Source organism: Camelus bactrianus, chromosome 24, assembly GCF_048773025.1.
Source record: "Camelus bactrianus isolate YW-2024 breed Bactrian camel chromosome 24, ASM4877302v1, whole genome shotgun sequence".
In the NCBI taxonomy this organism is placed as follows: domain Eukaryota; kingdom Metazoa; phylum Chordata; class Mammalia; order Artiodactyla; family Camelidae; genus Camelus; species Camelus bactrianus.
The window spans coordinates 22,518,771-22,662,949 of NC_133562.1; the positions used below are offsets into that span (position 1 = coordinate 22,518,771).

General features: G+C 37.1%; 1 non-coding gene and 1 pseudogene across 1 annotated transcript; both read left to right on the forward strand.

The window, feature by feature from the left end:
- Window positions 1-30,438: 30,438 nt before the first annotated feature.
- LOC105071660 (MKI67 FHA domain-interacting nucleolar phosphoprotein-like) lies at window positions 30,439-95,883 on the forward strand (annotated as a pseudogene).
- TRNAV-AAC (transfer RNA valine (anticodon AAC)) lies at window positions 49,553-49,625 on the forward strand. The gene has a single exon. It is a non-coding gene; the product is annotated as a tRNA-Val (tRNA).
- Window positions 95,884-144,179: the final 48,296 nt, after the last annotated feature.

The following is a 144,179-nucleotide window of genomic DNA, read 5'->3' on the forward strand; positions in this document are numbered from 1 at the left end:
AGTAAATAAATTAAGGGCCATTGTGTCTCATATATATTTGCCCTAAAAGGAACGATCCATAGGTAACCGGAAATATGGTTTATGTAACAGAATAAAATCTGAAGGGAGCAGGTGTGAAAGCCACAATCAGGGGCAAGTCTTTTGGACTGACCAATGGGGACAGGAATTAGGGTGTAAAGTTGACTAGTCTGGATCAGTTTGGGGGGACAGGATTGTTTTGTCACTTTTTTTTTTTCTCTAGATCTGGAGATCTATACCACTGGGGGTATATTTATCTATTTTAAAGATTTCACAAAAATGGTTCTTGACAAACTGTCTTCTAGTTATGTTCCCAAAGATGCTCAGGACTTAATAGTTCTCAGATTTTGGCACTTAAAACTCTTTCTATTTTAATTCGTGTGCTTTGCTTTCATTCCGTCACTGGTTCTAAACTACCTAAAATAAGGACTGTTCAGTATAATATTCTCAAGCCCCAGTGATGGTGACTCATTCAGAGCCCAACAGAAAATTATGTTATCATTTGGTTGATTACTTACTATAAGCTAATTATTTTAAAATAATGTATCGATTCTCTGGATGCTATACACGTTAAGGAGAGTGAAGTTTGAAGGCTGGAGGATGGAGACAAAAGGAAAAGGAAATCGAATCTCTAAACTTAATGATTAAAGCTTTTAGTTATTTGCTCATCCCCGCACAAGTGAGGCCAGGCCTAGCTTACTGTGTATGTAGTCACATATTCCACTGAAATCTGGATCAATTAGGGAGCAATCTAATGTTCTTGACCATTAGTCATTTGTTTTATTCTAAGAAGGAATAAGAGAATGAATCTTATTTTCTTTGGATGCCTCAAATGTCTTTCCCAGAGAAGCCCATTTGCCTTTTCCCCCATCTGTTTGCCTTCAAATGACACAACTGTCTGTAGGACTGCAAATCCACTGAAGACATTGCTATCAGAGCTGGTTTACTGTTTATCCTGGAGGGTCACTCGTACTGGGAGCTACTTTCCTGCTGATAAAACCTACAGGAATGCATCTTAGAAGAAGGTAGCTTAACTGTGTTATGAAAGAATTTCATCTACTGCATTTTAGTCATTCCCAATGATAATGAAAGGATAATTCCAACAAAAATACAGTGAATTTTCTTTTTTTATTGAGTTATAGTCAGTTTACAATGTTGTGTCAATTTCTGGTGTGCAGCACAATGCTTCAGTCACACATGGATATACATATACTCATTTTCATATTCTTTTTCACCGTGAGCTACTACAAGATATTGAAGATATTTCCCTGTGCTATAAGTATGAACTTGCCTATCTATTTTACATATACCAGTCAGTATCTGCAAATCTCAAACTCCCAGTTTATCCCTTCCCACCTCCCTCCCCCCGGCAACCACAAGTCTGTATTCTATGTCTGTGAATCTGTTTCTGTTTTATATGTAAATTCATTTGTCTTTTTCTTAGATTCCACATATGAGTGATATATGATATTTATCAAAGAAATGCAAATCAAAACTATAGTGAGATATCACCTCACACCAGTCAGAATGGCCGTCATTCAAAAGCCCACAAATGACAAATGCTGGAGAGGCTGTGGAGAAAAGGGAACCCTCCTACACTGCTGGTGGGAATGCAGTTTGGTGCAGCCACTGTGGAAAACTGTATGGAGATTTCTCAAAAGACTAAAAATAGACTTACCATATGACCCAGGAATCCCACTCCTGGGCATATATACAGAGGGAACTCTAATTTGAAAACATACATCCACTCCAATGTTCACAGCAGCACTATTTACAACAGCCAAGACATGGAAACAACCTAAATGTCCATCAACAGATGACTGGATAAAGAAGTTGTGGTATAAAAATACAGTGAATTTTAGAAGTCCACATACCAAAATTGTATGTGCTAATTGGTTTAGAGCACATGATAGGATCTTACTACAAATAAAGAAAAATGATATACGATATATAAAATACTCTTTGAAGTTCTCACTATCACACAGAGTAATTCTTATTTTTATTGGCTAAATAGAAAAAATAAACTACTATTTGGCTCCTCCCCAAGTAAAAATCAAATCATCTTGTTTTGTAATACTTAGAATAATTTGTCTTCAGAAAAATCCTAAAATTTTAGAGATATATTGAGAAGCTAGCATTCTCTTACCATACAAAGGAGGTAAATAATACTTACAGAATATAAGTACTTGTCATTCATAATTTCAGAATTATGATGACAAAGATTCTTTCCTTGACTAAATTCTACTCAGGCTCCCCTGAACCTTTCAGATTGGTCTCAGTTTTTGGACATCTGTGTTTGTCTCTTCACTGTCCAGTTTTATCAAGAATCTTGCTACACTGGTTAATTAGAACCCCCTGCCCCATTCTCCTATCTCATCATCCTTAGCATCCAAGGTTTCTCCAACTCCGGCACCCCCCCGGGTGATGTCTGCTCATCCTGGCCTGCCTTTGGTAAGAATCCTGTTAGGTAGGTATAGCCAGAATCCTCCTTTCCTCTATAGATTTACTCAGTTAGTTTCCATCCATCAATCCCCACCCTGCTCGTTGGCTAAGGATTCCTACTTGTCCATGCTATACTCAAAACTGAGCCTGGTTCTACACTGAGACCTCTTTTCCCCTATTACAATAATCCTGAATAAATGTGTTTTTATCACTATTTCCAGCTCTGGTTTTCCTTTAGCAACAACCAGACAGAGATTAGAGGGTTCCTGATGCTTGTAAAATTCTGGTATAATTTATATGCTTTACATGCTCCAATTTAGATACCGCTTCCTATGTGGCTGCTCTAATCTCAGTCTTTCTCTTTTCCAATATATCAATCATTTATTTCCCTGTCCAACTATCTTCTTTAACCACTACATTCATTATACTGCTTTTCTGCCTCCAAGGTTCAGTGGTTACCCATTTGCTTTTACATCAAATCTGTCTGATTTTAAGACCCTATATAATCTGATATAAACTGCATATCTAAATTTTTGTCCAGCTAATCCTGAATATGCACTCTATAGTAAGGTTTCTTTTTCTCATGGTTTGACCATATAAATTGTTTCCTCTCACCACTGTGTCCCACACTTGAATTTTTTATACCTAATGGAGAATTTTGTTATAATCAGCTGCAAACCTTTTACTCTGCAGATAAGAAAATCAGGGTCCAGAAAAATTGTGATGACCTCATTTTTTCACAGGGAATTAAAATACAGCCAAGAAGTAAAATTCAGTCTTCCAATCTTTTGCATTGTGTGGGAAGCTACCCTTCTCCTTCAGTGGACTGAATTATATATACTCTTTATAGTCAACTCCATTATTTCCCTTTTTACATTTTTTTGCAGATTTATGGAAATATAAATGACATATAGAATTGTATAATTTTAAGGTGTACAGCATAATTTGACATAATATATAATGAAATGATTATCACAAGTTTAATAAATATCCATCATCTCATATAGAAACAAAATTAAGAAATAGAAAATAAAATGTTTCTTGTGATGAGAACTCTTAGGATTTACTCTCAGCAACTTCCAAAAACAACATACACCATTATGAATTATATTTACCATGCTGTACATTACATCGCTAGTACTAACTTATTTTATAACTGGAAGTTTGTTCTTTTTGACCGCCTTCATCCAATTCCTTTTCCCCCAGTCCTCACTTCTTGTAAACACAAATCTGATCTGTTTTTCTATGAGTTTGTTTGTTCTGTTTTCAAAATTGACCAACAAAATATGTTAGTTCCTGTTACACAAACTAGTTATTCAACATTTCCATGCATTTCAAAATGATCATCATAGTAAGTCTAGTTAAGATATGCACCATACAAAGATATTACACAGTTACTGACTGTGTAATATTCTCCACACTATATAGTTCATATCTGTGACTCATTTATTTTGCAACTGGAAGTCTGCACCTCTTACTCTCCCTCACCTATTTGTTTCCTCTCCCTCATCTCCCTCCCTTCTGGTGACCACCTATTAATTCTCTGTGCCTAAAACTCTATCTCTGTTTTGTTATGCTTGCTCATTTATTTTGTTTTTTAGACTCCACATGTAAGTGAAGTCATACAGCATAAGTCTTTCTGATGTATTTCACTTAACATAATGCTCTCTACATCCATCCATGTTGTTGCAAATGAAATTTGCAAATGGCAAATTTCATTCTTTTTTATTGCTGAGTAATATTCCATTGTGAAAAATATATATATATATTTATGTATATATATATGTATGTATATGTATATATGTGATATATATATCACATCTTCTTCTTGACTCATGTAATGATGGTATGATGGGTACTTAGGTTGCTTCCGTATCTTGGTTATTATAAATAATACTAAAATGAACATAGAAGTGGATATATCTTTTCAAATTAGTGTCTGTGTTTTCTTTGGATAAATGCCAAGGAGTGGCGTTGCTGTATCACATGGTAGATCTATTTTTTTTAAACTTTTTGAGGAAACTGTTTTCCACAGTAGCTTCACCAATTTGCATTTCCACCCACAGGGCCCAAGGGTTCCTTTTTCTCCATATAATTGCCAGCACTTGTTATTTATTGTCTTTTTCATAATAGGAATTCTGAAAGTGTGAGGTGATCCCTCGTTGTGGTTCTGATTTGCATTTCCCTGATTATCAGCTTTGTTGAAATTTTCTTATGTGCCTGTTGGCCATCTGTGTGTCTTCTTTGAAAAAAATGTCTATTCAGATCTTCTGCTCATTTTAAAACCAGTTTGCTTTTGTTTGTTTGTTTTTGACGCTGTTGCTGAGTTGAATGAGTACTTTGTATATTTTGGATTTTAACCCCTAACTGGGCTTTTGTATGCAAACACCTTTTCTCATTCAGTGGGTGGTCTTTGGTCTTTTTTTTTATTATGGTAACAGTTTCCTTCACTGTGCAAAAGCTTTTCAGTTTGATATAATCCCATTTGTTTGTTTTTGCTTCTGTTTCTCTTTCCTGAGGAGGCATGTCCAAAAAAGTGTTGCTAAGACTGATGTCAAAGAACACACTGTATATGTTCCCTTCTAGAAGTTAATTATTTAATTATTTAATGCATTTTGATTTTACTTTTGTGGATGGTGTGAGAGAGTGGTCCAGTTTGATTCTTTTGCGTGTGGCTGACCAGTTTTCCTAACATCACTTATTGAAGAGGCTTTTTTTCATTGTGTATTACTGCCTCCTTTGTAGTGGGTTGATTGCTCATATAAGTGTGGATTCAATTCTGGGCTCTCTATTGTGTTCCTTTGATCTATGTTTCTGTTTTTGTGCGATTATCATACTGTTTTGATTACTGTAGCTTTGTAGTATATTTTGAAATCAGGGTGCATAATACTTCCATTTGTGTTCTTCTTTCTCAAGCTTGTTTGGCTATTCTGGGTCTTTTGTGTTTCCATGCAAATTTTAAAATTATTTTTTCAACTTCTGAAAACAGTGCCTTTGGTAGTTTTGATGGGGATTGCATTGGATCTGCAGATTGCCTTTGGTGGTATGGTCATTTTAACAATATTAATTCTTCCAGTCCATTAACATGGTATATGCTTCCATCTGTTTGTGTCATCTTCAATTTCTTTCATCAATGTCTTAGAGTTTTGCAAGTATATGTTTTTTACCTCCTTGGGTAAGTTTATTTCTAGGCATTTTGTTCTTTTGGTTGGGATTGTAAATTGTATTGAATTCTTATTTCTCTTTCTGATAGTTTGTTGTTAGTGTGTAGAAACGCAACAGATTTCTGTATAGTAATTTTGTATTCTATAACTTTGCTAAATTCATTGATGAGCTCTAGTTGTTTTTCAGTAGCATCTATTAGGATTTTCTATGTATAGTATTAGGTCATCTGTAAACAGTGACAACTATATGTGTTCTATTCCTATTGCTATTTCTTTTCCTTGTCTGAATCTTGTGGCTAAGACATCCAATACTATGTTAAATTAAAGTGGTAAGAGTGGGCATCCTCATGTTGTTCCTAAACTTAGAGGAAATATTTCCAGCTTTTCACCATTGGGTACAAGGTGGGCTTATCATATATGATTTTTATTATGTGGAGGCATGCTCCCTGTATACCAACCTTGCTGAGAGTTTTTAGACATGAATGAGAGTTGACTTTTGTTAAAAGTTGTTTTTGCAGCTTGAGATGATTAAATAATATTTATTCTTCAATCTGTTAATGTGGTGTATTACATTGATTTATCTGTAGATAATGAAACATCCTTGCACCCCTGGGATAAATCCTACTTGATAAGATGGATGATCCTTTTAATGTATTGCTGAATTCAATTTTGTAATATTTTGTTGAGGATTTTTACATCTATGTTCATCAGAGACACTAGCCTGTAATTGTGTGTGTGTGTGTAATATGTTTTTCTGGTTTTGGTATCAGGGTGACTCTAGCCTTGTAGAATGAGTTCCAATGCTTTCCTCCTTTTGCAATTTTTTTTGTAATAGAGAAGAATTGGTATTGACTCTTCTCTAAATGTTTGGTAGAATTCACCTGTGAATCCTCATCTTTAGTCTGTATGGGTTTTTTAAGAGCTGAAGTGAGTCTTGTGTAAGGCACAAATATTGGTCTTATTTTTGTATCTGTTCAGCCACTCTGTGTCTTTTGATGGGAGCATTTAGTCTATCTACAGTTAAAGTGATAATTATTAAGTATGCACTCATGCCGTTTTGTTAATTGTTTCGGGGTTGTTTTGTAGTTCTCTCTTGTGCCTTTCTTCTGCTGCTGCTGTCTTCCCTTGTAATCTGATGACTCTTTTTAGTGCTGTAGTTGAGTTATTTTCTCTTCTTTGTATGTGTATTTATTACAGACTACAGTTTGTCTTTATATGAGGTATATACATAGCCATCTATATATATATGATTATTTTAAATTGCCACTCTCAAGTTCAATCTCATTTAAAAACCCTTCATTTTTACTTCCTGCCCCCCATGTTTCCTGTTTTTGACATCATATTTCACATATTTCTGGTTTATGTATTACTTAACTGCTTATTACAGAAATAAATATACTACTTTTATCTTTTAACTTTTCTGTTAGCTTTATACATAGATGATTTCCTCCCTTGGCTGTTTATTTGCCTTTACCAATCAGGTCTTGTTTTGTTTTGTTTTTGTAATTTTTATGTTTCTAGATTCACCTTTTTTTTTTTCCTTAGAGAAGTCCCTTTAACGTTTCTTATAAAGCAGGTTTTGATCTTTCCATCAAATCTGAATGAAAACCTTGCCAGGTAGAGATTCTTAGTTGTACAATTTTTCCTTTCAGCAATTTAAATTCATTGTGCTGCTCACTTCTGGCCTGCAGACTTTCTGTTCAAAAGTCAACCTTTTGAGAGTTCCTTTATAATCCACTTTTGGGTGGAGCCATATTTAAGGATGGTTGCAGGGCTGTGGGTCCTGGGTCTAGCACTGACCTGCTGGTGAGCAGGGCTGGTTGCTGACACAACTGCCTCTAGTTCTTGACACAGTGGGATGTGTGGCCCAGGGTGGCCCAGAGCTGATTTTTGCCCATTGGTAAGTGGGGCTGGATACCAAGGCAACTGGCTGGGCGGTCCAAAGTGTCTCAGAGGTGGTGTCAGTCTGTTGGCGTGTGGGGCTGGGTCCTTGAGGTTCTCAGGCTAGTGCTGGCCCACCAGCACATGGGCTGGGTCCTGATACAGCAGGCTGCCAGGCTACAGTGGTCCTGGAGCTGGGGTCCACCCCCTGGTAGGTGAGGCCACTTCCTGGAGCTAGTGCTGGCCCTCTGGCAGGCGAAGCCTTGTAGTAGGATCTTTAGATGCTGGGCTCAGGGGTCCTAAAGTTGGTGTTGGCCCTCTAGTAAGCAGAGCCAATGCCCAATGGGTCCTGGAGCTTGTACCCACTCACTGGTGGATGGTCCTGGTCCCGTGGTCTCTGGTTGCAGAGCCCTGGGATCCTGGAGTTGGTGGGGTGGCCCAATGGTGGGCAAGACTGGGGCCCAGTGAGCTCTGGAACTGATGCCAGCCCACTGGAGGGTGAAGCTGGCCCAGGGGGTAGTGCTTGCCCACTGACGGGCCAAGCTAGGTCCTCAGGTTTCTGGCTTCATGGCCTTGAATGTCCTGGGGCTCCTGGTGTGCAGGGTTGTGTGTTGGCTCAGGGTGTCTTCGGGAAGCCAGTCTGTTGGTAGGTAGGGCTGTGTGTTCACTTGGCTACTTACTCCACCTAAGGTGTCCATGTACTGCTGGCAGTATGCTGGTGGACCAGCCAAGCTAGAGAGAGGATTCCAAAATAGTGCTTGCTGGAACCAGTGTCCTTGAGGTAAAAAGAGTTCCCCAAAATGGCTGTCTCCAGCATCTATGTCTTAAGGATAAGGTCCAGTTTCCTCCTCCCTCTCTGGGAGACTCTCCAAGATCAGCAGATAGGTTTGATCTAGATTTCTTTCAAATTACTGCTTCTGCCTTGGATCCCAGAGCATGTGAATTTTGTGTGCACCCTTTAAGAGTAGAGTCTATTTCCCACAGCCCTCTGGCTCTCCAAAAAGTAAGCCCAAATGGCCTTAAAAGCCTAATGTTCAGGGGGCCTGTCTTCCTGGTCCAGGACCTCTGGGCTTTGGGGCTCAGTTTGGGGCTTGGGCCACTTGCTCCCAGAGGAAACTTGTGCAATCGTAATTATCCTCCAGTTTGTAGACTGCCCGCCTAGTGGATATGACTCTTGACTGCACCAATTTCCCCCTCTCCTATGCATCGTATTGTGGTTCCTTCTTTATATCTCTAGTTATAGAAGATCTTCTCTGCTAGTCTTACAGTATTTATCATTAATAGTTACTCTGTAAATAGTTGTAATTTTGGTGTGCCCATAGGAGGAGGCAAGTTCAGGGTCTTCTTACTCTGCCATCTTGGCTAGCCTCCCCATTCTTCCTTCTTTCATCAATCTATGCCTAACAGATTCAGCTAATAATTATCCTATTTTGTATATTTTCATCATTTACAGGTCTCAAAAGTTAGCAACTATATCTTTATCATATTGTTATTTGTATTAGATTCATGTAATCAAGTAGATTTTAAACATTTATGAGAGTCAGTATCAAGGCTTAAATTGTGCTTAATGTTTATATTTCCCTGTAGATTTTGGATGTATGGAAACTTCAATTAAATTGTTGCTGTTTTTGAATGAATAAATACCATTCAGATAAATAAATTGCTATATTTGTTCAATGCTGGATGTCTTGTTCTAGAACAGAGATTAAAAAAACAAAAGTTAACACTACAGAATTTCTGAATACATATAAGATACATTTTCCTTGATCAATTTTTAATCAAATTTATTAGAAATAAGTTTTAAAATTTTATACTTTTAGAGAGCATGTCTGCACAAGTAAAATCAGTAGAATTTCTATCTTCAAATCAATCTCTCTCTTTTTAAAATAAGTTTGCAAACTTATATACCAATATATTAATTTTTGAATACATAAAAATTATTATGTGCCCCCAATTATTTCAACTTCCACACTGCTTTACCAAATAATTTGGTTATACAAATGTAATTGTGCTTTATTTTACTTTTGACAAAGTGAGTTCCTCAGTAGCATAAAAACTTTCTAATACTAGTTTGGTAAATTTAGAATAATTTTCATCCAGGTATTTAAAATGTAGTAGCTTAAAAATTAAATATTCAGCCATATTTAAAAATTGAATATTTGCTGTTCATGATGGTAGACAATTTCTCCATCCATTACTCCTCAAGGTACAATTGTAATCCCAGAATTAATTGTTTTAGATACATATAATACCATTGGAAAACAAAATGATGGGGGAAATACCTTAAAATTTCTAGGACATTAAAGATGAAATACAGCACAATACAACATAATAGATCATCAGAAGACTATCTAGTATTTTCAAACACTGAGTCACCAGCATATAGTAAAAGAGTGACTCATAGGGGCATTTATCAGAATAATTAAAGAAAGAAATATCTGGAACAAATGGAACTCCTTCCCCCACCTTAGTAGCTCTCAAATCCTCGCTGATCCTTTTAAGGATGGTGGAAGTTGGCTGAAGGATACCCTGGTGTGGGTGTTGAAGCCTCAGGGGAGAGAGCATGGCAGATGCTGAGATGACTCTGAACAGTTTCATAGGAGAGTGGAGTAGAGCTGGGGTGAGAAAGGCACCCACTCAGGTGGGAAAAGTACTAGTGGGATCCCTTACATCATGCCCAGAGCAAACACCTTTTTCTCTCTTGCCTTTTTGCAGAAGTCTGCTGCCTAAAAATCTCTCAGATTTTAGCATATACTAATGTCTGAGGCTAGTTAAGTGCCACGATGCCCAGGGCTGATCTGTCATAACACATAATAGACAGCGTCACTACGTTTGTCTGTGGTGCCCTGTGGATGCTAAGATCCAAGAAGGCAGTGGACTTGTGTGGTGTGTTCATTCTTACAGCCTTCACCCAAGTCTCTGATATTAAATATTAGACAATAGGAGATGCCGAGTACCTAATAAATGAATGATACTTTAAAAATCGCAGTACAAGGTGCGTTATCATTTAACAGGTGAAGTTGTTACAAAGCATATAAACTTCCATTTCCCAACTAGCTTTTGTCATAGCAAAAATAGAAGGTGCATTTCCAGTCACACTGAACAATACTGGGGAGTTTCCACTTAAGACTCTGAAACAACACAGAAAGTATAAGGTTTTTTTTTTAAATTCAAGGAACTCATTAATACAGACCATTTTCAGAAGTTTTAGAGTACTCAAGTAAAACAGCAGAGATATTACAAATTTTTCTAACCTCCCATACACTTCCTGACTCATCACTTTGTGATCTCCCTCTTTCATAAACTATTATACTTAGCACATCAATTTAACACTTAAGTATACATTCTTCTATTACACGTGACAGTTGTCACTCCAACTGCACATCAAAGACAGAGTACAGTGATACAGTGAACAGAGCATGATTTGAGAGCCCCATAAGTAACTGAATTTGCTGGGCAGGTTTCTTCATTAATCTGCACATCTATCTCCTCATCTGAAATACAGAAAATCAGTGCCTCTCTAATACCACCAACAGGAAGTTTAAATGACATAATGTGTGAAAAATGCCTTATATTATGTTTGGTTCTAAAGTGATTTGCCACAAAAACTACTAGCTATATTCCTCCAACCTTTTTTTTCCCGTCCTCGTGGAAACCAAAGTAACAAACCCTAATTTCAGTGTTTCATTAGCGAATAATTTGGTTGTTAATTTTGCGAGCAGAAGTCCTGGAAGTTATGTCTGCTTTAATATGCAGTGTGTAGGTGGAGAGTACTGATATCAGACTGATTCTACAATTATGTTTTACATTACTTGAACTTCAGAGGCGTATCAGAGAAACTGACAGAGAGGTTGGTACGAGCTTGACTGTCCTGGTGACATAGTGGCAAGCAGTCTGGCATGCATGGGTTCAGAGGTGAGTATGAGAGAAAAAGAAGATGCGTAGGAAAAGTGCTCTGGAGAACATCAAATCCCTCTGCAAAGCTGATTTAGTTACCAACTAACCGCAAAGCTTCCTGCTCTAAATATCACAGGGCTGGATTCAATTTGCTCAAATCTAGACTGAATAGAAAAAAGAGTTACTAAGGCAAGGATGGACTATTTCAGGGAGTCACACAAATTTGCAAACAGCAGACATAAAAAAGCATTAGGAAAAATAAAATAAAATCTAACCCAATCTTATCAAATCAAGGAACCCTTGGAAATAGTCATTGTGACTACTTGAGGTAATAGGATAAATAAAACCCTTCAAGAGGCAAGGGATTGGTCACAGTTATTTGAGAGGTAAATGTCGGGTGATGCCCAGACCTCAAGAGATCTCTGTCTCTAACAGAGGACTCCAATGGCTGTAGATTACCTTATATTCAAAAAAGAAAGAAAGAAAGAAAGAAAGAAAACTCTTAGCATAAGGCATAGAGTAAATGAGTGGAGTGGTGTTTATATATGGGTCTCCAAGATATTCCAAGAGTTTGGTACTTAACACAGAAGTAAAGTGATTGATGCGAAAGAAAAAGGAAAAAGTAACAACTCCACTTGACACAGTAGACATTTTTGAAGTTTGGTACTGGAAAGCTACAAATGAGAAAAGAAATCATGCATTGAGTGTGACTGAGAGGATAAAATAATGGGGGTAGAACAATGAAAGAAAATAAAAAGAAGGGCCTTCAAGAACACTTGCAGAAAGCCTGGCGGTAGAAATACCAGTCCCAGAGATGTCTGCATAGAGACTGAGTACACTTGAAGCTGTATGTCATCAGATTTCTGTCCTAGGTGGAGAAGAACAAAACGACAGCATAATGAGTCTCTCTCCCCTAGTTTTCCGGATTCAGTAAAGATTAACACACTTGGTACCTATTTCCAAAGTTTACAAGTCCTTTCTCCCTGCTACCAACACCCCATCCTTAAAAACACCATCCTTCAAGGGTGTTAGAAGAAGACCTAACAAGATAACCAAGTGTCAACTTTAAAGCACACTTTAGGAAATTATTTTGTTTCCACAAATAGGCAGCTGTCTCCTCCAATGTTAAAATTTAGTGTTATCAACTGAAGGGTGATCCAAATATGAAAAAAATTCTATTTATATTTAGGTAAAAATATAAAGAGAAATGTTAACTTACTCTGATAAAAGGTTATTAATAATGCATGGGATAGACAACTTCTGATTTGTCTGAAAGAGATTAAATGAAACAGCTGACTTAGAAATTTTATAATAGAGTTATTCAGGACATAAGAAAGCAGATGATTTGGAAGTATGAAAACTCTCACAGAATTAAACTGGCAAGAGGCCGGAGAGGGGTTATCGAGTGTGAGATGCCAGAGCCAGACTTCCGGGTTTTAATTTTGACTTTGTCACTTTGAAGTTCCCTGGGATTGCTTTATCATCTGTGCAATGGGGTTAAAACGTACCTACCTTATCAGGTTGTGAGGACCAAGTGAATTCATACAACTAAACCCTGTGAAGATCTCTCCTTGTAAAGCATTTCCAAGACTTCCTGGGAGCCAGCAAGACCCATCCACACCTCATCTATCATTAATGTTGCTACCCTCCTAGGTGTGTTTCTTCTGCTTAACCCAAGAAAGATCTACTAGTTTTGTCTGTTGTAAACGATCAGAAATGGGATATGGGCTTCGCAATTTGGGACTTTTCCCTGTTAAACACCTATTTTAGGCTGACAGAGTTTCAAATGAATCTAAAGCCATGGATAGTTTCCTGCTAAAGGAGATTTTAATTATCCCCTAAAATGATTTACTAATGCTTAATCTGGTGTTATTACTAAAAGAAAATACCTATTTTTAATTTTAAATTTTGTTTTATTTCATATTGATTCCAAATGCTTGCCTTGATATATTTCTACCTCTCTCTCTCTCTTTTCCTTCCTCTCTCTCTCTCTCTCTATCTATACATAACTCTACCAAAATAACATTAGTATTTATTACCAAAAGTGGAACTGTAGTTCTGGTTACAAAGACAATTCTCCCTTCCAATACTTTGCTAGAAAGCAATATGGCTTTTGATAGTTCTTGATACATCATATAATGCATAAGGCAAAATGAAAATACTTCAGTTTTAAAAATGTTCCATAAGGATGGTAGGTTGAATGTAATGACTAGAGCCAGAAGGATTTGTTTTAGAGGATTTTATCCAAGTTCGTGGTGATTTGCATGAATCTGACTCTTCTATTGTTTATCTACCTGAAGGAAGGTCTTACAAGTATAAATCACATACATAAATCATAACACTCTGCGAAGCTAATCCCGGTGTTTTAATGCATTTGTGCAAATTAAATGCAGCTGAAACTGAGTAACAAGTAGCTCAGGAAAGATACATTTTAATGCCCCTATGAATTTGCTTATGCAGTTCCCTGTGACCTAAGGTCTCTTTTCATTGCTTAAAGTTCAGTTTAAATGTTGCAAGTCACATCCTCTCAAGTTTCTATTCAAAATAGAGGATATTCTCTTAGATTTTCAAAGTCCCACAGCATGTTAGTTATACACCCCTGTTGTACGCTTTCTCCTGCAGGGCGGGCTGCTGGTAAGGTGCCTTTGCACTGCATTTAGTAGGTCCTTCACCAACATTGGTTAAGAGAATGGTCACACTTTTATACAAAGTCCATTACACTTTATATGGCTCATTCATAAGCTTTGTTTCTTTAATACAACAGTATTGAAAAGTAATGATTAGGAAAATGAAACTCAGGAATATTATTCAGTACTTTGAGGTCACACAAAGCACGTGGAAGGATGAGGATTTGAATTTAGCTTCATCTGATGCTAATTCAGTTGCACTGGGAGATTTGCTGACTCAGAGCAGTAATGCCATTTATCTTCCTGCACAAAATCCCACTAGCCTATGACTTTGAATGCAACCCCCTGATAGAGAAAACCAGGGTCCCACGTATTCCTAGTTTATATCTTGGAAAATTGCATCCATCCCATCAGGCTTGACACTCAGACTTCTAACACGTGTATTTGGTTTCGTGACATTATTCAGCAGAAGGGGAGTTTTAAACAACATCTAAGGGAGAAAAGGAACAGGTTTATCTTGAACATGGGGAAGGGTATATCCAGACTGAGGATTTACAGAAGCACAAGAGAAATGAACAAGTGGTGTATATCATTTTAAGCAGATTTGCATGACCAGAGACAAGAGCTTCCGTCAGGGAAGAAAACAGACTGGCTGTACGCAGAGCCAGGATAGGAGACTGCCAAGATGGTATGATTTAAGGGACACTAAAAGCCACTTCATTGCTTAAAGAGACTTTCCTACTGACCTCCTTCCCCCTTAGTACTACTTACTTTTCCGAATAAAAGCATCAACAGTTTCTGTGTACAGATGAGAACATTTTCTAAGAGGGACAAAGCTTTCATTGTTTGCTGCTCATAGATACAATATGAAGTGGCTGATTAACAAATGGTAAGAAACTCCTTAAAACAGTGCAAGGAAAACCAGAATAAGGCATGTAGACAATTTTTTCCTAAAAACATTTTCCTTGAATTCATCATCCTTGTTACTGACCCACCCATTTACAATGTTGGTCATATCTATCACCAATAAATAATCAGAACTTGAATGACAGTCCTAGGACATCACAGTCCCACATGCATGATATTACACAGGAAATAGGATCTCTTTGGAAAAAAACCTAAACTCGGCCACCAGCTCATGATGTGATCTTGAGTAAGTAATAGTCCTCACCAGCTCAGTTTCTTCATTTTTAGAAAAGATAATGATAATCTTTATCCTTCCCAACAAACAGGATTTTTGTGAATAAATTTCTTATGCAGAAAAAGTGCCAAACAAGTATAATATATTAGTATTTGCTTTAAGATATCGCTAATACATAGCACATTTAAATAGAATTAAGGACTAACATTTACTTGATTACTATAGTCAGATGTTATTCTGTGACTATATTATATGTTTTTTCAGTTAATTCTAAGGACAACCCTATGAAGGAAGGACTAAGAAACTAAAGAGAAGAAAAACTAAGAAACTGGGAGGTTAAGTAACTTGTCAGAGGTGACACAGCTAGTTAGTGGTAGAACTGGGAGTATTGTAATAGGTGCCTTTATTTTTCTTGATTCCACTGTATCAGTTTATAAAATAATAAGTTATTTTCTTAAGGGTACTCAAATCCTCAAGGTGTCATTTAGATGTCATTTTAGAGTTATTATCTGAATTTCTCAAGTTAACAAAATAGTGAATACATCAAATACGTGCATTGTTTTATCATTGGTCTCTTTTCAAAGTAGAAACGATCCCTTAGGACCTAGAAATAACAATTAATTACGTAACAGCTTTTCAGCATGGCTTAGCATGTGAACTGCTCTTCCCTGGTGCACAGCCTGGATTCTGCTGTGAGGTCTCAACGCCGCCTATAATTAGAAGAGACACATATGCCGCCACCCTTGGGACAGTGGAGGAGGGGTGAGCCCTCTGTCTGGCTGGGAGTCCAGTGAATTTCCTCCTAGTATATTTCATATTCGATGGGATTTCCCTGCCATATGCAGTCTTCTTCTTCTTAGCTAACTGTCATTCAAACTTCCTGGGGCTTTGGTCCTGAATTATGGTGTCATTCTTGATTTTTCTCTCTTTTCTTTTTCTGTAGCTCACATTAAATCTATTAGCAAATTTTGTCAGTCCTACCTTCAAGATATGCCCAGAATCCAATTACTTTTCTTTCATGACTGACACCATGTCAGTGTGAGTCCCCATCACTTCGGACTCACTTTATTGCAGTAGCCGCCCAGCTGCCTTCTTACTCCTGTATTTGTTCCTCCTAGGTCTATTATCAACCCAGCATTCAGGGTGAGTCTCTTAAATGAAAGCCAGGTCAGGTCCCTTCCTTGCTCAGAACTGGCTAATGGCTCCCCACGTCATTCAGTGGAAATGACAGTGTCTTCACAACGGGCCACAAGGTCTTATGCAGACTGCCCCTCACCTCTTACATCTCTGGTTATGTATCTCACTACTTCTTCTAACTCATTGTATTCCAGCCATACTAACCCCTTCTCTGTGCCTCAGATATGCTGGTCAAGCTCTTACCTCAAGCCTGGAGCATTAGCTGGTTGTTCCATCTGCAGATGTCCAAACAGCACACTCCTCCATCTTCTTCAGGGCTTTATTCAAAGGTTACCTTTCAGAAGGACCTTCTTATTAACCACCCCTTCCCAACACACACACATGCACATACAAGCACACACACAAACACTCTAGGCTTATTTTTTCCCCATAATTCCTCTTTCAGCTAACAGACCACTGAGTTTGCTGGCAATGCATGGCACAGGGCGGGCAATCACTAAGTCTAAGGGAGGTGTGTTTGGCCACGTGGGCACTCAGAGAGCAGGTGCACAAGGCAGCCTCTCCTCAGCTTTAGTGAACTTGTTCTCATGATAGGTTAGGGAGGGCCAGACTTCTGGATTTTTGTGAGGAATCTCCTGTTATGAAGACTGAGAAATGATTCAAAGTTTTTATTTTTGCTGTTGAACATTAGTTCTTCAAACAAACAAATCCTACGTGGAAAGGGGCAGGAATGCCCACAAGTCACCTCTTTGGGGCTCTGCTCTGAGCTTCTGAGAAAGCTAAGAATCCTTTCAGATCTAACATTAAAAGGACGCATTTACTGAAGCACATATATTTCCATGAAAATGGATAATCTGTAAGAGCCAATGTTTTCAGTCATCTCGGGAAAAAAATTACATCACTCTGCAAACTCTCTCCCCATTAAGCTTTCTAGGAGAGGTGAGAAGGGTAGTTACAATAATTAAAGGAATTTTGAGAATGATTGTTTTCAGTATTGCCTACTAATAAAACTCAAACATTAGTCTGTGGGTTTTGTTCTCTTTTGTTTATAAAAATAGTATTTCTCAACATTTTCCTTAATACTTATCGAATGAGATAGATTTTTATCTAACTTTGTTTTTTCTGAAATGTAATTTCTTTCCATCTGATAACTTTAACATTTATACTTTATTAGATATTTTATAGGTGCATTTATGTCACTGACCATTTAACATTAACTTAAACAATGCCATAAAAGAGATTCTGCAGAGGGTAATCACATTCTACAAACATACACGATCAATGAGTGAATGTTTTGGGATTTTTTTTTAACTTCTTTTCTTGCCCCGTGGGAGAGAAAATGTTCAGATTGTTTTCTGAAGAGGCAAAAAAGACTGGCAAAGATTCCTTCTATTAGAACATCACAGCTAATCATACCTCTGAGAATTTGGGCAACAACGCTGTGTGAACTGGGTGTATCTTTTTGACACTGGAAGCCTCCATGGGGTTTTGCTGTTGAATTTTTCCTCTCATGGAATAAACATAAGCTTATTTCAATCAGGCAGTTGGTAATGTTATATTTGATTTGGTTATTTGTGTAATTATTTTGTTTTCAGTGGGATCTTTCTTTAAGTCCTGTTTTTGTTTTTTGGTTTTTTTTACGCATACATTTTATTTTCTTCTCTGACTTGTACAATGATTCATTTTATCTTATTTGTTAGGGATTGTGTTTTCGAGATGAACACACTCACAGAGGAAATCTGACAGTAAGAACAAATCTGTTTATCAACCAATAAGAGGCAAAAAATATTAGTCAAAATATATTTTGCTGGATTTTAGGCTAGTTATATCATTTGAAATATTTGCATGGGAACACATAGAGAAGAGGATAAATGGGGTTGTTGTGGACAAAGGAGCACTGATTTGGAAATGTTTTTTATTTAATTTTTGGTTCTTTTTTTAAAAAATCATACAAAAATTTTAGTAATTATTAGAAGTAGGGACACTATGTCATCAAAGTTCCGGCACTGGCAGAAAGCAGCATTTCTACATAAGAGGTCTATTTCTACAGAACATTTTTGAGGGGTCTTTTTAAAATTTATTCAATGAGTGATTATTAATCAGCAACTACTATGGTGGGCAATAGACTTAAAACACTAAGCAGATTTAGCGTGACACCTAGCCTTGTGCAATTTATAGTCTGTTTGTAAAATAAACAGTACACAATTATAAAAAATAAAAATAAATAAATTTAAAGCTCATACAAAAGCAAATTTTAAATGCTATGAATTTTTTTGGATGCACATTTTATGTAATCACACATCATCTTTAAAAAACAAAGAAAACTGAAGTTTTTCAAAGGTAAAATTAAATAAACTGACCATGATATGAGGACATTCTGAAAGAATATAGCAGTGTAGTCTAAAGGAAAACAAACTTGTAAGCCAATATAGCATCGTTATCAAACAATCAAGGTTAAAGCAGAGGTGAAGGGTTCGGAACGTCTAGCGTGTATGAACATCGTCCTAAAGGCTCCTTCACACTCAGGTTGCTGGCCCCCAGGTCTGCATTTCTCATGAGTTCCTAGGTGATGCTCATGCTGCCGGTGCAGGACCCATGCTTTGGAAAATTACTGATGGAATTGATGTGTTTCTATACCCCATCTTTTTGGTAAGTCTATTACAACTCTATCAAACACGCAAAAAACCAAAATTAGTGTGTTCAAGAGTTAGTCTACTTTCTTTTAAAACTCAATGAATCTAACATTTCCTATCAGTTATTAAACTAATTTATAGGGTAGATTGTTTAAATGCGCCATTTAAATTGTTTGATAGTTTAAATACTGTACGTATATTTCAGAGAGATTCCATTGATTAAAGACTAGTTTTTTTTATTTGCTAATATATGAATATTATTACTTGTTATTAATAAAATTGTGGATTGTAAGGGATATTATTAGTTAAGGGGATGTTATTTTAGGGACCGAACATATTATTCTTGCTGTAAGGTAAAAAAGCTGTCCAACCAGTTTTGTCAGCTTTGCTCTCACTAAGGGAGTTGTGAAACAAATAGAAACTGAAATGATCAAGGATAATATATTGATCTAAAATCTCAAAAATATAATTCTTGCTACAAAAAGTTTAAGATAAAGTACTCTGTCAGTTCAAAACAGTTGCAAAAGAAAGAGAAATCAGTCAATCAGTTAGGATTCAAAGATGGTAGAGAAAAAAAAAAATACATATGTCGGTCAAAATTAGCCCTGAATATTCCTTAATAGTCCTAAATTTCCTGTCTTGGTTGTTAGACGCTCAAAAGAAGACGGCCTTTCTTACATTTTTTTTTTTTCACCGTGGTTATGGACTTTCTTTGTCTGGAAAGGGGTACTTTGGACCAAAAAGGTAATGAGTCAGAGACGAGAAATGATCTCACTGTCTTCTCTCTCATATATCTCAATATGAAAAGTATGATTACAGAATTTCCAGCTAAACAGATCCGGGAAGTGGTTCTTGGAAAAGCTAGATTTGTATTAGACCTTGACTCAGGGAAATGGTTTAGACATGAGGATGTAGAGGAAACTAACCATATAGGGGCACACAAGCGTACTCTCAAAGGCAAATGGGTTGGAAATTGAGGTGCATAGACAGTGAATGACTAAGTGAATCCAGTCGGAGAAAAGATTTAAATGAGAGAAAGCTGAATCCCTTTGTGTTTTGGAAACAAGGTTGACAGCTGGATTGATTAATCCATTTGTGGAGGCCAGGTCAAACTGTTTGTGAATGTTGTGATCCGTTGATTCTTTACAATTCAGTGAGTGACGCTTTCATTGCCCATGGCTGAGCACATTAAGAAAATGGAATTGAGTTTCTCCAGTGGTTTGTTTTTCATTTCCCGTATTGACTTTTGTTACTCCCTGTGCCGTTCCATGGCTGATTTTGCACAGCATATTAGAAGGAACAAGCCCCTTAGAAATCACTTGATAAAGATTGCACTTAACAGGAACTTTAAAAGGTGTAGATATAAACACTAAGGATTTTCTGTAAAGAGAATGAGTTCCAAAGGGTAGCTTTAAATGGTTGCTAATCAGGGAAGGGAGGAAATGCAGAAGTAGGGATGAACAGTCAAGAAGCAATTGCACATCCTTGGGACAGGTTTCCGGTTCCTCCTCAAGGAATACACATCATAACATCTTTGAGTTCTTCTGCAGGAATTAAGGCCCCCACCCAGGTGGAGAATGCTAAATTCAGACTGAGAACAAGAGTCCTGAAACACTGTCCTGTTAACTCACCAGCAATCAATCATAAGAAAGTCATACACCTCATAGCCCTCACCCCAAATTTTGCCTATAAAAACTTCTCCCTGAAAACCATTGGGGGATTTGGGTTTTTAGAGTATGAGCCACATGTTCTCCTTGCTTGGCCCTGCAATAAACCTTTCTTTGCTCCAAACTCCTACATTCTGTTTTGTTTGGCCTCACTCTGTGTTGGGTGTATGAACTTCCCTTCAGTAACAGACACAGAAAAGAGGGTGAGTACCATGTGGACATCGTATAGCTGGAAATGGATCAGGACAGAGAGATGCAAAAGAACTGAGAATTGATACAGGACACTGCTGTTCAATGTTCATAATAACAGGATATAAAATATACTTAAGAAAACAGAATAATATAATGTATGTATCTCTTATCCTAGAAGGGAGGTGCCATTCCCTTACCATTTTTTTTTTGTTCTATACATAAATTCTTGAACTAATTAACTCCTCCAGCTATAACTTACATATATATATGTGTATTTACATGTGTATGGATCTATATGAATTAGAGAATTATACCTATTTCTTTTAAAGTTAACAGAACTAATTACAGAATGCAGTTTTCAAGAGACTTATTCCTGGCTCTGTGTTATATATCATACATCTTACCATTATAAATGTGGCATATATAATATGCTTTTAACTGGAATGAATTCTATTTAATTTTATGACAAAGATAATAAGGCATTTGTGGTGTCTTTAAGAATAATGAGAGATGGAAAGTAAGGGTTAAGAATGATTTTCTTATGATGCAATAACCTGACATGCTCCTTCATTTGTTCAAAGGCATTGGCAAGTCTGGTTAGAGGAGAGGGGGGAGTTTTGGCTGTTAAAAATTACACCCTGAGGGCCTGATCTTTGATATTTGATCTTCCTCACAGATGGTCCAAAGTTGACAGGAACAAGAGAGGGTTTGATTTTAGAGTAAATTACCAGTGTGGCAGGTGCTAAGGCCATAATAAACAGGCATCTGATTAATGAATTATCAGTCTAAGAATGAGGTGTATCAGAATAGGTTCTTGCCCCTCACAGGGAAGACTTCAAGAGCAAGTTACTGTAAAGTGAAAGCAAGTTTATTTAGAGAGAGACACACTTCAGAGAGTGGGGTCTCTCTTACTCAGGAGGGAAAATGGCTTGGGAGATGCACACTCCATAGACGGAGCGCGGGCCATCTCAGAAGGCGAGAGAGAGCAACCATGAGGTGTGGAGTGGTTGGGTTTCACGGGCTTGGTAATTTTGTATGCTAATGAGTAGGAGGGTTATTCCAGCTACTTTGGGGAAGGGGCAAGGATTTCCAGGAAATGTCCCCCTGCTCACTTTTGACCTTTTATGATTAGCCTGGGAACTGTCATGGTGCCCTTGGGTGTGCCATGAGGCTCGAGGTCTACTGGAAGTTGTATATCCTGCCGTCTTGGTTCTAACCAGTTTGTCCTGTCCTCAGCTGCTGTGTCATTCCTTCAATGGTTGTGCCCTGCCCCCTTTCCTCCTACTTCAACGGGATGATGAGAATGTAAGTCAGGACACAAAATACAGGCTCAGGAAGTAGACATGTGTTCTAGCTAATGGACCTGGGCAGAATGTAAAGTAGGGACTGTTCCAGTTTGCCCAATGAGTTTTGGCTTATGCCTGACTTGGCTTGTCTTGATTATTTATTAATACATCCATTATATCCTGGAGAGATTTGTATAATAAATTGCATGACTGTCTTAATAAAAGAAAAATCAAGAGAAAAATACTTTGTTTGGGAGATTGTTCCGTCAGTTGGCGCAAACTTGAAATAAGCAATACATTCCGACAGGAGAACCCTTCACCTATGAGACCCTCCAGTTACCCACTTTCCTCTACGTTGCACCTCAAGACGCTGCTACACCCCAAAGCATAGGAAAGGAAATGAGAAAGAGAATCCTGCCCACCTTGGGAACCTGGAACTCTCAGAGCAACTCTGCTCTTGTTAAAGCGTCATTGGTTTTTCAGCTCACTTTGCAATGCTTCTGACTCCCCACAGCCCTGCTTCCCATCTGCGTTTCAGCCAGCTGCACAGCTGGGGACAAATTAAAACAGAGATTGCAGCAGCAATGCTCAAAACTTAGGGGCACTAATTACATGCCCTGCAACATGGACTAGGGCTTCCAACCTGAACAGAACTATACCACGCATTGCCCTGCTTCAAAAGATGTGTGGGGTAGGGTGGGGAGGACTAGATGAAGTGGCACCATTTGTCCTGGAGGGTGGTAAGGAAATGCTGGATAAAAGACCTGTACGGGGACAGAATGACAGAAGCCTTCGGATTTAACAGCCTGTGAAGTTTCTCCCCAGTGGAGAGAACATTTGCAGAATCAGTTTGGTTGAATGGAAAAGGAAAAATCACACTGAATCTCCATCCTAATTGAGCTGCATTCCAATTTGTTCCCAAAAGGAGCTTTCTTAGGGTTTGAAGTACATACACACAGGAAGGGAAGATCAATACACGCATCACACTTAGACCTACCTGGTAGAGAAGCATTTCTTAGCAGTGCTGGGTTTTTTTTTTTTTTTTAATTAAAACAATTCATGTGCAAAACATAAAAAATAAGTAAATCACATTTCAAAGCTGAGAGTAAAAATTCCAGTTACCTTTCCTAATCCTATTATTCTTCTGTACAGATTTTCAGCCGATTCCTCTGTATTATCCTCATCTCATCCTCTTTCATTTAACAAAAAAGTATCACAATTTTATCAAGTACAAAATTATAGGCACATATAATACATATATATTGCAGCCATAATGTATAAGGAATAATATTGAATACTACCCAACTTAAGAAATAAAATAGTAATCATACTATTGAAGTATCTTTCATATCTGTGAATGAAAAATACTGTGAACCAGATCAGTAAACAAAGAATGCTGAAGCCATCAAGTCATCAGCAGCTGCCGCCACCCCCCAGTGGGGACAAGCCTGCAGCCCGGCCTCTGCAGCCACTCAAGATGGTGCCCTCTGAGGGGACTCAGAATAAGAAAGGACAGGATACTGGCCCTAGACAGCTAGGTGTTTGTCAAAGGAATGAATTCAATGAGCCCAAATGTTTGCTTCCTCCCATACATAGAAAAGCGCTGAATTCTTGAACTTGAGATGCCCGGTTTCCTTTAGGTAACAAGTAATCTTTTATTGTTCCAGCCACCTGGTCTTTGTTGTAAAGCTCCTATATATCCTAGCTCCTCCCCTACCTCTTGGGCGCAGTCCCTCAGAGCCATCTGAGAGGCTGTCTTCCCAGCTGGAGTCCTCCCCCCAAAGAAAACCTAACTCTCAACTTTCAGGCTGCGCATTTATTTCAGTCGACATATCTTTGTAAACAACTTTAAAGCACCCCAACCCCAGAGTCTCCTTTCCTGTAAAGCATGAAGTCCTTCCAAATTTAGTGGTGATTCCCAATGTTATCTTTAAAAATGTTTTAATTATTATCTTTATAAATAAAAGTGTAAAAGAAGCTGAACAGAATTTCCTTGCAAACAACATGGCTTATGTTCCTGAAATTTCTTACATCGCAAGAAAAAAGCTCTTGTAAAGCAAAGACAAAAATCAATAAAAGAAGTATTATACATTTTTAAAAGATGTAGTAAATAGTATTTCTAGACAGTACCAACTTCTAAAATAAATCAGATAGATAAATGATTAATATTCTAATCCATGATCCTTATTGTCGACTGAAATAAATTTGCAGCCTTAAAGTTGAGAGTTATGTTTTATTCAGTGGACAATTCTGAGGACTTAGCCCAGAAATGCTCTGAGGGGCTGCTCTGAAGAGGTAGGGGAGGAGCCAGGATATATATGAGCTTTACAACAAAGACCAGGTGGTTGGAACATTAAAAGATTGCTTGTTATCTAAAGAAAATCAGGCATCTCAAGTTAAAGAATTTAGTGCTTTTCTATGCTTGGGCAGAAGCAAACATTTGGGCTCAGTGAATTCATTCCTTTGACAAGCACCTCACTATCTAGGGCCAGCGTCCTGTCCTTTCTTATTCTGAGTCCCCTCAGGGTGCAGCATTGTGAGAGGCTGCAGAGGCTGGGCTGCAGGCTTGTCCTCACGAGGGTGGCGGCAGCCGCTGATGACTTGATGGCCTCAGCGTTCTTTGTTTACTGATCTGGTTCACAGTAGTTTTCATTCACATTATGAAGCACGTTCTTTCTTACCCAAGATGCAGACTCCCTTACAAGGTCCATGTTATGTAGATTTGATCAGTTTTTAGTTTTTGAGTGATCTCTTACTAGCTTGAAGCTAAATATATTTTGAACTGTCATTCTCCATCTTAATTTTTGTTTTTGTTTTTGTTTTAATGAGGTATGTATGTAATTATGGAGGCTTTTAATCAATTTTCCCAGCACGTTATTAGGTTCTTGATCTCCAGCTCATTCAGTGAATCAGTGTGCAACTGAACAGGACCCTATGGTGTCTTTCTGGCACTGATCCCTCCCCTATATTCTCTGCTTTAGCTCCTCTCTGAAATACTTAGATAATACTGGATGATGCGTACTTCCTGAGTTGTTTTCAGATGGTAAAACCATCACCAAAAGGAATAGATTAACTAATTAATGATTATGAGCACATAGTGTAGCCATGCGCTCATTCCTACTGGCACCTAAGGACTAATAATGTTAACCCCTGTGACACCAGTTTATTACTTCACCATCTGCCAGTCAAAGAATTGTGCATGAGCTGACCACATACCCTGGGACTCCCCTCCCTCACCTGGCCTTTAAAAAGGTTTTGCTGAAACCCTTCAGGGAGTTTTTGTTTTTTCAGCCCTTGCTGTCCTAGACCACTTGCTTGGCACCCTTAATAAATGCTGCACATCACAACCTAGTGTCAGTAGATTGGCTTTGCTGGGCATGGGTGAGCAGACCCAATTTTGATTTAGTAACATGTACTTTCTCATGTTCTACAAAAAAAAAAAAGGCTTTTCTAGAGTAAACTTGGCTCATAGAAGGTTGTGTTGCCAGAACTGCTCCAAGTCTTTGCTCAAAACCTGCCAACTCCCACCTTTAGTAGGAAGTAACATAAATCTTTAAATTAAGGTGATTAAAGTGTCTAGAGATGAGAAAGCAACTGAAACAAACAAAAGAAGACACCTGACGGATCCAGCTGGGACCAAGATGGCAACAAATCTGACTTCCAGCAGACCCTGAGTCTCATTATACACTGGTTTTACTACATTAGAATACTAAATTATACGTCTACCAGCAGCCATGACTGAACATTAAAGACCAAAAAAAGATGAAAAAGAAGGTGGCAGCCCACTTCCTCAAAAAGCCCTGCCCTTTCCCTGGTAAATGAACGAATGTGCTTCCCCATCATCAGCCTCACTCCTCCTCCCTTTGTCTTCACTCTTTAAAATTAAGTCCCTCCCAACAGGTGGGTGAGAGGTTGCTCTGGGAACTTGGTTCCTGCTTCTCCATTCTTTGGCCATGAATAAAGCTTGTGGGGCATTAATCTAAGCTTTGATTTTGTTATCTGGTTGCTCAAACCTGAATTAAAAAGAAACAAAAAACAAAACAAAAAACCTTCCTGCTGAGGCAGAGAGCCTCAGCCAGGCTACAGGCTGAGCAGGACTCATACAATTTAATTTGGTAACAGATGGAGAAATCAGTGTTGTCACCATCTTTGGTTTAAAAAAAAATACTAGTGTAATATTCTGAAAATAAATATTTTTTTCCTAATGCTGATAGTAAGCTTTCAATTCTAGGGAACAAATGTAAAAATCATATAATCTCAATTCCACTGTTGGCACAATCATTGCTGAGGAATGATTTTAATTACCAGGAACACTGCCAATTGAGATATTGCTAAGGATTGTGCAAAAGCAATTGTCAATATAAAGGAATTACCCCCACTATTCCCTGCCCTGCTCTCAGAATCATGCAGAAATGTTTGGGAGCTTACCTTGATGAGACAGGGATGTCCAAAAGCAAAAGTGTACTAGTAAGTCTAAAACAATAGCTTAAATACAGGTGATATTCTGAATAAATATATTCATGGACTACATATGTAATACATCTGAACTGTTTTAGAAATGGATTTTCCATTAGTTTACTCCATATGGTATAAATCTATACTATGGACACTTTAGGGAAACTCAACTTTGCCTCTGTCAAGCATTAAGTGGAGCCCACCCTTTCCTGTGTCTGTTATCTTCATTACTTTAAAGATGGTTGTTATTCTCCTCTTCAGTCTTGTTCTTTCAAAAATATAAAAGATTTACATGCACCATCTGTCTCCCCATCTACAACATATTATTTTTCCTTCTCTGTATAGCAGATTTAGGTCACAATAGATGAGACAGCACTAGGATGAATTTTGCTTAATAAGTGTGTTATTGGGCATATCAAGGCATTTGACATCAGGCAACCTGTTATACCCGGAGCTCTGGGGGGGTCAGGAGGGCAGGGTGTTGCATCTGTGTTAGGGATGAAGAGACTAAGTTTGGCCTCGTGAGGTCGCATCTTAACACATTTCTGAAGAAGTCAGATAAGCAGTAATCAAACTCTCAGAAAAACAGTTGAGTATGATAATTCAAGCAGTTTAAAAGTGGGGACCACAATATTATATGTTTCAAGTGTGCTGCATAGTGATTCACAATGTTTAAAAGTTATATTCCATTTGTAATCATTGTAAAAATAGAGACCAAGAATTATTGCTGCTGAAACCCAGACTGCATTCAGCAGGGTAGAGCTAGAGTATCCAAGACTTCAGATAAACATTTGACAGGTAGATAAGTGAGAAAACAAATGCAGAAAAAAATCAGGTTGATGTGAAGACAGGAGGCTTGCTGGCTACGATTGTTACCGAGTCAAATTCACTCTGCTCACTGCATGACAGGCCAATAGATCAGGAGATGAGGTGTTGGGGCAAGGAATAGTGACTTTATTCAGAAAGCTGGCAGACCAAGAGGGTGGCAGACTAATGTCTTGGAGAACCATCCTGCTCCAGTCAGAATACAGGCTCCTTTTATACAAAAAAACAAGGGGGGGATGTTGTTCATTGTTGCAAACTTCTTGCTGTAGGAATTATTTGTTCTTTCAGCCGTCCATGCAGGTCAGGCCATGGTGCTCCTGCAAAACCTCCAACAAAACAAAGGCTACGCTCTATTCTGCAACTTGTTATCTTTATGTAAGTGCAGAAGTGTTAATATCCTTAAAGGTCAGAGCCTTGAGAAAAGGGTCACAGTGGTTAAAACCAGAGGAACAGATCCAATACAGGGTCAGATCAGTTCTCCTCTACTACATGATGACATTGACTTTGCACATAAAGAATAGTGGCTTGAAAATGAACTCACCTTTCTTTGGTGTTAAAGTTACCCCGAAACTTTTTCCAGGTGAGTTTTAAAGAGGGTATTATCAGGTTAAGGCTTGAACATAAGGGTCACAAAATCCTCCTCTCACTTTTTATGATTTCATGGTTTTCCCATGTGAAAGAATGAGTCAGTGAATGTGCTGAGGGTAAGATCTTTATTTCCTGGTTATATGCCTGAGTCTCTGTTCCAAATATTCTAATGTAATTAGTCTGGTTTACCCTAATTTTCATGATATTGTTGGGGAGGAATACATTTTTCTCTCCCTTTCTAGGTTCTTCTGGCTGATCTAAAAATTCGATTGGCATGAGACAGATTAACAAGAGAAAATCAAACACAAGTTTATTAACATGTAAACAGGAGATAGAACCTGGAAAACTGAGTAACCCACCAAATGGCTGCAATTCTCACCTTAAATATCATCTTTAGCTAAAGATAAAAGAGAATGTTGGGAGCAGTGATTTGAGACTTCAAGGGGGAGGAAGGCAATTCACACGGAGATGGAAAAACAAATGCTTGGTAAACAAGTTCTAGGCCAGGCAGGGACACTGGGACACAGAGAGGACTCTGCTCTCTAGACAGCGCACCCAGACAATATTTTTTGTAGATATCTCTAGTTTTGGCTCAATTCTGGGAAAAAAGCCCTTTATCTAGATTCTTTAGGAAGCTGAGGGATCTGCTGTCTCTTAAAAATAATCAGTTTAAATTAATCTTCATGCCAAAGAGACACATTCTGGAATGGCAAATTTTGCTCCCCTACCATGTTTTAAAGTTTTAAATGTTTATTCAATTGAGATTTAGTTCTTATGCCATCAAACTCACCATTTTAAAGTGTATGAGTCAGTGTTTTTAATATGTTTACAGTGTTGTACAGGCATCACCACTAGGTCCATAACATTTTCATCACCACAAAAAGAAATCCCCACACCATTAGCCGGTATGCCTTTCCCCCCCACCCCCAGATTTGGCAACTACTGATTGACTTTCTGTCTCTCTGAATTTGCTTATTTTGGATAATTCATATAAAATTCACTTAGAGTTTTTAATGCAATTCTGGACATTTGGGAGAGATCTACCCACACCCCACATTCCCGCTGGAGTACAATAATGATTTAAAAAAAAAATAGGTCAAGTCCCCAATAATCCAGCTAACCCTGGCTCAGTGTCCCAGGAATAAGAGCAAATCACTAAATAAGTTATTTTTATTTTTCTGTGTGGCCCCCCTTTGCTGTCATTCTGCTGATTTTTTTTTTTTAGCATTTTTTTAAATTGAGGTGTAGTTGATGTACAATATTGTATGTTTCAGTGTATGTTTCATAGTGATTCACAATGTTTAAAGATTACACTCCACTTGTAATCATTATAAAATATCAGCTATATTCCCTGTGTTACACAACATAACTTGTAGCTTATTATATTATACATAGTAATTTGTACTTCTTAATTCCTTACCCCATCTTACCCCCTTTCCTTCCCTCCCCGCATTGGTAACCACTGGTTTGTTCTCTTTATCTGTGAGTCTGTTTCTTTTTGTTATATCCACTAGTTATTTATATTTTTTAGGTTCCATATATAAGTGATTTCATACAATATTTGTCTTTCTCTGTCTGACTTATTTCACTTAGCCTAATACCCTCCAGGTTTACCTATGTTGTTGCAAATGGCAAAATGTCATTCCTTTTTTAATGGTGAATAGTATTCCATATCTTGACAATTATGAATGATGTTGCTATGAACATTAGGGTGCATATATCTTCTGAATTAGTGTTTTTATTTTATTTATTTTTTAAGATAAATACCCAGGAGTGGATTTGCTGGGTTATATGGTATTTCTATTTTTAGTTTTTTGAGAAACCTCCATACTGTTTTGCATGGTGCCTGCACCAACTTACATTTACAACAACCGTGTACAAGGGTTCCCTTTTCCTCACATTCTTGTCAACCTTTATTGTATTCCTTATGATAACAGACATTCTGACAGGTGTGACATGATATCTCATTGTTTTAATTTGCATTTCTTTGATCTGCTGAATTTTTGATCACTTAAGCATCCCAGTAGGGTGCTCATAACCACCACAGACTGGTTCAGCTTTTTGGCATAAGATGAAGATTAAAGATAAATGAAACATGTCCTGAAATTTGATTTCCTCTCTGCTCCGTTTCATTGGTTTGAAACATGGTGACCGCAGATTGATCTTACTAAGGCTAATGACCTGATGATTAACAAGAGAAATGAATCTGTGGTCAAACTGCCTGTTTTAATTATTCCAAAAACTGCACCATCAACACACGGCAGGCAGCAGCCTCTTGGATAAAGGTTTGCCTGCACCTGGTCTTGATAATTACTCTTTTGATAGTAATCTGCTGTCTTGATTATTACTCTTTTGATACTTAGCAGAGAAAAAAATAATCAAAAAGCTCACAAATACTCAGTCTCTCACTGCTTGGAAGAGGCAGGATAAGGCAGAGCTGAAAGGCTTGATTCTGATCTGTGTCACAACTTGCAGTGAAATCGTGATGTCACACAGCAAGCTGGATAGGAGTTTGGCCAAGAGTCAAGTAGAGAGTGCTGTAAACCAGAGAAGCCAGATTCTGGCTGAGGAATGTAAAAATCTAGAGGACAAAATGTTTACTGATGATTCAGGCAAAGAATATTTGGTGTCTGGGCTGTCCTATGGCCAGGGACTCGTAGGGAAACAATAAAATACCCAATCTGGCCTCATGCTGGTTAACTGGCATCAGTTAAAATGCAGAATAATAGTAAATGGTACATACATTAAATTTTTTGTATTTGTTTAAAACATACTGATGTATATTCATCTTTAATTCTTTGATGGTGAGCCAACACACCCCTTTTTAAAAATAAAAGTCTGCCAAATGGAGTCATATTTTTGCATGAAACATCCATAATGCATCATTCGTATTTTGAAGTTTTGATTTTTTTAAAGTGGAGCAGCAATTTAAGATACATGTGAATTTTTGAGGGTTCAGAATTGTAGGTTTTTAATGCCAAATTTTTAAGCCATCTTGCCCACCCTTATTTCAATGCAACTTGAGAGGTGGAGTTGAGGCTCGCTATTAACATACCATTTTGAAACGCTCCATTTAAATGTTGACTCTCTTCTCACAATATTTTATCAGTTCATCACATACTTAAATTATATAATTAAAAAATTATATACAACTGGGATAAACTGGTTGAGGACATCACCGACTCTTGGTAAGCATGTTGGAGAGTGTGCAGGTTGGGTGAGAGTAATCTGACTAGCAAGATTAACCATAAGATTTGGAAAGGGAGTAGGGTCCGCTGCTTAACCAGATGGGTAAATTAAAGAGAAAGCTGGTTAAGAGTTCCTACTGTAATAGGGTAGCAAGAACAGAGTGAGGCATTCTGTCACAGGTTTTTCTGTCACATTTACATGACAACAAAAATGATTTATTAAGAGGAGTTTCTTATAAAGGCTTTAGGAGCAGCAATTTGGAAATTTTGTAGGTTCATAAACTTAGATTCACATTTTTATTTTTTTATTTTAATTTTATTTTAAATTTTAATTTTTTTCAAATTTTTTATTTTTAAAAGTAACTTTGCAATAGCACTCCAGCAAGTCTCATTTACTGTTTTTAATAAGGCTGAGGGTTTAATCCATATTGTTAAAAAAAATAGAAAATGATTGATCTAGGTATTTAGCCCTCCAGTGCCCACACATGCATTCAAAAATTGGAAATGCCCTCTTGCCTGGTTCCAGGTACTGGAATGTGTATAATATAATTTTGATTAGCATAGAAATATCAGCAAGTCAAGAGTGAATTAATATAATAATACAGCCCATATTTGTAGTACCTCAATAAAGGAGGAGTGTTTTTCATGAAAATTAGGGGAAAATACTTTTATAACAAAATAATCTTACAAAATACCAATGTCTAATTTGATTATGAAGATTCCTAAAATGTCAAACCTTTGGACTAGACCATAACAACGTTGCCAGGTTTGTGCCTGTGGAGCATTTTCCTAAGTCTTATTTCTATATCTGAAGTGACTCTGGGTTGTTTCCTTAAGTCCTTTGCCTGGAATTATGTAAAGGGCTCTTAATAATCTTCTTATCATTTATTCTGTCTTCTTATCATTTTTCTCCATATTATTCTAGGGTGAGAATTTTAAAATGCAGCCATATTTTTTTTTACTCTTCATCAACAACATCATGTTACTCCTGGAATTAAATTCAGAATGATTGATCTAGCCATCTAGCTTGGTATAATCAGACTGACATCTTTAGTGCCATCTCATCACGTGGCCCCCAACACGTTCTCGGAGAAGTACTGGACATCTCTTTGTTTGCATAGCTACCATTTTCTTCCCTAATAACTTCCCCATATGCAGTTCCTATGCCTGGAAAAGGTTTAAATTATTCCCCCATCTGCCTCATGAACTCAAACTCATGTGCCTTCAGTGACCTCAACCCTCAACATCAGGCCAGGTTCCCTTTGCACAGTCCCAATTGTCCTTTTGGTCTGGTTTAGTTTATAGTTTTCCATCTGTCTCCTGCATGAGGCCGGTCCCTGACGTAAGAAAGAGTCCATCTCTGCTTTGCTCAGCCACTTCCTTGTGTCCAGTTTCATGTGTAAACGTCATAGTTTCTTAATCAAAATTTGTTGACTAAATCAGTTATTTTACTGTTTATTTTATTTTTAATTTTTTTTATTGAGGTACAGTCAGCTTACAATGTTGTGTCAATTTCTGGTGTACAGCACAGTGCTTCAGTCCTACATGAATATAAATATATTCATTTTCTTCTTCTTTTTCACCATGAGCTACTACATGATATTGAAGATATTTCCCTGTGCCATACAGTATGAACTTGCTTATCTATTTTATATTTGCCAGTCAGGATCTGCAAATCTCGAACTCCCAGTTTATCCCTTCCCACCTCCCTCCCCCGGGCAACCACAAGCCTGTATTCTATGTGTGTGAGTCAGTCAGTTTCTGTTTTACATAGAAGTTCATTTGTCTTTTTGTTTTGTTTTGTTTTTCAGATCCCACATAAGAGCGATGTCTTATAGTATTTTTCTTTCTCTTTCTGGCTTACTTCACTTAGAATGACATTCTCTGGGGCCATCCATGTTGCCGTAAATGGCTAGAAGCCATCATATTACCAAGGGCCGAGTATGGCATGCTTAGCCATTTTAAATTTTCCCCTGAAAAAATAGGTAACCATGAAATAATTTTTAAGAAGTGACATGTTTGGAATTGCATTTTAAACACAAAACCCACTGGCAGAAATTAAGCAATAGGCATTAAGTGGCATCACCAGGTGAGGGGGTACCTGTTAGGGATCCGCCGTGGGAAAGCTGGGCAGGAAATAATGAAGGTTTGACGTAAGACAGTAGCAGAAGTGGGAATGGAGTGTCTTCCCTGTGGGGAATATATAATAAATTTCATGAAAGATTCAGGAATTAAGAGTTAGGAAATATTATCATCTGTTTTCTAATTAGATTTCACATCATATAAATCACCACTGATATAATAGAAACAAAAAAGCCCAATTAATAATTTCCATACATAGTTCTCTATTCTCTACATAATCCTAATTAAATTTCTTAGAACATCCCTATTTTTGTAATAATTTAGGTTCACATTTTTTTCACATGTATCAATGGAACTGTTTAACTTCTTAATTATGTAAAGAAAGTTAAGGTCGACAGTGTGAGATGGAAAAGGGACTTGATTGCTCTTTAATAGCCATTGTTGAACAGAAGGTAAATTGCAGGAACAAGAGACAAAATTTAAGATAAACTGATAAGAGGAATATCATTGTCCAGGAGCCTCTTGTCTGGCAGCACTTGTAAAATTTTTGCAGAACCCAGGGTGCTCTGTCTGTCCCTGTGATACAGGATATTGCTACAGATGAATTAGCCCAGCAGGAAATGACAGACGGCACCACTCGGAGGATCAGAAAAAACTGGTTTATTCTGCACCGGTGCCTGCCCAGCGGAGTCACCACCAAAGGCCAAGCCCCTGCCCAGGTTCTGATGGTTTAGCATACATGTCAAGCTTCCAGATACTGTGTATTTAAAACGGGGCTGGGAGTGAGTTTTGCGCTTTCCAACTGCTCGGGGACGCAAGTGAGCAGGATCAACGGCGGGAGGTGCAAGCAAAACAAACATAAGGGGTTTGTCCTTCCTTGATGTCCGTTCTCAGTATGAACAGACTTGTGGTGACCCAAACAGCCTCACAGGAAGACGGGGAATGGAACACAGAGGAAGCTCAAAGGAAGCTCTAAGCTTGAAAAAGCAGCAGTTTCACCTGGAAGAAGCTGACTGAGGGGTATTCTGAAATAGGTTAAAGAATTAAAAAGTTAGTATTTCTTTTGGAATTTCTGATTATATTTTGTGGGTTAATTCTCAGACAAGATATACCCCTCCTGAGTTAATGAGCTACTTCAAAGTAAGAGCAACGCAAATACTTAAAAAATATTGATTTATTCAATTATTCAGATTTAGATGAATGACTAGCACATAGTTAACACTAACGTAGCTTTTCTTAGTTGAGTAATTTTTGGTAGAGTTATATTATTTGAAAAGATATTTGTTCTCCTGATTTCTAGATTCGTATGTCTAAATTTATTTTATTTTATTTTATTTTATTGAGTTAGTCAGTTTCCAATGTTGTGTCAGTTTCCAGTGTAGAGCACACTTTTTCAGCCATACGTGAACATACATATATTCATTGTCACATTCTTTTTCACTGTGAGCTACCACAAGATCTTGTATATATTTCCCTGGGCTATACAGTATAATCTTGTTTATCTCTTCTACATATATCTGTCAGTATCTACAAGTTTCGAACTCCCAGTCTGTCCCTTCCCACCCCCCCTCCCCCTGGCAACCACAGGTTTGTATCCTGTGTCTATGAGTCTGTTTCTGTTTTGTATTTATGTTCATTTGTCTAGTGTTTTGATGGATCTCTTCCATCATAAATCCATAAGAAACTTAAACTGAACCAATCCTGTATGGAAATTTGTCAACTTTTCCAAATTGTTCCCATTCCTGTGTTCTCTCACCCAAGGGCACCACCACATCCACCCAGAAAAGTAACTCTCTTCCACACCTCATGCATTTAATCAGTCTCTAAATTCTGTAAAGTTCTGTCCTGTGATATATATCAAGCCCATTCCTCCCTTCTCATTTTCAATATAGACATATCAATATCAATATAGATCTGTTTTCCCAAGTCACCGCTAACGGAGAAGGTGGGCAGTGACCAGGTGTGGATAACAGTTCTATCTTGCCTGCTAGTTTCAGGCACATTCAAGTCTCAGAAGTACTTTCACACAGATATTATTATTTGTGTATGATTCAATTAGACTCAGAGAGGTTCAAATAACTTTCCAAAGCCCCTCAGTTTTTAATGGGATGTTGGATTTGAATCCAGCGCTGCCTGGTGGGTGTTCCTCCTCCTCTTGCCCGTGGCCAGTGTGCCGCGGGCATGGGCTTTGAAGCGAGGGTGCTAGGGTTTACATGGTAAAGCTTCTCCTTCTTAACTATGTGGACTAATTCATCAAACATTTTCTATGTTCTCTGTTAAGGCCTTTACAAACCTTTTTACAGGTAGGGTTGTCAGCAAGAGCCCTAAGCCATGGTAGGAATGTTATCATCACTTTATAAATAAGGAAACTGAAACACAGGGAGTTTGGGTTGCGTACCCAATGCCACAGAATAGAAGGCACAACTGGACTTCCATCCTGGGCAGTCTGAGTCTACCTTCTGAATTACACACTAATTGTCATGTTCCTATGGGAAACTTCTATAACCCCTTTAAACAGGAATAACTTCCGCATGTATAAAATGGACATAGGATATTTTGAAGATTAAATAAGATGATCAGAAAACACTAAACACAATGCCTTGCCCATAGTAGTAACTAGATAATAATATTTGTTGTTACCTTAATTATTTGACTGTGTGATCTGGAGGGCTGAGGCAGGAATTAAGTACTTTTATCTCATCAAAAATGTTTCTGTATATATAGTTACTTGCTTCATAAATATCTGTTGATTTCCTTATTTAATACTAGTTGTTTCGAAAGACGGTGAGGTGAAAAAAGATAAAGTGTTATCAAATATTGACAGATACATCAGTAAAGTGTTAAATTATTTTAGATGTAAACCATAGTCAATAATGGAGCTTTATTTTATGCTGCCATGTGGAAAGGAGGCTTGTGGGAGAAATTTCCTCCTTGACCTTATATCCATTGAATAGCAAAAACCTTCAGCATAATCAAACTCAAAATCCAAGGACTTTCTTTACTTATATTTCCCAATAGTACAGCAATCCAAATTATTTTGGAATGTGTCCCATTATTTTCTTTTATTACTCCCTTTAGGACATTCATCTCTAAAGGTGCCCACAGCAGAGCACCTGGTATGCATTGGGTATTAAGAACCCTCTGGTGATTTGCAATTCTGTACCAGGAGAGGAAAGATTGTGGAGTCAGTCCATTTTTGAAAATTAGTTTTCCTTTTCTACACCTCCAAATTCTAGCCAGTGTCCCTCTAAATACATGCTTGTGGTTGCAAAAATGATAAGGCTAGAGTGTGCAGCTGATTCAGTCCTCAAATACCCCTCTGGAAAAAAAATGGAAGACCTGAAGGTAGGCAGGATATGGCGTTACCCAGCGGATGACACAGAATCCCAGGATGAGATCCACAGGTGTCCCTGTGAGGTAATTTACAAATGTACTGCAAATGCCATTAGGAAGCCTGCTGTGGCTCAGAGAGACGACTAATATGTCATGCTTGGCAACTAAATTCAATGATGTCGAATAACATGTTAAAAAAAAAAACAGATAATAAAGAAAAGTGGTCTATATGGAATCAAGAAAATTAATTGAAGAGTAATTACATGCCAGGGTTAATTCAGTAGTGACTAAGGAGATATAAATGTTATCTGGAAGTGAGTAGTTGAATCATCAGAAAGACAGACTCAGAATAATCTGAGGAAAATTTTCCACAGCCCTCTCCAATTCCTTGTCCTCTGTTTCATATTCTGCTTCTTTATCTCTTTTCCTTTTTACCTGTCTGCTTTCATATTGTGTTTGCCTGGTTCCTTAATAATTGGTGGTGGTGGAGTTGGTGGTGGATGAGGAGGTGGAGGAGGAGGAGGAGGTGAGGAGGAGAAGAACTCGATGACGATATAGAAGAAGAAAGAGACAAAGACTAAGAGGAAGAGTAAGAGGAGGAGGGGAAGGAGGAAGAATAAAGGGAGTGATTTTCTTCTTATATGGGTTTTTAACAGCTCTGTATTAGCGAGTGAATTAGAGACAGTTTAGTTAGGTCTCTCAACATCAAGTGTATCTACGTCTATATCACAAGAGCTTCATGTTCTTTAATTTCTCTGGAAAAGAGTGAAAAGGGATTCAATAAAATAGATCCATCCTTACCTACAAGACTGGAAGAATGCATACTACATGTTTGTAGTTCCTTCAGTAATTCCTTAAAGACAGAGGCAAAAATGTTTCTTATTTGTGTTTGTCGAAAACGGTGTAATTTTTAAAATAGCGTAAAGTGAAAATCCACGGCTCTCACACTAAATAAATGCCATCCTCTAGTACCAGGAGCAGTACTACAGGACTGACTATGAGGTTTTTGCACATTTTTCTCACCTAAGCCAACAACATTTAGATTCAAAGGAACATAAATGTTCACAGACACACTACGGATCTACTAAACAAGGATATGAGTGCAGAGAAGTAAGATAAATGAGCCACGGGCAGGCAGATAGTCTAGTTGTTGGCAAAAGATCTTTAAGGTTATGGGTTTGAAATAGCAAGTTAACAATTAGGATCCAATAAAGGTGATTTCTGTACTAGGTCCTCAGCTGTTCTCTGAATTTTATTGGTTTCTTTGGTGTGTGGGGTGACTAGAACACAGAGGTGAATGTTTACATAGAGACCAAGTCCGATGCCGTCTGCAAAGTGAGAATTAAACGACATGTAAATAACATGTTTGTATCTGCTCACATTGGACACTCAATAACCGGTTATTATTATTGCACATGAAAAAGCCTAAGCTGACTTTCTTGCACAATGATATATTTAGAGGAGCAGACAGTATTTACGCTTTAAAATTTACTGGTAAAGACAGAGTTCAGGGTACTAAAGGATGACTCAAGTTCTCTGTAAAGCTAAGCCATCACTGTAAAACCTATCAAAACTACAGCACACTAAAGCTGAAAACCAACAAAAGTAATATTCGTCCCAAGGCTGCAGACACTATCATCAAATTTAATAAGCACTTATTGCAACAGATTATTGGAAAGTTTCCCAGAACTGTTTGCTCCCAGGGAAATATGTACTTACAGGAGCCGTGGTTTAAAGGTAACTCTATCACCCATCATATATTAGGTTGAGAAATGACCAATAGGGGACAGTGTAACTGGTGGCACTTATGAAAAAAATAAGGCGGCACTTGACAGCCATTTTATTACACTTGGAGCATATTGAAGATATAAATCATGAAGATATTAAAGAATCTGGATTTTTGAAACACTAGGCTTGGGAACCCAAACCCTGTAGAGACTCAAGATGGATTCTAGGCACTGAACACATCTGAACTGCTCTGGGCATCTCAGCATTCATGGGTCCCCCAGGCCTCACCAGGAGGGATGACTGAGACAATAGGTTTTGAATGAACAAAGCCAGCCGTCACAATCTCTGAATTGCCTTCTGCAAACAAAGCAAGCTTCCTGTTTCTGATACTTCAAATACCCAAAACAAATTTTTATGTAATTATATTCATGGAGTTTTGCTTTTCCATGGTCTGAGTTCTGAAGAAAAAAAAAAAATTCTTGTTCTTATTCTTAGGATGGAGTTTAGGTAAGTCAGTCGAACCATCCCAGGGTGTTATATAAATGTGGGCTACCAGTGGAGACTGGCTTTGGATTTAGTACTTTCTGTTACGTATTTATGAAGGCAGGGAGGATTGCTAACAGAATGAAATGCTTATTCATATTTGTTGTATCCAGAATTTTTGTCCTCTTCTTGTCCCCTAAAATATTGCTCTAATCAGCAGACCTATTTTGCTACCCTCTCCGATACCACAATCTTACTTACTGTTTGAGTTAAATCACCGAAGGCCCTTGGCTTTTCCAACATGATGCACTATATATAAAATGAGTTACTGCAAATAAGACAAGGCTAGTGTCGTAAACTTGTCAACATCATCTCCAGGATTTTCTTTCCAGATAATACCACATACTTTCTTGATATTACCTCAGCCTGAAAACGGGCAAGACTCTGTTAAAGGTAGACATCGATGAATCTCAACACATGAAACTCATGTTTCAGCACATTTCAATAATGTAAAAGAATTGGGAGTATTAGGTATGGATCATTTTGAATCGGTTTTGGTAGGGATCCATCATATATGTGCATGAAACAGGCAATAAGTATTTAGTTAGCATGGAAAGCAGAAGACTTTCGGTTTGGGTTTAAGATTTGGTGAGTGCATCCTTCGGTTTTCCACGTGCCACCGAAGAACAGCAATTATGGAGCAGCAGGTGTTAGCGCTTTCTCTAGCAATGGAGCTAGCCTCCAGAGGGTTGACACTTCCTTTCTTGTGTATCATCTAAAGCAGAGCCAGATGCAGCAAAAGTCTTTAGCCCAGAAATTAGAATGAGCTCAAGCCAAATATCCTTAGGAAGAATTTTGGTGTGTTCTTCCTGGCCAATACAAAACACGATATTGGATTTTCTGGATGTGTATGAGAAGAGACAGCACACAAAGAACAAACAAAGCAAATTGGGCTCTATCCAGAAGTTTTTGTTTTTAGCAGAGCATCTGGTTAGTGTATTATGCCTATTTTTTAAAGTGGTAATTAAAATTAAAAAAAAAAATGTAGTGGATATTGGCCCAGGAGCCAAGTACTTTGCTGTCATCATAGATAGTTCAGAATGACAAGCACGGTTGTAGCTTTTTTGATGTGATGGCAATGTTAAGACATGCTTTTTCACATTTATATTTTAGATTCAAATAATTACTTGGATGTGCAGTGACACAAAAATTACTGAAATGAGAGGTTGAGCTGTGAATTATCAGAATCTGAAATAAAGATTCTTCATTACCTCAGAGAGAGGTCCGGCTTTGATGTCACTGGGGAGCTGGTTAGGAATGCAGACACGAAGGCTCCGCCCCCGACCTACTAAGTTACAATGTCATTTAATGAGGTCCCTGGGCGATTTGTCTGCACCCTGAAGTTTGAGGTGCACTGCTCCGTTACACTAAGGAGGTTTGATGTGTCTGTGTTTGTGTATGTGAGTCACATACACAGGAATCACGCTCATTAAAAATCCCAGTTTATAAAAGATGTTTTATTCTTTAATACATTTCAGCCTATGACTAATATTGTTGCCTATCTCCTGCTCCTCTGAAACCACTTGTCCCCACGGTCAACATGGTTGCACATCCCTACTGGACTCACAATTAAGGGAAAGTCTCTACAGGGATTGTAGGCTTGAGGAGTGTGTAAGAATAAAGTTTCCTCTATATTTTTCCAATGAGAGATGTCATACAAATTTTCTTAAGATAATAATAGTAATTGCTAGGATTAACTTAGCTGATACAATATTCATGTCTCCCTTGCAAGGGTTTCATAGGCATCATCTCATTTATCCACATACATGACATGGGGTGATTGTTCCTTTAATTACTCAAGGACACACAGGTAATATATGGAAGACTCAGAATTCATACAACATAATCACTATTCTTGTCATTTTTGTTTGGGCTAAAGTCACCAGATTTTAGGAATTTGGCACTAGCTCAAGCTTGAGCCATATCAGGATTTAATAGGAACTGTCATGGACATGAAATACATTGGAAATTGGACAAAGACAGAATCGTTGGCTTAGAAGTAGGGTCACAAACAGAACTAGGAGAGTCCACTGTCTTACCTAAATCAATTCAATTTTTGCACTTACGTGAAGTTTCCTTTTTAGTTGATGCACAACTGTTCCAACCTCTTTTGACTTCTGTAAAAACTTATTATTAGACTCAAATCACTTTGACTAATTATTAACTTGAATTGTTCTGTTGCCATGAGAAGTGGGTGATCTCTCTAGCTACACTGTCAGCCTTTGAGGGGATGGGGACCAGTCTCACACCTTTGTCTTTTATCCCAGAGAGTGAATGGCACTGTGCCCTATCATTAGCTTTTGTGTTTATAGATTAGCTGACTAACATGCTCCGGGTGATCTTTGATTTTCAGGAATGACTTAGATTAGGTCCAGAGATTGAGACATTTATCCCAGTAGGAAGGAATTTACAGATCACTATACCCCAGAAGCTAGCTGGGAACTGTCTCAGAGAAGTTCCAGGAAGTTTGCATCAGGAACAATTAGGCTTAAGGCACAATCCTCATTCCCTCTGCTAACAAAGTTCATCCAGTACATTGTGAATGAAGAATATTGCTTGCCACATCAGTAAACAAAAATACTGCCACCATCAAGTCATCAGCCACTATGGTTGAGCTGGAGGGAACTCAGGATGGGGAAAAGCAGGCCACCACAGCCACCCACAGCGGTGGCCCCTGAGGAGACTCAGGATGGGAAGGACAAGAGAATTCCCCTAGATGGCTAAGGTGTGTATCAAAGGAAAGATTTCAATGAGTTCAGACATTGGCGTCTTCCCATACATAGAAAAGTGTTAAATTCCTTGAGATATCTGGGTTTCTTTAATTAACTTTAATTCACATCTTTTGATGTTCTGACTACCTGGTTTTTATTGCAAAAACTATACATCCTGGCCCCTCCCCTACCTCTTCAGAGCAGCCCCTTAGAGATGTCTGAGAGGCTGTTCCTGGGCTTAAAGTCCTCAGAATGTCCACTGAACGAAACAAAACTCTCAGTTTTTAGGTTGTGCATTTTTTTTCGGTCAACAACATCATGCAGTTTTAAACAAATAGTTAACTTGAAAGGAAGGTTTGAGAGAGAATTTTCAGAGAGTAACAGAATCTTGGAGCTAGAGAATACTTTAGTGAGAACAGAATTTTCAACTGCCTGAATCTGAAATCAGGGTTCAAAGAGAGTATGTTACTTGTTCAAGGAAGCAAAGGAAGACTCAGATTGGAATCAAATCTCTTGATACCCAGTCCAGTATTATTCCTTCTTTCTGATGCTGTATCCACAGCGGAGCACATTTAATGTTTGACTGAGTGATAGAACTTTCTAATCAGAGGAGGCTGAAGTCCACTAGTCTCTTTTAATGAGGCACTTGATTCCAAGTCCCCAATTTAATTATAATGATGCCAGAACAATCCAGCAGATAAAACTGTGCTTGTAGTTCAGTTTTTAAGCGGCCAGCTGTAGGACTGGGAAATGTTCTGAGAGAAGTGGCAACACCTCAGTATTATTCCAGGGGATAGCTGGTGTAACTTCCATCAACAAAGTTAGATCCAGTAACGTGGTTTATTCCAAAACTAGTAACTCCATAGAGGCAAGGATCAGCAAACATGTGGGCTTTCAAAATATGGTCATATATTAATAGAATTAAATGCACCCAAAGTAATTCAGCAAAAGATAAGGAAAGGAACTAAAACAAAATGATCACAGAAAGTCCTGTTGTATATGATAGAAAAACATACTGATGGGTTTTAGATGGGCAGTCAAAATCAGTCCTCATTAAGCTCCATGGAACATATAAAACCGAGTGCCTCAGGACACTCAGATATGAGGAAATCATCATTATTCCCCACACAGGTCATAATGAGGATGGTAGAGAATTAATGCCCAAGATTTTTCAAATAATTATAATAGTAATTAAATAGGTTAGCATAGCATATCCTATGGCAAGTGCTTGCCACACACTCTCATTTATATTATTACAGCAATCTATGTGACCAGAACATTATAATCCTCACTTTTGTATCAAGAAAATCAGGTTCAGCTATACTGTAACTAGCACAGTGTCACAGAATTAACAAATTATTAAGACAAAGTTTGATCACAAGCCCTGTATTCTAAATCATTTTATGATAGTTTATCTCCTGGTTCCCTAAGACACTTTGGATTACGTTATTATTTTTATTTTTAATAATGACTTTTGCAGCTCTGTAAGAAATTCATGGGGCAGAATAATCCATGAAACAGACAACCGTTTCTCAGTCTTTGTAAACCTTTAATCTTGTTGGGTTCTGTAAACTTGTTAACAGAAAAGCCAAGGCTCTCTTGTCCATGAGAGAAAAGATAATAAGGAAGGGAGATCAGATTATTTTGTCGGGGTACTGGATGCTGAAGGAAGGGAGGGAGGCTCACATGACTTAAAATGTTTTATAGAAGTTGCTGTTTGGAAATTTTGGATATGGGTAAATAAAAAAAGTACTTTACTGTGTAATGTATTGTGGAAACCCCTTTACTACCCCTTCAAGAAAGTTAACGACCCTGAATCACCAACACAATCTTGAGAAAAAATAGTAAAGCTGAAGGTATCACACTTCCCGACTTCAGACTATATTACAAAACTATAGTCATCAAAACTGCATGGTACGGGCACAAAAACAGACAGACACATAGATCAATGGAACAGAACAGAGAGCCTAGAAGTAAACCCACAAACCTCTGGGCAATTATCCTATGACAAAGGAGACAAGAATATACTGTGGAGAAAGACAAACTCTTCAACAAGTGGTGGTGAGAAAGCTGAACAGTTACACATGCAGAATAAAATTAGAATACTCTCTAATACCATAAACAAAAATAAACTCACAATGGATTAAAGTCCTAAATGTAAGACCTGAAACCATAAAACCTCTAGAAGAGAACACAGAACAGTACTTGATATAAATCCAATCAATATTTTTTGGATCTGTCTCCTAAGGCAAAAAAAGTAAATAAATAAATAAACAAATAGGCCATAATTAAACTTAAAGGCTTTTACACAGCAAAGGAAACCGTCAGCAAAATAAAAATACAGCCTACAGAATGGGAGAAAATATGTGTAAATGGCGTGACCGATAAGAGGTTACTATCCAAAATATAAACAGCTCATACAACTCAAGCTCCAAGAAACAAACAACCTGGTTTAAAAATGGACAGAAAACCTGAATATACATTTTTCCAAAGAAGACATACAGATGACCAGCAGGCACATGAGAAGATGTTCAACATCGCTGATCATTAGAGAAATGTAAGCCAAAACCACAATGAGGTATCACCTCACACCTGTCAGAATGGCCATCGTCAACAAGTCTACAAATAACAAATGTTGGTGAGGATAAGGAGAAAAGGGAAACTTTGTACACTGTTGGTGGGAATGTGAACTGGTGTCGCCACTATAGAAAGCAATGCAGAGGTTCCTCAAAACACTAAAAATAAAACTACTGTATGTCCAGAAATCCCACTCTTGGGTATATATCCCCCCCCCCAAAAAAAAACTAAACTGAAACCACAAATTTGAAAAGATACATGCACCCCATTATTCATAGTAGCATTATTTACTATAGCCAAAATATGGGAGCACCCTAAGTGTCCATCAACAGATGAATGGATAAAGATGTGAGATATATATATGTAGTGAATATATATATATATATATATGTAGTGAACCTATAGAGTATTAAGCTTAGTGAAATGTCAGACAGGGAAAGACAAATATTGTATTTTATCATTTACATGTGGAATTCAAAAAATTAACTAGTGAATATAACAAAAAGGAAACAGAGTCACAAATATAGACAACAAACTAGTGGATACCAGTGGGGAGGAAAAAGGAGAAGGGGGCAGGATAGTGTTTTGGGATTAAGAGACACAAACTACCATGTATAAAATAGGAAGCAACAAGGATGTAGCACAGCTAAATATAGCCATTATTTTTAATAACACTAGATGGAATATATGCTATTAAAATATTGAATCAGTATGCTGTACATCTGATACAATATTATAAATCATCGATACATCAACAAATAAAGACAGTTGAGATGAATACATAAGACTGTGCTTCAACACCCAGAAGAGTAAATCCCTCAAGATGGCCAGCTACATCCCAGGTACAAATAAAAATGTCACGTCTTTCTTCTTTGTATGTTCTGTATCTCTTGATGTATCTTAGAGTCTACAGTCTTCAGCGGCTGAAAAGATTTTGCTGAGCCTTAATTTTTGCAGTTTGTAATACGAGAATAGTGAGTCCTAATATTCTATTCAAAATAAGTATGTTATTATAATGTGGAATATGCATTTTCAAATTATTATGATGATGAAGATTATAAATATTATTATTCACATACCCCCAGAGATTTTGATAAGCCACCCTTTGTTCCCATGAAAACCAATAAATTGATGAGTTCCACAACACCAAGATAATGAGTTTAAATATCCTCTCCCACAGCCTACTCGAACTAGAACAGCACTGCAAAAGTGAATGCACTTTTGATAAATACTCATCTTATTTAACAGAATGGAATAGCTACATCCTGAAAGGTGGGTTAGTGATGCAGGATCCAGTGGGCGTATAAAAAGGAAAAAGCAATTCTGACAGCGGATGGAGGCTCGGAGTGGCATAGAAAGCACTCATTAGACAAAGGCTTCCTGAGTCTAATATGAAATAGATAACAAGACAGTGCGTGGCCGCCAAGATAAACAGACACTCCTGGGAAAGAATTAGAAGCGTGTGATTATTTTTTTTTTAAGGAAAACGCTGGGGAAATACTGAAGAGATGGCTCTGGCAACCACAGCAGGAGCAAGAACCTTAAATCACAAAATAGGGTCAAGTTAAGCCATAAAGCTTAGACTATGGCTGGAATCACATCTTTCTTTTAAAATTTTTTTCAGTAAATATTAGTTGACCTGAGTAAAAAAAAGAATTTTTTTAATTTTATAAATTTGAGCGTGGAATCATTATACTGTACCATTTATCAGGGGCAGAGGGTAGTTTAAAATGAGTAATCATAACGTGTATCTGGATCCTTTGTCCCAGCCAGCTGTCAGCCCAGGGTCTACGCCTTCAGCCTGATAAGGCTGTTAACCAATATTGATTGAGTTACTTAGCTCCATTGATAACCCACAGGGTGGAAAAGGTAGCCAAGCTCTGGCTTACATGCAGGGAACTAAAACACAGGATCTACCTAAAAACTTTCCACTTGTGTAACGAATGTTTTAGGGGCATTGATAATTCTAAGCTATTGACACATTTAGATAAATGTCTTTTACTTTACTTGTTTTTTGAAATTGATTTTAAACTTTGTTGGAGAAGTTTTAAGGTCCCTCATTTAGTAATACGTTCCAATCGGGAATCCAATCCAAAGCCTTTCCATTTCCATTTTGATTCATTTTTCTTTGTGTAGGTTATAGGTTTTTGGCGACATTAAGATGGAAACAACACAATTCTTAAATATCAGTTTAGAAAATTAACAAATAATGAGTACTAAAACACTTTTTATCAAAATCAAAAGTTAGAGAGTTCTTTTGTTTTATGAATAAGCAGCCGATCGGGTGCATTTTATTAAAAATGAAAAGTGAGCCAGGGGAATGATGATGAAAATGTCTGTCATGGACCCACAAAAGCTGGGATTTGAGATTGGTGGAAATGACAAGGAGGGGTGAATTCTCAACCCGGTGCCACAGCCTCAGCACAGAATTCTAAGTCTTCAAATGGAAAGCATCTTAAAACATCAACCATGTGTTTTACAGATGAAGTAACTTTTGTCCAGTGTGGCTAAAGGGTTAGGGACACACAAACCAAGCAGTGACAGCTCTGGAAACAGACACGAGATTTCATCACTTCCTTAACACAATCAATAAGGTCTGTTAAGTTACAGAACTAGGTGGAATCCAATCTTAAATTTTGTTGGAGAAAAGTAGAAGGCGGCAGGGGTAATCCTGGCATCTTCCCAACTCCAGGAATCTCAGTTCACCACAAAGTCATATACCAGAATGTGTAATAAACTAACAAAAGCTTTTATTAAGCATTGGTTTCAAGTGAGAGTAATGCATGGCCTTTTCAGAAGAGAGTTAAGTGCATTTATTCTTGGTGAATAACGTGTTCTCCTGACTGCAGTAGTTCTAAGTAATGAACAGTTTGGACGTGACAGATCTCTTTTTGCATCCTATTACTAAACAAGGCACATTTTGCTTAGGATAACATGGGAATTAAGAAAGAAATGCAATTTCAGATAGAAAATGGTACTTGGATGCCAGGCAGGTTTCCATAAAACATTTAAAGAACACTAGAGCAAGATGGTTTCTGGAGGAATTTTTCTGGGTTTGTATGACTTGTTTTAACACACACACACACAAAATGTCTTTCACAATAAAGTTTTAAAAGAACAATGCTCCCAATAAAGACCCCTTTTTAAGAAAAATCACATCAAATTCTGATGCTCAGTGAAGTAACTGGCCACGTGTCACTCTAACTATAATTGAACCAGAATCTGTATATTCTATAATCGTCACAATAAAAATTCCAATAGATTTATTTTATTAAAAGGTCCTAAGTTTTACTGAGTTTTATCATCAGAAGCTCTGTCCTGCCCCCACTTTGACCTTTTCTAAGCGTGTAAAATAAATCACAAGATGACAACTTATTTCATTTACAATAAACGTCTTCTGTTTTTGTGTTCATTTCTTTATGCTTCCCTAAAGTTAACACTAATCAGTACGACCTTCTGGGATGCAAAGAAAACATCTTCAACCATTTGTACAGTTACTTTAACAGTCATCAAAGGGGTTTATCTTCTTTATTCACTTGAATAAATAATCTTATTCCCACTCACCCATTCCACACTCTGGGTTAGAAAAAACAAAATCTATTAGAGAAATAGATTTCTATGCTATCACAGGTCGTGTGGAAAGTAACAAAAGATGGAAAAAGAGAGTAGAACCAAGCAATTTTTAACTTAACTACAATTAAGGAAGTTTTTATAGATAAGACAGCATGTGGGTGACATAATGTGCAATACACAGAACACATGAAGGCAGAAATGACAGATGAGCATCTTTGATTGTATACATAGATAACGGCTTAATTCGAAGCATGGAGTTGAAGTAGGGAAAGAAAAACATGGCTAAGGTATTTTTAGTGAGTAATATATATGTTTGGGCTATAAAATTATATTCACATCAATAGAGTGAGTGCTTTAATTGTAAGACAATGGATTTTAACTTACAGTAATATTTCTCAAATTTAAGACCTTGTGGATCTTCCAAAAAAATTCCAATGATCTCAAAAACATAGATTCTGGTCAAATTAAAAGTTGAATGAGGACAACCTATGTGAATACTTGAAGCATCTTCATTGTAATAAAAATGGAAGCATTTGAACGAAAACCAAGTGGCAAGTCTGGATTACAAAATGGTCGTCCAGAATGATCCAGAATATGTTTGCATTGACTTATAAATTGCTATTTAAATGAATTTATAAAATTAAAAAGGAAATCCATAGAGAGATTTTATACCCATATGGCAAGGATCTGTAAGACTTAATTTGAGTCACAGTCTTACGATCAATGTAAAGCCATTGAAAGGGAGCAGGACCCTGTGCCCCACCCCCTGCCTCTTGTTTATAGAAAAGCTGAAGGCCCCCAGGCCTCCCTCAGTCACAGAAGAGGAGGCTCAAGCAGCTGATCAGTACAAGCCTGCAGGTTTGGAGGGATGGCAGCAACTCCGACCACCTATCTCAACAGTTAACTGAGATTATCCCTTCATTTCCTTTTGAAACTTTCAAGGCTGAACAGAACCCTTGGGAGATTTTTTTCCTAGTGGGGGGGATGCTAGGTCCACTAGAGTGCAGGTGTTTTGATTAAAAACTTTCCTCTTTGTTACCAAGACTGTTGCCCACAGAATCATACCCCTGCCCCTCCCTCAAATAGGAATCAATTACTCTTATCTAAGTCTCAGGAGGCAGCTGCAGAGAAGAAATAAGAACTGGTTGGAACCCACCCAGTCTAAGACTGGTGGGGGATTTGATGTCCAGTGGACCTCGCACTTCATTACATGGCCATTGAAATGTATTAACGTGCTGAGTGATACACCCACCAGCTTATGTTGACAGTTGCCATGACAACCACCAGAAAAACCCATACAAGGACTGAAAAACTTGGACAAGGACTGACTGACTCCATCACACCCAGAAGGAGGACATGATGGCAAAAATCTTCTCATAAAAGTCCACGTGCCCAACCCAGGCCAGAGCTGTCCCTACCAGCCAGCCTGGCTGACAGCTCACCACTCGAGCACCTTTTTTCCACACCGGGGCTTTTCTGTCCTCCTCCATCCTTGGGCACTTTCCTTCCATTTCCCCTTCTGAGCATTAAAGTGGCTGTTTACTTCATCCCTCTGCTGCTGCTGTGCAAATTGTTTCATAGCCAGTGGCAAGAACCCACCCTTGGATGGGCTTCCTAATTTAAGGGTCCCCCCATCTGCTAACATCATTAAAGTTTAAAAGTACAATCAAACTGGTACTTCAGAAGAAATATTCTAGAGAATTTCCTTTTAAGGAGGCACTGGAGAACTTTTGAAATAACTTGTTAATTAAATTATTCTATTAATTAACACTTAGCTGAGGCCCTGGATTCCACCTAGATGCTACGTGCTAAAGACAGAAAGATGAATACATGGTCCTGCCATAAAGAAGCTCATGGCTGGGGGGGAGGGTGTAGCTCAGTGGTAGAGCTCATGCTCAACATGCATGAGGTCCTGGGTTCAATCCCCAGCACCTCCTCTAAAAATAAATACATAAATAAACCTTACTACCTTCCCCCAAAATAAATAAATAAAAATAAATTGTACAAAAATAAAAAAGAAGAAGCTCATGGTCTAGTTGACAAAAAAGTCCTCGACATATAAAAATAATAAAATATGGAGATGCAATCGTGAAGAGATGGGCAGAGAAGTAGCATTTAACCCAGCTTGGAAGCCAGAGAAGACTGAATCATTAGGCTAAGTGGTAAACAGCAAATTGAAACTGTGTTTAAGTTTGGGGCAGCGGGGGTGTTGGTTGGTGGGGGGTGGGGGCAGGGGTGGGCCCCTTAAAGATGAGAGGACAGCATGAATAAACTTCCCTTTGGTGTTGCTAAAGTGAAAAGTTTGAAGCTGCAGATATTAGAGAATGAAACTGGGCAGGTGAACAGCAAGCAGCTAGATCCCTGTGGTTTTAGTAAATTGGTGTTCGGGTGCTGACTTTGTCTTTGAGCCCTGGAGAGCTCTTAGCAAATGGGATGCAAGAAATGACATAGCTGACTTGATATTTTAGCAGGATAACTCAAAGGAGAATTTAAATGGAAATTCAGAGGGGGCAGATGAAGACTATTATAATATTACCTGAAGTGATGGTGAGTCCCTGGGCTGGGATACTGGTGATGGAGACAGAAAACAGAAGGAAAAAATTACATATAAGAGGTGAAATCAGTAGGATACTAACTATGCATGGGAAGTGATTGAAAGGAGGAAATAAAAGGTGAACGAGTTTTTCAGTTTACAGGTATCTATCAATTGAGAAGGAGAATATAATGACAGGAAAAAACATTGAAGAAAAAATGAGTTTAGTTTTGACATATTGAGAGAGTACCATCTAAGGATTGCCCAATATTCTATTGGCAGATGAATATACAAACCTGCAACTTGGGCAAATACATTTTTAAGATTCAACAATTTAATAGTTGAACAAGTTGAGGATGTTTAAGACTGGTGCAATTATTGAACAATTAGAGGAGACTGAGCTCTTTCCAAAGTCCTTTAAATGAACTATCTCATTTAAGACGTACTACAAATATATGGAGCAGTTACTAGTAGCATTCCCATATTACAGATGAGTAAACCGAGGATTGGCGTCAAGAGAGGAACTGACCCAAGTTAACAAAGCTGGCTAGTTGGGGCTGGAGCTCAGACTGGAGCTCAGGAAACCTGACTCCGTGGAATCTAACCACAACCAGTCAACTGTACGGTTTCTCTGAGAAAATGTATCATGAGAAGAGCTGTGGGCAATAGCAAAACCCTGGAGAATGCTGGAATCTTGTATTTTATATTTATTATTGTACTAGAAAGTGAACCTACGAGTGAGGCAGAGATCAGAGAGATTCATAAAGAACCAGGCTGCATCGTGTCATGGTGGTCAGCGGACTGGAGAAGCAAGCAGCGGTCAATTATGTAACTTGCTTGAGAAGCCAGTGAAAAGTTCACATTTGATTTGGCAGTTAAGAGACGACACTTGTGAAAGTGGCTTCAGTAGAAATTTTGGAATATAAGGGATATTGGCAAGGTGGTAATTGACTGATGTGATAGTAATGACTGTTTTGGAAGTTCAGAAGAGAAGAGAGAGAGAGGTTCAGGGAGACTGTATGTTTTGATTTGTGTTGGTTCCATTCTGCATGATTCTGTAACATCCCTATCTTCCCTAAATCCAGCTTGTTCTAAATAACCCTTAGTATTATTTCTGTTAACTTGGAAATACCACAATTTATCGCCACCCCTTTAATCTCAGCTGGGCTCAACCTGTCCCCACCATCTAAGCAACCCCCCTGCTTTTGCAGGGACAGAACAAGCCTCCCTACAGTCTATTCTTCATAGAGCAGCCAAACATAAATCATGTCGCATCTCTCTCACATTCTCTAATGTCTTCTTATTAAGCTCAATACAAAATCTAAAACCCTTACCAAGGACTCCATGTCCTTCCTGATCTGGCCCATGCGACTTCTGCAACTTTACGTCTTAATGACGCTTCTCTCTGGAGTATTCTTTCCCCAAATATTTACACATAACTTTTTCTCTCATTTCCTTCTGGCCTCTGCACAGATGTTACCTTTCAGAGAGGACGTATGTGAATTCAAGACGATAGTAACTTTCCCATTACTTTTTACTCCTCTTTTCCTGCCTTTTTATTGTATGTGTGTGTGTGTGTGTGTGTGTGTGTGTGTGTGTGTGTGTGTGTGTACACACACATATGTACAATTTATATTTTAGAAGAAAGAAATATATATAGTTGTTTCTTCTCAAATACAAGTTCCATAGGTCTCTACAGCTGGAACAAAGTCTTACCCAGAATACATCTCAAAAAATATACAAATGAATAGACAAAGAAAGGAAATAATGTTCATAGCAATGCTGCTCATTGCTTGCCCCCATTAGAAGTTTCCTTCAACTAGGAAATAATTTTCCATGGCTATATTTAAGAAGACATATCATCACACGGTCAGGCCGACAACATGAGGTAGCAGGACTTGATCATCCATACAGTCCCACTTCTTCACCAAGGTCTGAAACTTTAAGAATGCAAAGTAAAACTCTAAGCACCGTTTTGTTTTCTTCATGTAGAACAAAACCTGCTATGGTTCTCTAAGTTCTGTATTTAAATTGATGCAGAATGAAATTACAAGGGTGATGATTTTAGTTCAACTCAAACTAGTCCCTGAATGCCAAGGACAGTGTCAGATACCAACAATGAAGTGCCATTTTAGAAAGGGAAATCATGGGATGATCGAAAAATCATGTCTGTTCAGGTCACACAGGGTGTATTTTTAACCAGACTGAATGCAGCAGGGGGTAAGACAAGCAATCTTTATTTATCTTGTTATTGATATGAAAGCATGGTTTGCCTGTTTACTGCAATATCCATTAAGTGTATCAGCTATTATGTAGTGAATTTCTCCAACACAATGAATACATTCAGTTGAAAATCACCAGAGCAACCTTTTATGGAATGATAATGCTTGTGAGAAATACAGCAGCAATCCAGTCGGTTAAATGTCTGCCCATAGACTTGGATATTTGCTATAATGGTCCACACACTTCCTGCAATTCCAAGCCAGCTTTATATTTATCAGTTTATTTTCCATATACAAGCAGTTTAACCATCCCTTAAACCTTGGAAAGGAGCTGGTAACTAACCCTTTCTTGTTACACTTGTATAAAACATGACTCTGAAAAAAACTAACATAGAAATGAACAAGCATATTAGCTTTTCTTGTGGTTTATGTTACTTCAAAGAAAAATGTTTATTTTTCTCAACAATTTCCTGGAATCCTCCAACTGAATAATAAAACTCATGTAGACTTTATTCCATTGCATCTTTGAAGAATGAGAATTTCCAGAGACTTGTTTCAATGGTTCCATTTCTTTGAAATTTGGAAATCAATATTTTTAATACTCCTAAAGACCCACTTGTTCAAACCTGCCCTGAAGTCAGTCTTAATTTTATTTGATAACTCTGAATTATTAGAGTTTAATGTTTTTATTTCAACTCTAACCTATAGCATTATCCTCAGAGAGGCCAAAATAAACCCAACCAGATCACAGGCTCTCAATTTAAGGGGTCTACAAATTTGAACGGAACTAAAAGAGAACATACTTCTTTTCAACTAACCTCTAGTTAAGAGGTGGCATTCGTTCCTTTGAGTATAGACAACCAACAGGAGAACTATGAACAGTGCTCGTGGCATTGTCACCAATAGAAATAACAGTTTTCTAATCATCTGTAGTTTGTGCCAATTCCTCGAGGTAGAGCTAATGATTATCATTCCTTTGAAATTACAGTATTTTTCCTTCTAGTTGATTTTATTTTATGTATCATTAAAGGAGCATTTACATTATTATATCACATCTTCAGTTTTGTGATAAATGTATTTCAATATAATTGGTTTCCTTTGAAACTTCATCTCCTTTATTTTACATCTTTAAGAGCATTATTCTGAGACTTGTTCATGGTTCCATGGACTTGGCCAGTTTGTCAAAGGTATCTGCCACCCAAATATGGCAGTGGAAGCCTGATCTTTTTTTTGTTCACATCCTTCATCTTCATTTGAATCAGACAGCTGCCAAAAGAAGTTGTCAGTTTTCAAAATAGTCCTCAAAACCTCAAGGTGTTCTCATTGTGGGTATTTTATTCCTGAGCAGTTCACCAAGAAAATTCTAGATTTGGGGTCTTATCTTCCAAATCTTTTTCCAGATCAATCTGCTCCTTAAAATTGTTGGCAGAGTTAAAATTTCAGTTCATCATTTAAGGCTGAGAATTCTTTGGAGATTTTTATGATTGATACAGAATTGCATAAAGGAAATAAAACTTCACTTTTTGAGGTAAATGGAAAGAAGTCCTTCAAATCCTCAGGAAATCACAACCTAATGTTACAGTGAAAAACAAAACAATCATTTAGCATGCTAGTCATCGACTCCAGCCAGCTAGCTAAGATGAATTTCTGGTCTAGTTTTTGGTTAGAGGACTTTGGGAATTTTTCCCCTATGATGTTGTTTGTTTGTTTTTTTTTCTACAAAACTTTCCCGTCTCAAAATCTCTGCTTTTACATTCCATCTGCTTATACTGAATCTCATTTTCTCAGGCTTTTTGCAACCTCCTATATCTTCCAAGGTGGTAGCTAATTAATCTCTTAATAGAATTGATACTAGTATAAAAAAGAAAGATAGAAGAAACTCTTCACATCCACTTAATCTTTCATTCAACATTTATTTAGCATTTTCTAGGAGTTAGGTTCTATATGGAGAAACAGAAGGATAAAGCGTGGTGCCTCTCCCCAAGTCCATCTTATATACCCCAGTCCACTCCTCTCTGCATTGTTACCCACACATCCCCTTGGCATGTTTTAACAGATGCCAAAAGTACCTGAATTTTTTAAGTGAATTTAGAGTACTAAATTGCTATCTCTAGCTATAGAAGTGTGACTTACATACTGGACTCTCCAAAGGGCCATGCTTCAGCTGTCTGAAGAGACAGCAAAGAGGTTGCATAAATGAGAGAATTGAATGTCCCCATCTTCCCAGTTAGATGAAAATCCAGCATCCCATTTCTTAGTGTCAGTCCTTGTGGACCCAAAGAAGATTGCTCCAACTTCTGTAGGTATTTTTAAGCAAAAATGAGATCACACCATACATACCATTTTTAACAACTTTTTCAGCTAATAAGTTCCATTTTCCATTTCAGTAAGTGTTTACTTTATCTAAAATTCAGACATATCAGATGTCCCCAATGATTCCTGAAATATCTTTTGTAGCTAATTTGTCCAAACTAGGATTCTATTCAAAACTATTCATTGTCCCCTATTGTTTTGTGACTTTAAGGCTTTTTAAGACATACTACTAAAATGTGTCTTTAAATCATTTATCATTCTTAGCTTTGTAGTTGTTGTCTAAAGCTAAATACATCGTATTTCGGTATCATGCTTACACGTTCCCTAAGTATATTTCATAAATAGTTCCCTAAGTATAACATAAATAGTACTCACTCTTTTATTCCTACCATGGCCACCACTGCCAGTGAAAAATCCACTCCTTCATACCAATCTATATATGATTCAAGCAATAAAATAAAATATTAGTCTATACTCTCATGAAGGACTATGAACAGCTGGCATATTTTTTCTATATCCATGAATGAATTCTTTGACAAGAAATTGACTCCTTTGTAAATGTTAATGTTTAATTAGTTGGGAAATTGTAAGAGGCTTAGATATAGCCAATCCTGAGCAAACTCAATACACACATATCTTATATTATTGAAGACTGGCTTTTTATAGGAAATTAAATTGAATTCTGCCTTAAGGCACACAATTTAAAAATTCAGTTCCTGTATACTTCTGCTTGTTTCTCAGCTTAAACATACATGGATATTATTTTCAGTGTAATTTAATCGTGATTGAAATTGTAGTCACAACCATCACTCAAAATTGCTACCATCTTGCCTCTTGCCAAAAAGTTTCACCCTGCCCGCCACCCCCCAAGTTTGTCTAAGGACTCTGTCAGTCTCATCAAATGAACAGACATGCCCTCACTTTTTAAAAACGGCACTGCACAAAAAAGAAAGGGGAGGAGCATGGGCTTTTTGAAGATGATTGAATTTTGTATAAATCTAAAGCTCATTTCCTTTTTGGCTTTAGTGAATAAAAAAGATATTTGCAAAATCCTGCAAGAGCAAATATCACTTTTTATCATTATAATGTGAATCCAATTCAATAGGAACAAGCTGAGATGGATGACAATTAAATAGAGGTCTGGCTTTAGACTGTTATTAGCGCACCTAAAAAGGTTCCTTTTTCTGACAATATCTAACTTCTATTCAGTTTCCTCTACTTTATATTGTGTTACCTACAGCTTCACATTATTTGGAATCTGAGAGTATATTAATTCTTTCTTCTAAAGAGCTTAAAATAGAAGTGAAGCTTAGATATACAGGAAGGTGGCAGAAACAGGGCAGTCCTCAAAAAGTGTTGACTCTGATTTCTGCAGCTTAAGGTGCTTATAAGGTGTCCCTCTTCTAGACCTGCATCTCTACAGCCTTCTCTCCTTGACTTTAATATTTTTTTCCATTAATAAGTATTTACTGGGCATCTACTCTATGTCAAACTTGGGATACAGCAGCAGTAAACAGAGTAGAAAAAGCAAAATCCCCGCCCTACATAGTTTATAGTCTAACTCGATATGTGTCGTGGGGGAGGGGATGAGGGTGAAAAGACGTAGACAATAAGAACAAAAATTATAATATGAATCCTATTGGGGTATGGTAAGTGACAAGGAAACACCTAATGCTGAGAAAGGGGCGATTACCAGGAACAGCCTCATAGAGGAGGTAACATTGGAAGCCCCACAGGTGGTAAAAGAAAAAGCAGCCCTCTAGGTATCGGGAGGGATAGCGCTAGCCATGGTGCTGAAGCAGGCAAGACATACTCCTGTAACCAGAAAGGGCTGGGTATAATATTACATCCTCAGGGAAGTCCAGAATTTACAGGATACAGTCTCATTCCTTTCTGCTGCCACTCTGAGTAGTTTGCTGAGCGACTGGATCACGTGGGAGGCTCCACTGGATTCTACTTTTTCTTTCCTCCTGAGTGATAATAAAAATTATAGCTATTTGAGTTGTCAACACTTGTCAGATATTTTTAACTTCTTTACATATAGTGTTTGTTTTAATCCTCTCATCAATTCTTTGAGACAAACTAGGGCATCTTATTTACCACGGGCACTGAAATCTGTGCTCAGCTAGAGGACATCAGAGTCAGATAAAAACCTGGATCCAAAGCCCAGTGCCTGCCTCCATTCTGGGAACTACTGACTTCTCTGCCATACAAATACCCACACATCCTGAGATATGTGTGGGGATATATTCATATACAGGATGGATGATGTTTGTATAGGACAGTCAATTTTGAAAATAACATCAAAGATTTATTAGTTTTTTTTAAGAGGCTCAGTCCAAAATTTTCAGTCAAATCTGATATGACCTATAATTTCTGTTTTGTTTTTTTTTTTTTCCCCACAAAATCTGTCAGAGCAAGTCCAGGAATGGGATGATAAGAAGTAAACAAGACCTGTAAGAAAGCTTTCTATAGGTAGCTATTTGAGAAGACAAAATTCTCCTTGTGCATAAGTAGATGTTTTTCTATAGAATCTTACACCAAAAGTAAGAAAGGGTTGTGTTGGAGGGAAAGAAATTTTCCTCTACCTTTCTAGATTCACCTGGTTGGTCTAAGAATTAAATTGACAAGAGACAGATTAACAGGAAAAGATAAAACAGAAGTTTAATAACATGTATACAGGGCAGAGACCTAGAAAAAATGAGTAACTCCAAAATGGGTTAAAACCTTACCTTAAATATCATCTTCAGTTAAAGTTAAAAAAAAAATAGATGTTAGGGCACTGATTTGGGAATTCAAAAGGGAGGAAGACAAGTCACACGGAGATGGAAAAGCAAATGTTTGGCAAACAAAAGTTAGCTGGGCCAAGCAAAGACAATGGACACAGAAAGGAATTTTAATAGACATTACTAGATTTTTCCATCTGTCACACCTAGTTGACATTGAGTTATCTATGGTGATAGCCGTCTTCCTGGAACTGGTCCTCTATCTACATCATTTAGGCAATTAGAGGGGGAAGGCCAAAGTTTCTTCCTGAGACTTTTGGACCTTGATTATTTTCAGCTTAAAATAATCCACATACCAAAGAGACATTTTGGGGTGGAAAGTTTGCTCCTCAACAGTAGCTAATAATAGCTAGTTCAGACTCACAGTTGGGGCAGAATTTCTTTGCTCATGTCCCTAATCAGATGACCAACATATTTCTTTGAACCTTTCCTTCTGTGACATTTTGTTGTTGGGGTAGCTTCTATCCCAAGGAAAAACTGCATTACATTGAGTTTTTCTTGACCTTTGTAACTTGATATCCTATCTGTTTCATCTTCATTACATTTTTACTAAGACTATGGTATTGCCAGGAGGCTAAAATTCTAGTCCACTGTTGAACACTAACTAGCTTTACATTATAATGATTCATGTAACATCTTTCAAATTTAAATTGTAACATGAGCAACATAGCGAGTCCTCTTTTATGTGATAGCCGTTCGCTTATCTGACAGCTACTATGCTTACCATTCTGTCAAGATGTCTTATTATTTTTCCTTTTTATTAACTGAAGTATAGTTAATTCATAATATTGTGTTAGTTTCAGATGTACAGCAAAGTGGTCCAGTTATATACACATTTTCCCAGATTATTTTCCATTATAAGTTATTACAAGATACTGAATATAATTCCTTGTGCTATATAGTAAATGCTTGTTGTTTTATCTATTTTATGTATAATGGTATATATCTGTTAACCCCAAGCTCCTAATTTATCCCTCCTCCCATTTGGTAATCATAAATTGGTTTTCTATGTCTTGAGTCTATTTCTGTTTTATAAATAAGTTCATTTGTATCATTTTTTTAGATTCCACATAAGACTGATATCATAATGATATTCATCTTTCACTGACTTACTTCACTTAGTATGACAGTATCTAGGTCCATCCATGTTGTTGCAAATGGCATTATTTTATTCTTTTTTATGGCTGAATATTTTTCCTTTTTGAGTTTTTATATATTTATATATATATATATATATATATATGCACAAATATATATATATTCTTTATCCAGTCATCTGTTGATGGACATTTGCTTCCATGTCTTTGCTATTGAAAATAATGCTGCTATGAACATTGGGGTGCACATATACTTTCAAATTAGAGTTTTCTCTGGATATATGCCCAGGAGTAAAATTGCTGGATCATAGAATAACTCTATTTTTTTTTTTATTTTTAAGGAACCTCCATACTGTTATCGATAGTGGCACAGGAGCATTACTACCAACAGTGTCGGAGCATTCCATTTTCTCCACATTCTTTCCAGGAATTATTTGTAGACTTTTTGATGATAGCCATTCTGACCAGTGTGAAGTGACACCTAATTGTAGTTTTGATTTGTATGTCTCTAATAATTAGCAACATTGAGTATGTTTTTGTGTGACTGTTGGCCATCTGTATGTCATCTTTGGAGAAATGTCTATTTAGGTCTTCTGCCCATTTTTTGATTGGGTTGCTTTTTTTTTTAAGTTGTATGAGCTTCTTTGTATATTTTAGAAGTCATCCCTTGTCAGTCATGTCATTTGCAAATATTTTTTTTCCATTCTGTAGTTTGTCTTTCTGTTTTGTTTCTGGTTTCCTTTTTTGTGCAAAAGCTTTTAACTTTGATTAGGTCTTGTTTGTTTATTTTTGTTTTTATTTCCGTTACTCTAGGAGACTGATGCAAAAAGATACTGCTGTGATTCATGCTGAAGAACGTTCTGCCTATGTTTTCTTCTAGGAGTTATATTTGGACTATCTGGGCTTATATTTGGATTTTTAATCCAGTTTGAGTTTACTTTGTATGTGGTATGAGAGAATGTTCTTATTTCATTCTTTTACATCTAGTTGTCCAGTTTTCCCAGAAACAAATGTTGAAGACTATCTTTTCTCCATTGTATATTCTTGTCATAGATTAGTTAGCCATAACTGTGTGGGGTTATTTCTAGGTTGTCTACCCCTTTCTGTTTTTCTATATGTTTATTTTTGCACCAGTACCATACTATTTTGATTACTGTAGCTTTTTAGTATAGTCTGAAGTCAGGGCACATGATTCCTCCAGCTCCATTCTTCTTTCTGGAGGTTGTTTTTGCTATTTGGGGTCTTTTATGTTTCCATATAAATTTTTTTTAAATGTTCTAGTTCTGTGAAAAATGCCATTGCTAATTTGATAGGGATTGCATTGAAGCTGTAGACTGCCTTGGGTAGCATGGTCATTTCAACAATACTAATTCTTTTATCCAGAGAACAGTGCTGTCCTTAATTTCTTTCATCAGTGCCTTATCATTTTTGGAGTACAGGTTTTTTGCCTGTTTAAGTAGATTTATTCCTACGTATTTTATTCTTTTTGATGGAGTGGTAAATGGACTTCTTGGCTGAATTTCTCTTTCTGATAGTTCATTATTAGTGTATAGAAATGCAACAGATTTCTCTATATTAATTGTATATCCTGGAACTTACCAAATTAATTGATGAGCTCTAGTAGTTTTCTGTTACCATCTTTAAGATTTTTTATGGATGGTATCATGTCATCTGTAAACAGTGACAATTACTTATTTTCCATTTTGGATTCCTTTTATCGCTTTTTCTTCTGTGCTCCTTGCTGTGGCTAAAACTTCCAAAACTATGCTGAATAAAAGTGGCAAGAGTGGGCATCCTTGTCTTGTTCCTGATCTTACAGAGACTGCTTTCAGCTTTTGACCATTGAGTATGATGTTAGCTGTTTTCATATATGAATGACTTTATTGAATATTCATAGCACTTCCTTATGCATTTTTGAGAATGGGAGCACATTTTTCTCATACCATGCATGGTTATTTCATAAATACCATTATTATTTTTAAAAAAGACATATAAAGTAATGTGAAATATCACCCAGCATGAAATCCAAGGGAAAAAATGATTTTCTTAAAGCTTATTAAACAATCAAGTGCTGTCTCTCCATTCTCCCGACTCATCAGTATAATAGTCCTTGTACTTTTAAACATCTTGCCAAATACTTTGAAATTAACAGCTAAAGCTAGCTAGCCCCTGGCAGCAATATTATTATTATTATTATTATTATTATTATTATTATTATTATTATTATTATTATTATTATTAATTATTATTATTATTTTATTATTTTTTATTTCATTATTATTATTATTATTATTATTTATTATTCACTCTATAGAGTTGCCTCTGCAGGTCCTTCCTTCTCATCATTTGGTATTAAAACACCATTTTTAACAACTCCCCCTATTCCCAGCATTCCCACCTTGTACTCTCTGGCCCCACCTGGTGAGCTGCTGAGGGAACAGCTGGCTTCATTTTCTACCTCCATCTTACCTGAGGAACCGGAGGAGAAAACAGAAGGAAAAAGTTGCCCAGTCAGGTGCTTGCTTAGATATTAAGCAACTCTGAACTGTGTCAGAAAAAGGGTTAGTATCAGGTGAAAACATAAGCATCCAGCTGGCTGCTGATTCCCTGCTACAGCAGGTCTCATAGCAACCACTTCCATCGCTTCCGATAAAGATCTGGCTTTTACATCCCCCTTTCTTCTGGTCCTTTACTCTTTCGCATCTCCCACAATTTCTCTCATCCCTCTCTGTCTGTCTCTGTCTGTCTCTTTGTGTGTGTGTGTGTGTGTGTGTGTGTGTCTCACTCTGTTTTTCCCCTTCCCTCCTCTGTTTCTTTTTCCAAGTCCCTTCTTTCTCCTTCCCACCCTCTGCACAGCTGCAGTTGTTAGAGGCACACATACCTGGCTACCTTCCAGGCTGGGCTGCTGGAATGTAGTGAATCTGAGGCTTAGTGGAAGATGCTGTCTCACTGGCTGACTTCTGTAGCTACAGCATCAAAGACACTATTTTTTGTTTAACCAAAGTCAATTAATTAAGGAATATGTCTGTTATTGATCTGCTTCTTATACATCATCTTTTGCACAGTTCTCACTCTGAGATAAAGGATGCTACCAACTTAGAGGAAAAACACAAACAGTAAATCAGAACCCTTAAGGACAGGTCTTTGGTGCTGAAATTGTAGCTGGCAAGCAGGAATTGTTTCAGCTCACTCAACAGTTACAATTCTAGCATAAGGAGATGTTTGAATTAGGTCATTGTCTTGCTTGGACATGGATCAATCTTGTTGACACTAGGTTATTAGGAACATCTTAAAACATAAGGATCCTGACATGCATGAAGGAGATACTTGATAAATAATTCTGGTAACATTAAAAATCATAGAAGATTATTTTTCAAATGTCCAAACTTCCTCCGATTTGATTTGTTTTAAAGCCTTGAAGTCCTTGCATTTCTCTGGTAAGCTCCTAAACTATAGGGGTCTTAGATTGCTTTAAATAATCTCTGTATTGTGAAATTGGATTACAATGAGATTCAGTCAAATGTTTAGTATTCATTGGCTTGTCTTTTTAGCTAGATTTCAAACTCCTCTAAAAAGGAACTATATTTAATCAGTGCCTTATGACTCTATAGTGTATGACCATGTGTTGGGCACACAGTAGGTGCTCAATGTATTCTTGCTTTTAATCAGACAGGTGGCATAGAGTCAGAGCCAGGAGCATGAGCTCTGGACTCTGACTGCTTGTGTTCAGATCTGGCCTCAGACACTTGCTAGCTCCATGATCTTGGGTAAATTACTGCATCTCTCTATGTCTATGTCTCTTTCATAAAATGTATTATTAAAACCCTTCTTTACTAACTCATTAAGTGAGTTTAATGTTTGAATAGTGCTTAAAACAATGTCTGGCAAATTGTAGCACTATGTAAGTGTATGACATTATGACCATTTAATTATTATTTTGAGTTAATTATGGCCCCAGCTGACTGTTTTTAGTCACTCACCAGGACAGAAAATCATCTCTTCAAGTGTTTATTGGCCATCTGTATACATTCTTTACTAAAGTATCTGTTCAAGACTCTTTATTTTTGTATCAAGGTGTTTGTTTTCTTATTATTGAGTTTTGATGCTTCTTTTATATTCTGGATGTAAGCCTTCTGTCAAATATATGTTCTACAAATATTTTCCCCTAATGTGTGGTTTATTTTACCAGTATCTTTTAAAGAGCAATAGTTTAAAATTATTATTATTATTATTATTATTATTATTATTATTATTATTATTATTATTATTATTATTTATTATTATTAATGGAGGTACTGAGGATTGAACCTAGGACTTTGTGCATGTTAAGAATGTGTTCTATCACTGAGCTATACCCTCTCTGGAGCTTTAAATTTTGATGGTTGAGTTTATAATTTTTTTATGGATGACTCATCAGGTTTTAAATGAAATCTTATCCAATGATTCTTTTCTCAATTCTCCTTTCATTTTCTTTACTACTTCACTGAAATTTCACCCATTGTCACAGTTCTATTTATCAAATGTTTGTGGGTAATTAACTGCCAAGTTTGTAACTTTAGACACAATTTTCCTTCTGAAATTTAAAAGTGAATCTGTCTCATTAGACACTGTACTTTTATCTTAACCTTGGTACCTCAAAAACAAAGTCAACACTTCTCTATTTTTTTAGGGAGCATTATGACCCTCTAATTCCTACTTTAGTTAATTCTCTTCTTGTATTTAACTTCTATGACTGAAACAGCACCATAATTTATCCTCCCTGAGTACCTTTCCCCTTTGATACTGCTCAGTTCGTCCTGTACACTAATGTCAAGAATATCTACCTAAAATGTCAACCTGACTGACCCTACTGTTCACATAGCCATAAATCAAATGCCAATAACTTAGAATGGCACATAGGGATGCAAAGCATTTATTCCAGTCTCCCATCCTTACACTCAATACAATACAGTCAAGCAAAGTACACTACTTGTCTCTCCCTCAACAAATCTCTCATTTCCATAGTTGAATATAATAAAGAATTGTAGCTATAGTGTAATTATCATGTAATCAATTTATTGAAACTTTATTCCCCAATGAAAAATGATATATAAACAACAGCACTAAGCGTCAAGATATTTCTGGTTTTTGTTTCTCGTTTTGGCGCAAAATTCTTCTGACCTTGAGCAAATCACTTGCCCCTTTAGCTATGGGTCCCATGATCTGTTTTCTGTGTCAGCCATTCCGATTTGGTGGTAAAGCCCAGGGATTGTCATGCCAGCTGTGTCTTTGGCACTTTTCTTTCTCTGGCACACTTATTCTCAAATTGCTTAAGAAGGAAGAGTACATGGAAATGTCCTTTTACAATATGTAAGTGAATGACTTGCCGAGTATCAGTGGACACTGTGACGGGAAAATTTAACCAGTGAATTGGCTTTCATCTCAATGTTTACTGTATCTGCTCATATTCCTCAAATTGAAGTCAGTAAGTTTTCCTAAACATGACGTGTGGGGGGTGCTTTCCTAGCTACAAAGCCCTCTTGCCTACCTCTTCTTTGACATTGTGAGGCACTCCACTCCGGTCCTTTCTTCTGAGTTACTACGTGCCACAAAACCTCCCGACTGATGACGGTTCAATTTTGGATCATTCAGATGCTACTGATTTTCAACCTTTGTGAATTTGCATGCCTTATGCATTGACCAGTGCACCTTAGAGTCTGAGAGGTGTGTTCCATACAAGAGAGAGGGAAAGAGAGAGAGAAAGATATCTTCCAGGTGTGTAAATGATGATCGAAGTGGATCTTTAAGTAATCAGATTCATAACATGGCAGATTGCTGTGCTCTCAGGGAAATTATTAGAAGATTGAAGTTTGCATTTGCTTCCTCTCACCCGCTCTGGCACTTGCCATCCTTTTTTAATGTCACACGATTCCCTTTGAGTGCTCACCTCCATCAATGAAGACCCAGGTGTTCAATGTTTATTCAGAGCCACTCACCTCCCTAAGCATGATCCAAGTACAGGCCACCTCAGCTCCGTCAGCTGCTGCTCACCTTTCCAATCCTTCTTAGGGGACAAAAGAGGAAACTAATTTAACCATAAATTCCTTCCAAGGAAATGCAGTAATACTTATCTATCTATCTATCTATCTATCTATCTATCTATCTATCTATCTATTTCTAAACTCCTTTGGAACTGCTAAGGCACCTGGTCATTGTAGATGACGTCCTGCTTCCCTGGAGAAGGAAACTTGACATGCTCAGAGTTCTTTTCTCCCTCCTTTAGTCTCTCACAGACAAAGCTCATGACACCCTTGTTTGCAAAGCCACTCTTCCCTTTAATAAAGCATTTATGATAGGTATTACCATGATTTATTTACATTCCAGTCCACCTTACTAAAAAGTGATCACCTTACCATATTCATCTTTATCTCTCCAGGGTTTATCACAGTGCCTGTTATGTGCTAGATGACTAAGATTTTTTGTTGTTGTTGTTAAAAGAGGGAATTAATTGCATTAAGTGGGTGACTCTTGCCACTATTAATGAAATTAACCTGACAAACGGGATCATTTACTATTTATACCTTAATGACAAGATAACTCAGAGAAAGAAGAAATAGTTAGCAACTGAGTTAACAACCTCTGGGTAAATTAATATTTGGCATGCACATACGTAGCATGAAATTTAAGACCTTTGTAAACAAGAAGACAGCACAATGGCTCATGACAAAAAGATGAACTGTCAACATCAAAGCCAAAGGATTAACACAGAAGAGCTAATTTTGCAAACAGGAGGCAGAGTTCCATCTACTCAGTACAGACTTCTCTATCACATTGATCTCATAAGCATATTCAGTAAAACTCAGAGTAGGTGTTAATGCCTGTAATTGTAGATGCACTTTCTTCCTGCAGACTTATTAAGGTTAAAATATCTGAAAAGAGGGATCTTTCATGTCATTTAAATAACTTGCATTCATTTATTCACTCAACATGGATTTATTCACTAAATATAGATTAATTTGTTCATTCTCAAAACCATTCGTTCAAATGTGTAGGGTTTTTAGAAAAGTAAAGGAAAACGTAATATAGTCCATGAGTTCAAAGTGATTATCATGCCCCTGTTTTGGGGAAAGACACCTGCATACCACTCTCTGGAATAAACTAGAATGTGGCAGGTAATTGAACAAATGAACGAGCAGAGTCTGATAAGAACATGAGGGAAGGAGAGACCTGTTCCAAATAGGAAAGGAAGGTGAGATGAAAGAAAGGGGGACTATGTGTCCTAGATTTAAAGAAAGACTTCAAATGGAAGAAATTACTAAAAACAAGGACATTCAAAGTTTAGTGAATAGGGTGTTAGGTGAATTGCAAAATAATAATACATGGTTGAGAGGGGCTTCAAGATGGCAGAATAGAAGGATGAGGGGCTCAACCTCTCCCATAAATACATAAAAAATACAGCTACACAGGCACAAATTCCCACATAATGCCTACTGAACTCTGGCAGAAGATCTTGTACAAGTGGAAGTACAAGAAGAATCATCATGAAACTGGGTAGGAGAAAAAAAAAACAAAGAAAATCAGAATGGAACCTACCCCTCAGGGAGAGAGCTGCAAAAGAGGAAAAGTACCTTCACCTCCAGAGAGAAGGTTATTTGGGACAGAAGGGGGGCTTTAGAGGCTCAGAGAAGATCACAAGACCTGCTCTGTGGCAGGCAGAATGGAGAGAAACCAACACTGAGGGTCTGTGTGGTCCCTGGCCTGAGACACAAGCTGACTGATGCTTGCCAGGAATGGGTGCCATAGCTTGGGATCAAAAGGGTAGAACTGGAGAAATGACTGGGGTTGATTGAAGAGAGGCAGTCTTGGGGGGTTGGAATGTGGTATAGGCTGAGGCAGGAAGTGTGTGCAAAAGAGCCCGGGTCTGCCATAGAAAGCTCCACTGTTGGCACACACAAATGGAGGTGTGCAATGCTGCCTACAGGCTGTTGCGTGGCCATAAAGTCTCCATTGTTGACACGTTCTTGTGAAAGGAGGAGAGAGATGTTATCATAGTGACCCCCTTCCCCATGAGCCCACAGGGCATCCCCTGGCTATAAAGTCCCCATTGGTAATGAGCTCTGTGAGCCCCCACTGCGGGAGACAGATACACCATTGGGAGTACTTCCCTGTGGACATCGCCTGCAAAGGAATACCCAGCAAATTCTCTCCTACCAGAAACACTCTAGTCCTGCCTTTGAAGCACAGCAGCTCAGAAACAGATTTGGGGGCTTCTTCTCCAACAACTGGGGAGCAGACTCAGTCCCTGAGAGAGCCATAATAACCACACAGCAAAGAGGGAGCCTCACTCAACAGCCAGTGCAGGCTCTGGACAGCACACCACCAGTCACATCCCCAATCACAGGGATAACAGCGAGCACACATGAAGGAAAGACATGGTGGCCATGCATACTAAAAGCAGCCCTCACAACAAAAAGATGCACACAGTCTAGACAGGGACATTCCCACATGAAAACCACCTTTCAAGACCACAGCAGATAACTGTTACCCCTAAATCCATAGAGTTAGAAAAATATAAGTAAAATGAAGATGCTGAGGAGCAATTCCCAATTAAAAGAAAAAGAGCAATCCCCCATAGCAGGACCACAAGCTCACCCCTCCCTGTGACTACATCAAAACCACAATTGACTACTAAACAACCATCCAAAAAAAAAAAAAAAAAAGACTGGAATCTAGTAAAAAGATCCTCTTCAACTGGAAACAAAAAGAGAGAATCTCAGTGGGATGGTAGGAGGGGTGTGCTCCCGATATGACTGGCACTCATAACCCCCAGGTGGGCTACCCACAAACTGAAGAATAATTAAATTGCAGAGGCCCTTCCACAGGAGTGAGAATTCTGAGCCTCACATCAGGCTTCCCAACCCAGGGTCCTGGCAATGGGAGGAGACTCCAGAACACCTGGTTTTGAAGGCCAGTGGGGCTAAACTCCAGGAGCCCCACAGGACTGGGGAAGCACACACAGAATTTCATGTGCACCAGGTCCAAGGGCAGAGGCAGTGACTGTATAGGAACCTGGGCCAGATCTGCCTGCTGGTTTTGGAAGGTCTCCTGGGGAGGTAGAGGGCAGCTGTGGCTCACCCTGGGGACATAAAAGCTGGTGGCAGGCATTCAGGAAGTGCTCCTTTACATGAGCTTTCCTGGAAGCTGGCATCTTGCTTGAGTTATTAGCACCAAGACATAGCCCCACCCAACAGACAGTATCGTAAGTGCTGGGAAGACTCCAGCCAACCACCATAATGGATGGGAACACAGCCCCTGTGAACTATAACTATGAACAATTATATGGCAACAAATTGGACAGCATATAAGAAATGGACAAGTTTCCAGAAACATAGAGTCCATCAGAATGGAATCAAGAAGAAACAGGTAAGTTTAACACACCAATCACTAAAAGTGATATAGAATCAGTAAAAAAAAAAAAAACAACTTTCTGCAAATTAAAGTTCAAGACCAGATGGTTTCACTGGGGAATTCTATCAAACATACAAAAAAGAACTCATACCAATACTTCTCAAACTCTTCCAAAAGATTGATGGGGAGGAAAAAAAATGAAATTCATTCTGTAAAGCCACCATCACCCTGACACCAAAACCAGGGAAAAAACTAACAGAAAGGAAAATTACAGGCTGACATCTTTGACGACTACAGATGTAAAACTTCTCAACAAATACTAGCAAACAGAATCCAACTCGTTAAAAAATTATACACTACAATCAAGCTGCATTCATCTCAGGGACACAAGAATGGTTCAACATATTTAAATCAATCAGTGTGATACACTACATCAACAAAAGAAAGGACAAGAATCCCATGATCATCTCAATAGATGCAGGAAAAACATTTGATAAAATTCAATACTCATTCATGATAAAAAAAAAACCAAAAAAACTCTTACCAAAGTGGTTATAAGGGGAACATATTTCAATGTAAGAAAGGTTATTCATGACAAACCACAGCCAACATAATAACTCAATGGTAAAAATTTGAAAGCCTTCCCACTAATATCTGGAACAATACAAGAATGCCCAGTCTCACCAATTCTATTCAACATAATATTGGAAGTCTTAGCCATAGCAATCAGATAATAAAAAGGGATCCGGGCTAGAAGAAAGAGGTAAACTTGTAACTCTATGCTGATGACATGATACTATATGTAGAAAACCCTAGAGGCTCCACATAAAAACTATTAAAGCTGATAAAACAATTCAGAATGGTAGTAGGATACAAGCTTAACATACACAAGTCTGTTGCATTTCTTTACACTAACAATAAAATATCAGAAAAGGAAAGTAAAAACATGATCCTTTTAAAATCACATTAAAAAATACTTAGAAATAAACCTGACCAAGGAGGTGAAAGACTTACATGCAGAGAACTATGAAAAATTGGTAAAGGAAATTAAAGATGATTTAAAGAAGTGGAAAGATGCCCCATGCTCTTGGATTGGAAGAATTAATGTTGTTCAAGTGGCCATACTACCCAAAGCCATCTACAGATATAATGTGATCCTTATCAAATTACCCAGGGCATTTTTCACAGAGCTAGAACAAATAATCTTAAAACTTACATGGCATCACGGAAGACCCAGAATTACCAAAACAATACTGAAGAAAAAGAGTGACGCTAGAGAAATAACCCTCCCAGACTTCAGACAGTTCTACAGAGCTACAGTCATCAAAACAGCATGGTACTGGCACAAAAACATTCATATGGATCGATGGAACAAAACAGCCCAGAAATAAACCCACACACTACCGTCAATTAATCTTTCACAAAGGAGGCATAAATATACAATGGAGAAAAGGCAGTGTCTTCAGCAAGTGGTATTGGGAAAATTGTTTTTAAAAGCCACATGTAAATGTGGTTAAATGAAGTTAGAACACTCCCTCACACCATACACAAAAATAAATTCAAAACAGCTTAAAGACTTAAACATAAGACACAACACCATGAAACTTCTATAAGAGAACACAGACAAAACTTTCCTTTACATAAATCCTAGGGCACTTTACCCAGACAGTAGAAATAAAAGCAAAAATAAGCAAATGGGATGTAATTGAACTTATAAGCTTTTCCACAGCAAAGGAAATGACAGGCAAAGCAAAAGGCCATCCTATGAAACAAGAGAAAATATTCGCAAATGATGAGACAAACAAGGGCTTAATTTTCAGAATATACAAACAGCTCATACAACTTAATAACAAAAAACAAAATAACCCAGTCCAAAAATGGGCAGAAGGTCTAAACAGACATTTCTCTAATGAAGGCGTACAAATGGTCGATTTGCATGTGAAAAAAGGTTCAATATTGCTAATTATAAAAAAAATGCAAATCAAAACTACACTGAAGTATCACCTCACACCAGTTAGAATGGCCATCATTCAAAAATCCACAAATGATAAATGCTGGAGACGGTGTGGAGAAAAGGGAACCCTCCTACACTATTGGTGGAAATATGGTTTGGTGCAACCACTATGAAAAACAGTGTGGAGATTCCTTTAAAAAACTGAGAAAAGACTTACCCTATGATCCAGCAATCCCAATTCTGGGTATATATCTGGAGAAAACTACAATTCAAAAAGATACATGCACCCAATGTTCATAGTAGCACTATTTACAATAGTCAAGACATAGAAGCAACCTAGATGTCTATCAGCAGATGACTGGATAAAGAAGTTGTGGTATATTTATACAATGGAATACTACTCAGCCATAAAAAGATAAAATAATGCTATTTGCAGCAACATGGATGAAACTGGATATTGTTACACTAAGTGAAGTAAGCCAGAAAGACAAAGAAAAATGTTTTGTGATATCACTTATATGTGGAATTTTTTTAAAAGGACGCAAATGAATTTATTTATGAAACAGAGACAGACTCACACGAATAGGAAGAAAAAAAAAACATGATTTCCAGGGGAGAAAGGATGTGGGGAGGGGTAAACTGGGAGTTTGGGCTTTGCAGATACTAACTACTATATATAAAATAGATGAACAAGGACATACTCTATAGCACAGGGATCTATATTCAACACCTTATAATGACTGGTTATGAAAAAGCATATGAAAAGTATATACATATAATTGATTCATTATGCTGTACATCAGAAATTAACATAACATTGTAAATTGACTGTATTTCTATTTTTTTTAAATCTAAGCTCAAATTTAAAAAGTTTTTTTTTTAATTTTTAAAACATGGTTGATGTATAAGAACATAGAAACACAGTCGAGATGCTGAATTATAGATAAATCACAGAGAGCTTTAAATTACTGCATACAGAATTTGCATTTTTTTTGTTATTTATTTATTTGTTTAACCTGTAGCAAAGCACAGGGTTCACTTTGACACGGAACAATGAATGATATAAGCTTTTCATTAGCAGAAAATCAACATCTAACTCAAGTTACTTGTCTTCTATAAAGCTTTTATAGCTTTCTCAAATACCAGTGGATTGGAACTAAGATAAATTTCTATATATATAATATTTTTGTAGTCTAATTTGAAACTTAGCATTTCACAATTTCTAAATTGTAATCTACTTGGGAGAGGAATCCTTGTTCCATTTTTCTTTATATTTCTGGCCCAGCTCCTGACATCATAAAGGATTAATACAGAATATTAAGATTTTTAATCAATGTAATTCATATTAAAATCTGATATAGTTACTACTCAGTAAAATTGTTATATTTAATCCCCTAAATTGACTTCCACATTGTAAAATTAAAATATTAGGCTAAGCTCTTTAAACACATGGACAAGACAATAGACTGAGTATTTAACTCATATAAAAACCAAATTTTGTTGTATAATGGTAAATTTTGGCAAACTATTGTACAAATTTTCTATTTGCATTTTATTGACCAGAGATTTCAATTGTTTTTTTACTTTCATATGTCTGTGGTACAACTATAATCAACATAATTTGTTTCTGATTCTATGTGAGGTCTTAGAATATCTCAGACATTTAATTGAGTTTAGTATCATTTTGATACAATCTACTTGTTGTAATTTTATCTTATAATAGATGCCATCGCTTAATAATCAATTTGAGCTGTTGAATATTCAGCATACATTATTATGTTCAAATTCTAGATAAATAAAAGGCTGCTGTGATTACACGTGCATAAAATGGTGCTGTTCTGACCAACAAGGTAATCAAACTTTTCAGTATTATAATTGGATAATTTTACCTTCTAGTACAAATGACAGCACACAGCCTTGCTATTAACATTAAAATAATTGTTTTTAGCACTTAAAATTTGAAATAGTATTACAGTTCTATAAAAAGTTGGTTGTGGGTGTCTGTCTCAATTTCCCCTGCAGTAAGAAATCAGAATTAGAGAAGTGCCTTATAAGCACTTAGTATAGCCTTCTAAATGGGGAAGAGATCTCACAATTACTATTAACCTATTCCTCAAATATTGAGTATTGGAAAGTTTACTACTTTATAAAATAGTTCAAGATGACCACCTAGGATAGTGAAAAAACACTCAGATTTTGGGTTGAGAGGCCTCATTATTTTTATGACTTCCCTAGCCAACTTGTTAACAGTGTGAAAATGGACAAATCTTTTTACCTCTCAGAGTTTTAATGTCTTATCTGCAAAACATGGAATCCTAATATTCTTGATTTTTGTAAGATTCAAGTGAGATGATATAAATTCAGTGCCTGTGAAACTCACTAATGATATAAAATTAAATATTAGAAAGTTCAGTCATGAAACACCACCCAAGAGAAGAGAAGTGGGTCTGAGACTCTTGGTCACCCCACTCCCACGTAAGATGAACATTGATTAGAGGTAGGGAAAGATGCGTGGGAGAGGCACACAGTTTGTTCATGCAAAATCATGGAAGGAAGGGGATCTAATGCTTGGGGACCACTGATCTGTCTAGTGTGTGCACTGCACAGGAGGACAGTAGAAGAGAAATCAGGAAACATAGTTTGGAAGTAAATTGATGACCTTCTTTGCAATCCTGAGATGTTTGAATTTAGCCAGCAGGTAATATGAAGTTGTTGATGCTTTTTTAAGCAAAGATGTAGTATTAACAAGTGTGTGATTTATGAAACTTGCAAAGCTCCCTCTAGAAGTAGAAAGAAGTGAATTACAGCGAGGATAAACTAGAAGCCAATACAATAGCTAGGTGGTTCTTTCAGTCAGCAGAGAGTAAATAATAATTGGAAATAGATGAATTACATCTATGTCTGAGGAACTGGGAAAGGTGCATGTGACCCATCTCATTACTAGAGAAAACTCAGCAGGTGTCAGTGCTCCAAGGGTACCCAAGCCAAAGATGGCTGAGGATTTTTTTTTTTTTTTTTTTTTTTTTGCTTGGATCACTGGTTGCACCAAGGATGTTCTATTATAACTCAAGCCATGGCTTGAGATATAGAATCAAGAAAGAGTGAGCAGAAGTGAATGAATAATACCTTCAATTTTGATTGCATTAAGTTTGAAATAATTCTGGAATATCTGGATAGGTATATAAAGACAGCAGTTTCAAACTGTGGGTAGAAGGTTACAGATAATGGATAATGGATTAAGAAAACTTTAGCTTATTAGAAGTGAAACACACACAGCAAGAGATGAGATTCTCTATGGAGTGCTTGCTAGAAAGAGAAGAGAATAAAGGATGCCTTCTTCATGAATGGACCCATCAACCAGGATAGTATTTGTTGAGTTCTCTGTGCAAAATACTTTGATAAGAATGTTTGTACATTTTCTTATTAAATTTGCACAATAATCCTAATAACATCTGTATCCATAATAGTGACAGGATGAAGAAGAAATATACAGAGACTTAGGAAATCCACCAGGAGGACAGAATCCAAGAAAGGAGAGACTTCATGAAGCAAAAGCTGGTCAATCTTGTCAATTGAGTCATATTAGTCATGTAAAAATAAAAGTGACAATACGTCATTCCATTGGGGAAGTGAGAGTTTGTTGGTGAACAGTGTAAATATGGCAAAAATTTAGAATGTAAACAAATAATAACATATAAAGGAATGAGTAAGATCTGAGGAATTAAGCACAGATGTACACTTTTCATTTCAAAAATCTGACAATGACAGAAGAGTGTGATAAGATCACATATTGTCTTTGTTGAAAATATGACTTAAAACGTTTATAAAATTGATTGGAAATCACTTCCAGGATATAGCGGGCACCATATTAATATGTAGTGATTAATGTTCTTCTAACTGTATGTGTTTAAAAATAGATTGTCAAAATTCCTACAGCTATGGAACAGGAAATATCAAGACTTGATCTTAATTTTGACAATGATTATTTAATAATCATTCATCTTTTTTAAAAATATACATTATTTTCCTATTCTGGCTATTGTTTTTAACTATATTTTAATCACAGATCTGTGATAGATCTTGACTCTTGTGTGTTAACTTATACTGCTTGGCTTTTGCTATTTTGGTTTTTGCAATCAGTCTTGTCCTATTATTTTTTGTGGCTGTAAATAATTCACTTTGTTTATTTTGTTACCTTGATGATATTTACTGATCATGTCACAGAGAGCCTCCTTGGGAGACCTCTCTTTTGTAGGCTGTATAAATTTAGTCCCTTATGTTTGAACTCATATGTCTTATTCTCTAATCCTGGAATATATTTTGTTGACCTTCTGAATTTTTTTCTCGCCTCCTTTCTATAGCTTGCCAGAATTACAAAGAGAAATTATGGTGGAAAAGTAGTGGTTTGAAATAATATCTAGCAAAGAGATGGCTTCTTCAAAATTTTAACCAAAATATTTATGAAGATGTGAGGGGGAAAAAAACACACAGAAACAATTACATTGAAAGCAAATGCAAGGGATAATAAGGGTACTACAGAAAAAAAATCACTGACATTTCTAGACCTGGCTTGATGAAATCAATGCGTCTGCTGTCTTAAAATCAGTATGGAGAATTGTGAAACATATACATTCCCTGCTCCCTCCCCCAGCTTATAGATGAGAATTTGAACTAAATATGAAATCCTAAATTGATTATTCCACTTTCCTACTGCTGTTTTTTGAGATGGTCAGATGCCTGCTTATTCATCACCCTCAAAAAAAAAATCTATACACAATTGCAACTCACAGAAAACGGCTGTGTGTCATGTACATGAAAGGGGCAAGGATAGTTAAGCACTGTACCCCGGGGAGTTAGTTTCAACCAAACTAGAGAAATGAATAGCCCTAGAAGGAAGACACGCTAGATATTGTGGATTACCTAAGTATTCTCATTCAGAAACATACAAGTGAGGCCGACACAATCTGGTCAAATAGGTTCACACAGATCTGCACATTTGTGGATGAGCAACCAGCAAGGGAGTTTCTGAAAAATACTGTGGCACAAATTTTAAAATATATATATTATCACAATGACATGGGCAAAAATTAGATCTCTGGAACTCTTAAAATTCTGGAAGTCTTGCTTCAAAAGAATGTTCAGATTCTTAAGAATGTGCCAGAATATGGCCTCTAAAGTAGAAAGCTATAAAAAGAGAAGAGACTGTATGCAAAAATAGAATGCTATATAAAGAGATGACTATCAGATTATAGTACAGTCGTGGGAGGTACAAGGTAACAATCATAAAGTAATGCATGTTACTTTAGTACCAGATACCAGAACGGGCACAGAGTTCTTGTTAAATATTAGCTTCTATACAGAATGACAACTCTCATGAAAATTAATAGAAAGTAATACTGAAAAATGCACAGAAGTTTCTATTTCAATAATGGAGTCTAAACCCAAACTGAAGATGGTAAAATCAGATTTGATATTATTAAAACTTAAATCAGTGTAGTAGGGAAAACTTAAGAGCTCTTCCCAGTATGCAGAGGAAAGGGAAGTGAATGACAATTATGAAAGGAATGATAGAGCTGGAAGACACTGGATTTTCACTCAATTTATCTTTCCTCTCACTATGCCTGCTAGAGCAGTGGAGGGTGGGTACACCAGGCATAGTGCTGGGTTTGATGCAGTGTATCATTTAAACTACAAGGTCAGAAACCAGTTGCTGCAGGAACAAGTGTAGGGCAGGTAGAAATATTTTTTTCCCACTTAACTGCTATATGTGTTCCTCAGGGAAGAAATACAAGGAATAACATCTTGGGAAGAAATCAAAACAGAAGTCAGAAGTGGTTCATCTGAGGATGGAGTCCAAAATCACACAAATCATGTGGAAACAAACCCCAGGGGGTGGGGAAAAAAAAAAAGAGCACAAATCAGACACGGTGGGGACCCAGCCAGGAGAAATTTCCTGAACTGACAAATTCATGTTTAATCAGATGCCTTCACATGTTATATGGGATGTAGCTTTTCCAGGGGCCAACCTTGCCTAGAGAAGATCTGATTTCCAGAAAATATGCTATTTATATCAATCCAAATAATTAATTCATGTGCCAGTTTGGTTTTGAGCCTACATGAGAGGTTTTATTTTGCTACTGGGCATAGTTTATTAAGATTTTTTAATTTTATCTAGATAAAGATGGATGACCAGCAAGGAACTTAAAAAGTGAAACAGGGGTTAGTGGAGAAAGTGTTGCCAGGGCCTTGGCCCATGTACCTTATATGTCAGACCAGGAGCCTCTGTTTGTGATGGAGAGAACTTGAAGTCAAGCAGGACCCTGTAGGAACACCCTGGGGACAGACCTTCATGTCCCTCTTGTCTGTAGAAAAATGTTAGCTTACTGGGCCTCCCCTGAGTTCCAAGGAGCAAATTTAATCAGAGAAGTGAGAAAACATAGAAACAAAGGAAAGCAGTCAAGCAAGACAAAACAATAAGAGTGTAGCCACAAAACAAATTCCAGAATCTTTAGTTCCTCTTCAAGAGCTACAGATAATACCCTAGGCCGTATCCTTGAGTTGTTTAGCAGATACTAAAACCTCCACCATGTGGAAAAGGTTTATTGACTGCTGACCACCAGCACATTGACCCCAGACCCCTCCCCTTTTATTTTTACCTAGAAATGATTTTATTGTTACACAGGGAATGCAAAAGATTTATTTTGCCCCCACGACACAGTCTTCTGTTTTGTGTAAGCTGTTCCCATCTCCTAGCACTGTCTCTGTCTTGGGGTACCAGTAGATCCAGAGGTTGATGACTGAGATTCCTGAAATATCACCCTGTTACCTCACTATCAACTAATCAGAGAATGGTGCATGAGCTGATCAGACACTCTGTAACTCTTACCCTCACTGTCTTTAAAAACCCTTCCCTTCCTGAAGGCCACTGGGAAGTTCAGGTCTTTGGAGCACTAGCTGACCTTTCTCCCTGTTTGGTACCCTGCAATAAATGCTGTGCTTTCCTTCACCACAACGTGATGTTAGTGGGTTGATTTGCTTTGTTTCATGTTGAACAAGTGGACCCAAGTTCAATTCAGTAACAAACTAAGAGCCATTAAAGCCACTTGGATCATGTTAATTCTGTGCCTACGGGGCAGAATTCTTGTTTATATTTGTCCCTACAGGAAGGTAATCTGAGTCCTGAACTCCAGAAAGACTTTGTCAGCTGTCTAAACCCAAGTTCCCATCTTAGTGACATTCTTCTTCACAACCCAGATTTACATTAATGCAGCTTTGTCTTGATACCTCAGAGATTTGGAGCTCAGGGTGAGCTAATTCAGTGTTTTATCATTGTTATTGCTGCAAGTGTTGATTTATATTGAGATGAAGTCTTTTTCTTTATATGTTTTACTTATCTTAGTTCTGTTTTTGGAAGTGAGATGGAAATAGTCTAGTCACATTTTGATGAGAAAGCTCTTTGCATCTTTTATCACATTAATTGTGTCCTCTTTTGCTCTTCTTTCCAGGCACATCACAGGTTTCTGTAGCAGTTTTGTGATATGGATTAAAGACTTTTCAGTATCCTTCTTACCCTCATATAAAAGTCTTCTTCGTAACTCCTTCTGTTGCTGTATCTTAGAAAACCCATATAATGTGTGTCTGTCCACCCAGATAACAAACCTAAATGTGATCCTTCTCAAAAGAGACTGGAAGAAATGATAAAAGTCACCTGCAACTGTAGTATCCAACAAACATTCCATATTGTTCTATGTGGCCCCAAATCTCATCTGAAGTAATTTGGGGGTTTAATTGCTATTTTATGGACATATGGGCACAGCCTCCATTTTTTCCAAATGTGGACTTGTGCTTTGATGCAGAAATGCCTTGACCATTTCCTGGACAGCGGAAGCCATGAAATATTCACTAGCTGTGCAGTTTTCTTTGCATGCTGACGCACTTCGTTCATCCCATAAATACTCCTAAACAGACCAAGAATGTAAAGTATAGTGGATTTTGGTGGTTAATCTCCAATGGGAGGAAACATTGGCAACTCTAAGGGGATAATGTGAGCTAAAAGTTAGACAAATTAAAAAGTAAGATAAAGTTCTTACTGAGATCAGTAGATATTGATTCATTGTAACTCTTAAGTACACACGTTAAGCCTCTTAAACCATAAAAAATGCTGCTGAGGTATTATTGAGTTTTCAGAATACAGATCAGGATACAAAAGGGAAAGAATTACCATTGACCAAGTCTTGACTCTCTGAAGTCTCAGAAAGGAATGAAGTTGGCTAAGAATGGAGGCAGAGATATCATTAGATATCCATTAGATGCTTAAAATGGAGAGTAAGAGTCTTCCAACCTGAAGCCCAGTTGGGCTTTTCACAGACAGGAGCCCTTAGGAAACTTGGATTTTCATCAAGAAAATGAATCTGTTGAAAATAACGTATCTAAGTCATGCTTAGCTGTGAATAAGTTTAACAGAAGTTATCTTATGAATCACTTTGAAGATTCTACAATTAATTTAAAAAAAAAAAAAGTCTTGGAGCTGCAGGAGTGTTGAGAGTTTGTCTCTTCAGACAGCTGAAGCATGGCCCATTGGAGAGTCCAACATCTAAGTCACACTTCTACAGCTAGAAATAGCAATTTGCTACTCCAAGGTCACTTTAAAAATTCAGATACTTATGGCATCTGTTTAAAAATGCCAAAGGTATATATGGGTAACAATGCAGAGAGAAGAGTGGACTGAGGTGTGTAAGATGGACTTGAGAAGAGGCACCATGCTTTGTCCTTCTGTTTCTCCATAGACCCTCACTCCTAGAAAGTGCTCAACAAATGCTGAATGAAGGAATAAGTGGAGGTGGAAAGTTTCTTCTTCTATCTTTCTTTTTTCTACTGGTGTCAATTCTATTAAGAGATTAATTATCTACCACCTTGGAAGATACAGGAGGTTGCAAAAAGCCTGAGAAAATGAGATTCAGTATAAGCAGATGCAATGTAAAAGCAGAGATTTTGAGATGGGAAAGTCTTGTAGAAAAGAAAAAACAGCATAGGGGGAAGTTCCCCAACATCCTCAGATCAAAAACTAGACCACCAATTCATCTTAGCTAGTTGGCTGGTGTTGATGACTAGCTTGCTAAATGATTGTTTTGTCTTTCACTGTAACATTAGGATTGTAATATCCTGAGGATTTGAAAAGCTTCTTTCCATTTACTCAAAAAGTGATGTTGACAATTTTGACTGGTGTGTGGTGATACCTCATTGTAGTTTTGATTTGCATGTCTCCAGTAATTAGCAAGGTTGAGCCATCTACATGTCTTCTTTGGAGAAATGTCTATTTAGGTCTTCTGCTCATGTCTTGATTGGGTTTTCTGTTTGTTTGTTTTGTCATTGAGTTGTGTGAACTGTTTGTATATTTTGGAAATTAAGCCTTTGTCAGTCACATAATTTGCAAATATTTTCTCCCATTCCATAAGTTGTCTTTTTGGTTTCACTTATGGTTTCCTTTGCTGTGCAAATGCTTATGCATTTGATAAGTCCCTTTTTTTTTTAAACTTTTGCTTTTATTTTTATTGCCTTGGGAGACTGACCTAAGAAAACATTGCTATGATTTATATCAAATAATGTTTTGCATGGGTAATTTGATAGGAATCACATTAAATCAGACATTAAATTGAGTCAAATTAAACTGTACTTGAAACTTCAATAGACTGCTGTCTAGCTAATGTCCCAGCACCCTCCTAGAGTTATTTATTACACAACTTAAGAAAACTGGAATTATAGGAAAGAAAAAAAGGAGGGTCTGCAAAGATCATCTGCTGCCTCCAGTGCAATTAACCTCTGTTCAATAAAGGCTGGACTGTGAATATTCAGTATCCATATGTAAGCCACACAGTAATATTCCCATTGCAGCACAAAAAGGCTTGTGAGCTGGCTTCTCTTTAAGAAAATGGATAGACCTTAATTAAAACTTGCAGGGTGGGAAGGGATAAACTGGGGGTTTGAATTTTTAGATACGAATATATATAAAATAGATAAACAAGTTTATACTATACAGCACAGGGAACTATATTCAATATCTTATAGTAGTTTATGGTGAAAAAGAATATGAAAATGAATATATATATATTCATATATGACTGAAACATTGTGCTGTACACCAGAAACTGACACAACATTGTAAAATGACTATACCTCAATTAAAAAAAACTTGTTACTATGTTGGCAAATAATTATTTTCTCTAAAAAGTCCACTTTACAATGGACACCTTAATAGCATCCCAGTCTCTCAGTACCTTCAATTGTTTCCAGCCATTTGATTAAGATGCCATGGGGGATGAGGATAAGGGAAAGTGAAACTTAAAGCTAAAGGGTTTGGAGCTACTTCTAATTGAAGGCCAATCAGGAAAAAAAAATATATTGAGCATCTTGCAGTGAAGATCTAAGTCAGTGAGTGACCAGCAGAAGTTTAACCAGGTAAATGTTGTGTCTTCACAGAGAGCTGTAGGAGGCGCTGATCACATCAGGTAGAGATGCTCAGTCCACACCCACCCCCCTGACACTGAACAGGGCTGCCCCTCGAAGTTACAGTGTATTAAAATGTGTCTCAGCACTCAGCTTGCTCTTCTATGTCCGCAAAAGACAATTTCATTCGTTCCATCCTCTGTAGGTATGTGACTTATAGACTTCATTCTGATATTTGATTCTTTCATTTATTTTCTTCTCAGCATTCTTTATGCTCCAAAGCATGAGCATTTTCTATTCTTCTATTTTTAAAACAATTTTAGGAAATTATGTAACTCTCTGGTAGCAGAAATTCTGACATATTTATTAGATCAGGAGATCTTTAGTTTTTTGTTTTTGTTTTTGTTTTTGTTTTTTAGGCAGTTGAAGACTTTCTTGTCACACTCCTTAAATTTGGAAATGAGCTTACATAGAGGAAGGTGTGATTAGGTCAGTTATAAGATATTTAAGAATCACCTAGCTCCCTCCTTGCATCTGCAGTGGTAAGAAAAACACTGAAGATTTCCACCTCAGTAGTGCATCAGACTGTTGCAGCTGAGGCAACAGATGGATTTCTGGGGCAAAATGTCAAGTTAGAGTCTCTGGATTGTGATTTTGAGATTAATAACACCCTCAGGGAGCTCCACTGGAGACGATTTGGAAGATATTAAATTTTTTTTTTTCAAATTAGGAAACTGGACCTCTTAGAGCAAGGAGTCTCCACCACAAGCTGTCTGTCTAAAAAAATTAGCCTGTCACTTCCAGCTAATGACATGCTGCTTTGGAGGAAGATTTAACACTAAAAAGTGTTTACATTTTTAGTTCAGGATAGTTGAATGTCACAGAATAACCCAAATCTACTTACTCAGTTCTTGTGTTTCAAAAAAGGAAAATTAAAATCAATCCTTCTTGCAGACAGGCCTAATTGGAGTTTTCCTTCCTGTTAATTTTTCCTAAATAAAAACATTAGTTCTTAAAAAATACTAAAAATTATACCTGTGCACAGTTTACAGAGTCTAATAAGCCCAGAAAGAGTAGAATAAAAATTAAAACTTAAACAAAAGCTTACATTTTGAAGAGGAACATGGAAACCCACAACACTAGATGTGGCCTTATTTTTTCACGAAGCCGTATTTGAAGTAAACTGACATGCTGGAAAAAATCCACTTTGCACTTCACAACAGCATATGTCACAGGGGAATGATCAAATTTTAATTTAAATGCTTCATTACCATTTCTAAATAACAGGTTGATGTAATCTGAATTTTAATTTGGATGGAAAATGGGAAACCTTTAATGAAAAATAAGAAAAAAAAATTACCGTGATGTACAAAAGCATGCCAAATTTTGATTACCAATCTGCAGATGAAAAATAATTCAGGTATTTTTTTCTGATTATGTTTTAAAACCATCTCTCTTAAAAACACTTCTCACATACTCTCAACGTGTACAACATGGCTTTTCTGTGTTACTGCTTCAGACGGCAACTCGTGCCTGGTCTCTTATCACTTATATAATGAGTTAGCATACTTTGCTTAGGACTATCTAGCTGGGATTGCATGAGAAATCTTGCGTAAATTGGTCTTACAACAGAAACATAATGTCTGTTCACCTTTATGAGGGATTTGAGAATACTAGGAAGAGAATCTTGTTACCTTCAAGTGTCCCTAAATATGAGTTTGCTATTGGAGCTTTCCAGAGGCCAAGGATGGTTGGAACATGGAAAGATGGCCCAGTTGACAAAAGGGGAGGAAGAGAGAAGACCCCTAGACCGATTGAATTGCTCTGTCTCAACATTACTATAGAGCAAATGCAGCTAATGAGAAAATATCAAATCAAACTTTTGCAGCTCTCTTAAGACTGTGGATTCTCTGATGATGCTTTTTTGCATTTTGATCATCCCTCTCCCATTCCTGGTTGTTCAGTGTCTAGAAAAAGAAATGCTATTAAAAAAAATGAATGCAAAGGTTAAAAAAAAAAAAAAAACACTGGATCCATTCACATGCCAGCTCTAGAGCAGAAGTGTTCTGCACGCTGAAGGGTAAGCCACAGGGAGATGACACAGGCAGGCCCTGGAAGCTTCTTTACAGTGTGCAAGTGCTTACACGTCCCTGTTTCTTTTTTTTTCTTTTACCTTTTTTTATTGAAGTATAGTCAGTTTACAATATTGTGTCGATTTCTGGTGCACAGCACGATGCTTCCGTCCTACATGAATACATGTATATTCACTTTTCTTTTTAATAACTGAAGATCTCCCCCATCTAAGTTTCTTAAGTGGGTTATAATTATGCCTTATTTGATATTTAACATAAAATACCATAAATCTGATCAATGTAAATGGAAACTGGAATCAGCTCATTTTTGATGAGTCAGAAGTTGATTGATTAGCAATAGAATAGTAACTGACTAACAAATGCAATGGATTTGTCCAGTGGGCAAAAAAACAAAACAAAACAAAACAAAACAAGACAAGACAAGAAGAACTGAGGAACTGAGTGGGAAAATAGGGGAAAAAATTAGCAGAGAGGATTTAAATAAATTGGGTAGGAGCCACCTTTACCCTTTACTTAATATGCACTTTACCAGCCCTCCGATTTTAACAAGGAGGAACCACAGCTAGATGAAGAAGTGGCTGAAGACCATCTGTGGGTAATATTAGAGGGGGGACTAGGTTGTAAGTATATATAATATGTGTGAGCCCTGTTGCCAAGGAGTAAACACACCCAGAGGGAGATGGCCATGCAAATAAACAACTCAAAGGAAAGTAAAAGTGACAAGACTGTGAGGAGACTATTGACAGGTCTTCCAAGAGAAAATCTCTTAGACTTTGGGGAAACAACAAAATGTTGGGGACATGTACACTGAGAGAAACTAAAGAAAATTTAGTCTAGACATAGAACTTGAAAAGAGTAGCAATACGAGGCACACTGGATCTTAACCAGATACTGCATCTCCTCTCCCATTTAATTCTCACTTAAGTGTACACGAGGTAAGCATTAATATTACCATTTATCAACAAGAAAACCAAAGCTCACAGTGGCTTAGTAACACACCCAGGATCACCATGACAGGGACTAGATTCAGATTTTGTCTATAGTCTTTCAATTATGCCTTGGGGCTCCTCATTCATTCTACATAAGCGTATTATAAAAAGCAAATAGAGATTGCACATTTTCTGATGTTTTCTGCTATGTGCTATGGCATTATAAGGATATATTCCTGCAGGGAACTTGCCCAGAACTTGGAGGAGAAACCATCACCCTTGTGTCTTCTCCTCACTGGGACATAATCCTTCCCTAGGGGTCTGGCACTTGTTATTGTAGGTGAGAGGGACTCCCATTTCTTCAAACAAAGGAAAATTTATTTTTGAAATCTTAGACCTCTATAACAAAAACCTCAGGAACCATAAATCAGTGTAACTCTACAGTCATAAAACCACAAGAAAGTAGAACATTTTTGTTCTTTATTTTGAAGAAAGAGAAGAAAAGACCTGCAAAAACAAACCCAAAACAATTAACAAAATGGCAATAAGAACATACATACCAATAATTACCTTAAATGCATATGGATTAAACGCTCCAATCAAAAAATACAGACTGGCTGAATGGATACAAAAACAGGACCCTGTCTACAAGAGACCCATTTCAGAGCTAGAGACACATGCAGGCTGAAGGTGAGGGAGTGAAAAAAAAAAATATCCACTGCAAATGGAAACCAAAAGAAAGCTGGAGTAGAAAGGCTTTTATCAGAAGAAATAGATTTTAAAATAAAGATTGTTACAATAGACAAAGAAAGAGACTACAAAATGATCAAGGGACAATCCAAGACATAAAACTGTAAATATATATCTACCCAACTGACCAACATAGAAGCACCTCAGTATGTAAGGCCACTGTTAACAGACAGAAAAGGGGAACTGACAATAACACAATAATAGCGGGGGACATTAACACCCCACTTACATCAATACACAGATCACCCATACAGAAAATCAATAAGCAAATACAGGCCCCAAATGACACATTAGACCAGATGGACTTAATTGACATCTATAGAGCATTCCACCTGAAAGCAGCAGAATGCACATTCTTCTCAAGGACACGCAGAACATGCTCCAGAATCAATCACATGTTGACCCACAAAGCAAATCTAAGTAAATTTAAGAAAACTGAAATAGTACCAAGTATCATTTCTGACCACAACACTATGAGGTTAGAAATCAACTACAAGAAAAAAGCTGCAAAAACTGAAAACATGTGGGGTCAAGAAGGTGAAGGAGTAGGACCATGAGCTCGCCTGTCCTGGAGACTAAAACGAAACCACAACTGACTGCTAAACCACCATTAAAAAAAAAAAAAAGAAAAGAAAGAAAGAAAAGAATAGAACCTAGCAAAAAAATCTTCAACTGGAAACATAAAGAGGGAACCACAGCAGGATGGTAGGAGGGGCGTGCTCAAGATATAATCGGGCCCCATACTCCCCTGGTGGGTGAACCACAAGCTGAAGAATAATTAAGTTGCAGATGCCCTCCCACAGGAGTGAGAGTTCTAAGCCTTGCATCAGGCCCCCCAGCCCGGCTTTCCAGCACCGGGAGGAGACCCCAGGACATCTGGTTTTGAAGGCCAGTGGGGCTGAGCTCCAGGACCCCCACGGGACTGGGAGAAACAGACATTTCATTCTCTTGGGAAACATACACAGAATCTCACGTGCACCAGGTCCATGGGCAAAGGCAGTGATTTCATAGGAGCCTGGGCCGGGCCTGCCTGCTGGCTTTGAAGGGTCTCCTGGGGACACAGGGGGCTGCTCTGGCTCACACAGGGGACATAAAATCTGGTAGCAGACATTCCAAGAGTGTTTATCTACATGAGCTTTCCTGGAGGCTGACATCTTGCTTGGATCATTAGCACCAAGACCCAGCCCCACCCAACTCCTGCAGGGAAGCCTCAGGCCAAGCAACATACTGGGTGGGAACACAGCCACACCCATCAGAAGACTCCCTAAGCCACAAAGGCCTCTAGACAGGGCCCTACCCACCAGAGGTCCAGGACCAAGCTTCACCCAGCAGTGGGCAGGCACTGGCTCTTCCTGCCAGGAAACCTGCATAAGCCTCTAGTCCAGCCTCATCCACCAGGGAGCAGATACTAGAAATAAGAAAACTACAATTTCAAAGCCTGTGGAAGGAATCCACAAATGCAGGCCAGACTCTACATTAGGACCAGCTGGATCCTGGCCCTTGCATGACAAAAGAGGAGTGTACTGCTGGGACATACATCTCTCCCACTCTCCATCTCTCCAAGGTTGAGAAATGTAACTAACTTACCTAAAAATACAAATAGAAGGGTAGACAATCTGAGGCATCAGAGGAATATCTCCCAGGCCAAGACACAAGATAAAATCCTAGAAAAAGAAATAAGTAATGTGCAGATAGACAATTTATCTGAGAAAGAGTTTAAAGTAATGATGGCAAAGATGTTCAGAGAACTCAAGAGGAGTATAGATGCACAGAGTGAAGCTTTTAGCAAAGAGTTAGAAACTATAAAGAATACCCAAATAGAGTTGAAAGATAAAGTCATTAGAATGAACAACACAGTAGAAGGAACCAAGAATAGACTAAATGAGGCAGAGGAATGGATCAATGAGCTAGAAGACAGATTAGTGGAAATCACTACTGCAGAACAGAAAAAACGAATGAAAAGAAAGGAGGATAGTTTTAGAGAACTCTGGGACAACATGAAGCACACTAATATTCGCATTATAGGGGTCCCAGAAAGAGAAGAGAGAGAAAGAACTTGAGAAAGTTTTCAGAGAGATAATGACTAGAAAACTTCCCCAAGTTGGGAAAGGAAACAGTCCCCCAAGTCCAGGAAGCTCAGAGAGTTCCACACAACCCAAAGAGGAACCCACCAAGGCACACAGTAATCAAACTGACAAAAATTAAGGAGAAGAAGAAAATATTAAAATTAGCAAGAGAAAAGCAACAAATAGCATACCAGGGAACTCACATAAGGATATCAGCTGCTTTTTCAGCAGAAACTCTACAGGCCAGAAGGGAGTGGCATGACATATTTAAAGTGATGAAAGGGAAAAACTTACAACCAAAAATACTCTACCCAACAAGGCTCTCATTCAGATTTGATGGAGAAATCAAAAGCTTCATGCATAAGCAAAAGCTAAAAGGATGACCAATAGGCACATGAAAAGATGCTTAACATCACTAATTAGAGAAACACAAATCAAAACTGCAATGAGATATCACCTTACACCAGACAGAATGGCCATCATTAAAAAATCCACAAACAATAAATGCTGGAGAGAGTGTGGAGAAAAAGAAACCCTCACACACCGTTGGTGGGAATGTAAATTGGTGCAGCCACTATGGAGGGTAGTATGAAGACCCTTAAAACTAAAAATAGACTTACCATATGATCCAGCAGTCCCGCTCCTGGACATGTATCTGGAGAAATATATATTCAAAAAGACACATGCACCCCAATGTTCACAGCAGCGCCACTTGCAATAGCCAGGACGTGGAAGCAGCCCAAATGTCCAATGACAGATGAGTGGAGAAAGAAGATGTGGTATGTATATACCATGGAATACTACTCAGTAATAAAAAATAATAATAAAATGATGCCATTTGCATTGAAATAGATGGACTTGGTGATCATCATTCTATAAAGTAAGCCAGAAAGAGAAAGAAAAATACCATGTATCACTTACGTGTGTAGTCTTTAAAAAAAAGGACACAAGTGGACTTTTCTACAAAACAGAAACAGATTCACAGATATAGAGAACAAACTCATGGGTTCCAGGGGGTTCAAGGGGTGGGAAGGAAAAAACCAGCAGTTCAAAAGTATAAATAAATAAATAAATAAATAAATAAATAAATAAATAATAAAATGAATTTGAATTTAAGACATCAGCAACTTCAAGCAATCACGTATGTGTCTAGACTGCCATACCAGAAACTCCTGGTAGCCACAAAAAAGAAAAAGAAATCCAAACATAACAGTAAAGACAGTCACTAAATTACAACAGGAAAGATAATAACCAACTTACAGAAAAGAGAGTCACCAACATGAAAGAAACACATAGGATCATAAGAGGCTAAAACTTCTAATAAACAAAAATCCAGGACTAGAGGGCTTCACAGGGGAATCCTAAGAAACGTTTAGAGAAAATTTAACGGCTATGCTCTGAAACTATTCCCAAAAATTGCAGAGGAAGAAACATTTCCAAACTTATTCAAAGAGACAACTATAAAAAATCATTACAATGTAAAATTATAGGCCAATATCACTTATGAATATAGGTGCAAAAATCCTCAGCAAAATACCAGCAAACCTGTTCCAATGATACATTACAAGATTTCCACAGGACCATCAGTAAGGACTTATCCCAGGGTTACAAGGATTTTCAATATCTGCAAATCAGTCAGTGAGATACGTTACATTAACAAACTGAATGATAAAAACCATATGGTCATCTCAATAGATGCAGACAAATCTTGTGATAAAATTCAACATCCGTTTATGATTAAAAAAAAACCCTTAGTGGGCACAGAGGGAACATATCTCAATATAATAAAGACCAGCTGACATCATACTCAATGATAAAAAGCTGAAGGCATGTCTTCTAAGGTCAGGAACAAGACAAGGATGCCCACCCTTGTTTGTGAGAGGAGACTGTTAATATTATGACTATTGCCATTGAAATACTAAAGGGCCTCATTTTATTTGAAAATACTGTCCATGACAATTTTCTATGATTTTTATAACTGTTTGAGATAAAGTCCTTGAAATCCTAGGATCATATATATATATAACACCTGCAAATAGTAAATTTGGGGTCAAAAAGATGAGTTGAAATTTAATAGAAATAATGTTAACTCTTCAGCTTATGGCCATACCACTGTGACCATGCCAGATCTTGTCTGATCTTGGAAACTAAGCAGGGTCGAGCCTGGTTAGTACTTGGATGGGAGACTCTTCTATCTAGATTTTCTTTTTTTAAGTATCTATCAAAAAGTATTTTTCGGCAGATCAAACTGAAAAGAAATCTGAAGATTTTGGTTGACAAGTTACATGATATGACTAAGAAAATCAACAGTTTACATTAACAACAAATACTGTCCCGATCACACTTCCCTGTATTCTACACTCACCAGTGCACACCTGGAGTACAATGCTCAGCTCTGGATAAAATACGTAAAATAATTATTGTCACATTAAGGCAAATCCGCAGCAGAATGGCCAGGGCCATAAGCATCTTAGAAACCAAGTTGCATGATTAAGAATTACAGTAGGTGATAATGTCAATAAAAAAGAAAGCTAAGACAAACAAGATAAAGAGGAGTTTTTCAAATATCTGAAGCATTAATATGTGGACAGAGCACTGTTTACGTTGCAAAAACTATTGCTGAAGCACTGTGCTGTACACCAGAAACTGACACAGCATTGTAAACTGACTATACCTCAAATTTTAAAAAAAAAAATTAATTAAAAACAAAAAAACTATTGCCATGTATATTAAGAGAACATTCAGTCAAAGAGAGAGGTCGCCTGACAAATTGAGTTAAGCACAACGGGACCAGATGATCCAGGGGCCAGGATCCCCACGTGGTGTGCTGTTTAAACACATATTGAAGAAATTCCTGTTAAGAATCTTTACAAGGGATTCTAATTCTGCAAATAATGTGGACATTGAGGTTGTTTCTCCTCATCCTGAGCTATAAATGCAACAATAAGGGACTAAGAAAGTGGACTTCACTTCTAAAATAAAACTGTAAAACTTAAAGTTATCATTGAAATAGTCAATGCCTTGGAGACATTATAATTTTTTAATGTGTTCAAAAAATGTCGGTGGAAGTCTGCACACAATATAGAGCAGACTTTCAATATCAGAGCAAAAATTATATTTTCTTCTTATCATGTGTTTGGCTTCACTATGAAGTAAATATATCACAACTTTTGGTTACAGAGGACAACCGAGACCACTGAGATAATTCTCAAGGAGTCTTTTAAACTGTATTGCTATGGGATTAATTGCCTTTTTTCACACACTGTGCTGAGCATGTGCCGTCCAGGCCAGGGAGATAAAGTGAACATTATTGTTTGAAATCACAAGCAACATTAATTCTCATACGGCTCCTGAAAGTGATGAGAGAAACCTACCATTTCCCACATTTGTTTTTCTTTTAGAAAAGTTTATTTAACTGCCACATGACTTCTATTTTCCTTCACAAAAGAGTGCCAGATACGATAAGGATCCAATAAGCCAAAAGCTGCTTTCAGACCCATCGTCTCTTTTGTGTTAATGAAGCTTCATAAAGGCAGATGGATCGCCCAGGCCAACTTCTTTCTGTGATCAGCCAAAGATAAATACTCTGTGCCTTATCAGCTGAAAGGGAGATTCTTCATTTTTATCAGAGGCTGTAGTTGCTTTGTTTGAAACAAAAATCAATGGTTCCATTTGGCATTTTTTTAATCTTTTTTTTTTTTTTATTATTATTATTAAAGCAGAGAGAAGCAAGAATTCCCAATTATTTCCCTCCCACATAAATCCTGAGTTGAACAGCAAATGCTAATTCTTGGCGAACAAACTCAGTAAGATGGAAGTATGGATTATATATAAGCTATTACAGGAATTTTAATGAGAACATAAAACTAAATTCTCTCATTATAATCATTTCAAATAAGTCATAAGAAGTTTGTATCCCAAGTTTATACCCAATATAAAGCTCACATTGTACTACTTTCTGAGACCTCAGCCCAGTTCATCCTTCACAGACTTCCCAGACCATATGTCCCTCACCCCTCAGTTCATAGTAATACCTTATCTGTTTAATTTTTGTTTTTTATACAATCATTGAGAATCATGTATTGCAATGTCCTGGTAATTGGCTTTTGACATGGGCCACCCTGCTTCCTTGAAGGGACTGTAATGTTCTAAAAACTGAAAGCTATGTCAGCCCAGTGCACTGTTCTGCACTCAGGGGTGTTCTATAAATGAGAAAACAACAACAAACAATGAACATTTGCAAAAGTTTGTATATCGAGGTAATAGAAGATTTTGAGTCAGAACCCAGGTTGCCCTGTCTTGTGAGGCCAGATTCTTTCTCCTTTATTACCTGTATCCACTGCATCTCATTCCAAGATACTGGTCACTTTGGGGAAGGCCTGAAAAACTATTTAACCTATAAAGTGCCTAAAATCTCTCTCTTCCTTATTATTTGCATTTTAAAGGCAGTAGGGAGAGAAATTCATCTTCCAGAAAAAAATTAATAATGAATCTCAGGTGTTACGGTTGTTTGGGAGACGATTTTCATCAAATGGGGCCTTTCTCAATATCATAAGTTGTGTAAAAATATCAGCAGCTTCCAATTCTGTTTCTGTAAAGGCAGTTATCCCCGGGGAGTGTGCTGGGATAATGTTACTGCTGCAGTCAAAGCAAACTGGGCTCCTCTACCCTCAGGGCATCCACGCTGGACCTAGAGTGCGTGCCACCTACGTCCTGTTCACTGTGATTTCTCCTAAAGCCGGCAGGACATGCTGGCTCTCTAACCCCTGCATGTCAGCATTGTCTAATGCAACACAGCAAAAGAGAGACTAGAAACATAAAGAGAAAAAAATAACCAAATTCTCCAATTGTCCATTTTTATTGATGAAATCCTTATCATTTATACTGACTAAATCTAAATTAATTACATGGAGATACTAGTAAATTTTAAAAGTTCAGACTAATTCCCTGTCCAATCACGTTTAGTGGTTTTGTAAGCAAAATTTGTGCTCGAGCTCTCTACTGAAAAATGTAAAAGAAACATGAAGGAACACAAAGGGAGCATGAGGAAACGTTCAGTCTCCAGGGAAATGATAAATGTGGGGAAATCTCACAGTGGTAATTTACACATGAGTCAGATGAAAAGGAAAGGTACCATATGCAGTAATAATTATAAATAAGTATAATAAAACAAGAGCGGTTCAAACGTAAGAGGTTGAACTAAAAATAATTAGTGAAAATTTATGAAATATCTCTTACAACACAAGGGTCTCAGCTGTCACTACTGTTAAATTTCAATCCAATTTCTTTACATTTCTTTCTTCAATGATTTTCTTACTATTGGCAGTAATGGCTATAATAACAATTACAGTTGTTTTATTGATACATGGCTTATCAGGAGCTTTCTATATATGACTGGCACCAATCTAAACACTTTACATGTATTAAAAGATTTAATTCTTCACAGCAACCCTATGGACTAAGCACATCATTAAGCCATTTTGCGATCAGTAAATTAAGGTAAAGAGAGGTTAAGCCACTTGCCTATGGTCACACAGCTATTCAGACTCATGGTCCTCACCCATTATATGCTATTGCCTCTTTCATCTATCCAATATTTTCCCCTTTCTTTTAGATATATTTATGGAGTATGTAACTAAGCATTTATTTGTATTCATATCCAGATTATAAAATATTGAAGAAAAGTAAAAGTCCAGCTGGCAAAAAACTTAAAACTTAGAACTTGTAGTCAGATGTTAAACCATCACAATACAAATGGTTTTGTTTCATGAATGAGTAATTATAAAGTAGAGCCAAGGCTTCTGCCAGGAACCATTGCTGCCAGACATTAGCTCTTGCCAGCTTGATGACCAGAAATTAGCCTGTTCAAATGTTTCCTGATTTTCTGTAGATTCACGAACAGGCTTCTGATGTCTGTATGTTTTTGCTGCTTACTACTGTGAGTATGACCCTCTTAAAATTACCTTATCCTGGACACAAATACCCTTCAGCTATCACTACTGGGCCACCAATACCATAACACACCCAAAGGGCCTAGAATTAACAAATCATCCTATTAACTTGACAACTTTTGGTAAAATCTTGCTAAGGATAGAAGATATAGTATAAAGGAGAATTTATTGCTAATTGAAATAGCAGTAGTATTTGGACTTTTCAAGGCTATGATGGAGTATTTCTACCCAATATTCTACATCGAGCAAACTCAGCTTAGACCTACTAGAAATGCCAGGATCCATCATGCTCTTTAACTCAGGTCCAACTGACATAACGTCTCAGAGAGAAGACAATATTTCTTCTTCACCCTTGTCCAAAGCCCATCTTCCAACCTCTAATGTCCTTTAATAGAATTGATTCCTTTTACTGATAATAAACATTTAAAAAAACCACTTCCATGAGTTACTATATCAGTGTAGAATTTTCAATAGAACAATTTAAATTAGGTCAAAATATAATGAACTATTCTCTTATATTCAGCACATTATAAATTAGTGTTATATCACATCACTGATCCAATATAGCTACTTTTTCTGACTCTTCTCCCATGTGAAGTAAAGCTCATGACTTTTGGCAGGCTGGAGGGACTGGGCTGGATGAGCAGAGATGTCAACTCTTTTTCCTGCTCAAGCAGATAAGAACTCACATGTACTGGTCAGGCATGGACAAGAAAGAGATGAAAAACAAACAAACAAACAAAGGTCATTAATGATCCTCTAATAAAGACTGTTTACAAAGTTGAGCAGTAGTAAAGGAGGCCAACAAGGAATGGTAAAGCTAGTGACAGCAAGGGAGCCATTATAAATGGAGAATCTTTCATGGACCCAGTGAGACCCATAGGTAGGAGATACCCTACAGAGGATAGAAACTCGGCCACTGCTGCACAATTACCCATCAGCAAGGGAGAGAACTGGGGAAATACATACTCCAAACTCTTTTTTCGCCCTCCTTCTTATCTCTTGCTGGTACATTCCCTGGCTGAGCCCAACCAGAAGCAGAGTGCAAGGGACTCCGCTGATGACATCTTTAAAGATCAGCACTGAAAGAAGGCAGGAGAGGAGATGTGGAGCAGCCAACAGAGAACATTCACTAAAACACATAACTCAGTGTGACCAGTCAATAGTTTACAGTATAAAGGAAGCATGGACAAATGCATATGTAGCTTTATATACTGAAAACCATATTCAACACCACCGAGGTATGGCTCTGCTAAAAGGTTTTCTGAGAATAAAAAGCAATAATTTACCTTAAAGTTCATTTCTATTTTATATTTAAATTAAATTTGCTCAAGAGGACAGATGGTTTACATTTTAGTTACTGTGGTTATTATTATTGTGTGTACTCTTTTTTAACTTACCAGGTTTCCCAAAAGGATCTTAGATATAACAACACATTCTTGCAAAGGGAAAAAAATGAGAGCCACAACTAAGTGGATATGGTAATTCTAACGGAAAATGTCAGTTAAGAACATTTGTTGAAACTGGGCATGGGTTTGAGTTCAAAGCACCCTGGAAAATTCGAAATCTGGTAAGTTATTGATCTCATGCTAAAGTAAAACAAATTTTTTTTCATGAGAAACATACTTCGAATAAAATAAAGAATACACACTTGTCTGAAACAATGAGCAGTTAAAATATTTTTAAAAATAAAAGTTAATAAAATGTATTTTTATTCAATAGTCAAACAACAATGTGGTACTTTTGTAAAACTTCATGGAAGGATTAATGGAATAAAACTGATAATCCTGTACCACTATATATATAATATATATATTTTCATATATGATATGTTTATATAGTTATATATTTTTATATATATATATATATATATATATATATATATATATATATATATATATACCATGCAAGGTAAGAGAACTATCACATTATTTATTACCCAACACATTACTTAGGAGAATAATCAAATTATCAGGTCATACCATATACTAAAAGATTTTTAGATAAATTTAAAAGTTAAAGTCAAAAAAATGCAGAGGAAAAGAATGCAAGTGAATATTTAACATGCATATTCTTAATGGTTCACATTAACTCAGGACCTCTGTGAAACAGGACTGACTTTCACAAATTACTTTTTACCCTTTCAATTTGCCTCTGGCTTCTAGCATTAGGAATAAGCAATCTGTAAGAGTTATGACCACTAAGGGGACAGGCATAAAATATTTTAAGATGTCCAAAACAGTAAATTCCTTTTGTCTGAGCCAGTCAAGAAACCTAAATCATTTGTAGTTGAGTTTCCAGAAACATATGGACCATCAAATTGTCCCCAAAATGGAGTGACCAAATTTAGAGCTTGACGAAGTCAAGATCATTTGGATATAGGACTTATTGCTGTTGTTTTATTGGAAACATATTTTCTCTACTTTTTATTCCCCTGAAATTTTCTTGAACTCCTTAAAAGTTCACTTTGAAAATAATACATTATTTATTGATTTTTAAAAAAATACTGACTTCCGGGGCGGCCTGGCAGCTTGCAGCCTGGGGTTCTCCTCTGGCCTGGCCAAGCCACTCCTGTCCCTGAACCCGCAGGAGGACAAGAAGTTCCAGAAGAAGGTGGCGCAGGTTTGCAGGCACACAGCCAATTGACAGGAGAAAGAAAATCCTACTCCTGGAGCAATCTATGTGGGCCACTTAACTCCGTGGCTTTACAAAACCCAGATCCGAGCCTATTTCTCCCAGTTCGGCTCTGTTATGAGATTCAGACTTTTCAGGAGTAAAAAGACTGGAAACAGACAGGCATATGCAGAATAGATAAACAAAATTATACTGTATGGCACAGGGAATTATATACAAGGTCTTGTGGTAGCTCACAGTGAAAAAAATATGACAATGAATATATGCATTTTCGCATATAACGGAAAAATTGTGCTCTACACTGGAATTTGACACGACATTGTAAAATGACTATAACTCAATAAAAAAAAGTTAAAAAAATAAAAATAAATAAACTGAAGAAGAAAAAAAACTGGAAACAGCAAAAGCTGTGTGTCTTCTTGAAGTCTGAGTCTGAAGATGTTGTCAAAGTAGCTGCTGAAACAATGAACAACTAACTTTTTGGTGAAAGACTCTTCAAGGATCATGTTTTACCACCTGAAAAAGTACACGAAGAACTTTTCAGAGAGTGGCACATGCCATTTAAAAGGCCGTCTTACCCAGTGGTGAAACGGTATAATCAGAATAGGATACATCTTCAAAAGCTATGGAGGGAGGAGCGATGTAAGCAAAAGCGAAAAATTACTCAGGAAGAAATTAACCAAAAAGGGAATTAATTATGATTTCCCATCATTAATTTTACATAAAAATGAGGAAAACGCTCCAAACTCAGATCTTCGAAATTCCAGAAAACACCAGGCTTTACGTGGGACGAAGGAAAAAGAAGCTTCAGTCACTCCCAACCCTCCTGAGAAGGCTGTGGATAGCCAGGGCCCCAGACCAGTTTGTACACCAACATTTCCAGAGAAACAAAAATCTGGAGCAGATGCAATGACTGAAGATAAGGATGAGGAAATCACTTCAAGCAGCCCATGTCTTGTGGTGCAGGAGAGGAGACACCAGCGGCTCAGACACCTACACGTTCAAAGAAACAAAGAGGAAGAAAAGCCAATCAGTGATTCTCAATGTAGTTCTCCTGAAATATGTGATTTTACTTGTATTGAACTAGATAAATGGAATGCAGCCAGTAACAAGATTTTTGGAGGAAAAAACTGTCGCTTCAAGTCAACAAGAAGGACAGTCTAATTTTGGCTAACCTACCTGCCCTTGCTGAAGTCCAGGTTGCCTGCCAGCTTAGCGCCAAGCCCACGCTGCTTTGTCCTGGTCTCCTCTAGTTTTCTTTGCATCTTTCCTAGCTGTCTGGCTACTCTGCCTTGATAGAAGGTCACTAGTTTAAGTACTAAACTGTAGCCTTTGTTACCATCAAATAAAGAACATGAAATTGACCATCTACATTGGTTCTCTGTTAGGCGAAGGACATTTAACCCATCAGATGGCTGAAACTGGAAGTTAAATGATGTGGAGAGTGAGAAGGCAGTGCAGCTGTTAAGAGAGATCACTTACGTACATATGATCATTTTTACAGATGTTCGGTTTGTTTGGGGTGGGCTGGCATGGGATTAATTAATAACCACCATTTTGTGTCAGTTATCATCAATCTGGAATTGTATTTCAAGATTCAAGTGGTGATCCCCAATACATTTTTTCTATATTTAAAAAAAAATACTGAGCTACTGTGTGGAAGTTTCTGGAAATAATAGCTAAAACACCTAAAAATTCCTTTCACAGAACATTTTAAAATCTAGGTAGAGTTTTTAATTTCTGAGACACTGTTCAAAGAATCACTGACATCTCCTTGGGTATCCAGAGTAATAGAGTGAACACAACTTCTAAATTAGACTTTCTTTCAATATTTAGGTCAGCTTTAGAAACAATCGCATGGCCTCTTAAACAGAAAACTCAGCCCTGCTGAATTATCACAATACACTTATAAGTCCCTCTTCTAAGACCGACCCCCTAAAACTGCTTTTTGTGACATTTCCTATCCCCACTAAAATAATCTCTGTTTATAAGTGTTTTGCATCTTTGATTTGACAACACCTCAACACTATGCCCACACTGTATGTTTTGTCTAGAGACACAGATCATTTTAATGAAGATACAGGAAATTCTATTTAATCTACAAATTTCTGGGCATACTTTCTCGATTCATCTAGTCTTATTTGTAATTGTTGATGAGAGAAATTATAAACTATTGTGTTTCAACTCTGTGTATATGTTGTCTCCATCCGCTTGCCTATTTCTCATGTTTCTAATCTCTATGGTCTTCCACATTCCAGTGTTTTATAGCTTTACTTTTAATAAACAGCTAAATCAGCATTAGACTTTTTAAAGTAGTATATCATTTTTGACTTTCCAAAAACATAAAATCTGTGTCTTACCAGAGAAGACAGTGAGATAAGATTGCAATGACCGTTCATCAGTGGAAAGAGGTAGTAGATTAGAGGTACTGAGACTGGAGATTCATTTTTTAGTAATATCCATCCTTGACAATTTCTTTCTGTTTTTTTCACTAAGGCCTCTTTCTTTTAAAATTTCTTAAATTGAAATTTTACCCATCATTTCAATGATGAATGTGACTATAGGAGTGTCACAATTATACTAAGCACTTTTCAAGTAATTTCATGATTATGTTCTGCTGGAGAGAATAGCTCTATGGCTGACAAAGAAGAGGTAGATAACACTAAGGACTTACCAAGGGCCCATGACGATGTTTAATGAGCTCTAAAGACCATAAGTATGAATGTTCTTATATACACAATCTCAAGAAGGAAGAAAATCAGTAAAGACATTTATATTTCAAGGAAAATGCAAAAATACCATAAAGTGATTGCTAGTATAAACAAACACTACTCAGTAGACATTAACCCCAATCAGTATATGGATTTCCCATGTTAATTTTAATGAGGAGATTAAGTTCAAGGGCAATCCTTGCCTGATTTCATGAAAAGGTTGTTTCATGAATTGGCTAATCCTATAGTTATAAAGTTTACCATGTGATTCCATTTGGTTGTAGGATTTATTACTTCCTTCTAACATTTAATCTTTTCTTTAATGTCTATAAATAAATAAAATTTATCAGCCTACTCTCTATGGGCTCCTGGGTGGAGGAAGTGGAGTATAAGGCATCCTTTTTTTTTAACATTTTTTATTGATTTATAATCATTTTACAATGTTGTGTCAAATTCCAGTGTTCAGCACAATTTTTCAGTCATTCATGGACATATACACACTCATTGTCACATTTTTTTCTCTGTGAGTTATCATAACATTTTGTGTATTATTTCCCTGTGCTATACAGTGTAATCTTGTTTACCTATTCTACAATTTTGAAATCCCAGGCTATCCCTTCCCACCCTCCACCCCCCGGTAATCACAAGTCTGTATTCTCTGTCTATGAGTCTATTTCTGTCCTGCATTTACGCTTTGTTTTTGTTTGTTTGTTTTTGTTTTTGTTTTTGTTTTTGTTTTTTAGATTCCACATATGAGCAATCTCATATGGTATTTTTCTTTCTCTTTCTGGCTTACTTCACTTAGAATGACATTCTCCAGGAGCATCCATGTTGCTGCAAATGGCATTACAAGGCAACCTTCAGCTCCCTGGTCAGAAGGTTCTTGTCAGCCAAGGCTAATTCTCCAGAAGTTACAGCTCACATGTTGGTTAGCACAAATTAGTGTAACTGTGTTAGGGGACAATTTTACTATATAAAAATTAAAGTTTACAATCCTTTTTATCCACATGGAGGAATGTACGTCATGGGTGGCTGCAGGGTGTCTCCCACTCCTCGTGGCCCCTCCAGCAGAGAAGCTTGACTCTGTATGGAGGTTCAAGTCTTCCCAAGACACACTAGCAGAAGCTTGGTTCCGTAAGAGATACAGGCTGAAAATCAATGAGCCCAGTGTCATTTCTGCCACCACGTATCCCCTGATCTGTGTCCCGGGCCCAGATTCAGTGTGGAAGGGTGCAAGTCCCCATCTCTCCCAGTAGATTTCATCCTGGGGCCTTCTTTGGAGACCAAGTAGCACAAGTGACCTACCAGCATTTGTGTGATCGGGTCCCTGGGCCACCCTGGCCTTTGCCTCCACCCTGCCCAGCCCAGCCCCACCACTGTGCTTTGATGAGCCAACAGTGTTGCTAAGGCACTGCACTTAGATTTGCCAGTGCCCCTGTGGGAGCAGACCTTCCCCAAACACCAGTGTTCATTTCAATCAGATGGCAGTTCAGATCTCTCCTAAAACAATACTCTCCCTTGTCACACTATATGTCTATGGCCTACTTCATTTCCTTTTCATCGTGCATTTCTTTACTCAACTTACTATGTATTTGTTCGTTGTCTTACCCTCACTGGAATATAACACCACAAGAACAAGGTGTTTGACTGTGTTTTGTTTGTTGCTGCATCCTCAGTGTAAAGGATGCTTGGCTTATATCATAGTTGCTCAAGGACCATTTGTCAAAAGTAAATACATTTAAAATTGTGCATAGTATTTTATCTAGAAAAAAAATTTTATTTTAAGTGTTTATCCTCAGGAAATAATAAAATAAGTACATGTATAAAAATTAATACTAATATTGGTACTGTTTACAATATCTCCTTCATTTATAACTGGAGTTCATTAGTAAATCCAATGATAAAATAATAAGTAATTTAACAAGTTATTTATGGACATTGAAAGCCATATCTACAAGATGTACCTAAGAATAGAAAAGGAGCATGTTGAATATTTCTATGTGCTCACATGCACACACACACACACAAACACACACACACACACACACACAAAGGGAGAAATGCCTGGAAGTTTGTTTAGCAAAATAGTGATTAACTATATGTGATGGATTTTAGATGATTTTTATTTTCTCCAGGATTGTTTTCCTTGCTGATCTAAATTTACTTGTGACTATAAAATATATATGCCTTAAACTGGAAACAATAAATTCACTTTCTTTAACTTGTACTTTCCTTATGAAGCCTATTGCATTTTAAGTCTATCCCAAACCATTTAATAATTGATGCTTTTTCATTGTCATTTATGCCTCTTTTGTTTGTTTATTTGTTTGTTTTATTCTAAAATAAAGCCTGTATGAGGTTGTAACATAATAGACAATCTCAGGTAATCTGCTGAAAATTAGCCTTTTCTGGGATTAAATAATAAAAGTGTGAATATTTATTACAGCAGTAAATAAAACTGACCATGAAAATGTATTAATAATCACCTTTTTATTAAAGGAAGACGCATCCTTTACCTTAGCCTTTATGCAGTGCCAGAGAGAAAAGCATAATGATATGATGGTTTTATGGAAATTTTTGTAGAGAAATCAGGGATTGATAGAAACAAAGTTATAAAATGTGCAAAGGCTGTATGAAGAAAACATTCATTGACCCAAAGTCTATCCACTTTTCACTTTGTCTTTATGTTGGAACCCTGATTCCCACCTACTCCCCCCACCTCTGCTTTTTGACTCATGTGTTTCTCTCCATCATTACCTTGTACCCCTTTTATTCCCCTTACCTTTTTGCCTATAAATATCCTCTTCTGGCCTTTCAAAATTAAAATTTGGCCCATGGTGTCATCTCATTTCCATGAACCCTTAAATCACCACTCAACAACCACCCACACTTTGAAGACACTGGACCCTCAGAGACATGTTGTAAATAATAGTTGAATTCAGGACCTTCTCTGTATGTTCTTCCAGATTTCTGGATTGGCCAATACTGCTGGTCACATTTAAATTAGAACAGATTTACATTTTAGCTGTGAAAATGTGTTGTGTTTGAGACATAGGTGTTTTTATTACACTTCCTCCAAAAGATGAGTGACCTGTGCATCTTACTGCCACTCATGAAATAGTCACAGTATTAAAATGTCATACAATTTAAGTGAAATAATGTATGTGACACAGTGCCTAGTTCTAGGAAGTTCTCAAAACACGTTAGTTATATGTTTTAACTTTGCCCCCTCCCAGACCAAGTTCATTTTATAAAGTATAAATGGAACTCACTAAATTTTAATACAAATTTCTAAGATAAGTTTTGAAAAGCACTGGCTTTATTTTCACCAATTTTAACAACGAACAGACCAAAGATAATAGGATCCTGTAGCACAAACAGGTAAACATGAGAATTAGTTAACAACAGATGTGTATATAATGTCATTTATATAATAAATCCAAAGGACAATTGGAAGTGAACTTTGACAGCTTTTGTGTGATCGGGTCACCACAGTAAACTTTCTGAGCCTTACTCAGCAGTGACAAGTGATCGTCCCAAATCACTCTAAATATGAACTTGTAGTTGAAGAGCAGGATAAATGTTACTCCAAGCAACGGTGGTTAAATTGGCAAATTACTCTCCACCATAAATAGCATAACCTTGGAACGCTGTCGAGCCATACAATTTGCATCACTAAGACAAACGATACTGAAAAAGGACCCTGTATTAACCAGCAAAGGGGGCCATCAGTCTTCCTGGAAGATGAGTAGAGATTAATCCTGTTTGCTGGTTCACAGCAAATCATGTAGTCCTTAACTTCTCCTATAGCAAAAATACTACTCCACAAATGTTAGACACTCTCTTTAAACATAGATCAATATTCTTCCACTTCTTATGGTTACGTGAATTCTCATCCTTATTTCAACTGTAGTAACAATTTTGGATACGTCATGTTCAAGCCCACTTTAATGACACTGCCGTGTTCTAGATTTCTAGCACTTCTAGGTGAATTGTATTTATAGCTTATTTATGTATCGTGTTGGCAAATTTATTTTTTCCTCTGATATGTTTGAATAGATTATATTAAAAGTGCTAAGAAGTTCAGTTCAATATGAGGCTAAACAATTAATTATGAACCACCATTTATCTCAAGTTTTATAACATCGTAAAACTATCAAGTTTCATTTTTCATGTTCTCAGGTTTTGAAAGTTGATATTATTATTACTCATAAGCCACACTTTCTAGTTAAGTATTATATCACCATACTGGTAAATATAAATATTATTAATAAGGATTAAGACTGTACCTATATATACAAAGGGAACATATATTATGGACCTAATTATCATAAATAAACATACGAATTAGCTTGAGAAAATATTTTCAAAAGTGGTTTCATTTAACATTTCTCAAAACAGAGAAATCATGTCTTGTGCATTTTTTCCTAATGCACTTGCTTATAAACATACAAAGAATAAGGCTGCCTAATTTTTTTTTTTTAAGAAACAGGTCAAAGATGGTGGAGTAGAAGAAGCTGGCGCTCACCTCCTCTCACAGGCACACAGAGATCACAACTAACTGCGGGACAACTATCCATAAAAAAGACTGGCAACTACCAGAAAAGGGCTTCTTTAGCTAAAAACTTGAAGAAATCATGACAAGACCTGTCAGTAGGAGGGGCAAACTTGCAATATAAACAGGTCCATGCACCCCAGGTGGGCCACCCACAAACTGGAGAATAATTATAATGCGGACATTCTCCCACAGGAGGGAGAGTTTTAGTTCCATGTCAGGCTCCCCAGCCTAAGGGTCCAGACCTCAAAGAGGAACTGCCAGAGTGCTGGGTTTTGAAGGCCAGTGGGGCTTGATTACAGGAGCTCCATGGGACTGGGGGACACGTAAGGGTTGCACAGAAAATCTCACATTCACTGGGAACAAGGGTAAAACTGTCATTTCATAGGATCCTGGGCCAGACCTACCTGGTGATCTTGGGCACCTCCTGGGGGTTATGGGGTGGCCCCGGCACACCCTGAGGGCATGGATGTGGTGGCAGACATTCAGGGGTGTTCAGCTGGATGAACTCCCATTCCAGGAGGTTGACATCTTGCTTGGATGCGACTCCACCCAACAGACTTTGGGCTCAGTGCTGGGAAATTTCAGGCCAAACAACTAAGTAGGTGGAGATATATCCCCACCCATCAGCAGACAGACTGACCCCACAGCTGCCTCTAGACACAACCCCAGACATGGCCCAGCCCACCAGGGGGCCAAGACCCAGCTTCACACACTAGTGGTTAAGCAACAGCCCTTCCCACCAGAAAGTCTACACAAGCCTTTAAACCACCCACAACCACCAGTGGGCAGACATCAGAAGCTAGAAAACTTTGATCTCACAAACTGCAAAACAAGGCCACAAACACAGGTTAGAATTTACCCAGGGATCGGCTAGCCATAGGACCATGGGTGAGAAGAGGACAAGAAATGCTGGGGTGCATAGGATGTTTCCTACAGAGAGCCACATTTTCAAAGTCAAAACATAACTAACCTGTCTCACACATACAAATACAAATAGAAATTTAGACAAAATGAGGCAGAAAAGGAATACCTTCCATACAAAGGAAGAAGATAAAACCCCAGAAGAAGAACTACATGATGTGGAGACAGATAATCTAACTAAGAAAGTGTTCAGGGTTATGATCATAAAGATGATCACAGACCTTGGGTTTGGGGGGTGGGGATGGGGGGAAATGTACAAACAGAGTGAAAAGATATAAGTGGTTAGCAAAGAGATAGAAAAAATTAAAAGAACAATCAAACAGAGATGAAGAATACAATAACTGAAATGAAAAATGCTCTAGAGGGAACCAATAGTAGACTAATGAAGCAGAAGAAAAAATCAGTGAACTGGAAGACAGAATAGTGGAAATCACTGTCACCAAAATCACTTTGAATATAGATGCAAAAATCCTTAACAAAATACTAGAAAATCTACTCCAACAGTTCATTAAAAAGAACATAACCATGGTCAAGTAGAATTTATCCCAGGAAGGCAAGGATTTTTCAATATCTGCAAATCAATCAGTGTGATACATCATATTAACAAACTGAAGAATAAAAAGTATATGATCATCTCAATAGATACAGAAAAACCTTTTTGTAAAATTCAGCATCCATTTATTATGAAAACTTTCCAGAAAGGGGGCATAGAGGGAATTAAAAGAAAAAAAGAAAAGAAAAAGAACACAAATTGGAAAAGAAGAGGTAAAATTATAACTGTGTGCAGATAACATAATACTATATACAGGAACTCCTAAAGAAGCTACCAGAAAACTACTAGAGCCTATCAATAAATCCAGTAAAGCTGAAGAATATCAAACTAATCTACAGAAATCTGTTGCATTTCTATACAGTAACAACAAAATATCCGAAAAAATAAATTAAGAAAAAATCCCATTTACCATCACATAAAAAAGAATAAAATACCCAGAAATAAACCTACGTAAGGAGGCAAAAGACCTGTACTCCAAAAACAGTGAGACACTGATAAAAGAAATTGAAGATGACACAAACTAATGGAAAGATATATTATGTTCTTGGATTGAAAGAATCAATATTGTTAAAATGGCTACACCACACAAAGCAATATACAGATTCAATGCAATTCCTATCAAATTACCAATGACATTTTTCACAGAACTGGAACAGAATTTTTTTTAATTTGTGTGGAAACACAAAAGACCCCAAATAGCCAAAACAATCTTGAGAAAGAAGAATGGACCTGGGGGAATCATGCTCCCTGACATCAGACTATACTACAAAGCTGCAATAATTGAAACAGTATGGTACTGGCACAAAAAACATGCATAGATCAATGGAACAGAATAGAAAGCCCAGAAATAAACCTATGCAGTTATGGTCAATTAAAATTCCAGGATGAGGTGGCTTCACTGTGGAATTCTACCAATCATACAAAGAACTTATACTAATCCTTCTCAAATTCTTCCAAAAGATTGAAGAGGAGGAAATATTCCCAAACTCATTCTGTGAAGCCACCATCAACCTCATTCCCATACCAAACAAAGACACTAACAACAAAGAAAATTACAGGCCAATATCACTGATGAACGTAGATGCAAAAATCCTAGACAAAATATTAGCAACAGAATCCAACAGCACATAAAAAATATCATACACCATGATCAAGTTGGATTCATCTCAGGGACACAGGATGGTTCAACATTCACAAATCAATCAATGCGATACACCACATCAACAAAAGAAAGGAGAAAAATGATCATCTCAATAGATGCAGAAAAAGCATTTGATAAAATTCAACACCCATCTGTGTTAAAAACCCTTACCAAAGTGGGTAAGAAACATATCTCAACAAAATAAAAGCTATATATGACAAACTTACAGCCAACATAATACTCAATGGTGATAAGCTGAAAGGCTTCCCACTAACATCTGGAACAAGACAAGGATGATCACTTTTATCAGTTCTACTCAACATAGTTTTGGAAGTACTAGTCAGAGCACTCAGGCAAGAAAAAGAAATAAAAGGGATCCTAACTGGAAGAGTTGAGGTAAAATTGTCACTATATATGGATGACATGATACTATATATAGAAAACATTAAAAGCTCCACAGAAAAACTTAGAGTTGATAAAAGAATTCAACAATTCAGCATACATGATTAACATACAATAATCAGTAGTGTTTATTTACACTAACAATGAAATGTCAGAAAAAGAATGGAAATAAACTATCCCTTTTCAAGTTGCATCCAAAAAAATAAAATACTTAGGAATAAATCTGACCAAAGAGGTGAAAGTCTTATATGTAGAGGATGACAAAATATTGATTAAGGAAATTAAAGAGGACTTAAAGAAATGGAAAGATACCCCATGCTCTTGAGTTGCAAGTATTAATATTGTTAAAATGGCCATAATACTCAAAGCAATCTACAGGTCTAATGAGATTCCTATTAAATGACCCAGGACATTTTTCACAGAACTAGAACAAATAACCCTAAAATTTATATGGAATCACAAAAGACCCAGAGTTGCCAAAGTAACATTGAAGAAAAAGTTCGAAGCTGGAGGAATAACCCTCCCATATGGCAGACAACACTACAGAGCTACAGTAATCAAAACAGCATGGTATTGGTACAAAAACAGACATATGGACCAATGGAACAGAATAGAGAGCCTAGAAATAAACCCACAGATTTATGGTCAATTAGTCTTCAACAAAGGAGGCAAGAATAACAATGGAGAAAGTCAATCTCTTCAGCAAGTGATGCTGGGAAAACTGGATAGCAGCATGTAAATCAATGAAGCTAGAACACTCTCTCTCACCATACATAAAAATTAACTCAAAATGGTTTGAAGACTTAAATTGAAGACAAGACACTACAAACCTCCTAGAAGAAACCATAGGTAAAACATTATCAGACATAAATCTCAGCCATGATCTCTTAGGGCAGTCTAACCAGACAATAGAAAGAAAAGCAAAAATAAACAAATGGTACTTACTTAAACGTGTAAGATTTTGCACAGCAAAGGAAACCATAAGCAAAACACAAAGACAACCTATGGAATGGGAGAAAATATTTGCAAATGATGTGGCTGACAAAGGCTTAGTTTCCAGAATATATAAATATATAAATAGCTCATACAACTTATTTAAAAAAAAATCCAAAAAGGGACAGAAGACCTAAACAAGCAATTCTCCAATGAAGACATACAAATGACCAATAAGCATGTGAAAAAATGCTCAATATTGTTAATTATCAGAGAAACGCAAATCAACGTTACAGTGAGGTATCACCTCACACCAGTCAGAATGGTTGTACTTTAAAAGTCCACAAATGATAAATGCTGGAGAGGCTATGGAGAAAAAGGAACCTCCAACACTGTTGGTGGGAATATAGTTTGATGCAACTATTTTGGAAAACAGTATGGAGATTCCTCAAAATAGTAAAAACAGACTTACCCTATGATCCAGCAATCCCATTCCTGGGCATATATCTGGAGGGAACTCTAATTCAAAAAGATATATGCACCCCAATGTTCATAGCAGCACAATTTACAATAGCCAAGACATAGAAATAACTTAAATGTCCCTTAACAGATGACTGTATAAAAAAGCTGTGGTATATTTATACAATGGAATACCACTCAGTGATAACAAAATAATAAAATAATACAGCAACATGGATGGACCTGGAGATCATCATTCTAAGTGAAGTAAGCCAGAAAGAGAAAGAAAAATACCATGTGATTTCACTTAACTGTAGAATCTAAAAAAAGATAAAAGAAGACACTAATCAACTCATCTACAAGACAAAAACTCACAGACATAGTAAACAATCTTATAGTTACCAGGTGGAAAGGGGGTTGAAAGGGATAAATTGGGAGTTTGAGATTTGTAAATATTAACTATTATAGATAAAAATAGATAAAAACAGATTTCTGTATAGCACAGGGAACTATATTTAATATCTTGCAGTAACCTACAATGAAAAAGAATATGAAAATGAATATATATACATATGTATGACTGAAACATTATGTTGAACACCAGAAATTGACACATACGTCAATAAAAAAGATATATGCACCTCAGTGTTCATTCATAGCAGCATTATTTATAACTCCCAAGATATGGAAACAACCTAAGTGTCCATCAGCAGATGAATGATAAAATTGTGGTATATCTATATATGATGGAATACTTCTCAACCATAAAAGAGAGAGGAATTTTGCCATTTGTTGCAACATTGATGGATTTGGAAGACATTATGGTAAATGACATGTCAGCCAGAGAAAGACAAATACTCCATGATGTCAGTTATATGTGGAATCTAAAAAAATGCAACAGACTAGCGAATACAACAAGAAAGAAGCAGACTCACAGATACAGAGAACAAGCGAGTGGTTACCAGTGGGGAGGGGATTGGAGCAATATAAGTGTAGGGGTGGGAGGTACAAACTACTGGGTGAAAGGTAGGCTTGTGGATGTATTGTAAAACATGGGGAATATATCCAATATTTTTTAATAACTGTAAATAAAAAGTAACCTTTAAAATTGTATTAAATTCTAAAATTTTTTTAACTAAATAAAATTTTCTTTTGTTAAAAAATAATTTTTAATTAAAAATAAACAAATATAGAAATGAAACAAGATTGAAAATTCAGATAGATGTTTACATTTTTTCTTATGGAATTTTGGAAGTATTCCCACTCTAAAAAATTGCTACTACAGAGCTGTAGCATTTATCTCATAAATGATTACATATACTATTTGGCATCTGTTATGTTGTCTCTAATCAAATGAATGTTTCTCTTTAAGTTTTCTCATATCCTTACAAATGTAAGTACAATTTATTATGCAATTTTATAATCATGAACGACAATCACAATTCTTTAAAACTGGGGAGGGGGGACAACCTTGAGGTTTATGAGATTTCTTCATTTTATAGATGTTAGCAGTGACCTTCACAACACCATCTTCATTACAGGCAATTCTAAGAGGAAACTGGGTATCTAGCTTTTTGCCTTATGCTTTTTCCTGTCATTTATTTGGCAACACATGTGAATTTGGTGGTTAGCTCTACTTCAGCAGTCCACAACTTACATTCTGAAGAAAAGATATTCAATCCAAAAATAGACCACTTTGCTTCTTTTGGTACAATCTAAGTACCTGAAACACATGCACACACCATGCGATCTAATTGCCATAAATTATTTGTAAATTCACACTAGAAAAATGCACTCACTCGCACAATATACCTACTCCTTTTTTGTGAACTCACAAATCTTTATTTCTGTTGCCTTGTCATCACTTGTTCACTAAAGTATTCCGAGTGACAGGAGGACGTGTGATCTAGTTACAGTAGAAGGCAAAGGTATCAATGGTAAATTTCAAGGGAGAGAGAGAGTCACGGTCAATATGATTACCTTAGCATTTTTATTTTCCAATATTCCTGGTATATGGTAGGTACACAGATGTATTTGTTGACTTGGTTTCAATTTTATTTAAAAATGGAGTATCTGGCAAATGTTGACCAAGCATTCATGACTGCCTTATCACTCACGCACTGATTTAACGTGACAGAACTTTATTCAGACTCCTCTCTCCCCGACAAGACCCCGATCTTTGACTTGCCTCACCCAACCCGCTGTCAGCAAGCACTGAGTATAGAGCAGCCCCTCTTCATAGCTCATTTTGATAGTCAGCTGACCGTAGGTAAAAATATTCTCCATCAGACCACCTTGATCGATGAGGTCAGTTTACCTTCATTAGCTTGTCCAGTTTCCCCTCAAAAGTTCCTGCCAGCCCTGCGTGCCCTTCCTTATAAAGAAAAGCCTTTTTCTGTTTGATTTTGCAATGACTGTAAATCCTGAGGTTAGAGCTCTGCTACACTATTCTTTTTTCAACAAAGTTTCTCCTTCCCCAATTCCAGGTCTGTTTCCATTTTACATCATTAGACTTAGGTCACAGAGGAGGAAATTTCCTTTACTATGTCTTTCCCCTCTGAAAGCAGTAATCTAGTAACATTCTATTTGTGGTGTTAAGACACCTTATAAATTTTTTAAAAACTGTATTTTTATTCTTAATAATTCCTTTAACATATTCAAGTAATGGTATTGGTGTCAGAGGGTTTGTAATAGAGAACAATGAGGTATTCTGAGCTGCTGACAGCAATGTCACACTCTTAAATATAACTGCAGGGGAGCCTAATCAGAATTCACATTTTATATCCAAACTGTATTTCTGAACAGCAATAAGATAAGCTGAGTCTGGAAAGTCAGCATAACTAAAATCAGTACACCTTCAGTGTCTTAATACCGTCTGCAATGCACTCAGGATAGCTGCTTCAGGACAGTAAGGCTTGAAATACGGTTATCGGTTTGAATTTCATGTGTGAAGAAAAAAAAACATTTAACAAAGAAAATAATGTAACATAAAGTGATCTAAGAAGAGACTATAATGTATCTGGCATTAAAATTCCACATGTCAGAACATTATTATTGAATTATTTTTCTGTGTCTTATTTAAATACATTATTTCTAAAGCAGTTACTATGAGATATTATCTTCACTTTGCTACTTACTCTGTTCCAAGACTTCAAAAAACCTTGGAACTACTTTATAGAGTTAGCTCCTTTATTAAGGATTGGAAAACAAAGTATGGGAAGATGAAGTTGTTCAGGAGACAGCGTTACAGATTGGAAGAATGACTGGTAGCTCTTTTCTTTCATTTGCAACAAAAAAACACAGCTTATTAGAGTTCATCCAATTGAGTCCTTATTTTAATGGAATCTGAATTCTACTATACATGCTTTGTAGAAAGTGGTACATTCCAAAAGGTGAGAAAGTTGAGACCTTGGCTTGGACTCAAACACTTGGCTTGGCATTTTTATTATATTTTAAAAGATATTATTCATGGGCTATGCTGAAATAACTATGGATATATTTCAACCATTTCTACTCCTACCTCTGAAATTTTGGAAAATCAGTTACAGCACAATGAAGGGAACAAAGAAGTGTAAACTACAAGGAGGTTTTTGTTTGTTTTAGTTTTTTTGTAGAGGTACGATTTATTATAAATTAGTTATTATAACTAAAATGCCCAGTCTTAGGCATTATAAATTGCTGAAATAGTTCTCTGTATGTATGAATATATATATACAAATATATATAGATTTAGATATATATCAAATATATAATGTGCAATACAATTTAAAATATATATAAAATACAATAATATAATGTACAAAAACACAGAGGAAGGAACACACAAGTGTTTTAAGGACACAAAGAGAAGTCAACTTGGATGGATCAGGCAGGATAACCAATCACTGAGAGAGAAAACTAATGGAGAAGCTTAGGACTAAAAAATGGGGTCTTCTAAAGTCAGGTGAAGGAACTTGTATTCCTTCTTGTGGTCTGTCAAGATGAACTAATGACTGGTTTTAATATGCTTAAATATTTATACAAAATTAATCTGTTGTGGATATTCTGAAAGGTTATGGATGATAAAGCTGAAGGCCTGGAGATCATTTTGAAGGAAAGTTTACATAATTCTTTCATGAAATAATGAAAGCCAAGGAGGAAAATGGTAGAGTAGACCAAGCCTCTGGTCTTGAGTCCATCAGAAGAGGGTTCAAGAACAACCGTCGGTGAGTTTCTCCAAGTCTTTTTTACCTCATCAGGAAATAGGAAAAGCAGTATCTATTGTCATGAGCATTGAATAAGACAGCTCACACAAAGTTGTAAGTACACACTGTGCTTTAACCAGAAAATAACACTGCATGACAGCACCAAGAAAGAAGTGATTAGTTCTAGCCAGAGTGGACAAGAAGAGGGTGAGGAACATTTAAAGAGGAGATATAAGAATTCAACGTTGAAGATGATCAGACTTCCAATAATTGGGTTTCACTTATAGGTTTGCAGCCTAGCATGAATTTGGGAGGTCTGAGATGCAACTGAATCATAAAATATCCCCATTATCTTGTCTGTTTCTGTGAGAAGGAGACTATTCTGAAAAAGAAGGACTGGCCGTCCCTTTACACAGGCCTAAGTTTGCTTCATGTGAGTTTTTTTCTCATCAAATGTCTCTTTATCACAACTTAATTTCCCTAGAATTAAAAATATTTAAGACTTGAAAATCCCCCCAAAAAAATTATTCATAATTTCTCCATTTTATATACTGGTTTTTAAGTGGCCCAGAGCATGATTAGATTATAAATGCTCCTTCCCATGATTGTGTCTGAGACCGGTGTCACAGTGAAGACCTCCTCATTCACGTGTGGAAGTTAATGGCAGCTGTTGTCTGGTACCTCAGTTGGAAATTTGGGCTGGAACTCCTACATGGGGACTGTGAATGTGACCTGGGCCCCCAGAGAACAGCTGGTTCCCAGGAGTGAGCCTTCCAACAGAGCCAGGTGGAAGCTATGCTATATTTGATGACTCAGCCTTGGATGTCACATAGCATCATTTCCGTCACAGTCATAGAAATTCCTAGATTTAAGAGGCAGGAATATTCTCTCAATGGGAAAGAGTCTATGTCACATAAGAAGAGTATACAATATGGATAATTTGCTGCAGCCATCTTACAAAATACAATCTCTGTTTGCTGTCTGATGGAAAATAATAATACTACAGCTGCTATGGGTGTAAAATATAAAGTTTTTGGAACATTTTAAGTACCCAATAAATACTAATTATGTTCTCTCTTTAATAAGCAATGAAGTAATTATTCACTTATTATATACTCTGCTTATATTTGATTCAAGTCTCAGGAAGCATCAAAAATCTCATGTTTTGTATCACGGTAATTACTTACATTTATTTTTAAGTTATTTTTTGTTATATCTATTGCATATTGCTCCAGTAATGTGTAAAAAGTAGCCAGAAGACGTGAGTAACACACATAGATTTATTACTCAAATGCGTGAAGTCAGGTGAGAACTTGCTAGGAAGGTTGGCTGATCCTGACTGGCTCTGCTCATGTGTTTGGGAGTTGGCTGCTTGGTGTCTGGGGAAACTGACGTGTTTTGACTCTACTCCACTTACAGTGGGGTATGTTGATAAATTGTCTCTAAAGGAAAAAAAGGAAGGGCAAAGAAGACCTGATTTGTAGAATTTGCACATTTCTGTGACACAAATACTCCCATCATGGCCAATTTCAAGCTACCAGTGGCTTAACAATTGGCTCACAAAATTCTTAAATACTTAACAATAAAGTCTTGCAAACCCATACAAATCAATTTTAGCATATCATCGTGACATACCTCTCTTTCCAAAAGAGCAGCCTGGGAATGTTTTCATGTTGATAGCAGAGATTTTTAAAAAGGTAGGGCCCAAATACATAAAACCATTTCGAACTTTTGCTTGGGTCATTTCTGTCACTTCCCATTAGCCAAAGCAAGTCACACGGTTGAACACAGTGTCAGGGGGTGGTGTAAGTCATTCTGCTCATGGTGGGAGGGCCCTGCAGAGTCACATGACAAAAGAATTCGGTCTAGATTTAAGGCCATCATTGTAATCTACTACACTGGAGAGTCTTACATTTTGTTTAAAGAACCTGCTTTCTGCATTTGTATATTAATTTTAAAACTGAGGCAAAAATATCTAAAATGATTTCATAATTTGACAGCATATATTTTGAATGACCAGGATCATTTGCCTGACTATTTTGATTAAATCAGTTTGTCAACTTTTCTTCTTATTGGGGCACAAATTCTGTTACTTGTATGAGTTTATGAACATGTAAGAAAGTCCAGAAGTGACATAGAAATTTTACTTTATTATTATTATTTTCTTAGTCTGAGATAATATAATTTTTTTCCCACTTTGAGGAGATCATTTCTGGCAGCCAGCATTCCTGTGGTTGATTAGAATTCAGGAGAGATAGGCTGCTACTGTGTCTAATGAAAAAAAAAAAGAGTTTGGGACTGTTTTCAGAGGATATTAAATGTTGATGGTCCATGGAGGTACTGTTTGCTCTCTTAGGATTGAATTACCTTGTGTTTAAAAACATTAAACCCTGGCTCAGTCTAAAATTCTGAGTTCAGATTTTTTTTTTTTAATTTGCTAATAATGCCTATTTGATCTTTACTTGGCAAAGAAGAATGAACCAATTCTGAAAATAGAATGCTCTCTACTGAGACCTAAGATACATAACCTTACTGTTAAGTTTAATAGCACATTATCCATTGCAAAAGGCATTGCCTCTGCTGGTATGACCATGACAGGTTCATAATTATTTCAGTAGGGTTCTTTCTTCATCTTTCTCCTCTCGTTACTCCTTCTTTTCAACCATTCAGAAACAGAAATTTTGTCTTGAAATATTTAAGAAAATCCTGGCTTTTCTTTGTAATGTATGGGTTAAACTGGCTTCGGGCAGGGGGTTGGGGCAGTTATCTAAATCAATAGAATATAAAATGCTGCAAATGCTCTGACAAGAGCATAAACAAACAAACAAAAAGAACAGTTCTCTGTGCTTTGCCAGGAATTCACCCAAAGAACACTGAGTGGTTCCTATAGAAAATAAAACTGTATTGTAAATCACTAGTCAATCATCCCTGCTTGGAGCTTATGTCACTTCCAGATGAGAGCACAATGAATTAAATACTTTTAACAAATAGTAATAAGTTAATAATTCAAAAATGTTTCCGTCAAAATATCTTAGGGAGTTTCATTTGCATTATTTGATTTAGTTACTGATTGAAAGGTTAGTATTATTACCCTTTTTATTTTGTTTTACTGAATTTTATTTCCTCCCAATTGATAATTATATATTTGTCGGTTGCATTAGTAATTCTGGTAGTAGAATTCATAGGATATAATTAATACAATATATTTTATTTAATTGCAATGATAGAATAATTGCAGGATTTATAATATGAATCACATATTTTCTACTAGAGGCATTTTTCTTCTCAAGATCCCCTCTGCTCTTTGACATTTTATTTCATTTATGTTGTTTATTAAAGAACTTTACTGAACAACTGGTTCCACATAGCTCTTTGCCTGCTGAGTGCTCTATGTTTCTTTCTGGATCACTCAGGGATTAGATTCCCAAAGAAGACTTCCCTGTGTAATTCAACATTTTTTTTCTTTTTAAATTTTGAGAATATTTCTACAATAAGCCTCAAAATGATATATATGTGTGTGTTTGTGTGTATATATATATATAATTTCTTTCAAAGGTTGAATCTATTCATTGTTCTCCAACAAGATTGCAATTCTATTGATGCACTGAAGACAACTTTGATTTATACTTTTGGCTCTGGCAGAAACTCATGTTTGATTGGTGCCCCCACTGAGAATACTTAGAAGAGTTGGATAAAATATCCAGAAAAACTCTTTGAAGGTGTTAGAAAGCTACCATGCCTCCAAGATCTGAAGGGCTAAGCTCTTTGACAAAGGGAAGTATAGACAGATAAGCCTGACAGTTGGTGCTGTGTGTTTTCTTGAAGCATTTTCAAACACAAAAGCAGTGTCCTAGAAGCTGAACAGAACTTCAGGCTGTCTGCCAGGATAAAGGAAATAGCTGATAGAGTTTAGACTCTGCCAAGTGGAGGAGCCAATTTAAACACTCAGCATCTTATGGGGGACTCCAGGGGCCTGCATTCTTAGATTAAGTGCAAAGCAGCATTCTTCAAAAGAGCACAATCAATCCTTAATTCAACCCCTGATATAAATTATGGTAAATTGTCCCTAATTCACGTATACTCAAGAAACAAATTTCTACAAAGCAATAGTAATCAATCAAATAGCAAATCAACATTTATGGTCAGTTGTTTTTTGACAAGAGTGCCATAACAATTCAAAGGGGGAAAATAATACATTTTTTTAACAAATGTTGCTAAAATAAGTTGATATCCACATGTGAAAGAATAAAGGTGAATCCCTACCACACACCATATACAAACATTAACTCAAAATAGATGATTAAAAATCACATATCTGGTAAGAGACTTGCATGTAAAAAACTTTAAAACTCAATAAAAATGATCTCAATTTGTAAAAGGCAATAGATCTGAAAATATATTTGTTCAAAAAACATACAAATGACTAACAAGCACATGAAAAGATGTTCAGTATCATTAGTTAAATTCAAATCAAAAACACAACCAGTACCATTCCACACTCACTAAGGTTGCTGTAATCAAAAGGCAGTAAATAACACACACTGGCAAAAACCTGGAGAAACTGGGACCTTCATAAACAGCTGGTGAGAATGAGCCAGAACACTTGGCTTTGAAGACCAGCAGGGCTTACTTTCAGTAGAGGCAGTGGGCTGTGGGAAATAGAGACTCCATTCTTGAAGGGTATAAGCAAAAATCTCACACGTTCCAAGACCTGGGGCAGAAGCAATAATTTGAATGAATCCTGGGTCAGACCCATCTTATGATCTTAGAGAGCCTCCAGGAAAAGCAAGAGGCAACTGGCACTCACTCTGGGGACATAAACAATGGTGGAAGCAATTCTGGGGGGCTCATCCTTCCACAAGGACACGGATGCTGGCAGGCACCATTTTACAGACCTCCCTCTAGCTTGTCAGTGCCAGGACCTAGCCCCTTCCACAGTCTGCCAGCACCAGTAATGAAACACCTCAGGGCAAGCAGTTAGCCAGGGAGGGACACAGTCTCACCCACCAGCAGGTTGGCTGCCTTAAGACACAATGAGTCCCCGAGCTGCCATGGGACAAATCTCTACCCACCTGGGGGTCCAATACCCAGTTCTGTCCAGCAATGAGCCAGCACTGGCCTCTGGACCCTGGCCCTGCCCACCAGCAGGCAGCTGCACAGCTGACCATGCCAGAGGGCAGCCTGCCCACCAGTAGGTTGGCACTAGCCCCAGGATGCTCTGGGTCATGACCTTGCTTGGTAGCAAGACAACCCAAGCTCTGGGCCACCATGGGCCCCTCAAACAGCCTCCTCAGGATCCAAACACACCCACTAGGGGGCCAAAACCAGCTTCAGGATCCCCTGGACCTCATAGCCAGGAATGTCAAGAATGGGCCCCACTCACCAGGAGGGCAATATTAGAGCCCAGAGACGTGGATTCTCATCATACACCCTAGAACCTGGTCACTCACCAGCAGGCTAGCTAAAGACTTGGGCCCTGCAACCAACTGCTTTGTGGCTCAGCCCCACTCCCCAGCAGCTGGCAGCCTCCGCACAAGTTAGGGCCTGGCAATCAGCTAGACTGGGGGCCAGCCATGCCTGCCAGACCACCCACAACAGTCAGCCTTCCACACAAAGGGACCCATGCAGCCCACATGGGGACACCCCTAAAGCACGTAGCTTTCGTGACCAGAGGGGAGTGTGCTGCTGGGACACATAGGACATTACCTACAAACAGCCACTTCTCCAAGGTTGGGAAATGTAAACAACCTATTAAGTGCATAGAAATAAAAAGAGCAAACTAGGCAAAATAAGTCAACAGAGAGATATGTTCCAAATGAAGGAATAAGATAAAACCCCAGAAGAACTAAGTCAAATGGAGAGACGCAATCTACACAACAAAGATTTCAAGGTAATGACCATAAAGGTATTCAAAGTACTCAGGAGAATGGATGAACAGAGTTCAAGTTAGAAGTTTTTAACAAAGATTTAGCAAATATAAAGAAGAACCAAAAATGAAGAATCCAATAACTGAAATGGGAAATATACTAGAAGGAATCCACAGTAGAGTAGATGATACAGAGGACTGGGTCAGTGACCTGAAGGAAGTGTCGTGAAAATCACTTCAGCAGAACAGAAAAAAAGAAAATAATAAAAATTTTTAAAAAAGATATGAGAACAACTTAAGAGACCTCTGGGACATCAGCAAGTGTATTAACATTTGTATCACAGAGGTCCCAGAAGGAACAGAAAGAGAGAGAAAACAGCAGGTAATATACTTGAAGATATAATAGCTGAAAACTTCGATAACTTAGGAAAGGAAAAAAGACATCTAGGTCCGGGAAAGACGGAGGGTCCCAAACAGGATCAACTTACAGAAGTTCACATGAAGATAACTGTAACTAAAAAAACAAAAATTAAAGATAAAGAGAAAGTCCTCAAAACAAGAAGGAAAAAACAATAAATCGCATACAAGAAAACTCCCATCAGGCTATCATCTGACTTTTCAGCAGAAACTCTGCAGACGATAAGGGACTGGCACAATATATTTAAAGAGATGAATGGGAAAAATCTACAACCAAGAATACTCTACCTGGCAAGGCTATCATTAAGATTTGAAGGAGAGATCAAAAGTTTTATTGACAAGCAAAAGCCGAAAGAGTTGAGCATTATCATATAGGATAAGCCCACAGCTAGCATCATACACAACCATGAAAAGCTGAAGGTATGTCCTCTAAGATCAGGAACAAGACAAGAATGCTCACTCTTGCCACCTTTATTTAACATATTATTGGATGTCTTAGCCACAGCAATTAGACAAGGAAAACAATAAAAAGAATCCAAACTGAAAATGAAGAATTAAAGTTGTCACTGTTTGTGGATGACTTCATACTATACATAGAAAATCTTAAAGATGACACCAAAAAACTACTAGAACTCATCATTGAATTCTGCACAGTTGAAGGATGCAAAATTAATATACAGAAAAGAGTTGCATTTCTATACACTAACAATAAACTGTCAAAAAGAGAATTTTTTTTACACCCCATTTACAATTGCATCCAAATGATTGCAATACCTAGCATTAAATCTAACTAAGGAGGTAAAAGACCTGTCTTTTGAAAACTACACAAGACTGAGAAACAAACTGAAGATGACACAAATGGAAAGCACACTGTGTGCATGGATTGGAAGAATTAATATTGTTAAAATGAAAATAGTACCCAAGGTAATATGCAGATTCAATGCAATCCCATCTAAATAGCAATGGCATTTTCCACAGAACTAGTACAGCTAATTCTAAAATTTGTGTGGAAACACAAAAGACCCAGATAACCAAAACAATCTTGAGCAGAGCTGGTGGTATTATGGTCCCTGGTTTCAAATAATACTACAAAGCTACAGTAATCAAAACAAAATGGTGCTGGCACAAAAACAGACACATAGATCAGCTGTACAGAATGAGGTGCCCAGAAATTAATCCACACTTAAATGCGTAATTAATCTAGGAGAAAGGAGGCATAAATATACAATGGAAAAAAGACTCTCTTCAACAAATGGTGCTGGGAAAAATCGGACAGCTTAATCAAACTGGACTACTCTCTAAGACCACACACAAAAATAAATTCAAAATGGGTTAAAGATTTAACCATGAGATCTGAAATTATAAAACTCCTGGAAGAAAACAGGCAGTACATTTTTTCACTTAGTAACTTTTTTTTCTTTTGGCTGTGTCTCCTCAGGCAAGGGAAACAAAAGCAGAAATAAACAAATGGGGCCGCATCACACTAAAAATTTTTGCACTTGGAAGGAAGCTATCAACAAAAATCTACCTACTGAATAGAAGATATTTGCAAATGATATATGTGATAAGAGGTTAATATCCAAAGCATACAAAATACTATTACAACTTAACAAATCAAAAGGACAAACAACTAGATTAAAAGCTGGGCAGAGGATCTGAATAGACATTTTTCCTAAGAAGACATATGGGCCCTGGAAAGAAGTCAATGGGCACCTGAAAGAGGTTTGGCATCACTAATCATCAGGGAAATGCAAATAAAATCCACAATGAGATATTATCTCACACCTGTCAGAATGGTTATTATAAAAAGACAACAAATAACAAGTGTTGGTGAGGATGGGACCCCTCGTGTAGTGTTGGTGCAACCTCTACAGAAAAAAGTAAAGAGAGTCCTTAAAAATTAAAAATAGAACCACTTCATGATCCTGGGTTATTTACCCAAAGAAAACCAAAATACTAAATATAAGAGATTTATCATCCCTACGTTCACTGCAGCATTATTTACAATAGCCAAAATATGGAAGAACTTAAGTACCCATAGATAGATGAATGGATATAGAATATGTGATATACATACAAAGGAATATTACTCAGCCATGAAAAGAATAAAAGCTTCCCATTTGCAACAACATGAATGGACCTAGAGGGTATTATGATTAAGTAAAAAAAATCAGACAGAAAAGAATAAATACTATATGATTTCCCCTATATGTGGAATCTAAAAAACAAAACAAAGGAAGAAACATGACAATCCAGAAAATAGAGTTATAAATACAGAGAATAAACAGGTGGTTGCCAGAGGTGAGAGAGGTGAGGGAAGAAAAGAATTAGCTGAGGAAGATTGAGGTAAAAATTTTCAGCTGCAAAATAAATGAGTCATGGGGATAAAATATACAGTGTGAGGAATATGGTCAATAACTATGTAATAGTATGGTGACAGATTATAACTAAATTTATCATGGTGATCATTTGGAAATGTATAGAAATATTGAATCACTATGTTATATAATAGAAACTATTATAGTGTTGTAAGTTAATTATACTTCAAAAACAAACACATAAAAATAAATCAGATTTGAGGTTACCAGAGGTGGAGTTGAGAGTGGGGGAATTGGATGAAGATATTTAAAAAGCACAAATTTCCAATTATAAGTAAGTATGTAGTTGTGATGTAATGTACAACATGAAAAATACAATTAACATTGTACGTTAGGTATGAAAATTGTTGGGAGAAAATCGTCAGAATTCTCATCACAAGGGAAAAAATATCTTTTCTATTTCTTCACATTTGTATCAATATGTGATAATGAATATTCACTAAACTTATTGTGACAGTCACTTCATGACGTATACAAGTAAAATCACTATGCTATATACCTTGAAATTATACAGTGCTGTATGTTCATTGCATCTTAATAAAACTGGGAAAAAATAGAAAAACTGACATTCAAAGCCACATCACTGGTTGGTGGCTAGACTGACACTTCGTCTTATAATTTCTGAAATCATTCCTTTGATGCCTCTGATTCCATACAGAATTATCAAAAGGATTTAAAAATAATTACAAAGCTTATATGTCACCAACTTCCAGCTGGTCGTAGAGCCAGGAAGGGCTAAAAAACAGAATGCAAGCACTAATTTTCATTTCGCATGTGAGTACATTTATACAACAAAATAAACTTCTATTAACCAATATCCTCAACTAACTGAATTCACCACATCACAGTGTTGGCAGCAAATGGCAACAACACAGGTCAATATTACAAATAGATTTGTCACCTCATGCATGTCATTTGGGCACAGCATTTCTGCGGCGTGTGTTGGGCTCGGGTCAGTTCAGTCCAATCCACTAGAGCTCATTTACTTTCTCCTCTCAATCTTTGACAAAGATCTGTGATAGATTTCCTCAAACAATAATACAGTAATATGTTTTTAATTCAAGAAAGTGAATACGTGCATTTTGCAAAGTATTAAAAACAAGGATGAAAGCAGAAGGGGAATTCAGGGTATTTATCCAGAGACCAGGAAATTCAGGTAGCTGAAACACCCACCTTCTTCAAGAGCCTTGCAGATGATGGAGGTTTCATTATAATGCGCTTTACATTTGCTAGTGTAGTTCTACTGCAAGTCATACAGTCTGAAGTGGCATTTTCCTCCTCCTCTCCTTTCCGTTTGCGTGCCATCATTAAACACCACTTACACCGAGCCACCTGTGTATACAGCACTCAACCAAGCGTGGCGTTCCTGAAGTAATTTGGAGAGAGATGACAGCAGGTAAAATTGGAATATTCCCAGAGGGTGCTCATTCTGTATCCGGGGTATTTCAGATATATTTCTGAAGAATTTCTTTCTCCAATTTGCATTCTTTGCAAATGCATTTCACATACTTTTCCAAGTTTACTAGCTGTATTGCAATATGTGCATTAATATTTAAGCTTATGTCGGGCAGACTTAGACGTATTAATTAAGAGGCATAAATTAAAAACACGTTTATGTAACATTCTATGGAAAGCAGTTACTTTTGGTGTCTTAGCTTTGGAAAGAGAAAAAAGATGCTCAAAGAACTCTTTCTGTGTTAACCCTGTCATGCCCTGGGGTACTTTTTGCCCCATCCTTAGGCTGCCCAGAGCAGCCAGTGGACTTAACTAAATAGAAAAATTCAATTATTTAATAGTTTTAATCTCAATTATAAATCAGAGAACCATTTATTCTTGGAGTTAGAACCCCCCTGCTAAAAAAAAAAATATATATATATATATATATATGTATATTCCAACCACTCTGTCTAAAATGTCTCTACTTGAAGCCCTCAAATTAGTGGACAATCGTAATTTCCAAAAGCTACTCACTCTGGCTTTGCAGAGCTCCTGAGGGACTTTCAATGTATCTATGGTAGATAGATATCTTGTCTCTAAGATCTTCTCTTCTCACTTCTCCCCCTGTACTTATGTTACTTGGCAAAGCACATGTGCAGATATAAATAGAAGCAGAAGGGCACATTAGAGATTGAAAGCATGAGAAAGGTTCAGTGTCAAGGAAAGAGCAACGTCAATTCTGCAACCATAAGAACTGAACTCTGCCAATAATCCAAAGGAGTCTGGAAGTGAATTATTCCTCAGTGCCTCCACATAAGATTCCAGCTCAGCTGACATCTTGACGTCACCCCAGGAGGCCCCAGAGCAGGAGACCCCGCTGAGCCATGCTATAACCAGACTTCTGAGCCATAAAACAGTGAGATAATAAATAGGTCTTGTTTTAAGCAGCAAATTAGTGGTAATTTGGTTAACGGCAGTAGAGAAACAATACAAATTAGAAGTATACAAGGTCCTAGAAATCTTATTGTTCAACACGCTTATTTATTCATAAGGAAAGTAAGCTTTGGGTGGGAAGGGACAGACTGGGAGTTCGAGATCTGTAGATACTGACAGGAATATACAGAATAGATAAATAAGCTTATACTGTATAGCACAGGGAAATATATTCAAGATCTTGTAGTAGCTCACGGTGAAAAAGAATATGAAAATGAATATATGTATATTCATGTATGACTGAAGCATTGTGCTGTATACCAGAAATTGACACATTGTAAACTGACTCAATAAACTCAATAAAAAAATTTTTTAATTAAAAAAATTAATTTAAGTAAGTTTTAAGGAAAGTTAAACATATGCCCAAGGTCAAGTTTGTAAGTTACACTGTCATTACCATCACATACTAATCTCCTAATCTTTCCCACTGCATTAATTTGCTGATTTGTTTATTAAAAACAGGACTCAATCAACTATTTCATAAGAAATGAAGAAGGCAGAAAGTTTGGGATCCTCTGGGGGTATATTTTGAGCTACAATTATATTCCCAGTACTGTTAATATGTTAATTATTTTACAGAATTCTGGTATGTAAACTATTCGAGTTATAAGATGTACACAATAGGGCTATTACAAAAATATAAGTATAAAACCATCTATAGGAGCTATTTGGTAAAAGTGAATTTACAAAAGGAAGTTTGACTTTCAATGAGAAGAATAAAGGAAATTTTCATAGAAATGCCAGCATTGGTCTTGAGACTCAAAGATGTGACAGTATGCTGCTACATTTCAGTTTCTCCGCATAGTTCTTGCTGTTCACATACTGACTCTGAGCAGAACGAAAAAGCCGTGAGGAGCAATCCATGCTCGGGATCAGACCATTTGTCCAGGCCTGTCTCTCTTCAACCCTTTAAAATTTCTTTCCTGGATGGGTAACCCAATTTGCTTGATTCTACCTAAAAGTATTTGAATTCAGTAAACAAGATTGTTAGGGCATCTCTGGTTCTTTCCTGATTCTTATCTTTCGTGACTTATTCCAATAATTTACCCTTAGCATAATACATCACAACTACAGGCAAAGGTATTACTTATTTCTGGGTAACATTATATACCACATCTAACTGGTCCACGAGGGATATCTAAAGATAGAATTTGGATGAGTTAAAACTAAGGAATCCATCAATTCCTAGAGATGAAAATACATGAACCAAAATGCAGGATGGTATGAATGAGATCCTTACTGTAAGAGTGTATTATTCTATTTAACCTGAGTACAGGGTGCCTGAAGGAGAAAAACACATACAGAGTGTATTACAAAGTTAACCTGGCATGAGATAGCACAAGATCTTAAATGCCAAGTTGTGAAATTTGGAGAGATTATTTATTTATTTATTCATTCATTCATTCATTTATTGGAGATATTGGGCATTCATTCAATCATTCATTTATTTATTGGCGATATTGGGCATGCATTCATTCATTCATTCATTCATTGGAGATATTGGGAAACCTTTGGATAAACTGGCAGAGTGGAATGAAAAGGCTAGTCCAAATTTTTGGAAGGCTCCTGTAACTGTATATAGGATGAACTGACTCTTGGAGGAAGTCAAGATAAGTATGATTTGGTGAAACAAAGTGAACTGAGATTTCTTTGCATGTCTATTGTGGCATAAACTGATAAGCTTTCTCACTAAACCAACTTTCATTTCTTCTTGAAGACTACAGAGTCAGTTAGATGTGGCCATGTGATGAAGCTTTAGCCAATGAAGTGGGTTTAACATGTTGCTGCTCTTCCAGGGTTCTATTCAGAAAAACACCCCATTCTCCATATTTTTCATGCTCATTCCAAACTTCCAAGCTTTTAAATTGCAACAAAGGGGACTTTGAAAGCCATCTATTGAAAAAAGTTGAAATGTGCCACAAAATTCTCCCTGAAATTCCACTTGAATAAGACGTAACCTGCTAATCAGAAACACTTGTTGTGGACTATATGAAGAAAAAATAAACTATTATGTTTGAGACAGGAAATCTTTCCCAAAATTTTTACTTCAAACTTATTTTATTTTATTCCACCATCAGACTGACATTTGCTTGAGTTAAAAACTTTTAACATCAGTTTGTAGAATGTAAGTGTCTTTACAAGAGCCTTTTTCACATGGAAATATAGTTTGTGTAATTGTCCATACATAGTAAATCTTAACGTGAGATTAATTTCCAAGAATGAAGGAGATCAAGATGATGGAGTAAGAGGACATGAAACTCACTTTTCTCCATGAACACAGCACTAGTACACCTGTATGTGGAAAAATTCTCACAGAAAACTAACTGGAAACTGCCATAAGGACTCCTGTACAATCACGGCTGTAAGAAAGACACACATGTAATTGGGTAGACTGGAAAGAAAGGCATCAGATGGAGACCTGTGCCTCCTTGGGAGGGAAATAAGCGGAACAGGGATACTGCATGGGCAGACACTCACCCTAGGGAGTGAGTGGCTCAAGCCAAAGATCGGGCATTCCAGTGCTGGGGTCCTGCTCACATAAGACAAGCCACTTCGACTGTTTGGAGAACCATTCCGACAGATGGAAAGGCTGGAGGAACCTAGGCGCCACCTGTGAGAGGAGTGAGGGTGCTGATTCTTCCCCAGGCAAAGTGGAGAGAGGTCTGCCCTAGAGCTATCTCCTCGCCATGCCCTCAAGTGCAAACCAAGAGAACACCCGACCCAGCTCACTCCCCACCACAGCTGGGTGCTGAATCTAGGACAAGACCTCAGTCTAGAGAGCAAGATGTGACTTGGGGACCCAAGGAACAGCCCAGGTTGGGCGGCAGCAGCCACAGTTGATCCTTACCCAAGGAACACCCTCGAAACAGCTGGGACCTATGACATCAGTGTGGCTGCCAGAATTGCCATGACCACTCCAGTGTGCACCCCAGCCCAAGCCAAGGAAATGATCTGGGCCTGCCCACTCCACACCACAGGCTAGCATGGGATCTGGGGTGACCACAATAGAAGAAAAGACACGACATGGGCTGTATCTGAGCAAATACACAGATGCTTACCCAGGCAGAGCATCTGATCTCTTTAAATGCACAAGCCCTAGTTACCTCAGCACTTTCCTCCTTTGGCACAAAGGCCATAGTGTGGTGAGAAAGGAAAACATACACCTAAAGGGACCACAGCCTTCTTGAATCCAGTCCTCAGAGCTTCCCCTTTCAAGATAACAATAAGTAACTCTGTCACCTAAATTCCTAGAGACACAGAACCTTCAGCAAAATGAAAAGGAAGATGAAATACTCTCTATTGAAAGAACAAGAGAATACTGCTGAAAAAATAAATAATAAAATGGAAATAAACCACCTACCAGGTAAAGAATTTGAAACATTGGTAATAAAAATGCTAACTGGATTAGGGAAGAGAATTGATCTGAACACAGATCATTTTAACAAAGAAGTAGAAAATATAAAGAAGACACAATCAAAAATAGATAATTCAATACCCAAGATTTTTAAAGCTCCAAAATCAGTGAACAGCAGACTACATGACACATAAGAACACGTAAGTGATCTGGAAGATAGAATAATGGAAATCATGCAATCAGAACAGCAGGCAGAACGATAAGCAGTTAAAAAAAAAAAGAGGAGGGGTGTGCAACATGCAGGATCTCTGAGATAACATCAGAAGTTTCAATATTTGCTTTACAGGGGATCCAGTAGGAGAAGAGAGAAAGAAGGAAGAAATTATAGCTGAAAACTTCTGAAACCTAAAGAAGAAAACAGATACCAAGGCACAGGAAGCACAAGGGTCCCAATAAAGAAAAACCCAAATGGACCCTCACCAAGACACATAATTAAGATGGCAAAAGTTGAAGATAAAGAGAGGATTCTAAAGGCGGCAAGAGAAAAATACAAGGTAATACACAAGGGCATCCTTATAAAGCTATCAGCTGATTTTTCTGCAGAAAATATGCAAGCCAGAAGGGAGCTCCATGGTATATTCAAAGTGCTGAAAAGGAAAACCTGCAATCTAGGATGTTCTACCCAAGGTTCTCATTGAGAATAAGAGCAATAAATAAATCTCAGACAACCAAAGCTAAAAGAATGCAGCAATGTTAAACCTGCCCTACAAGGATCTTCTTTACATTCCGTTCACTCTGCAAATTCCTCCACAACATGCCTTCCCATGAGCTCATGTACCTGATTTTCAAACCTCCTTTCCCTTCATACACTCTATGTGTCAGTCAAATACATAAATGTCCTACCAAGACAGATTAGACCCTACTTTATAAATAGAATGCTTTTACCCATACTGTTCCTTCCGCCCACCATGCGCTCCCGTAATCTCTCCATGTCCAAATTTTTCATATTCTTTTAGAGTCAGTTTAAATTACGCTTCTTCCTCAAAGCCACTTCTGTTGCACCAATTGTAAATACTTTGTCTGTATCTCTCTTATAATAAATAGTTTTAGAATAAAATATTTTCTTATTCATCTTTATAATTTATGTTTATTGAAGGATGAATCTCAAAAAAGAAAATGGCACTTGTACTTCCAGCACACAAAAACAAATACTGCTAGAATTTTGATGTTTAATATTCAGTATTTTTACCAGTGTATATATAAATGGTAACAGATTATATATGTATTTGTAAATATTTTTATTAAGTTACTATTTTAAAAGTACAAAAGTGACATATGCTCACAGCAACCAATAATGTCCCAAAGTTAAATATAAACTAAATTATCTATGTATCTATAGAGATATAAATATGTATATTTAAAGATATGCAGAATTACATATACAGAAAAATACGCACACAATTATAGGACATATTGTTGACTGTGTTAACAAAGAAGTAAAGGAACAGAGACTTAGTTGAGAAAAAGAAAAGAAAGCTTTTACTTCGAGTTTGTTTGGACTGCAGCCTGGGAAGCACAAACCCAAAAATGAACTTCAATTGTGTTCCACTAAAACGGAAGAAGCTTATAAAGTCAAAAATTGCATGATCACCATCACATACCATGTTTGTTAAGGATTATAGTTGGAGCTAGCAAAAAGTAAGGGTGCTTGTCAATCACAGATTGATTGAGGTTTGAAATAATTACACAGTTGTGAACGTGGGTAGGACTTTACAAGAGTGCAGCTAGCAGATATTGTTTTAAAAAGGTGTTGTTTTCACTTAGAACGACATTCTTCAGATGTCGTTCTAAGTGAATGCCTAAGGTTTCCAATGTCATTCTAAGTGAAGTAACCCAGAAAGAGAGAAAAATACCATATGATATCACTTATATGTGGAATCTAAAAAAAAAAAAAGACAAATGAACTTATTTACAAAACAGAAACAGACTCACAGACATAGAAAACAAACTTATGGTTACCAGGGGGGGAAAGGGGGTGGAAAGGGATAAATTGGGAGTTTGAGATTTACAGATACTAACTACTATATATAAAATAAATAACAAGTTTATATTATATAGCACAGGGAACTATATTCAATATCTGGTCATAACTTATGGTGAAAGAGGATATGAAAAATGAATATATGTGTGTTTCTATATGACTGAATTATTATGCTGTACACCAGAAATTGACACAACATTGTAAACTGACTATATACTTCAATAAAAATAGATTTTTTTAAATGTGAAAAGAAGAAAAATGATATTGTTTTAAAAAGAGCTGGTGGTGCTTTTGAATTTAATACTGTACAGAAAGTTCAAATTCTCAGTGATTCAGGACTGTGTCTGAAGCCACACTCACAATGGCCACCCACCTCCATTTTGGACACCTGAACAATAGTTACTCCATTTTGATTTTTAAATGATCTTAAATATGTCATCATTTGTTTAAAGAAGAATGGACTTGTACTTTCCTCACTACACTAAATCGCTCTTCTCGCTTAACGGCATGTCATGGAAATCTATCTATCTTACCTCACGTAGGTCTAGATTGTTCTATGAAACAGCTAGATTCCATTGTATGGACCATAATCCTTTTGTTGTAATTTTCTGGTTGCTTCTGGTTTTCAAACAATGTTTCAATAAATAATTTTATACTTGGAGTCAACTGGGTCTCAAAGATTATTTCAAAAGTGAAGTTATAAGGGGACACAAAGGATGTACCAGTAACCTGGAACTAGTAATATGAAGCTATTATTATCCCTGGGTCAGAAGACACATAGAAAGATGTCTCTTCCAGAAACCAGAAGAGAATCACATAAAGAAGGCTGTTTGAAGATGACAAATGACCTGTGGCTGAAAAGCACAACCAGCCTCATGCTCCCTCCTCTTGGTCCCAGCTAAAGGAACAAAGAGTCTGATCTCCCTTTTACCTCCTCCGCCTCCTACTGTGATTCCCAAATCTGAAGCTAAAGACCATTAAGATAATTTCTACAGGTCAGACGGGTGGAGAGGGGAGGGGAGAGCAGGCTGCAGGCGCGGCAGTGTGCACCTGCGACAGAAAATTAAAAACATCCTTCATGCTCAAATCTGGCACTTTTATTTGTCTATGGACTAGATTCCTAAAAGATGGATTGCTGGATATGGATTCAAGAACATACAATGCCAGAATGTTTTTCAAGAAGACTGTCATAGTTGATACTTGCATCAGCACTGCGCTCTGGTTTTCATCATAAAGGTGTGTCAGTTTTCTCTGTATTCTTCTGTATCAGTTTCAGTGACTGCATCGTGTCTATTGCTTTCACCTTTTTCTTTAAACATAACACAATGGAGAATGTCTCTATAAATATGTCATTATTATTATCATACACCAGATTCTTTGAATACAATTCTAGAAGTATAATTTTAGAATTTCTTGACCTAACAATCCAATTGATTTTTCATCATTTATGTGTAAGGAAATTATGCTGATGCAATGATGCTTGCCAACAAGTGTCTACCTAGCAATCTATCCAGTGAAAACAGAACAGAAACACTGACAGACCAAATTAAAATGCTCAAACTACACATGTGTTATTAACAGTTCAAAACATGCTGTAAAAATCAAAGAAAACAGGGTGTGGTAGGTTAATAACCTTGGAGTAGAGTTCACGTGTGGTTGAAACACTGCTGTGTTTTGGATAAACTGCACCCCTCCCCATCTCAGATTCATATGTTGAAGTCCTAATATTAAAATGGCTCCATTTGGAACTGGGATCTTAAGGTAGGAACTAAGGTCAAATAAGGGCATATACGTGGGGCCCTGCTCCAGTAAGACTTGTGTATTTATGAGAAGAAACACCAAAGAGCTTGGGAACCCAGGAAAGATCGCGTGGGCGCACAACAGTAAGGCAGCCGTCTGCAAACCTGTGAGAGAGCCATCACCATGAACCAAATATGCGTTCACCTTGGTTTTGGATATTCAAGCCTCCAGAACTGTGAGAAACAAAGGTCTGGTGTTTAAGCCACTCAGTCTTTTGTGATAGCAGCCTGAGAAGACCTAATACACTGTCTTAATCAGCAGTCATAAGATGGTCACATGTCTCCTCACCCTCGCCTATCTCCCTAGTGATGTGGTGACAAGGATCAGAGCTGATATGTGAGACAAGGCTCATGGCTGCAAGGTGCTAAGAGTCAACAAGTCACACTTTACTGCAGAATTGAAGGGCAGTGACACCTCCCACTGATCAGTGTGCTCAGCTTTTATTGGCATAGGACCAGATTTGGATTAATTATAACAGGTGCCACAAATATAGGTTTGTTGGATAAAATACAGGCACCAAGTTAAATTTGAATTTCAGATAACAACAATTATTTTTAGTTCAAATATGTCCCAAATATTGCATATATACTAGTACCTTAACTACTATGAGATGATAACAAGAAGATATGTCACATACAAGTAAAACTGAGAAATGCTTCAGAATTAAGAAGACAGGTGCAGTTAAGTTATGTCATCTTCATTTCCCAAGATATTTTATTTTTTTTCCTAAAACTGACTGCCTGAAACATAAGTTAGAAACCAAAAGATGTCATTAAAATTCAGTCAGCATCTCAGGCTGGAATTTAACTCAAATCTCTGGTAAAACTTTTGGATGCCAATTTTGCATACATCTCAAATGTTCCTTATTGCTACCAGAGTTGCATATTTCTGTCTCTGCTTCTAAATCACTGCTAACAACAGAACAGACAATTTAAAAAATGAGAGGAACATGTACATTTGAATGAGAATTAAGTCATTGTAATGCACCATACCAGGTAATAGTATTCAACACGTTTCCCATATCTTCCTGTTAGTTTCTATAATTGGGATAATCAATACAAATAGAAGAAGTCGATAATGTAAATATGGACCACAAAGAAGAAACTGACTTTAAAAAAAGAGAGAGGAAACATTATTTATACTTCTTGAAAATCCATTGTAATTTTTACCCATTTAAGAGACACCTAGCTGATGACAAGAAGACCAGATTATTTGAAGCCTCTCTAGTTGCCAACCGTTGCCAACAACTCACCAGTGTCTCCCCCAGATGGTACAACTGTAGGAACCATTTATTCACGTATGGGCAACTCTATTGAGGAACAGAACAATAAGCTAATGATCTCTGTGACCGGAAACTGCGCCTGTCCTAAGTGGCATCCAAAAACTCTGCTTGAGCACAACTATTATAATGCTGAAAATTAATGACGTATGAAAAAAAACTCAGCAAAAACTAGTAATAAAGCTCTGGATGAGTGCAGTCTTGTACATGAAAGTGTGTGGATATGTGAACATGTACGCATGTGCATAAATGTGTGTGTGTTTGTATAGGCAAGAGACAAAGACAGAAATAAATGAAGATGAGAATAACAGACAGACAGAGTTCTTCAATGGTACAAACCTAATGCAATCATGTTTTCAAGCCAAGCGCTGAGTTTGGCACATAGGAAATTTTTGAAATAAAATATGGTTGGAAGGACACACCGTAAGACAGTTTATGAGAGAAGAGAGACATTATTAAGTCAGTAATTTACCATGGAAAATCACATCTTAAAATAACATGATTTTGCTGTCCAATAAAAAACAGTTGAAAACCTAAGAGATGAATTCTTTGTCTGTAAATTCACATTTTTTATGATGTTTATTTGAAATTAAGTTCCAATAAAAGCTGAGTAAAATAAACATAACACTTCAAGAACAGTTGCAAAAATTTAACTTAAAGCTAGCTTCATTTCAATGGAGATTCCTTTGTTAATCAGTTGGTAGTATTTTAAGTGAAGCTATTACCACCAGGAACCACAGGAATGACTATAAACAGACTACTGCCCCTGAAGATTGCTTCTTAAAAACCTGTCAAATGTTCTTCATTGACTTTTCTTTCACTGAGTGAGTTATTCTAGCACTAAGCAATTTGTACATCATACGTATCAGTCTCCTAGGCTCAAAAAGGCAATAATTTTCAAGTTTCAGTTCTCTTGAAAAGGTATATTTAATGTGTCAGATGTTACGCAGATTGACGAAATTTACCAGCCTGGCTTATAATTAGCAGAAAGTGATCATAGAATCACACAGAATCATTGAATCTTAGAGTTGGAAAATGATCCATCATGATCATCTTTGTTAGAGAAACAATTTATGCAAGAAGACTCTTGGCAGTAATGCAACGCATAAGACAGTGGGTATTTGATTAGTATAGATGCATTTTATGAGTTTAAATCAACAATTATTCATTTATTACAAAACTAGCCAACAGAAAAAAAATGAGTCTATTTTATGTCCAGGAAAATTTCAAATCTAAGGATCTATATATAAAATACCTGGCTTAAAATGCACTTTCATAATGTGTTTAGGTTAAAAAGTCCTGATTTAACAAGTTATAATATTACAAGTGGTGTCCTTTTTAATCCATTTGAAATCTATGATTACTTTCCAATAAATTGATCTCAACTTGAAAATTTTTTTTCAATTTTGAATTTTTAAATTTGAAATTAAAAAAATAATTTTAATATTTTCACACATTGCTTGATTCCTAAATTGGGGTCAGTGAGTAATTTGGTCAGGCATTTACAAATATTTATTGTTTAGCCAAAATAATCTTTCTAATAACATCTTACAATAGTTTAAGGTCTGAAATTATCAGGTACAGAGTAGACTGTTAATATATATTATCTTAAACTTTTAAAAAATGATTTGTTACGGAAATGAGTCCCCTCAGGCTGCAAAGGACAGGCTGTCTGCTTGTCTTCAATGTGGGGGGTGGTGGCAGTGGCTGATGACTTGATGGCTTCAGCATTCTTTGCTGCCTGATATGGCTTACAGTACTTTTCATTGACATCCTATAGTTACAAATAACTACAATCTCAGTAGTTTAACTAAAAAGTTCATTTCTTATCCACAGAGTCTGCTGCTATTTTGAGAAAGTGGGGAGTCTATAGATAAAGCAGCCATACTTGTGAGATCATTCCACCACGGTAGCACCAATGGTGGCAAGCACCAGTTTGGAATCCTCCCTCTAGCCTATCTGCCTTAGGGACACAGCCCCCATCCACCAGCCAGCTTTCACCAGCCTCAGGTTCCCTAGGTGGTTATTCAGGCAGCACCCTAGGGACTAGGCCCTATGCATCAGCACCTTCCCCCAGCACTACAGACCATGAGCATAGCTGTACTGAGTCATAGCCCCGCCCTGCCGCAGGCCAGCAGCAACTCTAGGCTGCAAGGCAATGCAGACAGCTACACAAGGCCGGACAGGCCCTCCACTGGACTGGCACAATCCTCAAGTCTTCCTGAACCAAGTGACAGCCCCATGGGGACCCAGCACCACTCTCCAGTGGGCTGGCAGCCTCTCAGTTGTGCAGACAACCATGCAAGGAGTCTAGGCTGCTCTCTAGGAGGCCCACAGCTGCCTTACAATCAAAAGGGTTGGAAGCAGCTTTGTCCACAAGCAGGCCAACAGTAGTAAATACCACCAAAAAAGAAAAATACAGCTCACGCAACCCGCGTATGGGGCACCACAGAGCATATAGCACTGGTGACCAGAAAGGAGCAAGCTGCCGGTCCCTTAGGACACCTCCTATGTAACGCCACGTCCCTAAAATCAGGGAACGTAACCAATGTACTTAATACACAGAAATAATCACAGAGAATTAAGCAAAATGAAGAGACAGAGGAATGTGTTCAAAACAGAAGAATAAGACATAACCTCAGAAAAAGAACAAAATGAAGACATAAGTGATATACTTGATAAAAGTTCAAGATCCTGATCATGAAGCTGCTCACAGAAGTCAGGAGAAGAATGAATGAACACAGTGAAAATTTCAGTAGAGTTAGAAAATACAAGGGAGAGCCAAACAGAGCTGAAGAATACAATAACTGAAATTTTAAAATTCTCTAGAAGGAAAAGATCAGTAAAGTGGAAGACAGAGTAGTGGAAATCACTCATGCTAAACAGAAAAAGAAAAAAAATTTTAATGAGGACAGTTTAAGAGACCTCTGGAACAATATCAAATATACTAATATTTGCATTATAAAGATCCCAGAAAAGGAGAAGAGAGAAAGGGGCAGATAAATTATTCAATGTAATAGTAGCTGAAAAGTCCCTTAACCCAAGGAAGAAAAAACAGATATCCAGGTTCAGGAAGCAGAGAGCATCACAAACAAGATGAACTCAAAGGGGTCCAAACCAAGATATCTTATAATTAAAATGATAAAAATTAAAGGGAAATAGAATCTTAAAGATAGCAAGAGAAAGGCAACTATTTACACACAAGGGAAGTCCCATAAGACTGTCACCTGACATTTCAGCAGAAAGTTTTCTGACCAGAAAGGAGTGGTGTGATATATTCAAAACACTGAGGGGAAAAAAAATCTACAACCTAGAATACACTACCCAGTAAGGTTATCATTCAGGGCTGAAGGAGAAAGAATGAGTTTTACAGAAAAGCAAAAGCTAAAGAATTTCCCACCACTAAACCAACTTCACAAGACTATTAAAGGGCTTATGTAAGCAGAAAAGAAAAGGCCACAACTAGAAATATAAAAAATATAAAAGGAAAAAATCTCACTTGTAATGGCAAACATACAGTAAAGTCAGTATATTATCCAGTTATAAAGCTAGTAGAAAGGTTAAAAGACAAAAGTAATAAAACTATCTATATTTAAAATAAATGGTTAAGGAATAAACAAAACAAAGAGATTTCCAACTTGTAGTCAAAAACACTCGAACTTTGTAGGGGAAGTGTAATGTAGGGTGGTTAGATTTTGTTCAAATTGAAGAGATCATCAAGCTAAAACCACAGATAACACACACACACACACACACACAAACACACACACACACACATATATATGTTGCTATATATAAAACCATCATTGTAATCACAAACCAAAAACTTATAATAGATACACACACAAAAAAGGGAAAGAAATGCAAACATAGAACTAAAGACAACAATCAAATCACAAGGGACTAGAACAAAGGAGGAGAAAGGAACAAAAAAAAAAAGACCTACAAAAATAAATGAACAAAATGGAAATAAGTACATTCCTATTAATTATTTTAAATGTAAATGGTTTAAATACTGCAATCAGAACACATTGAGCAGCTGAACAAATGAGGAAAAAAAAAAAAACACCCACATATATGCTGCCTACAAGAGACTCACTTTAGATCTAAAGAAGCACAGAGACTGAAAGTGTGGACATGTAAAAAGATATTTCATGCAAATAGAAACAAAAAGAAAGTTGACATTGCAATAATTATATCAGACAATACAGAATTTAAAACAGAGACTGAAATAAGAGACAATGAAGGACATTCCATAATGATAAAGGGATCATTCAACAAAAAGATACAGCTGTAAATATACATGCAAACAACATAGGAGCACCTAAATACATAAAGCAAATGTTTAAAAAAAAAAAAGACAAAGGGAGAAATTGAAAGTAACAACAATAGTAGGGGACCTTAAAGTCCCACTTACTTCAACGGATACATCATCCACACAGAAAAGAGTTATGGAAACATTGGCCTTAGGTGACATAACAGATGTAATTAATATCCATCTAGAGAACACTCCATCTAAAAGCAGCAGAGTACATAGTCTAACCAAGTAACCATGGAACTTTCTTCAGGATAGATCATATGAGAGGCCGCAAAACTAGTCTCAATAAATTTGAGCAATTGAAATCACATCAAGCACGTTTTCCAACCACAAAAGCATAAGACTAGCAATCTACTAAAATAAACAATGAAAAAAACACAAACATATGGAGTCTGAAGAACATGCTGCTTATCAATGGGTCACTCAAGAAATCAAAGAGAAAATAAAAAAATACTTGGAAACAAATGAAACACAACAATCAAAAATCTAAGCATACATCTAAAAATCTTCAAAGAGGGAAGATTATAGCAATGCAGGTCTACTTAAGGAAACAAGAAACATATCAAGTAAACAACCTAACCTTACACCTGAGAGAAGTAGAAAAGGAAGAACAAACAAAATTCAAAGCTGGTAGAAAGAAGGGAATAATAAAGAACAGAGGTACAATGAATACATACTAAATAACGACAGAAAAGGTCAATGAAACTAAGAGCTGGTTCTTTGAAAAGATGAACAAAATTGGTAAATCTTAAGCCAGATTCAAGAACAAAAAGAGAGATGGCCCCCCAAATTAAATCAGAAATAATGAGAGTAGAATTTTCAGAGAACAGTCTCAGATAAATAATCTAACCTATCAGCTAAAAGAATTAGAAAAAGAAGAGCAAACAAAATGAAAAGTCAGCAGGAAGGAAATAATAAAATCAGGGAGGAAATAAATAAAATAGAGATTTTAAAAAATAATAGAAAAAAATCAATCAAACCAAGAGCTGTTTTTTTGACAGAGTAAACAAAATTGTCAAACTTCTAGACAGGCTCACCAAATAAAGAGAGAGCACAAATAAAGAAAGTAAGAAAGGAAAATGGAAAAATTACAATCAATACCACAGAAATAGAAATATCATACTATGAGCAAATATATGGGAAAAAATCAGATAACTTAAGAAGAAATGGACAAATTTGTAGAAACATACAGTCCACCAAGACTGAATCAAGAAGAAATTGACCACTTGAACAAATTGATCACTAGAAATGAAATAGAATCAGCAATTTAAAAAAACCTCCCTGCAAACAAAAGTCCAGGACCGGATGGCTTCACTGGGGAATTTCTATGAAACATAGAATTTTCAAACAATACTGCAGTAATACAAAGAATTGTAAGAAATTACTATGAGCAATTATGTGACAATAAAATGTACGACCTAGAAGAAATGAATCCATTCCAAGAAACACAATCTTTCAAGACTAAATAAATTACAAATAGAATATATGAAAGAAAACAATTACCAGTAATGAAATTTAGTAAGAAATTAAAAAAAAAAAAAAAAAAAAAAAACTTCCAGAAAATGATTCTAGGACCAGATTGGTTCACAGGTTTATTTGACCAAAATTAAAGAATTAACAACTATCCTTCCCAAACTATTCAAAAAAATTTAAGAGGACAGAATACTTCTGAGCTCATTCTATGAGGCCAGCATCACCCTGATAACAAAACCAAAGATACCATAATAGAAGAAAATTCTAAGTCAACATCAATGATGAGTATAGATGCAAAAATCCTCAACAAAATACTAACAAATTGAATTCAACAATACATTAAAAGGATTATACACTATGATCAAGTTGGATTTATCCAAGGGAGACAAGGATGGTGTAGCATCTATAAGTCAATCATTGTGATCCACCACATTGGCAAATTAAAGAATAAAAATCATATGACCATCTAAATAGATGCAGAGAAAAATTTTAACAAAACTCAACATGCATTTATGATTAAAAAAAAAAAACTCCCCAGGAAGCAGGTTTAGAGGCAACATACTTCATATATGACCAAAACTACAGAAAACATCCTACTCAATGGTAAAAGGCTGAGAGCATTTCCTCTAAGATCAGGAACCATGCAAGGATACCCATTCTTACCACTTTTATTCAACAGTATTGGAAGTACTGGATGCCACAGCTAAAGAAATCAGAAAATAAAAGGAAATGAAAGAAATTCAAATTGCAAAGGAAGAAGTAAAACTGTCACTTTGCAGGTGACAAGATATTATACATAGAAAATCCTAAAGACACCACCCAAAAACTATTAGAGCTCAAGTAATTCAGTAAATTTGCAGGATACAGAATTAGTATCTAGATACCTATCACATTTCTATACATTAGCAACAAACTATAAGAAAGAGAAATTAAGGAAACATGAAAAGATGCTCATCACTAATTATCAGAAAAATGCAGATTAAAACCACCATGAGATACACCTCACTTGTGTCAGAATGACTATCACCAAAGAGACAACAAATAACAAGTGCTGGTAAGAATGTGGAGAAAAGGGAGCCCCTGTGCATTGTTGTTGGAGTTGGAAATTGGTGCAGCTACTATGGAAAATAGTAGAGTTTCCCACATAAACTAAAAGTAGAACTTTCGTACAATCCAGAAATTTCACTTCTGGGTATTTTTCTGAAGAAAACAAAACCCTAATAGAAAAGATACATGCACTCCCATGTTCATTGCACCATTGTTTATAATAGCCAAGATGTGGAAGAAACGTGTGTCTATCAGTAGACAAATAGATAAAGATATGATATATATACATATATATATAAGATATGTATCTCATTATATATACTCAGACATTAAAATGATGAAATCTTGCCATATGCAACAACATGGATGGACTTAGAGAGTATTATGCTATTTGAAATAAACCAAACAGAGAAAGATACATAGTAGATGATCTCATTTATATGTGAAACCTAATAAACAAAATAAACACATAAAACAAACTGAAAACAGACTCATAACTCATAACAGGTGATTATGCAGCTGGTTGGGGGCAGGTAGTAAAACAGGTGAATGGGATTAAGAGGTACAAACCTCCAGTTATAAAGTAAATAAGCCACAGTAATGTAAAATAGAGATTAAAGAATATGGTATATAATATTGTAATAACTTTATAGGGACAAATGGTCACTAAGCTTATCGTGGTTATTTCATAGCGTACACAAATGTTAAATTACTCTGTAGCACACCTGAAACTAACATAACGTTGTATGTCAACTGTACTTTAACCCAAAAAATCATATTACCCACTTACCCATGAGCAAATGTCATGGTCTGTGGGATCCATTTATCTGCAAGAGGAAATTGTGAGGACTATTTCTAATTTTTTAGAAGTATTTTCCTTAGTCCCAACAATTACTTGAAAACTCACTCTAACATGTTATCCCCTGGATTTTCCAACAGACTGAAAATATAGGATATTACCATAGTTTACAGATAAGAAACTTGAAACTCACAGAAGTTGAATTTTTGTTGAAATCCTGCAAGTAGGAAATTCCAAAGCTAAGCTTCAAAATCAAATTCTTCTCATTTAAGACTTAGATTCATTCTAATAAACCACTATAAATCATGCACATCAGGCCATGGTAAATAGGAAATATATGTACAATGGGATAAATCTGGTTTTTTTTTTATTTATTTCTCCATTTCTCCTAAAACCCAGTAGTCATACTCATGTATTTAACAAATGTTTATGAATCAAGCTAACACACACACACACACAAACACACACACACACACACACACACACACACACACACACACACAGGCAATCGCTGGAGCCTCATGAATCTTGTGGTTCCATATTCCACATGGAGCCCCCCCCCAATGACTCTGGAGGGGGAGAGAAACAGTGAATGCGCTAATCAACAAGATGGTTCTCAAACATCCAAGAATTCGACCTTTTCAGTTTTAAATTATCTACATGTTGATGTCGCATTAAACGTAATTTCTACTTACATGAAAATGTATATAATGGGTTCCAGTTTGGTGGCTGGATTTGACTAAAAGAGAAGTGATCAATGAACGCAAATTCAACACAAAGCCAGAGAATTTTCACTGCATTCTCCATAGACACTAGACCTCATTTCTATACGCTGGGCACGCCACAGCTGTGGTGTCTTTTTGACATTATGGATATTGATGAGCCCTCCAGGGTCAAGATCTCAACCTTGGGAAAACACTTATTCAAATGATCTGCAACCCTGAGGCTGCTGAGTGAGACAAGATCAGCTTCCCTGTGAATATTCCCCGGGTTTTACAGGCTGTTCTCAGATGGAAAAGTTGGCAGGGCACTCAGCTTGCAGTGCCCTATATCCCATTTAGATCAGTTCCCAGTTGGAAACAGGACCTAAATGATGTTGCATGGTCTAAACATCTGAGAAATGTCACTAGTTGTCAAAATGGTCTCTAAATGTATAAGGTGAAAGGAAATAAACATGATTCAATTCACCCGGGTCCACCTGGTCGTTTCTTATATATTTATGTGCTTACCCACAGTTGAGTGTCCATGATTTTTAGTCCATATTTTGTATTCCCAGCAACAGTGCTAAGCTGTTGATAGCAGTAAGCAAACAAATACAGAACAGACTAAACATGACTCAGTGTTTGAGATACAGTGTACAAGGATTTCTGGGGAGAGTTAGTGAAAAAAAAAATAATGTGGGTGAGGCTAACATGACTTAAGAATAAAAATCAGATAAGAGCTTAAAGTTTCTATTTTAACTGGAAAAAAATAAATATGACTCCAGACAGTCCATGCTGGCATTTGGGCCGAAGCAGAAGAAACCATAAGATTAACAGGGTTTGAGTAGGTGTACTGAGTAGGTGTTGAGTCAACAGAAATAAAACAGTGAAGGTATGTGAAATTGTAGCCTATCCATTTTGGGAGGAGTTTGTATCCAAAATATAAAGAGGAAAAAAAATTAAAAAGCAGTACTTGTTAAGTACTGCTGATCCGAGGTGATTCAATAGGCCCGTATGAAAGGGGGAAATGGCCCCAGTCAGGCGTTACATATTCTTGACATTGGCGTTAAGCACGTTTGCTGTAGGAGAAAAATAAAAGGGAGCTAACAAGTGTGAATGTTCTGTAATGGGAGCTAGAATCGTGCAGGCAGACCTGATGCCTGCTGTACAGCAGAGGGCAGATTTAAATCTTGAGCTAAAATCTTAATTGCTTCCAATTATTGAACATCTATGATCTATCAAGCACTTACATACCTTTTCCCATGAAGACCTGCAAGGTAGATACTCATCGCACTATTTTACAGATGAGGAAACCAGGTCTCAGAATAACTTGCTCAGTCACATAGCTGATAACTGAGAAAGATGGGTTCGAACCATGAGCTGTCTGTTGGCAAAATCTGTACATTTTCCAGCTATGCCCAGCTGCTTCTCAGTCAGTAAGAATCCTGGCTAAATGATTAGGGATGATTTTTCTGAACTTGATGAGAACTGCGAATAATGGAAAAGGCAAACTTTTGTCATAGGACATGTAATAAAGGTGTTGCGAGCATAGCAAAATTAACCCCCCTCTAAGATAATAATCATGGATAAAGAAGTTTTGGGAAGCTGTGATTCTGACAAGGTGTGACACTAAGTTTTAATAATATGAACATTTTTTGTCTAAAATACCTAGAAATAGCATCTTCTCAATAAATATAACCAAAAATATGTGTACAAACAGTGCAAGAAATGGAACATAAATTTCTTCACCCACCATATCGAAATGATTGGCTAATTCATTCTTTCCTAGGTTCTTCAGTATTATTAGAGAGTTATGCATATTTTAAATTCTCTGGGATGAATTTTAATAAAATGCATAATTTGAATAGTATCCTATCTGCTCTGAAAATAAAAAGACTACCTGAGTTCTGTGGCCAGTTACACTTTTATCACTATTTTTACACAAGTAAATTGTCCTGAAGTCATGGTTTAAAAATGGTATTTGGGTCTTCCACTGACCTTAGAATGAAACATTCTGTAGCATGATAAAATTAGGCTCGTAGGAAGCAAATTTTGTAGAGTTAAAGGAAGGCAATTCTACAAAAGGAAACAATGTAGGAACCCTGATAAAGCTTGAAGCTATAATGGTTCTAAAAGCACATGCTAGATGAACAGATTTGCTAAGAAAGTGAGAGAATCTAAGTCTCGGAGAAGAGCAGAGTGGGAAAATCACAGCACTAATAATGAGATCCTAGTGCGCTCTGTTTCAAACTAGTATGACCTTGAGAAAGGCATGCTGCTGCTTAGAAGAGCATTTTTGAGATTTAGGGAATAATAACAGTAACAAACTGCTCCTAAATCTTAGTGGCTTTAACCCTAAAGGATTAGCTGTGAGCACAACTTCACATCATGGGAGCCAGGCTAGCAAAGTAAGAACTCCATCTGAAACATTACCAAATACCAGCCAGGGCAGAGGGAAAAGACAATCCGGCAGTGCATTTCTGGTTCTTAAAAATACCACATAAAATAACAACATAACTTTTGAACACATTTAATTAGCCCAAATAAACCTTATAGCCTTTACGTATGTGGGGGAAGTACAATCTTTTTTATTTGGGGAAGAGTCTTGCTACAGTAAGTGTTGTCTTATACCACATGCCTGGGAAATCTACCTCTGGGGCTGTAAATGAAGGGCAAGGAGGAGGCAGTGCTCTCCATGGACAGCTTCTCATTCAAAAGGAGTCCTGGTACCAGGTACCATCACTGTCAGAGAGTAGAGTTATCTGCTAGATAGGCAGATCGGTTTTAATTTGTCATTTCCTCTTGATTCTAGCAATGCAGCAGAAACCAGCTAAAACCATTGGATTGGCTAGATTGCTTGGTTAACTCATTAATGCCTATTTTTACCATGTGAAAATCAGAGCCCAGTCCTATGGCATGGAGTTGTCCCTGTTTTCATAAGGAATAGAGAAGGCTGTTGCAGCACTGGGAGCCAAGATGTCAAGGGATTCAGTGCCTCTCTATTCAACAGAAGGCAGTGAGAAAGGTGCCTCCTAAGCTCGTGGAATTGAGGAGAGAGGTTTGAGGCTGGACAGTTCCTCAAGCTAATTTTTAATATTATTATTGGCGTTATTAGAAATGATGATAATTATAATCTTATATTTGGAAATTTTATACTTACATATTATTGTGTTAAGTCCAAACTCCTGCTCACCACACAACAGGCCAGTAAGTTGGGAGACAAGCTGTTGGGACAAGGAATAATGAGTGTATTCAGAAAGCCAGCAGGACAAAAGGATGGTAGACTAATGACTTGGAGAACTATCCTCCCCAAGCCAGAATTCAGGCTCCTTTCTTACTTAAAAAAAAAAAAGAGGAGGGGGTGTGGTTGGTTGTTGCAAACTTCTTACTATAGGAATTCTTTGTTCTTGCAGCTGTCCACCTGGGTCAGGTCAGGGTGCCCCTGTAAAACCTCTAACAAAACAAATGTTATTTTCTATTCTGCAACTTGTTATCTTTATAGGAGTGTAAAAGTGTTAATATCCTTAAAGGTCAGAGCGCTGAGAATAGGCTCTCCTGTCTATTTCAGGCTAAAGGCAACATTGTTTTACAAAACATAAAGAGCTGGCAAGACTAAACCTAGAAAACAGGGCACAGGGTTTAAAGCCAAAGGAACAGATCTGGTATAGAGTCAGATTTGTTCTTTTCTATTGCAGTCACCCTTGATCTTGTAGGAAACTGAGTGAGACAGAAGTCACTTTCTTCATAACTCTTGGAGATGTTCAACTACATGTTTCTGTGATTAATGTATGTTACAGCTCCAAGAAACAATGCACTTCATGCAGACTGAAAACAAAGTACTGAGACAACAATTTTGGCAAAAAGAGGATGGAAGGAGGAGAATTCTATGATTTAATAGCAACCATTCATCAAGACATACTATCACTGCACCATTCTAAATTTATAACCAATCCTGGAAAAATATACATGACATGAAATTTAATTTTCAGTTCCAGGTTTTCTTTCTACCTGCTTAGCATTAAAGATGCAAATTTAAAGAGAAAGATCATTTTTTTAGCAATCTACTGAGATTATGTCTTATTGGGGGGGGAAACAAAAATAAATAAAATAAAACCACCTGTTATGTGAAACGCTACATCTGTTTCCTTCATTTTTTGGTGAGAGATCAGAGCCTAAAGGGGTAGGGAAACAAGCAACTGTCAATTTTCTCAATACATACAGAAAAATATTCAAATGCCTTAGCGTTATCATTCATAGCCTTCCAAAATCTAGTCAAGGTATATATGTTAACTTTCTATCTCTAAATATTGATGCCCCAATCACAATGGATTTGCTTGATAATTTCTGACAAGACACATACTTTCTTTTGTTTATCCATAAATTTTCTTATATGAGTGCCTAGTAACATTAAACTTTAAATTTTTAGCTTTAAATTACTTCCTTAATATCAGGGGTTTTTTGTTATAATTTCTCTCTTCATCCCCTATAATCCCATCTTACCTTATATGAATTTTATAACATGCAACACACTCTCCCCTACCTTTTACATCTTGTACATACACCTGTTTCTTTTGTGGAGGCTTTGGGGTCAGAATGATGTTTTATTTCATCTCTTAACCCCATCAGTTACAATTCTACAAGCATTTTTCTGCCTAATACTTCCCTTGATTTGAAATAAACTTCCATTGCTTTTCCAGCACACCACTTGCCCTCAAAGCACTCTGCAGTCACACAAATTATATTTACTACTTTTGAAACATCCTGAATCTTTTTAAGACCAGGCTGTTTAGATCTAGGGACTCAAACAATTTCAGAATCTCAGAGCACTAGTTTAGCTTCTCAGAGAGAGGAATTTTGATGACTCATGATGTCACCATGCTAATTATGGCCAACATTTAACTCGAGGCCAGGGCTTTAATGCTGAGGGAACCGCAGAGGTGGTCTGACCCACTCTCCCAGTCTTACAAGCAAGAGGAGTCTGCCTCGCACAAAGCCGGTCTCCATGCACCCTGGGATTCAGGAAGGTTTAGAAAACATGTAGCGATCTTACAAGGGTCCTGCCAGTGTTCTTTCTACATAATGCCATGGAATCATATGTGAGACCATCCACCCAAAGGAGGAGAAATTTGGACGTACTAGCTTAATCCAGCAGTAGGGCGTCAGGAATGCAGGGCGTGCAGGAATAGTGTTAGCACCACAAAGTGGGACTTGCTCAGCTTACTTTCCACTGCAGCAGCTTTGGGCTTATCCCTGAGCGATGACACATACGATGTGAGGCCACCGCTAACAGGCAGAGTGGAACCTGGAAGGATTCTGTTGGAGGCATGAGAGGGAGACTCTCTAGGACTCACATAACTTGACACAAAATTAGCCAATGAGGACATGTCTCCAGTTCTATGGAAGAGAGGCTAGCAGTGGGACGTCCGGGCTCTGGACAACTTCATGTTGCTCCCCCTGGAGATGCTGGCAGTCTGAGCCTGTGAGCAGCTTCAGAGAGGAAGGAAATGTGTTGGTTGCAACGTGAGCACTCCCTGCAGTGCTGGGGCGGTGGCAGGAGGAGGCTCACT